At 44.9% G+C, this 121,896-nt stretch overlaps 4 protein-coding genes across 4 annotated transcripts in view; 1 reads left to right on the plus strand and 3 right to left on the minus strand.

The window, feature by feature from the left end:
- Window positions 1-5,739, minus strand: part of eif5b (eukaryotic translation initiation factor 5B) — a 9,819-nt gene extending 4,080 nt beyond the window's left edge. Inside the window, exons 1-15 of the mRNA XM_018661321.2 lie at window positions 5,594-5,739; window positions 4,046-4,165; window positions 3,736-3,961; window positions 2,796-3,303; window positions 2,568-2,701; window positions 2,408-2,485; window positions 2,168-2,318; window positions 1,645-1,737; window positions 1,474-1,560; window positions 1,328-1,387; window positions 969-1,249; window positions 781-888; window positions 571-681; window positions 415-479; window positions 50-191 (exon numbers count right to left, since the gene is read on the minus strand). Coding sequence (XP_018516837.1) covers window positions 50-191; window positions 415-479; window positions 571-681; window positions 781-888; window positions 969-1,249; window positions 1,328-1,387; window positions 1,474-1,560; window positions 1,645-1,737; window positions 2,168-2,318; window positions 2,408-2,485; window positions 2,568-2,701; window positions 2,796-3,303; window positions 3,736-3,961; window positions 4,046-4,165; window positions 5,594-5,628 — 2,199 coding nt within the window. The 5' untranslated portion in view covers window positions 5,629-5,739. The remainder of the gene's footprint in view (window positions 1-49; window positions 192-414; window positions 480-570; window positions 682-780; window positions 889-968; window positions 1,250-1,327; window positions 1,388-1,473; window positions 1,561-1,644; window positions 1,738-2,167; window positions 2,319-2,407; window positions 2,486-2,567; window positions 2,702-2,795; window positions 3,304-3,735; window positions 3,962-4,045; window positions 4,166-5,593) is intronic.
- An 835-nt stretch (window positions 5,740-6,574) lies between these two features.
- On the minus strand, window positions 6,575-8,547 carry lipt1 (lipoyltransferase 1). The gene is given in 5 exon segments (XM_051065893.1): window positions 6,575-7,082; window positions 7,084-7,115; window positions 7,191-7,412; window positions 7,487-8,053; window positions 8,480-8,547. Coding segments are annotated over 4 exon segments (1,158 nt in total). The 5' UTR covers window positions 8,010-8,053; window positions 8,480-8,547; the 3' UTR covers window positions 6,575-6,701.
- A 14,162-nt stretch (window positions 8,548-22,709) lies between these two features.
- gbx2 (gastrulation brain homeobox 2) lies at window positions 22,710-26,341 on the plus strand. The gene is made up of 2 exons (XM_018661320.1): window positions 22,710-23,660; window positions 24,588-26,341. Exons 1-2 carry the CDS (start codon window positions 23,141-23,143, stop codon window positions 25,136-25,138), a joined length of 1,071 nt encoding a protein of 356 aa, XP_018516836.1. The 5' UTR covers window positions 22,710-23,140; the 3' UTR covers window positions 25,139-26,341.
- Window positions 26,342-29,325: 2,984 nt separating this feature from the next.
- On the minus strand, window positions 29,326-120,076 carry agap1 (ArfGAP with GTPase domain, ankyrin repeat and PH domain 1). Its single transcript, XM_018661316.2, is given in 22 exon segments — window positions 29,326-34,333; window positions 34,560-34,815; window positions 47,446-47,668; window positions 47,768-47,858; window positions 48,794-48,948; window positions 57,797-57,881; window positions 57,883-57,959; window positions 60,107-60,271; window positions 62,046-62,220; window positions 67,642-67,662; window positions 67,664-67,747; window positions 79,278-79,370; window positions 79,952-80,107; window positions 80,869-80,996; window positions 86,981-87,115; window positions 88,072-88,213; window positions 88,972-89,057; window positions 91,456-91,470; window positions 95,768-95,855; window positions 95,947-96,005; window positions 118,204-118,372; window positions 118,374-120,076. Coding segments are annotated over 22 exon segments (3,660 nt in total). The 5' UTR covers window positions 119,421-120,076; the 3' UTR covers window positions 29,326-34,123.
- Between the last annotated feature and the right edge of the window lie 1,820 nt (window positions 120,077-121,896).

Here is a 121,896-nt window from a genome sequence, read left to right on the forward strand (position 1 = left end):
GGAAGTAGACAACAGGTGAGACACACCTGGAGGTGAAGAGGCAGCAGACCTTGTTGAGGGCGACGATGAAGGGGCACTTCTTCTCCTTCAGCAGGTTGATGGACTCGAGCGTCTGAGGCTCCAGGCCGTGCATGATGTCGACCACCAGGATGGCGATGTCGCACAGAGAGCTGCCTCTGTTCCTCAGGTTACTGACGACAGACAGGAAGAGGTACGACTTACTGACAGCACCCAGAAACAGCACTACATATCAGTACCAGACTCCACTGACAGAAACAGTGGATTTAACCAGGAGCTGCTGGAATACCACTGCCTCCATCTGTTAGTGTGTGTGTGTTACTGTGTGGTAAAATCAGTGTTTTTGTCAATGGAGTCTGGTACTGACATATAAGACAAGGTTTTCCAGGTGGTTACCTGAAGGACTCGTGTCCTGGTGTGTCGATGATCAACATGCCGGGGATCTTGATTTCTCTGTCAAACTACACAAACACAAGTCAGGTTAATATACTTCAACACACACACACACACACACACGCACACTGGTGAAATGAAGTGTGTGTGTTGTCGTACGTTTTTAACCATCTTCGTCTGCTCCTCGATCGTCTCCTTGGGAACGTTCGTGGCTCCGATCTGCTGAGTGATTCCTCCGGCCTCACCGTCCTGGACATGAGTGTGTCGCAGCTACACAACACAACACGGGAACACACACACACACACACTCAGTCAGTAAACGGACAGGAAGCAGCAGTCAACAGTCAGTAAACAGTCAGTCAGCGTTACCTTGTCGAGGATCTTGGTCTTCCCCGTGTCGACGTGTCCGAGCACACACACCACCGGAGCTCTGAGCGTGTCCAGGTCGATGTTCTTCATGTTCTCCACTCTTCGTTTCTATGGAAACACACAGAGACGGCCGGTCAGAGACGGGTGGAAACAGACGAGGTCTCACTCCTCCTCGGTTTCTCTCTCACCTCTATTCTCCTCTTGGCCCGGTCGTACAGACGCTCCTCCTTCGTCCTCCCGTCATCGTCGTCGCTCTCGCTGCTCTCGTCCTCGCTCTCCTTCCTCTTGCCCTGGCCAGCCGCCGTCGGCTCCTTCTCCTCCTCGCTCTCCTCCTCCTCCTCCTCGTCTTCCTCATCGTCGTCGTCGTCCTCTTCTTCGTCATCGTCCTCCTCGTCCTCCTCGCTGCCTGTCGGCTGAGGAGGAGCGGCGGCGTTCTCCTCCTTCACCTCGATGTGGACTTTCTTCAGCTCTGACGGACGACACACAGATCAATAAGTAAACTAATCATTTTAAATAAAGTTTAAATCAAATATGATCAGATAAGAACCTTTCTCCTCGTCGCTGGCGATCGCCTCCCAGTCGTCGACAGCAGCGTCCGGCTTCACCTCTGCACACAGCCAAACACAAACTATTTAAAGCAACAAACCATCATCCTCCATTTTTTCCCACCCTCCTCACTCCTCTGAGTCTCACCTGGCTCTGCAGCCGGTGTCTTGGCCTCCGTCTCCATGGCAACAGGCTCCGGAGTCTCCGACGTCGGCGAGGTGACCTCTGATGTTTCTGGGAAGGACAGGAGTTTAATCGTTTGTAGGAAAGATTTTTTAAACTGGTTTTAATTGTGAGGTAAATGAGAAGCGTCATTACCTTCAGGAGTCTGAGCGCTGGGCTTCTTCTTCCTCTTGTCTCCGTAAACTGGCTTCTTCTTTGGCACCGAGTCTTTGGATGGCACTTCAACACCTGCACACAGGTTAAAGGTCAAAGGTTAAATACTCACATGTCGCAACAGAGATGTGTTTGAGAACTAAAATGTATTTGTGTGGATGTAACCTGACAATGTTATGGAGGATTCCTACAGAGACGGAGCTTTTCATCACGGCTGTTTTATCTCTACCAGACTCCATAGAGAAAAACAGGGATTTAACCAGGAGCTGCTGGAATACCACTGCCTCCATCTGTTAGTGTGTCTGTGTTACTGTGTGGTACTTTTACTTCAGTAAAGTATCTGATTACTTCTTCCACCACTGAAAGTCACACAGTAACACAAATGGACTAATTAACTGATTACAGTTCTGCTTGCTAAAATCGCTGTTTTTGTCAATGGAGTCTGGTATTGAGTCTGGTAGTGACATATCAATGAAAACAGTTGTGTTGGAGGACGGACTCTCACCCTGAGCCTGCAGCAGTTTGAGCGTGGCCTCAGCCCGAGCTCGAGCTTCTCTCTGGGCTTTAGTCAGCAGCTTCCCCTCCTTCTTCAGACGCTCCTTCCTCTCCTTCTCCTTCTGCTTCTTCTTCTCCTTACGCTCCTGCTCCAGACGCTCCTGAAAGGTCGGGAGGTGATGGGGGTTAAAGGTCAGAGAGGGGGCTGATGGGTAGAGAGGAAATGATGGAGGAGGTGTTTGTGTCGTACCTGCTCCTGCCTCTGCTTCTCCAGCTCCTCCAGCCTCCTCAGGCGCTCCTCCTCCTCTCGTTTGGCTCGCTCCTCCTCCTACGACCACAACAAGTTATTCTCAGGCGTCACAAACACGTTCATCATCACTGCAAAGACTATGTTTCCCAGAATGCCCCACCTCCTTCATCTTGGCCAGAGCCTCCTGCATGGCCTTCACAGTGGCCTTGCTGGGTCCTTTCTTCTTCTCCTTCTCCTCCTTCTCTCCCTTCTTCTTCTTCTTGTCTTTCTTCTTCTTGTCGCCCTCGGCCTCCTCTGCAAAAAAAACACCACAGAAGAAGAAGCAGCAGCTCGTTTATTGACTCGTAAAGAATTATCAGAACTTATTTTAATCTGAAATCCGCCGTACCCTCTGCTGCTGGCTCCGCCCCTTCCTGTTCCTCCATCGCCGCTGCAGGTGGAGCTACCTGAGGGGGCGTGGCCTCTGTTGCCGTTGTCTTCTTCTCTGGCTCTTTTTTAGCCTCGGCGCCGCCCTCCTTCTCCTTCTCCTTGAGCTTCTTCTGCTTCATCCTCTCCTCCTCCTTCTTCTTCCTGTCCCTCTCCTTCTTCTCCGCCTTCTTCTGCGCCGCCGTCTTGATCTTGAAGCCGCCCGCCTCCTCCTCCTGCTCCTCCTCCTCCCCGCTCTCCGCCTTCGCCGGCTTGCCCTTGCTCTTCTTCTTCTGGTCTCTCCTGGAAGTGAACTCCTCATCGTCCTCAGACTCGTCCTCTTTCCCTCCTCCTCCTTTTCTCACGCCTTCGTCCTCGTCCTCGTCCGAGATCGATGGCTTCTTGCCTCCTTTCTTTCCTCCTTTGGCCTTGAGGCGAGAGCGGGAGCTGCTGTCGTCATCAGAGTCTGATGGAGGAGCAGCAGGAGGCGCCTGGAGGAGCAAAAAGGAAAAGTTCAAACCTCAAAGCTTCTGCTAAGAAGAACTGTTATATTCTCATTATTTATGCTGTATGTTTCAGCATCATTAACAGCAGCTGGACTCTCTGTGATCAGCTGCTGGTGTCAGTGTATCATGGACGTTCAGACAAGACTGAACATAAAAATCTATGTTTCATGTCTGAGTTATGACTGAGAATGAGCGATCAAATCAGCTGCAACAACCAACTTCAGTTCCTTTAACAACACCTGCATGCACCTGTTTATTCAAATGGCCTTAATGGTAAAAGCTGCCTCTTATGGAACTTCAGAGGTCCAACTGTCGAGTTCACGTGTCCTGTTCTGTCTGTAATGCAGTTATTCTTCTTCCAGATGTTCAGTTTTCTGTCCCAGGAGCTGGAAACAGAGAATGTGTGTTTTCTCTCACCTTCCTGTCTTTCTGCTCTCCGTTCTTCTCTGCATCAAGCCGACCTTCACCTTCATCGTCCTCCTCGTCCTGGGGGCTGGCCGCACCCTTCCTCCCCTTCCTGGTCTTCTTCTTCTCTTTGGGAGGCTCGACGATCTCCACTTCCTCTGTGGTGTCTGTCTTCTTACCTTTTCCTCCCTGAGTCTCCAGAGACAGCTCCTCCAGCTCCTTCAGGATGTCGTCCTCGCTGCAGGAGGAGAGGAACTCAGAGTTAGGACACAGAAGAGGAGAGGATGGAGAGAACAGAGAACAGAGGAGGAGAAACTCGTACTCAAAGTCGTCCTTCTTTCCTCCTTTCTTCTTTACTTTCTTCCCTTTTGGCTCTTTAGAAGCTCCGGCTCCTTCGATCTCCGCCGCCAGAGCGTCGATGTCGATGCCGTCATCTTTGGCACTGAGGACAGATCAATAACAAGTGATCAGTGGATCGATCGATTGGTGCCTGACTGAATCCAGCTCGGCTCAGAGGAGACAAAGCTGTGACATGTGACACTGAGGTGGAGAGACATCAGCAGAATGAGCAGCTCTCTCTCTCTCTCTGTCAGGACAATATGAACACATGAAAAGCTGCTGACGCTCCACTTTCTCCTCCACCCCTTCATTTCCCATCAGCCCCCTGGATCACAGCGAGGCACCAGCTGATCTGAGAGCAGCTTCAGCTCGATTAATCAAACTGTTCCAGCCTCTCTATGGTTCAACCTTCGACCTTCAGACGTTTAATAACCTGTACAAGTTATTGATTGATTATCAACAGATAACTGAAAATTAAAAGAAGCAGTTAAACAGCATTTTCTGCCTCAGGAACCTGAAATATATTTTTTAACACAGGAGTTTAACGTCGACTTTAACACCTACAGTCACTCAGGCTGTAATTCTTTTACATTTCTGTGAATTTAAAAATCATCTGTTAAAGCAGCGGCGACTCGTTCACTGACAGAGAATTAATCAGCAGCTACTTTAATGATAAAAGCACCAAATCTGAACAACAAAGACCTGATGTTTTCTTCACTGTAAAGTGATTTGTTATAGAGTTGAAGCGCTGGTTGAACTAAATATATTTGTTGATACTTTCTGGTGCTTTTAATGCTGCAGCAAATACTCTGACAACTGATTTTTCATTTACTTCATATTTAAAAGCTAAACTGTGAAGCATCTGATGCTCTTCTTTCAGGACCACTAACAGGGCCGTGTGTTTACCTGGGCCTCAGGTGTGTCAGGGTAAGTGAAGGTGGGTGGCAGGTGAGCAGGTTCTCAGCCTTTTCCAACACAGAACCATCATAAGCTAACAGCTAGCTTAGCTCGCCTTCTCTGCTCTTCTTAGCATTTAGCCTTTAGCTTCCCCGGTCTATAATTCAAACCCTTCCGAGCCGAGTTTGAGGGGTTTTTCCCGGCTCTCGAGGCTGAGGTTAAACCCCGGGTTCCAGCTGAGAGTCAGACCTGAGAGGAGCTAACCAGCCGGCTCTGTGGATGCTAACGCTACGGCTGACTCCTGAAGCTAACGCCGTTAAACCACACACCTGTGAGGACAAATCTGCTTACGAGCGCGCACAGGCTGAGGCCGGCCCAGGTGAGGCCGTGTCACTCCGCCTGCTCGCTGTGTGGTTCGTTTTAAACCGTTTCCAGGTTCTTTAAACCATCACCTGGACTCACAGTTCCACTGACGCGTGGTTAGCTTCTGCTAGCGCACCTAGCCGCTAAGCTAACAGAGGGACCAGCGGGGAACCGGACCCGGTTTTGGGGGGTTAACGAGGCGGGAAAGTTCGCCGCCGCCAAGTATCAGCGTGGACAGGTGGTGTGTGAGGGCAGGTGGTGTTTTCTCTACCTGTCCTCCCCGGATTTCTTCTGTTTCTTCCCCATCCTGCCGCTGCGGTTCTCCGGTTTGCTCCGTTCACCGACACGACGGCTCACATCAGACGAAGATCGTCTACTGACTGACAAGCCCAGCAGAGGCCTCACTCCGCTGCTTTTCCTGCGCCGCCTCTTCTGTGAACACAGCTGCTGTTGGAAATGGGAAATTAATAATAACAGTGTACCATAATAAACTTAAAGACGTGTTCTAGATATATTTCATTAATAACATACACAGTTGGGAAGTTCGGACAAAACGTGATATAAATAAGTAACTGCAGAACTTGCTGTTTGTTTAATGTCATTTTTGACTGATGTGTTTATCTAAACTTTTAACAGTAACAGCTGGACACATGTAGAGCAGATGATTTTTTTAATACAAGATCTGACTTCAGCATAAAGCCGACAGTAAACTAGGCTAGCGTTTGGTTCCAGGAGATCACAGCAGAGTGATACCTCTTCTTTTTTCTCCTATCCGCAGCAGCATTGCGCATGCGCTATGCCACTTGACCCCTTCTGACGTTAGTCACGTGACCAATAATAAAGGATTTACTTTAAATAAATTCAGATTTTACGTCTCCTCACTTTTTAAAATAGATTTTTTTTTTCCTTCACAGCGTCATTACTGTCGCGCCTTTACTTTGAAACAGATTTTGAACTTTAATGAGTAAATATTTGCAATAATTACAACAACAAACCACCTGAAAAACTGTATTAATCACAGCCACATTATATTTTCAGGAATGAAATAAATAAACTGTAACACTTGTTTTATTCTAATTAAATACTACACGTCTACACCTGGTAAATCATCATTTTACAACCTGTGAATTTATTCGTTTAGCTTAAAAAACGTTTAGAAGTTTGATTCACAGATGAAAGCTGCCTCAGTCTGGATGAACAGACGCTGGATAAACCAAACAAATAAAAAACCAAAATCAGTCTGATCCAAAGCCAGATTATCACAGTTTCTGCTTCTTTAATACCAAAACAAACTTTAGAAAATAAACCAGGAACAGTTCCAGCAGCTTCACATGATGAGTTCAGAGGGAGCAGTGGTTTCAGTGTCAGTGTTTGTGTCCTCAGCCCATCACAGACACCACAGCGTCACACAGGTTGTGCAGTCTGCTCTGCCGCTCACCGCTCTCCGTCCGCAGCAGCGCGGCGGCGGCGGCGGCTGCTCGATGCGGGCAGAACCTCTCGCCGACCAGCGAGTTCATCAGCTCGGCGCTCAGCGGCCGGGGCAGCCAGTCCTCGGGGACGTCCAGCTCGCAGCTCTCCATCAGCCCGTTCTTCACCTCCATGTGCAGCCGAGCAGAGCTGCGAGCCGGCGAGCGACCGTCCGTCAGGTCCAGGAGCGTCTGGACGCTGAATTTAGGCGTCTTACCAAACGTCCAGTCCCAGCTGCGCAGCTCCGCCACCGTCCTGCTCAGGCCAGGGAAGGTAGACTCGTCAGCGGGGTCGAACGAGGGTCGACGCAGAGCTGCAGCCGAACTCTGAGGGTCACAGGAAGTCAGAGGGTTAGAGATCGACATCAGAACCAGGAGAGGCCAGTAGAAGCAGCAGAGTACCTGTGCTGTACTGCTGCTCCAGTCCGTCCAGAAGCTCCTCCCACTGCAGCGTGGGGGCGTGGTCCAGCAGGTTGGCGACAGGTGAGGGGACGCTGGGCGTGGCGTTGCTGTGGATACCGGGGCAGGAGGGGCGGAGCACAGCGGAGAGGGCGGAGCGGTCGGCGGAGTGAAGCAGGGTGCAGTGATGGTAGGACGACTTCCTGCTCAGTCTGGACGCAGTGCCTGTAAACAACAACAACAACGTAAACAACAACAACAGACTGCATCAACAGACGCAGTGGTCCTCCCTCCACTACCTGAGATCTTGTAGTGTCCGTTCAGTAAGATGTCGTATCGGTCTGTGGCCTGGACGTCCAGTCCTGGTCTGACCCGCCTCAGGGCCTCGGTGATCACCTTCAGGTTCCTCTTGCGGTCGTACGCCTTCTTGGAGGTGAAGAAGGTCAGGTTGAGGTTTCCGAGGTCATGGAAGACCGTCCCCCCGCCGCTCCGCCTGCGGGCCAGAGGGATCCCCACCCTCCTCATGGCCCGCAGGTCGCACTCGGTCCAGGGGTTCTGGTGGCGTCCGATGACGACGGCCGGCCGGTTCCTCCACAGCAGCAGGACGCCGCGCCGCTGCAGGTCCACGTTGGCGTCGATCCAGTCCTCCAGAGCCAGGTTCTGGTAGACATCGGTGGAGCGGGAGCGCAGGATGATGCTGTCAGAGGACAGGAACAAGCTGCTGGAGCTGGACCTGGTCCTGGACGACTGGTTCCATGTGTGACACCTGTAAACACCTGAGCAGCCTCTGAGCAGAGACAACGTCCGGCTGATGTTCTGCATCGTGACTTTAAACAAACCTCTTCACCTCCTCGTGCTGGAAACATCTGGAGGAGAGAAACAGAACATCTTGATCAGTTATTGATTATTTAGGATCAATTATTAAGCAAACTTTATGATCGCAGCTTCTCCAGTGTGAAGATCTGAGCTTTTAATCGACTGTTTCATATTTACACTTAACAAATATATTTAAATTAAAATATATTATGCAAATATATTCCATAAAGTCCATCAGTTACAGCGCATGACGACCCTGACCGATCCTTCTCCAACAGTCCTACAGCGGTTTGACTTTACCATACCCGACAGTCTGCTAGCTTTAGCTTTAGCTTTAGCTTCACGGTGAATTCCGCCGTTTTCACCGACAAACAAAACTCAAACTTTACTTCGCGTCATTCAAACACACGACCGTTAACAAACCGTTGAACGGTTAATTTTAACGTAAAGCTGAGGACTGTCGGTCCTGTACTGACCTGAACCGACGACAGGCCGGACCGCTGATGAAGAGACACCAACGACAAACAACTTCCGCTCACAGCCTTCAAAATAAAAGCGAATATTATAACGAATATTTCATTTCGGTAAATTTGATCCTGATAAATATTCTAAGTTATTTTCCGTTAATTTTCTAATAGTTATTTTAATTAAATGCTAAATGTTCTCTACTTGCAGCAAATTAAAATTGCAGTTGCTGTTTTTCTATCATTTGTATGAACAATGTGGTGAAATGAAAATGCACGGGACTTTTAAAGCAACATTTAAAGCTTTATCACTAATATTATCACTCTCTCTCTCACACTGAGATATAGAGTGAAAACTATAAACACTGACCTGTGTTAGTGTACACCTTCAAAATAAAAGCACAGAGGGATTCTGGGTGACACATTAGCTAATGACTGCAGTTTGTGTCTGCAGCCACCAGAGGGCGCTGTGCCTCCACAGATCCATGCTGTGCAGGAAACCACAGTCCTGGTTCTGAGCTGTGAGCAGTTCCTGGTATAATTCAGTGTGAACCACACGTCTGCATTAACGACTGAGGAAACGTAAACACTCATCATTACTGATTTAAAACAAACACTGTGTCAAACAGCTGCTAATTAGCCTGTGTGTAATTCTCAGTTAAAGCCGGAGGGGCTGAGGTGTGTGTGTGTTTACACTCGATGCTAACGAGCCGGTTGACCCAGTTCACAGAGGAGGTCCCTGAGGACTGATTTACTTTGTGCTGCTTTAGAGAAAGACCGAGGTTTGGCTTTATAAACGTGACTTTGCTGTGCTCTCTGTTTCAGTCCAGGTGGGCTCACACAGCGGAATAAACTCATCACCTTTCCTGCGCCTCGCCACTAATCCAATTACTCACCAAGTGTCCGGACCGCTGCATCATCCGCCCAAGAAGACGACGAAGAAGAGCCTGGAGCAGGAAGACGCCACGCTGCTCCAGTTGTGGTCCCAGCGGGGCCTGGAGAGATGAACACACACCGAGAGCACTCATCACCTCACAGCCTCCTGTCTCTACTCACAGTCATTCATATACATCCACATCTGACATTACTGAAACTCTCCCATCAAGACGTCAGTACAGATACTTCACTGGTACTCTGTTTAGCTGAGGGACGTTTTTAACAGCTGAATATTCAGCAGTAAACACTCGTCCTCTTGGCTCTGACTGCAGCACAGAACAGTCAGGATGAAGATGTCTCCTTTACATACTCTCAAATATATAAACAACTGACAAACTCAGAGATAAAGCAGAAGCCTATATTCTCCCTCTAAACACCTGCTTCCCTGCACAATCAACACACATTGAATTTGAGAATAAATCACTGTAATTTACTTGGTTTATGTTTATTATGTGGATGAAATTCGTGAAACAACAGCTGACCAGCTGCTGGTCCAGAACGCTGTCAGAGATCTCAGGATCATCCACGATGAACAAATGTCCAGAGAAAAAGCTGCAGGACGAGCTCCAGCCTCTGTCAACAGGACGTGGTCCCATGACAGAAACAACCTACTGTGGCCACAAGAGGGCAGTAAACAACAGAACAAACAGGTCTGATCAGATCCTTTATGGACACAGTGCTGCTGGAAAACTGGATCATAATCCATCCAACAGTTAAGGTCTTTAAGTCTGGGCCAACTCCACTGAAACCTCAGCAGTTAAAGTTTGTTTCCAGCCTTCAAACTGTCCCAGAGTCTCAGATTTATCCTCAGTAACTGTGGGTGTGCGGTGAAAGTGGAGGAAAAAACGCTGCCTTTTCAAACACATCTGCATTAATGTCTGGATTATACATTCACAGTGTCTGTCAGTGAGTCTGGCCCCGGGTCGTCCCTCTCCTCCTGCAGCCTCCTGGTTTACGGTCATTATCTCTCAGCCCCGGGGGGGTTTGTTGGGAGTTGTGTATTTATTCTGCTGTGCCCCCCCCTCAACAAACAACCTCATTTACAGAGCGAGGCATCGAGTCCCCAGGACAAATCCTCCGAGGAATCTCCCACTCTTTTACTGTCACATCGAAGGCAACGCGGCTCTCTGAAGGAGCGGGCTGTTAAATATTCCCTCCTCATCAGGACCTGCAGGGAGGGGGTGTGAATACTTTCTGTATAAAGATGCTGCAATTATCTCCCTCCATTGTGTGCTGTGGTCGTCGTCGGGTTTCTCCTCCTCTGCCGTGGATTGAATTCGAGGCAGATTGATTGATTGGGTGTCGTGATGGTGACGCACAGCGGCCTTCAGTTCAGGGACGTTTCATCCTCCTGTGTTATAAACAGCCTGAGGACTGAGACAGGACGTCCAGTGTTTCCTGTGTCTCCTGGTTCATTAAAATCTTCTTCAACGTTGCTCTCTCAATCTAAACTATGACAAAAGACTGAGTTTATAGAGGCGGTGAAGTCGTGTTGCAGTCAGTTTCAGTGTTGATGGTTCAGGAGGTTTTTACCAGGAGCTGAATCCTCCTCAGACGTCTCCTCCTCTTTAAAACAAACAGAGCAGCTGATTCAAACCAGGAAAACTCTGAATGAAACAGCTTCATGATAAAAATCAGTGTTTCTCCAATGAGGTTTGGTGCAGCTTGTTTCAGATCTGACGACTAAAATCCTTCATCTCATCAAAATGTTCAGTCAACAACAACCGAGATCTGAAAAGTTTAGCTAAAAATGAGAGTTAAAATTCAGTTTTGACGCCTCTAACAACCACATTTGGACAGACGCCCAAATAAAACAAACTGTCTCCATGATGAGAATGACAGATTTCTCTAAGCTTTCAGGAAATGTGAGAAGAGAACTCAATAAAGTAGATAAATCTACTCGTTTTAAAGTGGAAAAGTTCCAGATTCTAACTTTAAATAAAGTAATGAAAGGATCATTTTCTGTTCACTGAGCTCTCAAACATCAAATTCCTGTACAGCAGAGGATCTCTGAACCTGGACACTGTCAGAAATGACTGTTAAAATGATGCTGAATGAACCATCAGCTGTTCCTCTTTATAAAGAACCTTTACAGAATAAAACTCAATTTCTTTGATTTTGAAGAAAACTTAAAAGGAGATAATTTTCAGTCAAGTTCTGCAGCTACAAGGAGATGCAGATTTAAGGACATGTATTAACAATACTAAAGTTATTATGGAGAATGAGACGTGTTGAAAAAAGGTGGACTGGTCCTTTAAACGTTGTGACTGAGGAGGCTGAGTGGAGGTTTGTGTGTGGGAGGAGTGAGGGCAGCTATGTGACTAATGACCCGGGCTTCTGTTTTCGGACGAGGCCATAAACTCGCTCGCTGTCAACTTTAAACCTCCGACCCTCCCCTGCCCATCAGGGCCTGTGATTAGCCCCCAGCTGCCCCGCTCGAGCTTTGACCTTCACCGGCCCGGACGCCAATTAGCTGCAGCTCGGCGGGCTGTAATCGAGGGGGACAACAGCTGCCTTTTAATGGCACCTTCACCTGTTTCCATCCGGACATGCTGAGCGGTCCCGGTGGGGAACGAACAAGTAATTCCACCTTAAACCGAAAGGTGTTACAGAGGTGTGACTGCTCTGAACCTCCAGACCAGGTAGACCAGTTCAGGTCCCAGGTCCAGACTGGTGTTTTTAAGATGCTGATCTCTGATTGTTTACATTCTTCTTGTTTGTATTAAACATGTCTGACAACATCCTTATAACATATTGTCCTTTATCTTAATAACAAAACATTACATTTAGGTTCAATTTCATTTATAAAACACAGCACCTAACGCTTAGCATCACCTTAAACTTCTGCTTCAAATTATATTTTTTCATAAATTCAAGAAATTAGCCGCAGAGGTCCTGACAGTGACATAAAAAAATAAAGTGAGTGAATTTAGTATTTGTGACTGAAAACTTTCCTGTGGGTGATATTTTGTGGATCTGGGTGTTGTGTTCTAAAAAACTGCACTTATTTAAAGAGAAATGTTTCCAAGTGAATCTGAATCAAACTTTTGAAATGTCGCAAAAACAGAAAACGCTGAATTAGCTGCGAAAAAAATCTAAATGTTTGCTATTTGTCTGTTTTTAATCACAGTAAACTGAATATCTCCAGGGTTTTAGTCGAAGAAAACAAAACAAGACACTTAAAGACGTAAACTCGGACATTATTAAATTATTCAGTAAAATTCAAACTACGCCTCCGAGCAGCCCGGCGTTAATGGGCGGAGTTCCTCAGGGCTCAATCATCAGGCCTCTGATATTTACATGTTTTTACATTTTTAATTTCTTTTACATCAGTTTCTGTCCTTCAAACATGTTTCTGTTTTCTGCTGTTTGTTTTTCATACAATTGAACTGTGTTTAACACAGATTAAAACACAGATTACTGTGAGATTACTGGTCACAGAAAACTTCTTCTAACTGAACTTTTCAAACCTGTTTTTACATCTTTTTAATATTTGTTCTGTCACTTTGGAACTTCATGAATCTGACATCTCGACCCGGCGTCTCTGCTGAATGAAATCAGAGTTTAAAGCCTTGCTGAGATGAAGGGAGGAGGAGGAGGAGGAGGAGGAGGAGGCTCGGACCCTGCAGGAGCTTCACCTGTCAGATCAAGCTGGAGGGGGAGGAAGGAGGGAGGAGGGGAACTGATCTGAATTTCAACATGGACCCTGGCTGACCCTCAGAGGAAACACTCACTGAGACAATAAACCCAGCTGACAATAAGGACACAGTGTTTTACATTAAGGAGATTAATGACCTGATTCATAAACCTGACTTTATTCTCTGTTGTTCTGAACATCACCTCATCTCTAACGTTTCAGGCAGGTGTCTTCAGATCTCGTTTTGTCTCTGATTAATGTTCCACTACATGAGGTCTGAACCACTGATGGACGTGAAGATATTCAGAATAAAACCATCAGTTTCACTTGATCTAAACTGCTGCAGGACCATGACAGTGGAAATAGTCTAACTCCAGAACAAATCTAAGGCCTTATAGAAAATCAGCAGGGCTCTAGCAGTTGACGTCACACAATCCCAGCATGCAACAGCTGAAATCACAACAATCACAAAGTTTTATTGCGCAGCTTTGAAAGCTAACAAAGCTGACACTGTTTTCTGTCGGTCACTTTGGTTTCATGTGGTAAAAGTCTTCATGTTTCTTTCAGTTTAGCTGAAGCTGATTTAAAGTGAACTGTTTCTGTGGCAGGTTTAACTTCCTGTTTGTCTCCATAAACACATCTGATAATGTTCACTTCACTTCCTGACTCTGTGTCTCCCTCAGGCTCATATTTGAATCAGAACGTCTGATCCGTCGTCAAACTGACGGAGACGACGTCCAGATGTTGACTCAGAGCCGTTTGTTAAGTATCTGGATCTGTCCCGATTAATCGCTCCTAATTTGATGCACTAAAGAGTCGTCAGAGTAATTAGCGAATGATTAGCAAATGATCTGGAATTGCTCAAAATCTGACTTATTAGCATAACATTAATTGCTTTGTTTCATAAAAGCCAGCTGGCTAATTGTTCTCTGTTCCCCCTCGAACAGTAATGGATCCAGACTGGAGGTGTTTCTGTATGAGAGTCATGACCCGCTCTTTAAAGGAACATACCGCTAAAAACTACCACGAAACCAGGCAAACTTCCTGCTGGAAGTCACCAAAATAAAAGCATTTCTGTACTGAATCAAATCAAGTCAAACAGTTATAAAGGAAGTGTTTCCTGTAAGGAGTAAATATTGATTTTAGATTGTTGTATTCTAAAACATCTATCACTTATTATGTTTTTGTGTGTTTGAAAACAGTCACAGGTGAGATCAAGCTGGAACTTTGTTTTAGCTAATCGATCAATAACCTGACAGCTTCAGCTCCAGCCTCATGTTTCTGTCTCCTGACGGTCTGTGAACTCATCATCAGCTCCGACCTTGACCCCGCCCCCTCCCTCACCTCGCTGTGATCATGTGACCAATCGCCTCGCTGACCTTGTAAGACCTGCGGCCGTTACACGTCCCCGCCCCCCCGTCACTCATCACACAGGTGACAAATCAAACACACACACACTCCTCCTTTCCCAGCATTCCTCTGTCATGCTGTGGCTTTGACCTTTGACCTCTGCACATACATCCACCACAAACATGGCCGGCTCGTCACACGTGGATTAAACCCGACTCCACCTGGAGACAGGAAGCTCTGACATCCATCCTGCTTTGATGCGGAGGAGGCCGGAGCTGAAAGATGAAGACGATTATGTTTCCAGAGAGTTTCATATGGCGAGCTGGAATCCACGTCCGGCCTTAATGGCGCTCGTTTTCTGCCCGGTTCACTCCATTAACGGCGAGCGGGGGGCCCCCCGAGTGCCGGGCCCCGCCGCTAATTACGGCGTGAGGGATGATCGGCGAGGGCTCATTACCGGCGGAGCGGGCCGGAGCATACTGTCTCTCTCCTGGATAATGATGTTGGATCCGCGGAGAGGGGAGGCCGGCGCTCAGCGCTCCATCAAACGTCTGGACGTCCACGGGTTAACGTGGCTGTTGACTTCTCTGAGTCAGAAACCGCCGCCGCCTCATTAACGTGAAGCTCGGCTGAGAGCAGGTTCATCACCACAGTCTGAGTTCAAACAAAAACCTGATCCACTTCACGACTCAAAACCCATCCAACAACAGATCAGCTCAGCAGGAAACAAACCTGAACTCTGCCACTTCAACACACATTAAACTTTGATTTCAGAGCATCTAGAGCTCTTTAACCACCGAGGATCAAACCAAGGATTCTGACCTTTGACCTTGTGCACCTGATGACTAGAGGAGGTGAGTCCATGGGGACAAAGGGGTGCAACGATTAGTCGACGTGTTCGATGACGTCGATTATAAAAGTTCATTATTATGAAACCAGTATCTCTGCTGTCGTCATGACTGCAACAAAACACAGCTTCCTCCCCTGCTTCCAGGCTTTGTGCTAAGCTATGCTAAGCTAAGCTAACACATCCCAGACTCTGTTCTGAACTCAGACATGAAGCTGATCCTCCCTCTCTTCTGATTAAAAATGTCGGACTGCTCCTTTTCTCTCTCTCTCTACCTTCTGTCTTCCTGCCTCGAACGCCCCTCGCCTGTCGCTCTCATTACAGCCTCTTACCCGACACAATGGAGCAGAACTAAGTGCCGCCTGACGCTCGGCCAGCGATCTGTCACAGCTCTTTCAACCTGAGAATAAAACCAGGCGCTGAGATGATCCTGACAAACAGAGACAGGGATCAGGACGAGTGTGACGAGCTCAGACTTCATTTAGACGTGAAACACAGTCTGACTGCTCAGTTTAACACTCCGCTCTCTTCTGTTCAACACAGTTTGTTTTCAGACATCGAAACACTGACACCATCTCAAACACACAGCGACAGGTTCAGGCTGGTTAAAACATACGGTCAAAAACAACCAGGATCTAAAAGGAAATGAGACTAAAAACTGGATAAAAAGTCAGTTTTGAAGCTTGACCTTTGATTAAAATCACTGATTTCTCCAGGTTTGAAAACTGTTGGAAACATTTCCTCTACACCGTCCTGCTGCCCTAACATGCAGATTAATCTGCCGCTGAAAATAGTCCCCAGCATCTCGGTTCTTTAGAGTTTATTTAGTGAATGTTTTTGTGTCCAGACATCGTCTCTGATGAGTGAGAGAATCTACTTCAGGAGATGTGGAAGGACACGTCTAACTCAGGCAGAACGTAAACCAACCTGACCTCTCACCCTTCAGCTGATTCACAAAATCTGATTAAAGCCTCCTGAGCGTCACGTCAGATCCTCAAACGACCACGAAAACCACCGAGGAAACCGGAGATCACGGCTGACGAAGACAAAGTGACGACGGAGACGTTTCTGGTGAGAAAACCTGAATCGGAGACAAGGCGTTCATTCATTCGCCGTCGTCTTCCCTCGCAGCAGATCTGCGCGGCGCCTTCATGTCGCTTATGGAAGCCGACACAGTTAACCCAGAGGAAACCAGCAGAACGAGGCGGCTCTAACCCAATTTTAGCCGCCGTCTCCTCGCATCCTATTTGGGTGATTGTACCAGCAGTGATTAAGGCTGTGAGAATGAAATCAGTGTGTGCTGGAGAGGAGCTCAACATCTCACCAGATCTAATTATCTCGTCTGAAGCTCGAGTGTCTGATTCTTCCTCTCCGAACCGTCTGGGCTGCTGAACTCGTGTCAGCCTCAGCTGTCGACGTCTCGTATATTTACCTGTGTGTTTTTATGGGCGGAGGTCAAAGGTGGAGCGGTGTGCCTCGGCCCTAAAGAGGGAGGAAGGCTGTTTCTGAGCGTAATAACAGTGATCAGAGGCTGAACAACACCTGCTCTGAGCAGGCGGCGGGGCTGGAAGAGTGGCCGATGGATTTTACTTTAAAAATGTACAAACTGAAGCCGAGCTGTGACCTTGTTTTTAGAGCCTGAGACTCTGAGGACCAGCTGTCGAGACGACGTCAGTCATGCTCCTGTTCTCAGTGAACACTTCAAGAAAACATCAACACACACCCGCTAAATATCTCTGGATCCACTGACAGATTACTGATCAATCGATCAATCATTAGAATCAGAAAGAAAGTAAATATAAAAGTTACAACAGCAACAAACAGCATCAAACTAAACTCACAACATCTCAACAACAACCACACAGTCAGCAGCTACAGGCACAACTCATCACCCAGCTTCTCTGCTCAGTTAAATCCCTGTTTTTCTCTATGGAGTCTGGTAGTGATATATAGAGATGTTTCTGGATCTGACTCTTTAATAAAAAGCTCTGTCTCTGTAGGAATCCTCTCATCATGTTCTCAGACACTGATGATAACAATCTGAGTCTTTGACGTGGACAAATAAAAAAAGATCAAACCATTGACACCTTTTAAAATAAGAAATAAGAAATAACCAGATAAAAAGCATCAGATTGATAAATTCCTGATGGATTATCAGCCTGATGTAACGACTCATTTCTCTTTCCTCCCTGAAGAATTTGTTTAATTCCTGGTTTTGCGAGTCAAACGGTGCGTTGTGTATAATTAGCTTTAAATGAGGCTTTCTGTTGCTGCCTGAGGAAGAGCTGCCTGCTGATCTGAAAATGATTTTACACCCATTTTCATGCTCCTGTCTGCTCTGAACTCATGTTTTTATATCATTATTTTGGTTTGTGTTATGTTGTTTTTCTTTAAGTGAAAAACTAAAGAAGAAACTGAACTGTAGAAAAAAACAGGTCAGGTTAAAAACGACAGATCTGTATTTAACCGGCTGCGACCCTCCTGCTCGGCACTGTTTCCCGCCTCAGGGCTCCATCTTTTTAATCTGTCTGAATTTTAAGGTCCAGCTCACAGCGGCAGACTCTCCTCTGTAAAACTGAACCCTGAAGAGACGACGGGACGTTTCCTCAAACTCCCACAGCAATTACCAAACTCTGACTGTCCTCAGACTGACAGAGGACGCCTGTCCGTTCAGCGTATTTGTTCTGATACTTCGCCTTTTCAGAGCGTTTTTATCGGCCTACAGGGGGCGCTGTTGGTTAATCTGATCGAATCAGGAGCCTCAACTCTTTTAACCACATGGCTGCAATAATTCAGTTTGATGGAAATAAAGGTAAAAACGATGAAAGGATTCAGTAAAAGATATTTAAATGACTCTCTCCTGGTGTTGTCTGTGTTTTATCATGAGAACAATAAAGGTTTACAGTTCTGTCAGGTTACAGTAAGTTTAACGAGTCTGTAATTCTCTGACATGAAGGTTTACACTCACATTTTAATTTTTCTTCCAGACGAGATGATTGTTGGCTTCTATCCCAGGAGGCAAAGATGTGATGAACTTTAATTTACGAAACTACAAATAAAAAACTGCTCCAAAGTAAAAGTGTTGCTGTTACACATGACGAACGTCCTCATATATCACTGTCCTGCTCATCATCCCAACATACAGCTGCTACTGGTCCTACACAGAGTCCCAGTTTGTCTGTGGACAGAGTCCAGTCCAGACCGTCCTCACTTAAAAACACCTCAGTGTAGTCCAGCTGTGAAAGACGATGTCCTGACAGAACGTCCCAATAAACCATGACTTTCCATCATCATAATAATCGTTAATATCCTCATGCATGACTTTAAAAAATCAGTCTAGAGAACACACAGTCCTGTCCTGATTTATTCTGAATCACCACAAGGGGGCGCTGCATCTTTCCAGTCTTTACAAAACGGCCGAAGGCTTGACTCGCCCGCTGTATCCCCCGCTTAGGAAACTTAAATCAGGTCCAACAACCTCTAATCAGAGCTCCCGTCTCCATGACAACCATCCAGCTCAAACTAACGAACGTTATCGTCAGTTACTGAACGTAGCTAGTGTTGGTAGCCAGCTAACGTTAGCTACGTAGCTAAACAGCAGATAGCTCCGGTGTCTCAGAGGATGTTCACTAGCAAAAGTGATTTCAGTGGTTTGGAGCCATTTTAACAGTTTAAAGTATATTTTCATGATTATCGCAATGATATCGTTAATCACGATGATTTGCTCGGCAACAACGTTACAGCAGCACATACAACATTAGAGTTCACAAATACCTGGACTGTTATTGATCCACCTGAGACCAGGTGAACTGACAGCAGCATTTTTTGTAAATATTTAAAACTTTCTGATAATTTTGCTTCAACCATTTCCACTTGTGTTAAAAAATCTGATTTCAGGACTCGATGCGAAGATTAAATGACTTGTTTGGACAGAGGTTTTCTGCAGTGCAACAATCAATACCAAACCTGCTCGCTACTTAAGAAACTCAATCCCCATCCTCCCTCGCTGGATCAGCCATCGTCAGGGGCGACCTCAGCGGCCAATCAATCGAGCCCCTTTCAGCTCTGATAATCAAAAATCCAATCGGCGCTCTAAATGTTAATTGATCTGAGCTTTGGGACAAAAGCAGAACAGCTCAGTCTCGTGTTTGTAGCAGCTGAATCTTTAATAATCAGCTCTTTGCCTTACGTTTTTCTGATTTTGGTCATTTTCTGGTGTCGCTCGCCTCAGATGTGGATGATTTCACGTTTTACTCACCAGAGTTTGTCGTCCAGCGTCCACAGTGTTTGATGGATGGATGTGGTGCCTCTCTGCATCAGACCTGAAAAAACTAAACAAACAACAACATTAACCACAATTCTACTGCATCACTTTCAGAGGCTCAGACACAGATGACGAGAAAATTTCAGGTGCTCTGAGCTTCAGTTGAAGATGTTTAACCCTACATTTGTCTGACACCAACAATACAAACACTGCTCTTTTAGAGACTTGAGAGGGAAACGTTTAATGTTTCGCTCACAATTAGGACACGAAAATGTAAAGCTAATGGCTCAGTTCATGAGCTGTAAGCCTCTGCTGACCTTTGACCTTTGACATTCAAACTCTACTCAGTTCATCCTTCAGTCCAAATGAATGTTTGCACCAAATTTAGAGGATTTCCTTCCAGGTGTTACTGAGATACTGTGTCCATGAGGAGGAGGACGAGCTGAGACGACTGAAACAAACACATTCATGTTTTATCTTTCTGTTCTTCGGCTTTTACGACACGTTTCTGGTCCTGAAACAAGAGTCACACCTTTATTCAGTTTTTATTCTGATGTTTTTCTGTAAGTCTCTTGAGAGAACGGTCGTGGAGGTTTCCTGTTTCCTGTTTCCTGTCCTCTGGTCCGGTTTCTTCGTTAAGGCCTCAGTCGACCTGACAGGAGCTGTGTGTTCTCCTCACTGTGTTTTACTGTGACTGAATGTGGCCTGGCATTTAGAGGCTGATGAAAAGGTTGATACCGCCGCTCTGACTGAACCGTGTCGCGGTGGCGGCGCTCGGGGCGACGTCCTCCCTCCTCCTCTGCCCAAAAACACTCCGCCCGAGTCCACGCATCTGTTTCTCCCCTGAACGTTTGATAATTGCTTTTTCCCGCCACGTCCCCTCCACTTTAACGTGAGATATCAGACTCAGAGATTGTGCCATTTAGCCTCGGATCGAGGGGAGGGAGGTTTTAAACGCTCCTCAGCCATTCGGACGCTGCTTATCGCCGCTTGTTGCAGACTGATGATCTAACCAGGTAAGCAGCTCCTATTAGAGGCAGCTTCATTTAGTGCGGTGCAGCACTCACTCCAGCTACAGCGACTACACCTTCACCCCCTCCGTCCTCCCCCCACCTCCTCCCTCTCCCCCGGCCCATAATGGATGATCGCGGCGCTCGGCTTGCATGCAGGAAAGGTTTAATTAAATCATAGTCCAATCATAATCCATGTTGTTAATTAAACTGGATAATTTATAAGTACAAAAGAGGGTATTTATTAGCTGCTCTGCGGTGGTGGCAGCGCTCTAACGTGCACGCTCCTCCGTGCACGGACACATACACTCACACACCCCCCCTGCCCCCCTTCCTCTGCCTTACAACCTTTTACTATTGATGCCCCCGCATGATTGATAATGAGACAGAGACTGCTGTACTATTTGTCTAATGGCCGTGCAATTAAATTCCCTTGTAAATGACCCATGCCTCATTTCATCCTAATCTATGGAATTTTGATTGAATTTGTCAGCGCTAATTGAAAAATACTGCTATTTAATGTCTGCATTGCAGTTGCAGATCAGGCCGCCTTTAATGAGATCGTGTCCCAGTGACCCTGAGGAGGAGGAGGAGGAGGAGGAGGAGGAGGAGGGAGGGGGTATCCATGCGTGCCCTTGACTCAGCCCAGCAGGGGATGGGGAGGTACAGGTCCACAGGGAGATCCAGTCCGGGGTCAGAGGTCAGCGGCGTCCTCTGATGCTGCGACGTGGACGAGGTTGGTGTGAACCGATGAGGAGGTCGTTACAGGATTCGTCAGTTTTAAATCAGAGATGGATCACAAACAGTTTACAGCTGACGAACGTCTGCAGTCGACTCCACTCGTCCTCGTGGTTAAACGTGAATCTGTGTAAGGATACGACTCCTCACTGCTTCATTTACCAAACAAAGTCACATCAGATTAAAGACACAATGAATAACTGGTCATGTAGCAGCAGGAGCTACAGCGCTACGGTTCTGAGGGATTAATAAAGTTTATTCAAATTAAAGCTGGCGTCCTCCTCCTCCTGCATCTAAACTCTTTTCACTCACGTCACTGAAGATAAATCTGCTGATAACTGAGTTTGTTTTGTTCAAGTTTTCTTCACATCAATAAAATCCTGTTTTAAAAACCTGCTCAGCTGATTTTTATTTATTATTTTCATCCACTTTGATTCAATAAATAAATAATAAGCTGTCCAAATCTTTCTTTTCTCTGTAAACCTGTCTTTATGTTCCTGCTTCATGTTTTCATTCTGTCGATGACACTAACGTTTTTCTGATTTCTCTTTTTTTCCTCTGTGAACCTTTATCTGTTTGTCCTTGTGAGCTCAAACACACTGCGAGGATTTTTAAAACCTGATGGCATCGCAGGTGTCAGACATTTCGACACAAAAACACGAGATGAAAAGACGTCGCTCATCGATCGCAGAAAACTCACCCAGCAGGGGGCGCTGTCAGAAATTAAATCTTTGTTAAAAATTTTAAAAATGGAAATAAAAATTTTAATGAAAAGCTGTGTTTGAGCTGTCGGAGAAACTGTGGAATCATTCTGAGCTCAGAAGTAACGACGCTCATCATAAACATCGCGATGCTAACTTTAGCATGGAGTTACATTTTATTACATTTACAGTAAGACTGTCAGCACTAAACAACCTGATGTTCTGAATGTGCTTCATTAATATTTGATGTGACTGATAGTCGTTTGTATTGTGTGTAGATGTGGTTGGTTAATTTGTTGTGTTAGCAACATTTCAGAGGCTGCGACTGATTTAAAGTCGCAGCAGATTCATGTTCTCTCCAGGTGTTGGATCAGTGTCTGTGCAGCTCAGATCGACTGGACGCTCACAATCCAACAGATGTGAAAATGTTTCCTGGATTTTTCTGATTTCTCCTGTTTTTTAATCAGAAATGAATAAACTCGTGTTTGTAGATTCTCCTCAGACAGAGATGGAGTTAAACCCTCACTCTCTTTATTTACTGGATATATTCAGCTTATTATTGACAGTGATGTGTTTTCTCATTCTTAAACGGCTCGTGGTCCCGGTCTGTGTAATTGGCTCTCATCCAGGTCGAACACGTCATCCCCCCTTTGACCAATCAGGGGCTGGAGCGCGGCGAGTGGGGCGGCGCTCTCGCGGAGCAGACAGCGCAATTAAACAGAGGGGAGCGCAATTTAAATCCAAAAGAGCTGTGGACGCGCGCTGAGCGGGAACACACACACACACACACTCACACACAGCGGGGGAGTGAGGGAGAAGAGTCCGCTGCTGAGGAGTCGGTGTCCGGTCAAGTTGAAGTGGAGCAGCGCAGGTTTCTCCAGAGTGCGCGCGGTGCGTCAGCGGAGCGGCGCAGAGCGGAGCCGTGCGGCGTTTATGGGTCAATATTTTTGGGGGAAAATCCTGAAAGGAGGAAGAAGAAGAGTTGGTTTTTCTTCTGTGTTCTCTCGGTGACTCTCCGTCCTCTGCTGCTCCAATGGAATGGTTCTCTTTACTCGGATTATCGCTGCTCTGAACTCCGCGCTCCTCTCTGAGGCGGTGACTCCCGCGGCTCCTCCCGGGCTCCGTCCTGTGTCCGCGGCCGCCCGCAGCGCCTCCTCTCCGGTCTCCTCCGAGCTCCAGCGGTCGTTCATATGAGCGCAGCGTTCAGTCCGTCCTTCATGGTGATGCAGCGGCCACTCGGAAGCACCACCGCCTTCAGCATCGACTCTCTGATCGGGGGGCCCCCGCAGCCCAGCCCGGGACACTTCGTGTACACTGGCTACCCGATGTTCATGCCGTACCGGTCGGTGGTGCTCCAGCCGCCGCCCCCGCCCCCCCCGGCCCTGCAGCAGGCTCTCCCTGCCGGACACCACCCGCACCCGCAGATCCCCGGCCTGCAGAGCGGCTTCTGCTCCAGCCTGGCGCAGGGCCTGACGCAGGGCATGGCGCTCACCTCCACGCTCATGGCGTCGCTGCCCGGCGGCTTCTCCCCGTCCCAGCAGCACCAGGACGCGGCCCGGAAGTTCGGCTCCGCACAGGCGCTGCACGCGGTCTTCGACAAGGCTCAGGAGCTGCGGCTGGAGGCGGAGGACGGGAAGGGTTTCCTGCCGGGGAAGGACGCGGCGCTGCAGGGTTTCCACGACGCGGACACGGCGGTGCAGACGGCCACAGGTAGGCGGCTTCCTCAGCCTCCTGAGCCCGGGTTCAGAGAGGAGGGTCAGGGGGAGAGAACCGGAGACTCTGGAGGTTCAGGTTTCATTTCTCTGCTTCACGTTCTTGTTGAAATGTTTTACTTGTCACAGTCCGTCAGTGAACATTTCTGTTCATGTTTTAAAGAGAAATGGAAACAAACCAGAGACACTTCAAACCAATTTAAATGATTCAAAGTATGACATTTGATTTTTTAATGTTTGTTTATTTTCCTGCTTCAGTCTGATCAAATCTACAAACTGAGTTTTTATCTGGAAAAATAATCGAGGCTGATGAAGGTCTGAGCCGCAGGCCGCGGTTTGTTCTCCTGTCACTTCCTGTTTCTTCACCTGCCGAACAGAAACGTTCCTCTTTCCTTCATTTATTTCTTCTTCGTGTTTTATTCAAACATCAGTTTCTTTCTGAGTCTGGTGTTTGTGAGAGTCCGCAGCAGTTCCGTGTCTCACGCGGACTCACAGCAGAGGAGACAGAGGAAAAGGCCGCGTGGAGACGCGCCGTGCGTAATTACGCGTGAAAAATAAAAATCCCTGCAGAGCGCGTGCTCTCTGCTCTGATCCAAACACTGATCTGATGATGGATATTGACACGGGACAGCACGAGCCCCCCCTTTAACTCACTCCCTCGCGCTGGATTCAATTTACAAACATTTGATCAAAATGAAAGAGTTTCTGTTTAAAACCAGAATCATGTTCAGACTTTCTTCACTGAGATAATTCTCTTGTTAAACAGATCTCATTATGAGGACAGTTCATTCTAAATCAAATAAAGAGAAACCTTTCAGAGCAGATGACTTTAAACTCACCGTGTGTTTTAGATTTTTACTGTCATGTGTTAATAAAGTTTGTGGTTTTGTGCCGCGGACTCTAACGCGTCTCTGCTTCCTCCCAGTCAGAACACTCAGTAAAGAAGACTCCAAGGAGGACGAGTGCGGCCGGAAGGACGAGAGTTTCTCCATGGACAGCGACCTGGACTACAGCTCTGATGACAACCTCACCTCCATGTGTCATAAGGAGGACGGCGACGGCGGCGGCGCGGGTCTGGACGACGGCGCGCACCTGCACGGCTCCGGAGGCGGCGGCGGAGGCTCCGGAGGCGGCGGCGGCGCGGGGAGCGGCGGCGGAGGCGGCAAGAACCGGCGGCGGCGGACGGCGTTCACCAGCGAGCAGCTGCTGGAGCTGGAGAAAGAGTTCCACTGCAAAAAGTACCTGTCGCTGACCGAGCGCTCCCAGATCGCGCATGCGCTGAAGCTGAGCGAGGTGCAGGTGAAGATCTGGTTCCAGAACCGGCGCGCCAAGTGGAAACGGGTCAAAGCCGGGAACGTCAACAACAAGTCCGGGGAGCCGTCCCGGAACCCCAAAATAGTGGTCCCGATCCCGGTGCACGTGAGCCGCTTCGCAATAAGGAGTCAGCACCAGCAGATGGAGCAGGCCAGACCGTAGAAGAAGAAGAGCAGCGCGAGACAATGAGCCGCTTTCCGGTGACTGAATCCCGTGTTGACGCTTTCAGACGAGATGAAATAAAAGTGGTTTATTTCCTGCAGCTCAGAGCATCAGCAAACCTCCGCGCTGCGTTTTCTACTTCACAGAAAGCAGATTTAAAAAGCACAGTTGTTGTTTTACAGCAGAATCTGACTGTGTAGGTTCATTCTAACAGTAACTGATGGTCGTGTTTCTGTAGTGGACGAAAAACCCGAGTTTGAGACGAAAAAAAAAAACATTTACCGAACTCCATTAGATTTTCATTAGACTTGAATTCGGTTTAGTTTTATTGGAAATAAACTAAAATCAAATCATAAAATTAAAATATAAAATCAGCTGATTCGTATTAAATGAAGCCGTTTTTAAAAAGTCGTATTTACAGATATTTTAATATCATTTCTGAGTCTTGAAAAAAAGGTTTGAAAATCCAACTTTTTCCCCACGGAGTTTGGTTTCAATTACTGACACGGACGTTTCTGACAGGTCACATTAACAGAGCCTTTAATCACATGTTTGACTCTGACAGTGTAATTAGTTAAAGTGCAGCAGTGGTTTTTATAAAATTCCACCTTTTCTTAACGGAGTTTGGTTTAAACCAGTGAAAATGACGTTTGGATTCCAGAGCCCGTCTGAAATTTAACAGATTTGTTTTTTCAAAAGATGATTTCAGGGCCTCACTCTTCACAGGAAGTTTTGAAAAAATACTAAATTAAAGCCTCAACACGAGACTGAGTGACTCGTGAAGCTGCGCGTTTCTCTGCAGTGTTCGAATCAAATCTCATCTTTTTTTTGAGCGACACCAAAAAACTGTGCGTAAAGACGCGCGGCTGAGGAGGAGGAGGACGCGATGAAGACACAGAGACATGTTGCTTCCTCCTTCCCGCCACATGTAAATACACTCGGGACCAAACTGAGGACATCACCGTGGTTTGAAAACATTTGTTCTTTGGGTTTTTACGAACCTCGTGTCTGTGCTACTGAAGACCTGAACCTCTCCCTCTCTCTGCTCTTTGGATCAAACTGTTCTGCTTCCTTTTCTTTTCGTTTCGTTTCTTTTTTTGGACAAAGTGACGCTGCTAATTTATTTATATAAAATTGTGCAAAAGTAACTAACATTCCTCTGAAGATATACAAGTGTGAATTAAAAGATGAACCGTGACCAGATGTTAACAGCTGCACCGTCTCCGGATTCACTTTATTCTCACATTCTTAATTAAAAACTAATTCATAAAAAACGTCCAATTAAAATGAATATAAACGATGACAGGTTCACAACACGGCAATATGTCGCTTTAACAAATAAGAGTCCAGTTTGTGTCGTTTTATTTTGAAGGCCGGATTCTTTAAAAGGCCACAAATCCTCAAAACTGCATCGATAAATGAAGAAAAACAAGAATGACCTGAATTTATCTTCTGTTTTCTAACTTCTAAAGCTCCATAATGTTTATCAGAAATAATGAATACTGTTTGATTTGTATTTAATGTGTCAATTTAACAGAAAAGGCAGGATGAAGAGGATTTAAAAGAAGAAGAGTAAAATCAGAACATATTTTAGTTTATTTTCAGATGTTTAAATTTAAAACAGATATAATGTGATTTTGGTTAAATTTGTTTTAAAATGTGAGGTTTTTATTGACGGAGCTGCTTCAGCTTTAACTGCCCACATTATATCCATCAGCGTTTAGGAGAACTGAGGAGTCAACTCAGACCTAAACACGACGATAAATATAAATTAAATATGATAAATACCTTTATTATCTGGCTCGTGCTGGACCCAGGTGCAGACAGATGACGTGTTGCTCCTTCCGGTCTTGAAGCTGAAACAGAACCAGTTATAATGATCAGCACTTTATTTATTTATTTCAAATCATTAGGAACCAGTGACAAATTAAAGCAACAATCTACCTGCTCCAGCGGCCTCTGACGTCAGCCAAACAGCGACACCTGTGGGTCACCTGACACCAGGTGAGGTGACGAACCTGCAGACAGACAGACACACAGACACACACACACACACACTCTGAGCTCAGAAAAAATTCATAGTCACAAAAAAAATAAAACCTTAAACACCCGAATCACGCCTCAACTCAACTCCGGTAAAAACCCACCTGAGGTCGAACAAGCCGGGTAATTACCGGGACGTTCCGTCTGTTTTCAGACCACGTTTCACTCGTTAAACTGTTCTGTGGGCACGTGTCGCCTCGAAATTGAACATTTCAGATGTTTAAAAGGTTTAAAGTGAAGAAAAATCCTCACCTGTGGCGATAAAATCACACATTTCGTCCGTTTTGTTTGTTTACAGCAGCAGCAGCCGTTAAGACGCTGGCGACACAGGTGCGCGTGATGACAGACGTCAGCTACACGCGACGTGACGTCACTGCAGCGGAGACAGGACAGAATTGATTTTAAACCTGAATTTAACCTTTTAAAAAGATGCTTTTAGTAAAGTTTATTCGATGAGTTGATGGACAGAAAATTAATCAGCAGCTTCTTAATTAATCAATTGATTGTTTTTTTCTTTTAAAATAAAAGTAAATTAACAGTTTATTTTTTTCTGGATGATGTTGAAACAAAACAAGAAACCTGAAAATCCCAGCTCGTGTTCTGGGAACTTTTCATCGACATTTTAAAAAATTAAAGTTTGACATTTTATCGAGTAAAAATCATTAAAATAATTGATTATTGAATTCACCAGCATTTCCTGGCTCTCCTCAGCTGTAAATAAGTCACCTGAATTTAAAATTTCACACACATTTAAAATAACTTTACAACGTGAATCACATGAAACAGTTGTAGGAAGAAGAGGACGACATTTTTAAATCTTATTTTTTAAAGAAGTGTTGACTGAGGAAATTTAAAGGGACATTCCACCAATTTTACACATTAAAATGAGTTTACTGGTCATGGTTGGTTCTCAGACACTGAGAAAATAACCACTTATCTCTCCTATTTTGGGCAAATTTACAACAGAAAGTCTGAGTCTAATTAAAGGTGCTATCCAGTTGCATTATGGGAAATGTAGGATCCAATATTTTTGGAATTTGAGCCATTAAAATGAGAATATCTGCCTCAATTTCAACAATTTTTGCAACAAAATTGTCACCTCTGAGATCTGTCTAAACACAGCAAACAATATAATTAATCTCTTTTTTTTCTTTTGCCTTAAACCTCAGTAACTGAGGTTTTTTAATGGACTGTGGCTCCTGCTCAGACTGAGGTCACATCACCACAGATCAGTCACATGTTTTTCTTGGACCTGAGTTGAACGTTTTTTTTATTTACTGTGGTGTTAACCTGCAGCCTGAACTGACAGCAGCCAATCTGTGCTGCTCTAAATGAATTTTTTTGCAAATTGTAATCAAGCCGGGCCGTCGCAGTCGGCTGATAAATGAGACCCGGGGGGATCAGCCGAGGCCGAGGCTCTTCTCTGCAGCTTGCAGCCTCCCCCTCCTCCCCCTCCCTAAATTAACAGCAAACCTACCCGAGCTTCAGATGAACTCCTGCTGATTAATCCTGACGGAGCCACGGCGACGGAGGAGGCCAAAAAACCACTCGGTGTGTCGCCGTCTTCTTCTGTGGTGGTCTCCTGGGCTGTCTGAGGGATAAAGCGTCAAAGAGGAGATGATATATGCACAGAGGTCTGCATTCAAAAATAATTAAAAGTCCAAAATCATGTGGAGTGTTTGAGGTCAGCGTCCTCACTTTGAGTCAGGGTGGAGGCCTTTAGCTGCACATCATCCCTCATTAATAAATAAAGAGGATTTTCTCATTCAAAACTCCAATTCAAAAATCACACATTCTTGACTCCACAAAGATTTAACTTTGTGTTTTTTCCTTTTTAACAGCAGATATTTAACATCTGCTGCCTCTGGACTCAGGACCAGACGCACACAGGCCTTCCTGTTAAACACAGGGCTTAGCCGGGGATTAGCAGGGTGTTATCTAATTAACACACAACAGCAAACACAACCTGGACACACACACTTACCACAGTCAGTGACAGCGGCAGGATGAAGGAATCCTGAGAAAATACTTTCACTGTAGAAATCAGAAAAAAATTAGACAAAATCTTTAAGGTACGTTGCACTTACCTGAGTGGAAAACCCAAAGGGGACATTTTAAATCAAGAAAAACACAAACACATGAGGTTATATTAAGAAGCATTATTCTTGTCTTTATTGAAAAGAGACACATTACAGTAGAAGACTCTGTATTAGGTAAAATTTTTCAACAACGGTACTGTACAGCCAACAAAACTCAATACAATAATAATAATAATAATAATAATTAGAATGACAATAAGGAACAATAATGTGTCTGGATGATAAATCATAACAATAATAATAAAACATGGATGGACTGGAGAGGTCGGAGAAAAATATACAAAAACGTAGGTTTGAACGGGCGGAGTCTTCCTCGGTAGGTGAGTTTATAAATAATGTCATGGGCAGCCCTGATGGGTGGAGCTTAGGGGGTAAAGGCTACATGAGGTAACACAACCAGACAAACCAAACGTTGACCATACGGAGTCATTTTTTTTCTTCGTTTTGTTGTTTGAAGTCTATGTACAGGTGAGGTGGCGAGGACGGTGACGAGCTGCGCTGTTAGCGCTGACGCAGTTTCCTCGTTTTCCCAGCGTCTTCAGAAACAGACGTGATTTATTTACAAGCAGGCAGCTTCAGTCGTTCTAATCTAAAGCTAACAACGCTAAATATATACTGCGCCACGCTACTGTCCGTTAGCTAACAGACGCTAACTGCAACTGGAGCTTCACAGGATGTTATTCTTGTAACGTTTCCAAACATTTCCTGTCATGTTTGGTTTCATGTTGCGAAAAACAAAGGGCAGTAGGGGACAGTAGTAAAGTTTGACTGCAACCATGCTAACGAGTTTTCTCTGCTGCGATGAGATTAAATTAACAGGATTCCCAAGAGTACAAATCACTTTAGAGAAAATGTTAGCTAATGCTAAAACGACCAAATAAAAAACAAAAAACATAGCGGAGAGAGAGGATGTACTGAAGTAGATTCAGCAAGCGCATTATTGTGCACCTTCCGTTAGCTAAACTCAGCGAACGGAGGCTAGCTGCGGTTGTAGCTTCACAGGATGTTTCTAGTCTCTAAACATTTTCCACTTTTTCGTACTTGATTTCATGTTTACGGAAACAACAACTTCAGAGGAAAGTAGTTAAGTTTGCTCTCAAGCTGAAACTATACTATGCTAAGTGTTTTTAAGCTAGCTGCTGTTAGCTTCAGTGACAGATGTCAGCAGTTAAAAACAGTTTATTCAGTTTTCTCTGCTGCAATGAGACTAAGTAAACAGACTGGTTTCATATTATTGACCCTATTAAAACAAGAGAAACAGTCCACAAAACTTTGTGTTAGCTGAGTTTAGCTAACAGATGCTAGGTGTTTATGTCTTAGCAGTAAAGAAAAAAAGGTTGTATTACATAATGCTACTACTGCAAAGATATTTTCCATTTTTTCAGAATGAAAACACAAAGTAGTTTAATGGAATTTTATGGGGAAATGTTTGCTAGTGAGCTAAAATCCCACGGTGCCTGAAATATTATCATTCTCTGCTCCTGTGTACTTTGACGCTTTAAGAGCATAAATCAATTGAGAGGAAACTGCCACCGCTTAGAAAAACGCCATCGTAAGAAAAAAAAGTTGTAGTGGAAAGAGTTGGGGTTAAGACGGACTGAATCAGATTTAGTGCATTTCTGTCATAAATAAAAAGGACGTCTTTGTCCTGTTATTCTGTCCCAGATCAGGACAGACACTGGGACGAGTCGAATATAAAAACACAAAATAAAACACTTCAAAACGAGTTCAGCCCATTGGGTTAGTATTTATGGGAGATCCGCCGCCATCTTTGAGGTGGCTTGTAGGGGAAACGGGGCGTGGCACATAAAGGAAAAATGTTGGACGATATCAGGGACGTAAAGGCAGGTGTGTTAACGAAAAAGGCATAAGGAGGAACATTTAGTGTTTGTGTTTCATACACTTCAACAAACAGGCAGAGTGTTTGTGGTTTAATGGAAATATTGCAGCAACATCAGTGTGTGAAGTTACGATGCGACAGCGGCTGATGTGTTATGAATATTGCTTGGATACACAGTCGAGTTGAGAGCAGCTCCTCAGCCTAAGCAGAAACCTCTACGTTAAAATCTGAGGACGAAACAGTGAGGAGGACGAAGATGAAGAGACGAGCAGCTGATGCTCAGCATAGTGTTGAAAGTAAAAATCATCAAACAGCGTCGGGGTTAAGGAGCTTCTATCACGACAATCCTGATCAGACAGCGTTCAGTCGACACGTTTCACATCCAGCTACTAAAAAAACTCAGTCAATGTCACCAGGGTGAGAAAGGTTTGTCTTTCTTTGTGACAACACCTGAAATTAACTTGCAACATTCACGATTCATTCAAGTGGATCTTCAAACCGGAGGTCCCCAACCTTTTCTAAGCTCTAAAGATGGACGCCTAACCCTGATGTCTAAGTGTACTGTGTATGAGGGGAAATCATCCAGTGATCTACCAGCAGAGAATGCAGCCCTGAACATCTGAGCAGTTTGAACTTTGTCTTAGTGTCCGATCAGAGTCCGTCAGTTCACAGGTGCAGGTATATAAAGGTTTACTGAGTGACTGAGGTTCTATCAAAGTTGACTTTTACCATGCACAGAAGTAAGGAAACAGTATGAGGAATATCTGATAGGCACCATTTTGACTTTGTCTCATGAATATTTGGACTCAGTCTGTCAATTTAAACTCAACATTGACTTGTTTACATTTGGACAAGTTATCGACTCAAACCTTATTGTATCTGGACTCGTGACTGGATCTCAAACCTGCCTGGACTTGAGCTTGTTTCAGACTGGACTGGACTGGTCTAGGGTTAGGGGCTGTAGCTTTCCTGAGCTTTTAACTGTCTCATCTGGAACGAAAAAGACAAAAAATCTGAATGTAATATTGATAAACGCCTGCTTACATACAGCAAGAAGATCATGTTTCAAATTTACCTTGGGGGACTGATTTCCAGGTTGGGGACCACTGGTTCAGATGCCTGGTTACCTGCAGAACCTCCTGCCCTGGATGGATCAGCACAAAACACTGAGCCTAAACACTCAACATTCAGTCAATGCGGATGTGTGTTTTTTTTTGTTTTTTTGTTTTTTTTTGTCTCACATTAGAATAAATCACTTCCACTCCGCAACCTGACATACCGACAATACAGTAAGTACATCTCCTGTTTCTCTAATTTACATGACGTCACTGTTGAAAGTGACAGAGAGAGAGAGGAGGTTATTTACAAGTAAAAGGTTCAAAGTCAAGAAGAAGAAGAAGAAGAAGAAGCCCTTCTTTGTGATTCGCTGAGCAGATCAGGCAGACTGTCTGATTGGACGAGACACATGAGAGGGTGATGATGAGGGATTTGCTGCGATCTCAGTCAAAAGTTCTCACAGATAAATCTTTACACACACAAACATTATTTTTGTGACCAAATTGTGAGTTTTCAGTTTTCATATCTAAATTCACACATTTACAGGAGAGTTTAAACGTGAAGTAGCTCGTCTCCTCTCGTCTCCTCTTTAAACCGAACTCACAGATTTAAAGACAAAACACCTGATCGAGAAGAAGCAGATTGATTCCCTTTTTGCTCCGTGTGACTGTTTGCTTCTTAGCTGCTTCCTTGTCTTTTCCATTTTTACGAGTTATAACGATAAAAGTTCAGGGACTGTTTAAATCAAATGTTGTTCGAACCAGGATGTAAAACAGGTTCAGGTTTAAGATGCTCTCAATTCAGTCAGTTCAGGGACGTTTTTTGTCATAAGAAAAATGTATGGACTTGATCAACAGGAAATTAATACGAAGCCATTTTGATTTATCTTTTAGGTCAATTTTTAAGCAAAAATGCCCAAAAAAATGAACTACAAAGTCTGTTGTTGGTGTTAAATCCTGAAGTGACTAAAGTAAAACCAAGTTAACCCTGAACTCCTGGTGTAAGGACTCAGAGGGAAAAGACGACGGGGCGTTGATGATCGACAGTCTCCGGTCCCTGAGCCTGGCAAGAGCTTCTGTACACTTAATGACTTTATACACCCGAAAACAAACAAATGTAAAATCCCCTTCCCCGTGTTGACATTTTCAACCATTGGTCCAGCAATGCACATCGAGATACAATATACACAATCCAGGAAAATGCCTTAAATTAAAATTAAAAAAGCAAAAGAAAAGTGTCTAGGACATGCGATCTATCACTTTTTTTACCTCTAAGAATTGATCTGATAGCTGTTTAAAAGTTTTACATCGAGATATTTTTCACATTAAAAAAAAGACGTGTAAAGGCAGGAGAGTTCATCAAACAAAACACAGAGGTGAAGACGATGATCTGGTGCCTTTGAGTGTTTGTGGCTACGTTGACTCGTGATATTTTCATCTCACAGTTTTCTTTATCTCAGACAGAAGACGATATGTTTTTGGCGGGAAGGAGGGCGTGGATTCTGATTGGCCGCTGGGTAAAAAAAGCAGAGTGATGCTGGACGAGTCCTTTGAGGAGTTTGAGCGGGAACTGGCCGTGTTAGTGTTAGGTTAGTGAGTGATGAGGTATGATGTCCGTAGAGCTTCAGACTGTGCCCTTATTGGCCGTCACGAGTCATGTGATTATTTCCCAAAAAGCTCTCTAATGAGCCGTTGATGTCTCTTGATTGTGGACCACATTTCCCAGCATGCTTTGGGTCCCCCCCCTTGAGGGCTCTCCCAAACAGACACATGTAGGCAGCTTCACCACTGGTCAGTTTTAATCAGTCTTAACGAGCCGTCAGGGCAGTGGCGGTTGTCAGGTGAGGTGGGCGGGGCTTAAAGAGTCACAACAGGTAGTGGTTCCCAAAATAAAAGTTCAGGATTCTCCCAGGTCGGGGCGTCCAAGCCCCGTGGTTAGGTGTGGCGGTCATATGAGCGCGGTGCTCCCAACGCTGCTGCAGCTGTTGTTGCGGTTGGTGTTGCGGCGCGACAGGTTGGGCGTGGCCATGAGCGGGAAGCGCTCGTCGGGGCAGCCGTACTGAGCCAGCGTGTCCACGCACTCCTGACTGTTGGCCTGGCGGGCGTACGCCATCGCACTGTTACCGTGGGCGTCCCTCGCCATCAGATCCACGCCGTACTGCAGAGAGAGAGAAATCAGACTGGTTGGACAAACTGTAATCTATTACTCTTCACAGATTACTCTCAGAAAACACCATCACGGAGCCCTGTTGTTTGAATGAACAAACTATATAAGTAACTATATTACTTTCTTCACCACATGTCAAAGTAATCCTTTAAGTTACTTTACGTTCAGTCCAGCTCCATCGCCCCTCAGAGTAACAGAGCTGGAACTCTCCTCTTACCCAGATGAGGAGCTGTGTGATGACCACGTTGCCCTTGCGGCTGGCGAGGTGCAGCGCGTTGCGTCCGTCTCCCTCGCCGCAGGTCTCGTTGACCTGCTGCCGCGACCCGTGTGCGAGCAGCAGGACGACGGCGCGCAGGTCCTCCTCGGCCGTCGCCCTCAGCAGCTGCTGGCCCAGAGAGAGGTCGGTGCAGGGCAGCGACGCCAGGAACAGACGCTGCTCGTACTTCGCCCGGATCCAGCGCTCCCTCTCCTCCCTGACAGACAAAGCACAGGGACGGACAGTTTAAAAAAGGTATGGTATTCAGGTGTATTCCTTCAATACAACTTTCACTGTCCCAGAGAAACCTGTGACTTTTATTCAGAGTGGTCTCCAGAATAATAATAAGCTCCTATTCTGATAATTCCTTTATCATTTCAAGTAATTTACAGCTAAAACAGTGAAATAAGTCAAACAAAATGCTGCTTTCTCCAAATACTTTTGGTTTTTTTGAGCTGCTGGTGGAACAAAACAAGATATTTAAAGACACCCTGTTGTATTTTTTAGACGTTTTTAGACTAAACATGAATCAATAATGAAAATAACTTCACAACACAAAGAATATTCCAGAATAAAAAGGTTAAAAGAGGAACAAATAAACAAAGAAGTCAAGGCCTTGACTTCTTTCCAAACTGCCCCCCCCAGTGTAAAATAAGACACAGAGGGACAGGCGGGGTGAAAGGCGAGGGGACGTGGACTCATTGTTCGCCAATCGAGTGTCATTAACTGCTGATCTGTCTAATCCACAGCTCCGATCGCTCTAATCCCTGCTCTAATCCCTCCATGTAAACAGCAGCTCATTCAGCCGGCTGGGATTAGGACTGAGGGAGGAGGAGGAGGGGGGAGATATTGAGCTGTCCCCCTCCTCCTCCTCCTCCTTTTCTCTCTCCCTAACAAAATAACAACACCTCCTCCAGGGGGTGACGGGGGGGTGTCGCAGGAAATGGAGAAGGAGACACAACAGTAGCTTCTCACAGGTTGATGCTTCCACCATGAAATGACTCCAGTGTGTGTGTAACAGTTAAAACCTCTGCCTCAATAATCATGTTTTTCTATTAGAAATAAACTGTTTTTACAGTTTATCAATGATAACGACACCCAGCATCTTAGCTCATTCAGATTGATCTTTTTTCCTCTCTTAAATAAAAGAAATGATCAGTTTCAGTTTGGTTTTAGTTCAGATTTCAGATCAGTAACAGTAAAAATAAAACAGGTTGAATAAAGCTGAAATGTTCCTGTCGGGTTTTAAACTGTAAACGATGCAGAGACAAAACTGTGGGAAAGGACGATGAGACGGAGGAAGATAAAAGTTTTGTGTCGGTGTGGGAACCTGGCAGAATCTCATTAACTCCCTTCCTGGAGACCAGTGTGTGTTTGTGTATATGTGTGTGTGTGTGTGTGTGTTTTAGCAGCGGCGGCGGCTAGCATCACGGAATGTCCCGGGGGCTTTTCCCTTCCTGCCCCCGGCCCAGAGAGAGAGTGGGGAGGCCGGGCACGAGACTACGGCCGACAGCCCCCGGACAAAGCCTGGAGGTGTCGCTCTGTGTGAGTCTGTGTGAGTCTGTGTGTGTGTGTGTGTGTGTGTGCGCTCAGCGGGGCTCTGGCCTTCTGTCCTCCAGAGGACAGGAGAGGAAATGTGAGGCCACAGCGCCCAGGAAACGCATGCCTTCCCCCGCCGCTGGAGTTGCTAAGGGCTGAGCGAGTGTGAGAGCAGCTCAGGATATTTAACCTTCCTGTCGGACTCCATCCACTGTAACATCACTGTCGCTACGGTTACGCACAACATCCACATGACCACAAAGTCTTTGACACTTTGTGCTGTGTTTCAGTCTGGACGCAGACACACACATTCACGTCCTGATCAGGTGACGATGAATCTGTCTCTGAGTCTGTAACACAGAGCTTCTTTTTTCCTACCATGAATTCACACATTCAAACACAACATGAACATTAGCTAGCAGAGTGTGTTCAGTCTGTGTTCAGTGTGTTGTGTGTTGTTGTTGTGTGTCTGTGTGTTGCAGTAAACAGTGACTCTCTGTCATCGCGAGCTAACGAGTCCTGAAAACACACAGCTCTGGACAGTGGAGAGGCTAATTGCACTAATTAACCACACAGTGTGTGTGTGTGTGTCTGTGTGTGTGTGACAGTATGTGTTAACATGTGTCTACTGAACGCACACACTCATATTCAGTGTGTTAATCTGCGTGTGTGTGTGCGTGTCCCTTTTCACATCCCATTAGACGAAGCGCTGCGCTCCAGCACCGAGGCATGCTGGGTAGATAATTAAACATGAGTCCCGGTGAGATGGCTCGTCACGGGGGGAAACACACACACACACACACACACACACTGCAAATATGTCAACAGGAGCCCAGAGGGGTTATAATGTGTGTGTGTGTCAGTTAAATTAAAAGATTTAAATTACACCAGCCAGAGGAAACAAACACACTCCCACAGACATGAAGCTGGACGCTTCTGTTTCTACTGTTTCTACTGTTTCTACTGTCGTCTTTAACACAAACACGAGCTCCTCCTGGCAGCCTGACAGAAACACCACCCTGACCTCCATTTTGTTTTATTGTAACAGGACGTACACTGATAACTGTGACAGTGATTCACCTGAATATTATCTGTTCCTTTTATTTCAGTGTTATTACCTGTTATTATTATTATTAGGGTGCTGTCTTTTAGTAACCATGACGACGCAAATCTTCAATGGGAAAAATGTCCCATTGAAAATAAATGTGCAGTTGGTGTGACAGTGATCAAACCCACTCCTCTTTAGAGCCACATCATTTCCTCATACTTTCACACAGAAACATGGTTGAAATTGTAAACAGGTCACATGACCTGAGCCTGTTTTGGGTTAAATTTCTGTGTTGATAGCTGTTATGGTTTTTATGAAATCACAGTTTAAATCTGATGTTTTTATTTGACAGTGTCAGAGTTTATAATGGGTGTGTATTGCGCGGAATGTTCTGAATGTTCTAGACTGTGTGACATCATCACTCTAACTGCCACCTCTGAACATTTTACCATAAAAATCTGATTCAAACCTCTTTTAATTCCCACAGTTTCCAACCTACACAGACACTTTCTATATGAAGACGTAGAGAAATGTGTCCTCTCTCACCCAGTGTGACTCCCATTGTCACATGACTCACAGTTTGTGAATAAATCTCCTCCAAACACAGAGAGCGCTGACCCACAGTCCCATAGACTGCCATGTTAAACCTGAGCTCTGAAGCTCTTGTTAGAAACAGAGATGGAGGCTGTTTTAAAATCAGATGTCTTCTCCTCCTGCTGATGTTTAATGAACCTACAGGTGTGTTTGTACCTGGGCCTGTTGATTGACAGCTTCATCAGCTGCTGTTCTTGGTGTCAGGTTTCAGTCTCTGTTGGAAACGTTGGGGCGTGCTGTGATTGTGTTTGGGGGTCACTCAGGGACTCACACTGGACACACTGCGCTTCTCTGATTTCCTGCCTGTTGTTTGCACCCATTGTGTGTATAAATGTGTGTGTGTGTGTGTGTGTGTGTGTGTGTGTGGTGTCGACGTTCCCCCGAGCGGCTGCTTTGTCCGGTCGTGTTTACATACACACTGAGTTTCCTGTCCGTCCAAAGCCAGAGGGTGTTTGTCCGAACCGACTGACTGACCACCGCTGGACGTCCCACCAGCTGCTCCCCCCGCTGAGTTTTAGAGGGGGAGGGAAGGGGGGAAGAGGGAGGGGGAGGTCATCTGTCCACAACCAGAAAACAGAGCTGAAAGCCGACACACACACCCTGATAATCACCGCCAGGCTAATTATCATAATCAGCTCAAAACAAGACCCAAAGAGACGCGACAACGCCAGAGAAAGAAAAGTGGGAGCAGAATAATCAATCAAAAGGATCCAGTCTGCAGATATCAGACCATCCAACAACATCAACCTTCCACTGTCCATTTATTTCAAACTGCTTCATCAGATTTTTCAGCCCAAATCCCTTCAAAATAAAAGCAGCCTTTGCATGTGACAATAGCAAAAACGTAAATATGGAAAAGTTGAATTCAGACACTGAAATAAAAGAAGGGTTTTTGTCCTGAGCTGAGCCTGGAGCTGAGATGTATGAGCTAACACACTGCTGTTAAAGCCCGTCATTAATTACAGTCTGGAGGATGGTGTGTGTGCGAGGTAATGAGCGGTAGGAAACGGGGTTAAGAGTGACATGGTGTCAGTGGCTCCTCTTCTGGCCTAATTAGCCCTCTAATTAATAGATTAATAGATAGATAGATAGAGCGTGGATAAGAGCATCAGCTAACTGCCCGAGCTAATGATGAATCACCATCCAAACGGTCACGTGGAGGAGTTTCTAACAAGGTGAGGAGAAAAATGCTGCATTAATTCTGTTTTTAAAATTCATCCAGAAAAACCTGCATGGCTTGTTTTTTTAATCTTATAGCAGGAGAGAAAAGACAAAAGGAAAGAAGAGGAGAAGAGGCTGAAATCAATTAGCTTTTCTGAGCTGGTCGTTAGCTGCCCTTGGATGGGCACAGATAATTAAAGGGAGGGTGGTGGGGGTGAGAAAGGTCTGGGGTGAGGGAGGGAGGGAGGTGGAGGGGTTGACTTGGACTGAAATCAGCCATGAGATCCGACTCGACGGAGACGGAGGGGGTTAAAAAAAAGGAGTGATGATGCAAATGAGGGGAGAAAGAGTGGGAGAAAAGGTGGAGGAGAAATGGGCCAAACCGATGGGAATCTGATCTCTGGGCTGAAACGCAACGCTCCAACGCCGCCACATAGACGGCGAGATAAAGAAAGGAGAGGGGAACAGCAAGGACAACATCTTGGCTAATCTAAAATCTTTAAAACGTCTTTATGATCAATCAGGGAGTCAGAGATGTGAGGTCACGTTCAGATAAACTGATCATTAACGGTCTACATGTGGGATGGAGAGTCCCAGGGGTCCAACCAGACCACCTCAGGACGGTTCACATTATGTTGTCATGATCAGGGCGAGACGAGAGAAGCAATAAAATCCAACGTGAATTCAGAAAATCAGTTTCTCTTCATGTGTCTGAGCCAGATCAAGAGCCAAGAGGCCGAAAAGACGACGCTGACGTCTAATGAAGTTACAGAGCTGTCGTCTTTGTCCAGCATCAAACAGAACAAGAGGAAAACATGTCCAACTTTCATAGTTAGTCCCTGGTTTCTCTGATTCAAATGTTCCTGAGATTTCCTGAGGTGAAAACTGGGTAAGAACCTTCAGATCACGGATGACCCGGCTTTGAGTCCACCTCAGACTCCTGCTAAGTCGACACCTCCCCCTTCTTCTATTCTGGGGCCTTCTGTTACTGATCTAAAGGAGGTGACGGCGGCAGCGTTGACCCCGACAGCTCGGGCCTCGTGGCCGGGGAAGCCATTGACATTTCCCTCTAGATTAGCTGGATGCAGATGAGTGGACCTGCCTGACTCTGGGGGGGAGGAGGGGGGAGGTTAATGCAGTGACAGGGCTTCTCCTGACCAGAGAGAAGGGGGAGAAAGTGACGCCGACAAATTAAAGACTAGACTTTGACTGTGCTCGTTCCTCTTCCTGAGACTCTCCTCTTTATTTCTGCAGCGTTGAACACGTTGAAGTGAAGCAAACATCGCAGAGACAGAGACAAACGGTTTCCTTCTCAGCTCATTTCAAAGCCGTAAACACTCCGGCTGAATTAGCAGCTCTCCCAAATAAAAGAGGCCGATGCTTCTTGAGCGAGGAGTCTCTAATGTTTACCAGCCGGCCACGGCTCGCAGTGAACCCATTCAATCCAAACACATTACCCACAAACACGAGGACAACTCTGTCGCCGAGTTTTTCCACCCCCTTTCTCCCTTTTCTTTATTGTATGAGCAATTTGCCGACTGAGCCAATTAGCCAAAGGGTGAGGAGGGTGAGGGGGTGAGGGGGGTGAGGGGGGGTGGGCGACCGTCAGCGTACAGATTCATTTCTGCTCCAGGAGCCGGCCCCCGCTGGCTCACGGCGAGCGGGAGTGGGAGTGAGGCCGGCGAGCGGGAGAGGACGGAGGATGGAGTCACGCATGTGGAGAGCCTTATTTATTTCTTCATTATTAAAATAAGAGGGGGGGGTAATCTGATGACTCAGGCATAAAGAATGTGCATTTAGTTTGTGCTTTTAGCCCACATTAGCATAACCTCGCTGCGATGACAAACGATGAATGGCCCGGTGATTGGCTCGTGTCAGCCGGCTTAATGTCAATAGTAAATTGGAGGGCTTGTTAGGCGAGTTGTGGGGACGCGGTTACGGCAGCGGCGAGGCAGTCATGTACAAAATAATGTCTATTAGGACTAATTTAATCAAGGCCTCCCTTTTACAGATGAATTAGAATGTAGGGGCCAATTATTTTTCAGCGTTTGCTCTGGCCCTGCCTGTCAGGAGGCTGTCCTCCTCGCTGTGTGTGTGCTGTTTAACATGCAGGCCGTGGGGACGGCTCCGATCAGCGGGGGCTGTGGATAATGGCGGGGAGATGATGGCGGGCGGGATCGGCCAGTTAACAGACACACACTGATACTGCTGCAGCCTCATGGGAAACATGGCTGTTTATACAGAATATGATGCTGTTTATTTAGATATTACTGTGTAGGAACAAATTCACACCGTCACCTTTCTGTTTATTACTCTTTCATTTCATGTCTCTGGACCTGAATTCTGATGCTGCTGCTTTCTGAATGGATGAAGCATGCAGCATCTTTATCAGGATGTTCTGAGGTTAAAATGTGCACTCTAATAAACACTGATATTAGCTTTGTGCTCAAGCTAAAGACCTTTAACTGGCCACACGCACAGAGAAAGAGGAGGGAGAGTCTGTAAATTCATTCAAAGACTCCTGGGGTATTACAGGTGGAGTTCATGCTGCTTAAAGAGACATTTCTTCTTGTTGGTGTGTTTAATCCGTCCTTCAAAGCTCTGATTGTCTTGGGGAAACGACAGTAGCTGACGATGGTTGGAAACAGAGTAAATGTCCCCCTGATCCTCTGTCAGACCTCTGCAGGGTTTGATTGTTTTCAGTTGAAACCACGACAGATTTTTTGGTTATTTTGGTCGTCATCAATCAGTGATGTTAACAATTAAATTATTACTCATCAACATCTATAATTGAAGGGCAGATGATGTCGACATGTAGAGTGTATAAAGTGGAGATGATGAGAACGTGTTGCTCTCACTGTGACCTTCCTGAACACACATCCAGAGAGCACGCCTCCTCCTGGCTGTAATTAAGACCCTGACTTTAAATGTCCTGATGTGGTGCAGACGAGGCGTCTGATGTGGCATGTGTCGCTCGGTCCGACCTGATCACAGAGGAACCAGGGGAGTTCAGGTTTTACGGGGTACGAGGCAGGACTGCCCCCGCCTTCCCCCGACTGCTGCCTCTGACCCTGGGGGGCAATTATCTTGTGATGTGCCCCCCTCCCCTGCTACCGCTCGCCCCCCATCTGGTCCCCTGAGCCCAATCCCGCTGCCGTGTCGGGGGCGCTCGCCGCACCTGCACCCCGGCCCAGATTAAAAGCCCCTGGTCTAATTTTAAATCTGTTAGTGCTGGCCTTTTCTTAGGGGGGAACAAGACTAATCTGTTCCCATAAAGGGCCCTTATTCTTCCCCCTCTGCTGGCTCCCAGCGCCGACAGACCTGCTGCTGAATTATTACTGGCTGTGCATTCGTCATGTGGGGCTCGATGTTAAGTGTGTGGTGGCGGCGGCGGCGGCGGTACGTAGCCCTGCACGCTCATCCTTTAGCCTCATTTTTCTGCTGTCTAATTAAGGTGTGGCGCCTCAGTACCTACACATCTCTACCTCCTATTGTTCACGCTGCACGCTGACCTCAACATGATCCTCACTGAGGTCACCACCTCTGCTACTCTCAGTTAGACTTCTGACTGCTCCATGAGGCTTTAAATGAAGGACAGAAATACAAATAATCATCAACAACTGATCGTGACTGGACCTGAAACATCTTCAGGTACAAACAAACCAAAACCCAGACTCTGGACGAGGGAACAGGAGGTGCTAACATGCTAACATGCTAACTTACTTCCTGGTTTATGAGTGACTGTCGTAGCAGCTGTTACCAGAGAAGTCAACGTTTGCCCAGCTGACTGAAGAAATATGTCGATGTAAGAGTTATTTCTCTAAGTTGAGTGAACTTTTATTCTCTGTATGACCAGTGTCGATAATCTTCATCCCAGCAGAAAACATCAGATAAAAACCCACTAATAAAGCCTGTGAACACACACAAACAGGCCAAGATGTTGACCCTCTACGACAGACTGCCAAAGGTCAGCGGTTGGCATGAGGGATGGGCGGGGGTTCGAGGACACGGGACGCCCAGGGGATGGAGGCTCATGGCCGCCAACCACCACCCCAGCCCAGTGGCCAAGAGGCCGGATTAGCAGCACTGTCACTTGCTGTCCGCTCAGGCCTGCTAACACGCTGCGTCAAACGCAGCCTGAGCAGGCCTTGGGTGCTGGTGTTGATGCGCCACTCGACAGATAATTAAAACAATGAGCCAAGAACAGAGGACCGAGGGTGCCGAGCCAGCGAGCCCCCCCCCCCGTGGGGCGCTGTGCAACGGGCAGCGAGCCCAAACTTAGCAGCCCCTAGAGCGGTGGCATCAGCTGGGGTGCGGCACCGGGCGGCCGAGCCAGCTGAGGTGATGACTGCTGACCGCAGGCAGCCAGAGGTTAATGGGAACGTTTAGAGGACGGCAGAGTCTTTTTGTGGTTCATACCAGGGAGGAAACAGTCCTAACAGGATCCCTCTGGCGGCAGCAGAGCCGGCACGGTTGGTGTTCATCCACCCTCCCAGCTTCACAGCTTAGACCCTGCTACGCTGTCCCCTGTTTCCACCACTGCGAGGGACGCGTGTCAACAAGTATCTGCCTTCATTATGAAGCATTGTGGTGCTGAGCAGGCGTGGCAAGACATTGTGTTTGCAGCGACGAGCTCCAGCCCTAAAACGATTAGCACCGACAGCGCCCCCCTCCTCGTCCTCTCCGAGACCGGCTGATGTTAATGAGACCTGGACCGGCCGTCGCTGTGGGCAGACGAACGGAGGAGGACGAATTGAAACGAGAAGAAAAGGGGGAAGATAAAGAGATGATGACAACAGTTGGAGATGGCGGGGCTCGGCCCTGTCACATATCTCATTGGAAGGGGGCGGCACCATGGAGGCGAGGTGCGATCTCTCCGAACATAATTCCTCCCTCCGGTCCGACCGGGACTGGACGGGGGGGTGGGAGGGGGGTGGAGGTGTTTAACACTGACGGCCATACTAATGCACCTCCATCCTCCTCCCGGTCTTCCTCTCTTTTCTTTCCTTCTCCGTCCATTTCCGTCTGTTCCTTTTCTAGCTTTCTTCATACCTCCCTCCCAGTTTTCCCTCCCCCCTTCCAAACCTCCAAACAGGACCTAATTGGGAGGCGAGAGTGGGGGGCCAGACCTTGACAGACAGGAGGTCAGCGTAATTGCTGCTGGCCATATTTAACATTAAGATAATCAGGCCATTAATTACCCTTTGGATCATTAAATCAGCCACTTGCAAAATGAAATTTCGGCCTCTATTACTCACTTGAGAGACCACGAGGGGAGGGCATTTTTCCATCCATCAGCCTCCCCCACTAACCTCCCCTCTCTGCCTCCCCCCTCCCATCCCTCCCGCAGCCTGGACAAAGCCTCCCGTCGGCCTTTTTCCTCCCATACCTCAGCCTCAGCATATGCCTCTTCTCCTCTGCAGGTTTCTGTCACTTAATGTGGACGAGTCGAGTCGCATCAGTAATTTATGGTTTGGATTCTCAGAGCAAATAACGACTTAATTTTAGATGTTTAAAGTGATTTAACAAAGTACATGTACAGTATCAGTAAGAGGAGGTTTAAATGAAAGAATTTATGCAAAAAAAGAAAAGATAACTCACATTTCTTCTTCAAATACCATTTGAATTAAATTAGTTTTTCTCTATTTTGCTGTTCTGAAAACTCACTGGATCATCTCTATATATCTCTACCAGACTCCATAGAGAAAAACAGGGATTTTACCATGGGAGCTGCTGGAATACCACTGCCTCCATCTGTTACTGTGTCTGTGTTACTGTGTGGTACTTTTACTGTCAGTAAAGTATCTGATTACTTCTTCACCACTGAAAAGTACCCACAGTAACACAGACACACTAACAGATGGAGGCAGTGGTATTCCAGCAGCTCCTGGTTAAATCCCTGTTTTTCTCTATGGAGTCTGGTATTGATATGTGATGATGTTTCTAACTTTTGTTACTGGTCAGATTCTGATTCTAAAATCATTCTAATGCAGCAGTATCAGTGTGTTACTGTGTCTCAGCAGCTACATGTCGTCTGATGTATTTAGCCCTCGTGTGTTCTGATGCTTGTTGTCGTCTCGCAGGTTGATTTGTAATTTAAGAGGAGCAGCGAGCGTCGAGTGAATGTAACCTCGGTGACACGGCTTCTACATATCATTTCATAGACCGTCACTGGCACTCCATAAAGCTGTCATAAAACCTCCACGCCTTCCTCCCACCGAGTGAGAGAGACGGATGGATGGATAGATGAGGTTTAGATGAAGGAGGGAGACGGAGGAGGACGCTCACCGGAGCCTGAGAGGCAAACACCAGGGCTAAAAACTGAAACTGTAAATGTTTTGGAGTCAGAAATAAGAGGAACAAAGAGAAGAGGAAGAGAGAGAGAGGAAGGAGGAGGGATTTATGGAGGGGAAACTGATAAATACTATCGACAGGATGGAGAGAAGGGGGAGAGATGGAGGAGCAGTGGAGCGTCGCGGGTTAATTGAGATAATATTGACCTCCTTCTCTAATCTCTTCAGGGGGGAAACAGGCTTCAGATTCATAAATAAATAGGAACATGAGCAACAATAAAAGCATTAGCGCTCTGACGGAGGACGGCTAATGGCACATCAATACTCTCCGTGTGTGTCTGTGTGTGTGTGGAGGCATTAATACTGTGTTTTACATGTCTGTCAGCCTGTGTGTGAACGTCCACAGATTCATTTATGACGTCCAGGCAGGACGATAATTTAAGCAGAGGAGCGTCTGAAAATACAGACAGTTTTTATTTATTTTTCCTCCACACCTTCTTCCTTTTCTTCTTATTCATGAATCAGAGTCTAAATAAACGCATGAACTGAACTGAAACGCTGACTATTACCCATGATCCCCGGCTTCTGGAGCAGGAAGTAATAAACACACCAAACACCATTTAAAATAACTGATATTTCCGTCAGTGTCCTGGCTGAATATCAGAGGATTTCACAGACTTCTACGTGTTTTTAACAGATCTACAGTTCAGTGTTTCTCTGAACAATTTACCGTGTGTTAAATACACAAATAAAAACCTAAAGGTTAGCAGCCAGACTTCTTAACAGAACTAAAAAAGAAACCACATTTCCTGCATTTTAGCTGCTCCTAAGTTAATTTTAGAATTTATTTTAAGATTTTATTGATGACTTTTCAGGTCTTTAGAATAACCTTCCTCAGCCTCTTTTAAATCCTTCTTAAAGACTTGTTTTTATTTGTGTGCTTTCTCACCGCCTGCAGTGAATTTTCCTTTAAAAGCTTTTAAGCCACTTTTAAAAACCTTTAATTTACATGGTCATTCTCTTGGTTCTCATTAATCATGTTAGAATGTTATTTTCATCTTATTCTAATCTTTAGCTCCTTTACTGCTGTATAATTATTAAAATTGTTTTGTTTGTTTCTTTTTGTATTTTGTCTTGTAAAGAACTTTGAACCTTTGAAAGGTTATTATTATTATTAAAGTTTGTATTTTAAACGGCCTGTCAATCAGAGTCTGAGTCTTTTACCTTGAACAGATCGATAATTTATTTCCTCTTTATTCAAACTTAATAATAAACCTAACTCCAACAACTTTAGTCTTCTACAGTTTTTAAGTGAATTATTATTTTCTTGTTTTTTTTGTTCTTCACACGTTGTCTTGTATTTTCACTGCGACTCGACAACTTAAACGACAGCATCTCCACAGACAGCGAGTGTTTCAGTCAAACTCTGCTGGTTTGTTCTTTGTTTCTACTTTGAAAATACAAAATAAAACGTCGTTACAAATCTTAAACACGGTGTGAGACTCTGTGCTGAAGGATAAGATAAATATTTAATCACAGCTCAGGACTTTTACTTTTTAAACCTTTTACTTCCCTGAAGGTTGTAGTACTTCCTCCATCACTGGTTTGTTGTGTTAATGTGTAAGGTTACAATCTGAGTGTGTGTTTGTGAGTGTATCTGTACACACTGTGTGTCGGGGTGTGTGTGTGGTGGGGGGGTCATGTGGGGAGTAATTATAAGGTGCTTCTGTTGACTAATGAGCGTTGGGGGGTGAGTGCAGAAGGGGGAGGACGGGGAAGTCGATCTTTATGCGGATGGCAGTCAGCTCTAATTTGTTATGATGGCTGCTGGCTTCCCAGAGCTGCAGTGGCCGATAATTACACACACACACACACACACACACACACACACACAGGTACACACTGATCAACACCAGCGTCACGCTAAAGTTCATCCATTTGTTACTATCCCCTGTAGTCTACAAGACAACACACACAGGAGCAGTGTTTCTGTCAATATCAACACATCCTGTGTGAACCCTGCTGTGACTCCAACACTGAAACACTGCCCCCTGTCTGCAGCCGGCAGCACTGCACCGACACGCACACAGTTTAAAAACTACACTGCCAACACATCCACATTATTAATCTACAGTGAAATCAAAGTAAGGGAGAAAGCCTGCAGCTCCAGAGAGAGCGTCTGTTTCAAAATGTCCTCCTCCGTGTTTCCTACCTGCTGGCGTCAGGTCCGGGTTTGAGGCGTCCCTGAGCGTTGGCCTCCCACACGCCGTTGGCGAGCTCGTTGCCGATGGCCGACATGACCTTGATGAGCTCCAGTGGCCACTCGTCCAGGTCCAGAGAGCGAACCCTGGACAGGTGGGTGCCCAGGTTCCTGTGGATGCCCGAGCACTCGATGCAGATCAGGGCGCCGAGGTTCAGACTGGCCCAGTCCGGGTCTAAAGGAGACAGGTGAAAACACAACACGGGACCTTTAATCTCCTAAAATCTCAGGCAGAGTCTTTAAACTGTGACAGACTGATGCTGCTGGTACTCACTCTGAGCTTCACAGTCGGCACAGTGGCCGTTTCCTCGAATACTTCTGATGGACTGCAGAGCCATCGCCTCCGTCTGGCTGGTCAGACGAGACTGAAGAGGAGACAAACAGACCACAGTGTTACAGCACCTTTATCAGCCCTGGTCAAGGTTTTATCACAGAGAGAAAGACGAGTGTGTCGACGTGTTTGGAAAGAAATCCTGCAGCTAAATAACAATTAATCGACTGTGATTAAACCATCTTAGACAGACTGTTGAATGTGAGCGTGCAGGTTGTTGAAGCTCAGATGTGTTTGGAGTTTGACGAGTAGTTTTAGTTATTAAACGTCCAATCAGCACAGACACGTCGTCCTCTCGCCACAGGTGGCTACAGACTTCAGTCTAAACCCGCTGATGTCGGGGAATGAAGGAATAACACAGCAAACAAATGGAATGGGGGAGGGAGCAGAGAGGTGGTGTTTTTTTTTGGGGGGGGGGGCAATAAAAGGCTGAGAGCCTGAGGCGTAAACACAGCGGGCCTCGACTGAGAGCAGAGCCTGCTGCATGTGCAGGTGGAAAATGGCAACGCTGAGGCTGAATGTGAGCTACAGTAATTGGTATTTTGTAATTACCTCAAAGTGTGTGTTTGTGAGTAAGCAGGTAGTATCAGTGAGAACAGTGTGTGTGTGTGTGTGTGTCCTCAAAACTCACGTTTCTACTGTTTTTTACTGTGATATCTGCTGTTTAATTCAGGTCACATTTCTACCGTTACCACTCCAGATTCCTCTGGTTGAACTTTGTTGTTTTCATGCTAATATTCTCATACTGTGATAAATTTAAACCTTTCTTATAATTTATAACATACACTGCCAATGTTGCATCTCACAGTGTCGTATTCAAAGAACTAAATCTGTGAGTTTAAGATGTTTTTGGTGCAAAATGTGGTTTTTAGATGTGGCTAGTTGAAGCCTTCAGGATCGTTCAGATCTTGGCTCAGAGTTGAGGAAGCTTCAGATTTAAAGCAGCAGAGTTCGGTTCGTGGTGTTCACCTTGTTCTTGCTGCTCTCACAGGACTGCAGACTGGCCAGGATCTGGCTCTCGATCACCTGAACCCAGGCGTCTCGCTCCTCGTACGAAGTGGCCTCGAAATGCCACGTCTGCCCCGTCAGCGACACGATGGTGAACTCAAAGTTCTCCTCTTGTTCTGTTGGAGAGGAAACAGAGGTTTAGTGCAGGAGCTCTAAACACTGTAAAGACAGATCAGTCAACAACACTCTGCCACTTTAACCACAGCCATTTGGTTTACGCTCTAATCCAGACTGAGAAGAGGAGTTCAGTGTCTTGCTTGGTTCTGGTTTTGGGTGATCACAGGTGGGATATGTTTCATGATCAGGGTGAACAACCACACATTCAGTGTTTGGCTCTCAAATGTGATTTGAACGATTCGTCTGCTGCGTTCTGAACCGTCCAAACCTCTCAGATCGTCTGGGACAGGTCTGTTTTCTGTCCCCAGAAATATGCACCACACATCTGGAACAAACTCCCAGAGAAGGTGGGTCTGTCCTCCGAACTCCACAGCTCTGTCCATGTGTGCTCTGGTATGTAGAGTGATATTTGGCCTTTTCATTGAGCTCTCTGACCGAGGGACACCTGTTCTCCTGAACCAACCGCCGCTGACCTGCGTGACCCCGCCCCCTGAAGCCAGGATGTCACACAAATTACGGGGCCTGCGTCCCCACATCAGTGGGAGAGGTCAGTCATTACAATCAGGGGCCTGCTGGAGGGGGGACATATGGATCTATTACCCAGAACCCCCTCAGAGGTTAATGGGACAATCAGGAGTCAATTAGGCTGAGTGTTTGAGAGCATGTGTGTGTTTGTATACGACTTTAGAAGAGATTCAAGGTCCTGGACTTTATTCAGTGCAGTTGTAGAGGGTTTGAAAATGTGTCTTAGTCAGGACACCAGCATCAGAGAACAATCCTGTTTCTAAGATTCTTGGCCGTGCAGATACAGTATCAAAAAATATCTGATTTTTGATTTCTGTTTCTTTGGGGCTAAAACTAATGATTACTGATTAATCTGTCCAATAATCAATATTTGGTCATTGGACAGTCAAAAACTAGTCCTGACAGTCCAAGCTGACTTTAAATGCTTATTTTTCTGCAACCAACGGTTCTAAACCCAAATGTATTCGCTCGGACCAGAGAATATTCAAAGTTTTTCACATGCAAACAAACTAAATGTTTATTTCTGTGTCTAATAGTCTTCTTCAGAGTTGCTCTGTGATACACAGTTGTAGATTTGAGCCAACAAGGACAAGAGAACCTTGTTACTTGTTACTGAAGACTTTGAGATGTGGTTGAAAGCAGTGTTTTTCTGTCATTTTAAGCTTTAAATTTTTGTAATGATGCTCGCTCTTAAGGGTTAAAATGACCACGCTTAGCAGCTGTTCATACATGGATGGATGTTTGGATGTGTCTGAGTCCAACTCGGACACATTTGGAAACCGTTAGCGACCACAGGGAGGATGGGAAGCAGAGGTGAAGTGGGGGCATGGCTGCGAGCTGGTATCATCACCACAGCAGATCAGACAACAAGCGGCTTCTGTTTACAATTAGCCCCCGTGAGGAGGTAAGAGAGGAGCAGGGGGGACAACACAGGGGTAATCACTTAATCAAAGGACGGCCTCCAGCGTGGCTGATAATTCCCAGGAATCCTCAGTTTCTCCCTCCACAAAAGCACTTGAAGAAAGGCTGTATCTTCAATGTACAAAGGCTGTATCTCTAAGAGAAGTCGTTTCAGTAACGTAAAGGGAAATATACAGATATAAACCAGCACAGGGATGAGGGCTCGTTGGATATCTCAGCGCTGAGGTCGGTAATCATTCACGACACTTTGGCCGAGCGTTTCTGGAAGCAGCAGTTTCATGACGTGTGCCGGGAGTGAAGCAGTGAAAAGATGAGAGGTTTAATCAGTCGGAGAGCGGTCACGGCCGGCCCGCGAGGGAACGACCATTTGCGCTTCCTCAGCTCCAGTCATTTGGGCTAATTGGGAGCGTCTCAGAGCACCGGAGCTGAAGTTCCCCTCTGGCTCGGCTCTGGATAATCAATGGCCTTGTCCGAGGAGAGGAAGGACGGAAGGTAAGGATGGAAGGAAGAGCCCCGAGGCCAAACGACCGGCTGAGAAACCCTTCCACTTCCAGGATAAAGAGACTGAAAACACCTTTACTGACCAAAGTTTCCTTTGCTGAAGATAACGGTGGATCATTTTCATCTCTTTGCTGCTTCGGGCTGCTGATGGGCCGAGTCTGATTAGTTGATGTTAATTAAAACTACTGTTTACAAGGGCTGGTTAATGACTCAAGGTTGAAACAGACTTTTATTTTGAAGTGGCAGCTGAATGCTGCGATAATTCAAAAAACCACGACAAAAAATATAAATTGACATCTTTGTTTCATCTTTGTTGACTTTTAACATCTGTCCTCTGAACTCCACAACAAATGTACAAAAGTTCAAATGAATTCTTCACAATCCTGCGACACAACGTCTCCACCTGAGCAGCTTCTTCTTCACCACGACACTCGACTGTACAGCTCTGTCATTGTTTAAAGTTAGTAGTGCGTCGTACTGCGACGTCCCAGAAACCCAAGACGCCGGTGACCTCGAGTGATCTGTCTCCAGATCAAAACAGTTTTGTCTTTGACTTTTTTTATCTGCTGCCTGAAATTAAACCTGTATATTGAAATGTGTCTAATGAAGGACAAACTGTACATAATGCAGAAAGTGAATGATAATTTCCCAGAGTGTGTTCGGAGGCTCCTGGGTCTGCACCGGGTGTATCTTCGCTCTAATCGACGGCCCACCCATCAAGCTCTAGTTGAGCCCTGCAGGGTCAGGAGCAAGAATCCCATCATAATTAAATTCCCATGATTCTCTGTTTTCAGGAGGAGGGGGTGTTGGCTGCTTGACAATTATGGAAACCAACAAACCAGAAAGGGCCTGCCTCTCCGCGGTGTAAATTAAATGCTGTTTCTGGATTTAAATGCTGCACGCTGACCCAGCGCAGCGCGGCGGCTAATGAATAAAATGAGGGGGGCATTAGGCTGTGCAACCGGGGGACCACTCCCACTACAACCCTGTCTTACTGTGAAAACCCCCACCTGAGCCTCACCAGCTCCCGTCTGTACAGGAAGAAGTGAAGCAGCCTGACATTTAAAAATGTACTCATGAACATATTTCTATTAAACACTGAAGCTGTGATGTGAAAACAGAATGATTACAAACTCTGGGGAGGTTTTCAGCCTCCTTTAGCTCCTAGTTTTGGTTTTGCAGAACATCTCCTGTGTAAATATTCCTAAAAATAACAGTTAAACAAAAGTCAGACTCAGTCAGAAGCAGCTGGTGAACATAGTGGAGCATTCAGCAGCTAAAGAGCCAGAGATTTCCCTGAGGAGGTGGTGGAGACAAAAAACAGAGCTAAAACAAACTGAGATTCTTCAGGTGGATAAATCGAAGTCCAGATCAGGTTTAGAAGGCGATAATATTTTAGATTTTATGTTTAAAACTTTCTCTGCTGCCCCCAAGTGGCTAAAAATATGAATCTATGCAGCTTTAAAGCACTGATTTAAAGCCAAATTCTGATCAACTGAGCCTGAGAGGCAAGAAGATAAAAGCCAATGACGATGAAAGTCCTTAAAGTGCTAAGAACATCTACAGCTGACTACTCTCTCACTGTTTAAAGCCAGCATCACTTTCTCTAACGTCCTCACTCTGATCTTAAACCAGATGAAGGATTTTAGTCGTCAGACGTCTGGATCTTCAGGAATCAGAGACACAAGCTGAGCAAACTGAACTTTGGAGAAGTGATTTTATACAAATCAGTTTAATCACAGAATAAAAAGACTTGATTGTTGTTTCTTATGAAGCTGAAAAGATCCTCTGAGTTCCTCCAGACAAGTTTTGACACATTTGCTTTAAGATTGTTGAAGATATTTTGAGTGAAATACGTCTGTGATTTCCCTGCACGTTTACAGCCACCTGAACCTGCTCGGCCTCCTCTCTCTGTCTGAGTATGCGACTAAACGTATGCACAAAGAGAACAAACACACAGAAACGCTCAGACGGCGAGCCGCTCGTGCCGTATTGGTAATTACCGCCACCGCTCTCGGCTACTGTGGGCGACATTCACACAGAGAGAGGTGGCGCCGAGGCAATTTGTGAACTCTGACACCGGCAACCTTTAACGGCAGAAACAGAACAAACCAAATATACAGCATTTACAAGACGCAAGGAGGGAGGGAGGGAGGGGAGGAGAGGGGGAGGCAGGACATGCATACAAGCCTATCATCTGGGGTGTGAGGTGTCGAGCCCGCCCAGCGAGGGGGGAGTGTGACAAGCAGGACTATAGGTGCAATGAGAGGGGAGGCGTGAGGGAGACAAAAGGGGGCCTCGGGAAACACAAATTAAAAGCCTTAAATGTCACCGCACACAGTATTGCTTTGCGACACAGGTCATTACTCCCCATATTATTCGCAGCCTTTTACAACATTAATAACCTGGAAAATATTGCAGCCGATTGTTCTGAAGTCTCCCTGAAAAAGAAATATGTAAGTCTGTCTTTTTCCCTGGGTGTAGAAGCCGTGACGTGGAGCTGATTCCAGAGCGGCTGGAGATGATTTAACCGACACCTGAGAGAACACCTGCAGATTCATAAAAGACACATCAAAGATGCATCAATCACAACACCCAACATTCACCGGACGTCACGTTAAAACACCGCCTGGACAACGCATGCTTCCAGGGTGGGGTGCGTTTGTTTGGTTGTACCCTCGCAGGTGAGGAGGGCGGGGGCAGAGGGTATGCAAGAGACAAGTCAGGTGACTCAGGCAGAGAGGAGACGGCTCATTGTGACAATGAACATTTTCTCCACTGCTGTGCAGCAAACACAGACTGACAGCACCCACCAACACTGATTCAGTGATTTACAGGGACGAAGACATCAAGGTTAAAAATGGGCAAAGTTTGGTCAAAGATTATGTTTTTAAGACGTCGCAGTGACATAAAAGTGTTGCAGGTAAACAGGTATGTTTCACTGTGAAGTGGCTCCTGACTAAATGAAGGAATGGGAGGTTCTGGTTCTGGAAGTAAAGGTCCCGTTCACACTGATCTGTCCCAGCATTAAACCACTGACAGGTACTGACAACGACTGACAACCAAACGTAGCCCAGTTTTAACCAAGACGTCTAATGCAGATCACCAAAGGTTTTCCAGTAGAGGGGGCACCCCCCCCTGCAGCAGTGGGTGGGGTCAGGGTGATGGTGGTGGTGGTGGGAGGGGTCCACCTGTCCGCCACAGGCCGACCACTGCAGTTTTTATTTTTACCTTCGGAGTTGTGCAGACTGTTGGCGTAAATGCTTCGCAGACTACTGACACGATTTAGTTTCCACGCTTTACGTTTGGCTGCGAGAGAGAAGAGAGGGAGGAGAAGGAGGGATAGATCGGAGGGAGGAGAAAGACAGGCGTCATAAAACAGATTCAGAGGGGGCGTGGCTTCGCACAGGAGGGGGAGGAGCCAATGATGAAGGGATGAAAGTTTGCAACATAACAAACGAACCTTGAATAAAGTTTTTACACCAAAACAAAAACCAGGATCAAACCTCATTCAGGAGCTACATCTACTAAAAATACATTTATATTCATCGTCATATTTTAATATTAAACTCCATCTTGTCCTGAAGAGTTAAGCCCCGCCCACAAGGAAGTAAAAACAAACAATAAACAATAAAAAAAAACACCAAAAACTCTCAAATAAAACTCGTATTTACTGTAAAACATTAAATATTAACTAAAGATTTTAATTCCAGTCTTTTCTACTTCTGTCAATGAAACTTCCTGTGGGATTTTCAGATTAAAAGCCCAAATTTTTGCCCACTCATCTTTTAATCTGAAGAAATAAGTGCAGGAAGTGTTGAGCCTCATTAACCAACGATAAATAAAAATGGCACAGCCGAAATATTAGTGAGCTGCTAAGAACATTTTAACAATTAATACATAATTTAGGATCATTTATGGAGTAAAACTGGAAAATATTTGCTCTGTTTTATTTCACAGTAAATTGATTATCGATGAGTTCTGTGCTAAAGTCTCTCGTTTTCATCGACTAAATGAAGATGAAATGAAGAATGAAATAAGGTGCAGCCGTAGAACAGAAAGCAGAGTGGTGATCATGACAGGACTGTGTTATATTTATTGATACAGCAGGTAAATATGGATGAAGTGTAGAGTTTATATTAACCAGGGGACGAAGGGGAGCAGAAATAAAAGCCTGTTTCTACTATAAAACCATTCCAAATAGAAGCGGCGTGACCTCTGACCTCTGCTCCTTTTAATGCTTTAAATGCTGCTCCGTCTTAAACAGCAAACCCTCTGTAATATCCACTCCCCCCGAGGCTACGCTGAGCATTTCCCACCAAACCAACGTCTGTGCCGAGGATGAAATCCAGACTCTTTAAATGTTAGTCTGCTTGTTCCCCTCGTCGCCTGGCGGAGAGGCGAGGGCGAGCGATGAGCGAAGGTTCGTCCGTTTGAGAACGAGTCAAACGCTGTGGGAGCTGATTTCACAAACATTAGAAATCTAAAACTGAATCAGGGTTTCCTTCAAAAGGTCACAGGTCCCTGAGAGTGTGAGGAAAGACTCAGCATCATTAATGTTTTAAATATAAAGTGACAAAGAGTCAAGATGCTACTGAATACTGGAACTTTTCTAGCACCAAAACTAAATGACACAAATCATATTTAAAAGACTACATCAAAAAGACCAGGTCCAGGTTTCTGCTGGACCACCTGGACTCTCCACCACAGTGCCGCTCTTTGTTTCCCACCTGTCTGACCCCCGCCGACCCAGACCGACCTGCGATGGCGGGCGGAGGCCGTCGTCCTGATTAACCTCGACTTGAAAGGAATCTGTGCAGGTGCAGCTGACGGGCGACGAATCAGGGAACAGGTGAAGCTCTTAACCTGAGACACACCTCGTCAGCTCCACCTGCTCTGAGCAGTTTACTGGTCGAGGAATCAAAGCGCTCGACAGCGTTTCTCAACAGGAATGTGGCGACTGATCCTGCTGTTACCTGAGAGAGGTCACACCTGAAGCTGCGTGTGTTCACCTGCCACAGGTGTGTGTTGGAAGATGAAGATGTGCTCACAGCAGGGAGTTTCTCACTCATCTATTTTCACCTTCGCTGGTGAAGACAGCTAGCTGTGGCTAGCTTTATTAGCACAGAAAAGGACTAAAAAATCTAAATAAAAATCTAAAAGTGTAACTAAAGATGGCGGCCACCTTCTTCCTGCAGCTGCCGCTGTGTGTGTGTTGGTGTGTGGTGTGTGTTGGTGTGGTCCTACCTGGGGGAGCTCGGCCTCACAGGGCGGTTCCCCCTCATGAATTAAACCGGGCCGCGCTCTGACATGAAGATACTTCACCCGCCCGCCCGGCGTGACAGGCGGCGAGCCGGCGGCCGGCGGAGCGCGCTCGGTGCTTAATGGCTAAATTGGGAAGACTGTTACTAATCGCTTATTGAATAATGAAAGTGACACAGCTGATAAAAGATTTCAATACGGTGGATTATTTATAATATTTCACTTAAACCTCTCCAGGCTGAGTAATGGAGGAGAGAGGAGGCAGGGAGCGACTGACAATGAGGGGAGGTCAGAGAGACTGTTCGATGGTCAGAGGGAGAAAGAGGAGGAGACAAGGAGAGGAGGAGAGGAGAGAGGACACAGGAAGAAGGAGACCAGACTATTTGGAAGCACTTTCAAATGCAGGTATTACTTTGAAAGTATTCGGATACATATATTTAGAGGTATGTGGAGGAAGAGAGAAAAAGAAGAAAATGAAAATTGATAAAAATAAGATGAATGGAGAAATGATAGAAAAATGAAAGAGAGAAAAGGAGAGAGTGCAGAAGAAAATGAAAAGAATAAAGGAGAAGAAAGAAAATGGAGGACAGAGGAGGGTGAAAAGAAGAAGAAGAAAACAAAGGGAATTGAAGGCGAGGAGAGAAAATGAAAGGACTGAAAATGGAGTGGTGGAGGAGGAGGAGGAGGAGGAGAGATGGAAGCAGTCGCAGCGTCTATCCGTCACTCAGACAGCCACTTGCCTTGTCAGCTGCTTGATGCCTCCGTGATGGAGGGATGAACATTACACATCTGCTGCTGCTGCCACATCTGTTCACCCATCAACAGCCAGAGAGAGAGAGAGTTTGACGTCTAATGAAGTCAAGAAGAAGTCTGGGTTCAGACGAGCTGGAGAACTGGACCAGAACCGAGACCTGAACCCAGATCCACGTCTTTAAGACTCAGCCTGACTCCTGAGAACAAAGACTGTATCTCACCAACACCTACGTCCCTTCAGAAATCATGTGTTTTTGATACGTTAAACTTTATTTTGAAAAGCCGCCCAGGATGAATTCTTCATTCTAACCGTCTCATGACTTCAGCTTTATGAGTTATAAATAAATTATTTCCTTTCTACCTGTCAAAGGTTTGACAAGAGTTCATCTCTGAAATGCAGCCAAGAGAGTTTGTTACAGACACAGCACCTCCTGCTCCAGGAGAAGAGGATCATGGGTAATACAGATATTTGGAAGTGTCCTGCAGGACAGGAACAGGACAGTGGTGTGATAAAACATGGCTGCTGTTGTTTCTACAGGTATCAGCTCCAGACCAGAACCAGTCCAGGACCTTGTGGTTCTGGCTCCTGTGACTCAGACGGGACCGAAGCGTCGACCAAGCGGCTGAGGTTATGTTAGAAACTGATCCACAGACAGAGAAGAAGAAGAAAAGGGTGAAGAGATGAAGGGCTGACAGAATGACAAGATGGAGAGATCCCTCCCTCACAGCGGAGCTCAGGAGTCTCAGACAATCACATGACTGCGTTTCCCAACCCCGGTCCAGAACTGCCCGCCTGGTTCTCTCATTTGTTTCATGGGGGACGGATTTAGCGGTCGGACCTGGGGTGGGGAAAGTGTGAGGCGAGGGGAGGGGAGATGGCGTTACCTTCCGCAGTACCAGAGAGGCCGTCGGCTTTGAAGTTGCTGGTGCTCTTCTTCCTGCGGTGCTTCTTTCGGTTGGCGTGCGGCGACTGGCGGCGGCTCCATCTTTGGACTGGTGGTGCTGGAGATACTGGGACTGGAACAGACCGAGTCTCCGAGACCAGTGTCTGCAAAACCAAACACATGGAGATAAAGACCGAGACCAGGAGAGGACACGAGTACAACGTCAAGTATTCAAGTATTTCAGTCTGCAGATATTTGGAAGTATATTAGATACATACACAAGTACGTAAGGATACAAGTATTAGGAAGTATTCTGAAGTATGTGAAGTATGTATGAATAAAGTTATCTGTAGTATGTGGATGCAGACATCCTGAGGTATGCAGTAGTATGTAGTAAGGCAGATATCTGGAAGTATATGTACACGTTACAGTAAATATACATGTAACTTTGATACTGTCAGTAACTGAGGCCACAGGAAGCTGTAGATACTTCAAAATAAAAGCCTTAGATTGGTTGTGCAGTGATCAGAGCAGGAAGACGACACTGATCTTTATCAGGAATGATCTCTAAAGAAAAGAACCAGAATCAGGATCAGTTCTGGTCTACGTCAGGGTCTGGGGGATGAGGTCTGGAGGATGAGGTCTGGACCTGGGGGGCGAGCGAGCCTATCAGAACATGGACTCTCTCCCTCTCTCTGCCGCTGACAGCTGTGACTAGCGGCAGAATAAAATAACATTCAGCTTCCATCAATATCAGAGCGCGGCGGCGACACTGACATGAGCACGGTGTGTGTCTGTGTGTAGAAGGAAACACAAAACACACACATGTATATACACAAGCGCTCGTCGGTCGGCGGCCGCGTCCCCAAACGGCAGACAGCCCCAAGGACGGCCATAACTTATTTTACAATCGTTTAGTCTCAGCTCAAGTGGAAAATGTGACAACTTATCTCTGCTGACAAGATGCCATCCCCGAGCGCGCAATTAACCGCCGTGGATTAACGGCCATCCCATCTGCAAGCCGCGCTCCATCCACGTCAACCTCACCCCCACCACCCCCACCTCACCTCCTCACCCCCACCTCCTCCTCCTCCTGCTGCTGCTGCTGCTTCACTTCTCTGGGTTTTCCCCTCGAAACCAGGAAGTAAGTTAGCATGTTAGCATGTTAGCACTTCCTGTTTAGTCGATGGTGGTTTGTTTGTGTGGTTATAACACAAGCTCAAGACATTTTCAGGATTTATTTTCTGACATAAAATGGTGGTGTTCATCTGAAGAACTACACCTGGAAGGATCAGAAACTTTAGTTGATCAATGAAATTATTGGATGCAAGTATTCAGATCCTTTGCTTGAGTAAAAGTAGAAGTACAAGTTTAGAAATACTCCATTACAAATTCAAAATCTTAGTTTAACCAGAAACATTGTTTCATATCAGCACCAGACTCCATTGACAAAAACAGGAATTTAACTGAGCAGAACACAGGAGCTGCTGGAATACCACTGCCTCCATCTGTTAGTGTGTCTGTGTTATTGATGTTATTTGCTTATATAAAGTATCTGATTACTTCCTCCACCACTGAAATTCACACAGTAACACAAACAAGCTAATTAACTGATTACAGTTCTGCCTGTTAAATCCCTGTTTTTGTCAGTGGAGTCTGGTGGTGATGTATAGAAATGTCTCTGTAGTCTCATTTAGACACTCGTTAGCAACCGCCTTTTTTAAGACACGTAAAAGCTTCAAACATCAGGAGTGGGGGATTTACTGACCCATTTTATGTCGGAGAATCAAACCTGAAAATGTCTTGAGCTTGTGTTAAAACCACAGACCTTATTTCACACATTTAACCAGAAACACACTGACTCTGGGACGAGGGAACAGGAAGAGCTGACGTGCTAACACTGCAAGGCTAACTGGTATAAGCTGTGTGTGTGTGTGTGTGTGTGTGTGTGTGTGGTGTGTGTGGCCTCTGGGAGTCCACTGAAAGCATTTCACAGCTTTAAACGTTATGTGAAGGAGGCTGTGGGGCACGACGATGCTGACAACAGAGCTGTCAGTCAAACTTATCGTCATGGCAACACACCATGACAGGTGTCAGTCTCAGCCTCTGTGTGTGTGTGTGTGTGTGTGTGTGTTGGATACAAATATTAATAGACAAAGACACACACACTCAGTGGCCATTAGCCTGACAAACAGCTAAAGCAGGCGGATCAATGGGAGACAGATGATAGGCTCCCCCGTGGAGCTCCGTGATGGGGCCTGCCATGGAGCTGCGTGTGGGGACCCGCTCTGACAGCGTGGCGGTTACTCACCCGTGCTGACTCCGGAGTTGGCGATGACGGTGGCGTCGGTCCACTGGTCGGCGCTGGAGACAGAGTACGAGCGCTGGTGCATCCCCTCCATGCCGCGGCTGTTGAAGGACACCAGGCTGACGCCGCTCGCCATCTGAGATACCGACGAGCTGCTGGTCACCGAACCTGAGGCAGGAAGTCAGGGTTAACAACTCAGCCTTAGAAACAATCTGTAGTGTGAGAAATACTCCATTACAAGTAAAAACCCTGCATTCAAAATGTTCTGTTAAAACCAGAAACATCTCTATATATCTCCACCAGACTCCATAGACAAAAACAGGGATTTAACTGAGCAGAACACAGGAGCTGCTGGAATACCACTGCCTCCATCTGTTAGTGTGTCTGTGTTACTGTGTGACTTTCAGTGGTGGAAGAAGTAATCAGATACTTTACTGAAGTAACAGTACTACACAGTAACAGACACTAACAGATGGAGGCAGTGGTATTCCAGCAGCCTGTTATTCTTTTGTCAATGGAGTCTGGTATTAAAAACACTGATGAATCCAGATGTAATTTCAGCTTCCTATCTTCTTCTACCTTGTTTTTTCTGTGAATAAACTAAAGCAGGGCAGCAGCCTCTGTCACCTCAGCCCCACTGGGAGTTGATGTTAGTGAGAATGTCTCTTTAAATCGGAGATGAAACGTGAAGACGGGAGGTTTTCTTCTTCTGTTCTGTTTTCTCGCGGCGCATGCGTCCAAACACACAGAAAAACACATAAAAGGCCTCCTCTTACAAGCTGGCTGCTTAAATCAAACCCTTGAGTTAGTAAGAGGCTGCATGGTCCAACAGCCGGGTGAATCATCCCTCCCTCCCCCCTCTCCTCCCCCCTCTCCTCACCCTCCCTCATTCTCTCATTACAGCTCATTTCTTGGTGCTGGCTGAGTGGAGCCAGGACTCTGATTGCATTAATATTCATGACAATAATTAGTACATGGAGTACGGCTCACTGAATATTCATGCTATTAGCTCGGGCCTCCTGTGTGCTGCATGTGTGTGTGTGTGTGTGTGTGTGTGTGTGTGTGTGTGTTTGATTTAAGCAGCCGCCTCGTACGAGCTGCGACACGTCTCCACCTTTTGTTTTACGACGTCTTTTTCTTCAGGTGAGAGGAGATTTTTTTGAGAGCTCCTGAGTCCTGCTTTCACTTAATGTTTGTTTTCAGCAGCAGAGACTAGAGGCAGGAAGTTGGGGCGGTCTAATTGCTGGTTAATCCTCAGACTCTGTATGATTCTATATCACTTTATTCTATTTATTCTATATTATTTGTTGATATTTTTATTATTATTTTAAAGACACACAAACTGTGACCAACAAAATTTCAAAATAAAACAAGTCTTTCTCTTAATTATCTTTCATTTATTTTCTCTCTTTCTGTTTTTATTTTGCTGCAGCTTTTCATCATTTATTATTTTTAATCTGTCTTTTAGTTTTTAGGAAAACTCTTAAACTTACTTTGGATTCATTTATATCTGAGAGTATGTTGGTAAAATACGTCACAGTGAATAATGATGCAGGTTTTTCCTCTTTTTCTGAGGTTAATTAAAAAATAAAAACCATTAATGACTTTATTTTTGAAAATATCCTGATTTTATTTTTAGTTTATATCATTTTTTCAACGTTAATGAAGTTTTTAATGTGAAAAAATTCAAATAAACGTCTTTTAAGTTTGGAAATTGATCTTGATTTTGTTTTATTTTGAGGTTACTGAAGTTTAAAGATGAATTTTAAAAACTTTAAGCTGGTGATGTTTAAAAACGAATCCAAACTAAATCTGGTTTCTGTGCCTCAGCTGAAAACACAGATGAGCTTTTTCTGACTCGTTCACATTAACATGAAGTGAGGCCTCGGCTCAGGCTATCACCTGGATCCCCTCTCTGTTTGAGGCCTTTGATTCTTCTCACCTGGATTCTGTCCGAGCTGCAGGCTGCTCATGTCCTTCGTCAGCCCGTTGGTTTTTGGACTCGGCATGGCGGCGGTGGCGCAGGTGGACACGGCGCGAGGCGGCCTCTTCCCCGGCACCTTCACCGTGGTCCTGAGCAGGTCGATCTCCTTACCGTGGACGTTCTGCATGTAGTCCTGAGAGAGGAGGAGGAGAGAGGAGGATTATTTACAGAGATAAAATTAAAGAAAAACATGGCAGCTGAAAAGTCATTCACAGATTAATCTCAGAGCTAAACCTCCTGCTTTTTATTCACTTAAACAAACTTGTATCACTTTTTATTGAGTGAAAAATTTTAATCACGACTTTAAAAAGTAAATTCAGTGTCTTTTTAAATCTTGAATCCAGATAAAATCACTGAATGTGTCGAACAGAAGTTTTCTCTTCATCCTGAGTGTGTCGTTCTCTGGTGGGAGGGGATTATTCTGCTTAATAAACTTCCTAATCCTTGAATCGAACAATGGAAACAAAGCCACATTAATCCCTCAAAGCAGCACTGAAGTGGTCGACCACTCCGGCTCTGATTGGCTCCGCCCGTTCGCCACCACGCCCGAAAACACCACGACCAACCGCGGCCAGACGCCGGCGACGAGCTTTCCTACAATGAGTGTTAATGACGGACGAGAGGGCGCTCGTTAAATCCACCCCGCGCCCCTCTCTGAGGAGGGTGGAGTGTCTGCGGTGACCTGAGAGGAGCAGGGCATTGTGGGAGGTCGGCCTCCTCTTCAACATGAAGGAGACGAGGAGAAACAAAGCTCACGCCGCCCGCTGGGTCGGATTAAAACGACTGCAGGAGAGTGAGTGGTTTTACCTCTCTGTGAGGACCGGTGAGGTTTTAGAACCAGTAAAAAGCTTTTTCATTTTCAGACAAAGTGCAGGGACGTTTTCAGAAAGCGAGGACGTTTTCAGAGAATGGAGGACATTTACAAAGGTGTCCTCACTTCTCTAAAAAGGTTTTAGCACGTTTAAGACATGTTTATAAAATAGAAGGACATTTTTAGAGAGTGAGGACACCTTTAGAAAGACACTAAGACATTTCATTTGAAAATGTGGACGTCTGCAGATTTTAAGAATAAGCTTAGAGCGTGGGGACATTTTTAGAAAGTGAGTTTGTTTGTTTTTGAAAACGTACATTTAGGAAAAATATATTTATTTTAGTAAGTGAAGACATTTCTGCTAAACGTGACATTTAAAGTTTGAGAGTGAAGACAACGTCTCAAAGTTTTGGTTCAGATTTGAGATTTAAATTGGGTTCAGATTCTGGATTTAGGGAGGACATTATGTCTGTGATGCTGAAGCTCATGAACACAAATGAGTGTTAAAGAGTCATTTTAAGATAATTAATCACGTTCAAACACCTGTACACCTGTGAGGACGCTGCACCTCCAACCTAAACCTCCCCTGACAGACGTTTAAAGGAGAGAGGACTCTCCACATCAAGGCTCTAATTGGTCCTCACAAAAATAGAACTACAACACCACACACACACACACACACACACACACACTCTCAGTGTTTCCCGCCTCCCTCTAGCAGCTCAGCTGACAAAAGGCCAATTCAAAGCCAAGTGCTCTCGACGGCGTCTTAACAAGCCACCGGAGAGCCCTCGAGCCAGAGGCCTGCTGGGTAAACCCTCCACACACACACACACACACACACACACACACACACACACACACACACACACACACACTCCCCTCCAACAGATTGACCACGGTAATTGAGTCTCCATTTGCATTGGAGAGCTTTCATCATCGGCCTGATCGTCCACGCCACGCAGCGACGTCCAGGACGGATGTGTGTATCGACCAAACACACCGACAGCAGGTGGTGTGTGTGTGTGTGTGTTATTCATCAGATTATGAGTGTAAATGTGTGTGTGTGTCGACTCGGTACAAATGGCTGCACAAACGGTGGCGTCAGAGTGAAAAATGCAACATGAACAGAGATGTGAATTCTGCTGACGGCAAAGGAAACGAGGATCCATAAAGAGCGAGTTCTTCCAAAACACGATCGATGGTTAAAGAGACGACGGTGGCAGATAAAGGAGGAGAAGAAGAAGAAGCAGACGCTCTGTGGTCAGACAGAAAACATTACGAAAGAAGTGAGGGTGACAGAGGTGGAAAAATGGATGAAAAAGACAGTGGAGGTGTTTTTATTTCACACGGTCGTCACACAAACAGGAAGTCCAGCTAAATCTAATATCTAATCTGTGCATATTAATATCAGTTAAAATCAGCCTCTCGCTCTCTGCTGCTGAGAGAGTTGTTTTGATTTGTGAAAATGACCTAAAGGGACAAAAACGTGAAGATTTCAGGCCATTTTCTTAATTCTTCTCCTAACTCCATTCAAAAGTCCCATTGGAATTCTGGCGAGTTAAACCTGAACAGATGATACATCAGAGATGGACTGAAAAGCTGACTCTGATTGATATTAACGGATGATTTTAACTTCTCTGCATAAACACTGGCAAATAAATAACAAGAAATTACAACATATAAATGACAGAAAGTGTCAGTTTGTCTGTCAAATGTCCTGTTCACTGCTGTTCTTTTACAACATACAGTCCTTGTTAAAAATGACTCTTTACATGCTGAGGTTCTGCAGAAAAAAGCTACTTTGCCATGAGATTATTTTTATTATTATTATCTTATTATCTACAGTTTTTCAGAGTGATTAAATATTTCTATTCTCTGGTTGAGTTTAAGATGAAAAACTGTCTTAGCTATAAAATCAAATGAGAATATGAGCTTTGTAGTTTCTCCATCTTTATTTAGCTGAATTTAAATTATTTTAATGTCATATTAAAATATCAAAGTAATTATTTCAACAACTTTATTCAACAATATTTATTTATTTGGGTTTTAATTAAAATCTTTACAATGTAATATTACTATCCACTCACTGATGAAGACCATGGTTGAAAGCTAGTAAGTGGACATTGAACTGAGACACCTGTGCCACATAGAAATATTTTTATTTTACACAACATGCTGAAATAATACACTGATTAATTGATGTGTTGATTAGTAATTTATGATAGTAATTTACTGATGAATCATTTGTTGGTAACATCTCTATATATCACCATACCAGACTCCATAGAGAAAAACAGGGATTTAACCAGGAGCTGCTGGAATACCACTGCCTCCATCTGTTAGTGTGTCTGTGTTACTGTGTAGTACTGTTACTTCAGTAAAGTATCTGATTACTTCTTCCACCACTGAAAGTCACACAGTAACACAGACACACTAACAGATGGAGGCAGTGGTATTCCAGCAGCTCCTGGTTAAATCCCTGTTTTTCTCTATGGAGTCTGGTACTGAGATATAGAGATGTTTCTGGTTAAACTAGAAGGATCTTCCTCTTTAGTAGAAAGCTCTGTCTCTCTTCTTCTGTGGTTATTTCAGCCTCGAGCAGCAGCAGTAACAACTCTCACTGCTCAGAATCACACCGAGACAAGAGGCGATTAATTACCCTCTCGCCTTTATTTTGGCCTGATCTTCTCTTTAGAGGAGACTTTTTTGTGCCAATTAGGTGGCATCTATTGCCATCCACTTAATTAGCGGCATTAATGTGATTTCTTTGCACATAGTCGGGCAATTAGCGGCGCTGATTGAGTTTCATTCGATTAGCCTCCGCAAACACGCTAATTGACGCTCGAGCTGCAGATGCAACGCGCTCAGGAAAACCTGGCTTTTCAGCGCTGGAGGGGGTTTGTGTGTTTAAATGTGTGTGTGTGTGTTTGTACATGAGTGTGTTGATGTGTTAAGTGATGAGTTTTAACACTAATTTACTGCATCAGCTGCTCTAATCGGTGATGGACGTGTGCAGTTTGGTGAAGGCAGGAGGAGGAGCTCCAGGCAGGGAGGGGGGGAATCGAACCCACAACCTCGTGGCTGCAGGGGTGCCTTGCTCAAACTGATTAACTGATGTATTGATCATTTCAGTCACTTTTTAAGCATCAAAGGTATCAAAGTTTTTGTGGTTAAAGATTCTAAAAAAATCTGCTTCTTAGTGAATTTTAAATTTAAACAGTTAATTGGTCAAAACTAGTAATTTATCTGACATTAAAGCTGAATATTAACTTTTAACCAACAGATTTCACCATCAAACTTCCCCAGCTCATCACTTACATTAAGATCATTGTTTTTTGTATTAGAAGTTTTCTAAAAGTTTACATTTCTCTAATTAAAAATGCACTCATTTGCAAATTTATGGATAAAATCAGGATCTAAATTCTTGTTTCAAAGATTTTCACAACGTTTTTATGAGTAAAATGTTTAATAAATGAGGCTGATGAACCAACTCCTCTGTACAAACCTGAAGTGGAGAAAATACTCTGACAGAGTTCAGTTAAATAAACACCTAAATGTGTATTTTAAATGTTTTCTTTCCACTAGTTTGACATAAAACATGTTATAGAAGCAAAAACATCTCAAATCTAAAATGTTTTTGCCTGAAGTTTCTCGTCTTAATGAGGCGTCTTTGTCACTGGGAAACTGTGCAGGTGTTTATTTAGGAAATAATCTGATTATTAAAAAATAAAAACACTGACAGCTGCAGAATAAATGTTTCTTCTTTTCTCGTGTCTGTTCTTTCTGTGGGTTTGACCATGAGGTCTTTAAATCTAATCTGAAACAACTTTACTGAACGAGTAAAAACATTTCTTTAGTTTATTTTTAATAAATGATCCAGACCCAGTTCAAACAGATCTGAGGACGTTTAGACCTGATGTTAAAAACACTAAATTACATTATTAAAATACAGAAGAGAAACTCTGTCTTGCTGTATTCAACAGAGCTTTTATTGTGAAAATCTGAGCTGAGCTGTTTGCACCAGTCCTCCATGTTTATTGGATTATTTTTTAATCAAACTAAAGTGTTTTTTCTATAATTTAATTTACATTTAAATGAACTTTGAGTTGTTCTGTTTGTTTGTTTGTTTTTTATGAACTAAACTGATGAAAATGTTTGCTCTGTTTTATGGATTTAACGACGACAGAAAACACTATAATAATAGACTGATAATAAAATAATAATCAATAATAACTGATGAACTAACTTTCATGACAAAACTGAAAAATAAAAATAAATAATGTGGAGAGAATCTGTCGAACATCGACCTGATAAAGAGACTGAGGACAGAAAGAAAAAGAGACACAAAAACTGTGTGTGTGTGTGTGTGTGTGTGTGGTAATAAAGAGCGTCGGGGGCAGGATATTGTGCCAACAGGGCAGAGAGCCGGGGCAATTAGCAGAGACATTACAGCTGATATTCACATCATCAACGCCGACGTGGGCAAACAGATGACGAGTCCTAATTAATACACAAGCCATCAACAGAGTGTGTGTGTGTGTGTGTGTGTGTGTGTGTGTGTGTGTGTGTTATACTGACACACACACAGGATAAAGATGAAGAGCTGCAGAGAGATGGAGGTCAGTGCAGGCTGGCAGAGCGCTGGAGTCTAATAAGCAATCAGAGAGGGTCTGTAATGACTGTCTGTCTGTGTGTGTGTGTGTGTGTGTGTGTGTGAGTGTGTGTGTGTGTGTGTCTTACATGCAGGCTGGGGTGGTAGGTTGAGCAGTCCGTTGTCACACAGCGTCACGTATTTCTTCTTCCACTCCTTGTTGAGGGATTTGCCGCTCCTCTTCAGCAGCATGCCCTGCACACAGGAAACGACGACAACGTCAACACAACACAACAACACACAACATCCAGACGTCCAGGAGGTTTCTACCAGGAGCTGAATCCTCCTCAGACGTCTCCTCCTCTCTAAAACACACAGAGCAGCTGATTAGAACCAGGAAAACTCTGAGGGAAACAGCTTCATGTTAGAAATCAGTGTTTCTCACAGGGAGTTTGGCTGCAGCTAATGTTAGCATGTTTCTGAGAGGTCGTCTCTACAAAATATTAATGATGAGTGTGTGTGTGTGTGTCAACCTCTAGCTCCAGTTAGCTTTGAGGTATTAGAGTCAGCTGACGACACAATGGACAGGCAGCTAGCCTCTTAACGTTTAAATCACTGATGTCTCTAACTATATAACTATAAAAGCTACAAGACTGAAACTTGGTAAAATGCTTCTCCATATCTCAGTGTTTGAACGTATGGCAGTGATAGTGGTGAAAACTGAGCTAACAAACACTGGCTGTAATCTGATTACTGAAGCAGCTTTGTCTCGCCTCCTCAGACCAAAACTGTGTCCTTTTTTTCTAAACCTCGATCCTGTGATTCTCGTCTTTGTGCACATTGGAGCTGAATTACATTCAGAGTCTGTGGAGTGAGGATAACGAGCTTAAAGAAGAAGAAGAGCGATTAAATACGAGTTCATTTCTGCCCAGAACAACATTTTAACATCAGAGATTTGCACCGGAGCTGAAAGGAGCTCGATTTAAAGCAGCGAGAGGAGAAAAGATGGAGGGAAATCAGCACTTATTTAATTGTCTCTCTCTCTTTTTTCAGGCCTGTTAACATCCCTGTTTCACACTCTCTCTCTCTCCTACGCACATCAGCTGCGGCTGACTGACCGTTTAGGCCGAGCGACCGCCCGCTCGCCCGCCCACACTTCATTTGAGCTGGATTCATTAGGAGAGCGGGAGAAAGAGAAAGAGAGAGAGAGCAAGAAGGTCAAAGAGAAGGCGAGAGAGAGAGAGAGAGAGAGAGGGGGGATCAAAAAGAGAGGTAAGGGGGTGGGGGGTGGCGGGGGATAAAACTGTCCGCTGATTAGCAATTACAGCCGTGCTGCCACGCGTGTCACTTCACTGGACCTCTACAACATTAACACTCCGACAGAGGATATTAATAGAGTCCAGCCGTGAAGGGAGGAAGGGAGGGGGGAGAAGAAGAGGGGAGAAGGAGGGAGGGAGGGTGAGATGGACAGGCCGGCTGACGGACAGAAGCCTGCCCCGGCCGCTCAGCTTTCATTAAGGCCGGTCGGTCGGTGGCGGTGGGACAGAGCGGCGGTGGCGGGGCCCCGGGGTGACCCTTCGCCGCCAGTGACGGCACATTTGGCGTTAATTGGCGGCGACACGACGACAGGAAGAGGAGCGCTTCAGAGTGACAAAGATGGAGGTCAAACGCAGGCAGCTCAGAGAGAAACGACGACTAAAATATCTCTGTGGAGAGTTTCCAGAGTCACAGATTCGACAGGAAGTCACTAAATGCTTCCTGTGTCCACTTCCTGTTTTTCAGATTCCTTCAGTGTTGGTTCAGGAGGTTTTTACATCAGAGGTCTCCTCCTCTCCATAATAAACAGACCAAGTAACAGAAACCAGTAAACAACGCTGCTCCAGAGTCAAACCTCTGGGATCAGATGACAGAATCATGAGTCTAACATCTGCAGTGATTCCTTTAATTTCAGCTCAGGAGGTAAAACAGAGCAGTGAGTGTGGTGGAGGAGGAGGTGGAGGAGGAGGTGGTGATGGGGTTCCCCACGGTGCACTAAACGCGACTTGACGAGCTTCCCGCTGCTGCGAAGTGAAAGCTGCCGGCAGCCGTGCAGCTGTCAGGCCAGCTGATCATCCATTACTGCCTGTTAGTGAGCGAGCGAGCGGCAACATGTTTCCAGGCGGACAGGACGAGCGTTTACATCAGGACCGTCACCAATTAAAGACCAGGTCGGATCAGACTCGTGGGATTTTATCTATTTAAATCAATCACAGAGCTGATTTCACTGATGAAACGACAGTTTCACATGGACTCTGAGTAAATATCAAGAAAAGGTCACATGACTCCTACTTTAGAGTCAACAACTTTGCTCTCGCTGTGTCCAGGAGCCGTTAAGAGATAATAAAGACATCAAACAGAGGCCAGGAAATAAACACACTATCAATAAAATATAAATATCAAACTTGAACACACCCACACACAAGATGATTTTAATTTTGGCATTTTTTACAAATAACCAGCAGGAAACATTCTCTTCTAACTGATCTAAATGTTCAATCGTCCTGAGACTCTGCACCTTATACTTACACTACACATTTTACCAACCTCATCGTTACACAACGTTCAACAAGCAGAAGGCTTTTCTTATTAAGTATTCGGTGCATCAGCTTTAAGGATCCTGTTAGATGATAACTAATGAGAACAGGTGTGTTCCCTCAGTCATAAAAAGTCTAAAACAACACAGGTTTATGGCTGCACCAGGTCCTTTTCATGTATTCATGTCTGTTAGGGAGAATTTATGTATTTAGTGTATTTTTACACCTTGATCCTGAGAGAAAAGACGAGTCATCCAGTTGTGTTTTTATGGCTGAAATAAAAGTTTATATAAAGGTGTAGAAAGCTTTGTTTTCATGTCTGAGTTGAAGTCATTTCATCCTGATGAGAAGGAAAGGAGGATACCACCGCAACTGAACCGACCGTCTGAACCTATATTTCTTACACTGTTAGATAAGATAATCCTTTATTAGTCCCACAAAGGGGAAATGTTCCATCCAAATCTGGTATTTGGGGAGGCGTGGGGGGAGACAGGGACGGGGACGTCAGCGAATTAATTTTGGCCATCCATCCCGAGGATGACAAGTGATCAGTTTTGCGCGAGGGAAAGGCTAATTGAACGCCGCGTCGAAGCCCTCCTGATGGGTAATATCTTTCATTATTCACCTCCCCAGGCTTCATGACACACACACGTCGCCTCTTATTTTACCTTCAGGAGGGGACGGCGGAGGGGTGAGGGGGGGTGGGGGCGGCAGCCATGACAGCTCACAAGGTCTCCACATGGGAAAATAGATGTGCGGAGATAAATACATCCTCAGATATACTGTACCGAGGCACTTCTCCGCCACCGGTGAAGTATTGTGGGGTAGTGCTTAGGAAAAGGTCGCTAGCTTGGGGGGGCGAGGAGATGAAGTCATTTGTTAGGCAACCGAAAACGTCCGAGGGCATTAGAGAGGTTCACGACTGTGGGTTCTTCTTTTTTCAGCAAAGTAAAGAAGCATGAGGCGTCCATGTTTACATAAAGTGGACAAATTGAGGAATGTAGGAAAGGAAGTAAAGGAAGGAAGGATGCAGGAGTTTTGTTTTAAATGTAAATACTCTTCAATAAACACCCAAACTCCCCCGGACACAGTTTCTCTTCTTTCATGCCGAGACACCTCTTCGCCTCGGTGAAGTATTGTGAGCGTAGTGCTTAAGAAAAGGTCGCTAGCTGGAGGGAAGCCGAGAGATGAAGTCATTCGTTAGACAACGCATCCGAAAAAACGGTTCTCGGGCTCGTACCTGAGGCTTCCTGATTAAAGACCGCCACCGAGTCTCATGTCGGACACGTTAAGAAGATGATGGAAGCGTGGACGTTATCGAGAAGCAGAGAACATGATTAAAGATCAAGGAGAGTCTTTTGTTTCAATGTGTGAAGTTTGTGGGGTGAAATCTTTAAAAATGAGGAAAATAAACCCTAAAATTTAACATCAAACAATAACCACCGTCCTCTGTGTGAATCTAAGAAAGAAACAGTCTGATAAAAGAACTTTTTCAGAGGGTTGTTTCCTCCTATTTCCTCCTCTATTGATACAGACTAATCTACTCTCTAATCACTCAATCACCCCCCTATTTTCCTCAGACAATGGACTCTCCCCGGGCCTCTTGAAGGGAGTGACAGTGGATCTTAGGGGAGATACGGGGGAGGCGATATCTGTGGACAAACCTCCAGAGAACAGGGTGATGTCGAAAAGGAGGCCGGGGACCTTTTTGTTCTTCGACGTCCCCAGAGAGCGGGAGGCTAAATTAGAGGTGTCACCCACCTCCCAGCAGAGTGGGGGGTGACAGAGGGAAAAGCCGGACGCTCTTCCTCTATCGCGGCGGCTATCTGATCCGGCGTGAGCGGCGATCGCAGGTCATCCATCATCCTCTCAGACAGAGGAGAGAGCGCTGGTTTGTATTGAGTCGGTGAAACGTTTGCTTCTCTAATCAGGGCGGAAAGAAAGAAAGAGACTGATGCTCCAGGTAAATATCACCTTTAAAGGAAGGAGCTAAAGATCACAGAGGTTCTGGTGTGCAGAAGAAACCAAAAATTACAGACAAAGAAACGACTTTTTCTCCTTTAAAACACCTTAAGATCCAGTTTTTACCTTTTATTTGTTGTTTATTGATTTCAACTCCATTTTATTCCACATAGTTTTGATATTTAGCATTTACAAACTGATGTTCCAGCTCCTCGCTGAAGCTCTGCGATGTTTTCATCAAGAATTCAAACCTAAAACCATTTACTTACAGTGATTTAAACTGAGGTTCTGGTGGTTTGTAATGACCGGCTGACCTGCAGGTTAAAAATAAAGGAAATAATGTTTGTGTTCAAAGTTCTTTTACTCTTCTACGTCTGCTTGTTATTAGATTACAGTTACTGTTTTAAAAACTTTGGCTCTGTTTGTTAAATCTCACAATAAGGAACAGTAAAAGTCAGGAGAGTCTGAGAGCAGGTCCTGGATCAGTTATCTTCATTAAAATATGTTCAAAGTCTTGTTTGTTTGCCTGTTGAATATTTTCTCCACGTGAACAACTTTTATCCACAAACATTCATCTGAAACAGGAATCATCTCCTCTTTGGTGATACCTACAAAATAAAAGTATGAGAAAGTTCTGCTGATTCTGTTGCTCAACAAACCTCTGAAACATCCCATTTGTATTTTTTATCATTTAGTTTTTTAAAACTGGCGTTTGATTGTGTTTCATTCGCCATCAAACTGACTCAAAGAGCTCCTGAACTGGAGCTTTAATTTGAAAGAATCAGTCACGTGATTTCCTGTTCAGGTTCAGAGGAGTGTGTTCAGCCTTGGCGGCGCTCTCTGTTCCCTGAGTGTGTTTCCACATCAGTCCTCTGTGTGTGATACTCAACCTGACGACGAGGTGAACACCACACACCAGAACAAAACATCAAAACACACACACACCGACGGGCTCGACAAGGTCGCCGTTGATGAGGCAAGGACGGCGAAGGGCAGGCCCAGGGGAGCAGGACGCAGACCAGATCAAATAAAACACCACAGAAGAAGAAGAGGGTGGGGTGGGGGGGTTGAAGAGGAGCTGATTTATCTGATAAGAGTTCTGGGTAATTAATTAGAAACTCAATTATCCAAACCTTACTTCAGCAGTCTCAATTCATTAGCGGATAAAAAACCTCGCCCCTCGCTCGCCGCCGACGCTCAGAGAGAGGCAGGATGTGAGGAAAACAAACGCTCCTCTTCCTCGGCGAGAGACCCCTCAGGTCACCGCCGGCCATCAGACGAGCGTGTACGCCGCACAACAACAACAAAGCGACCACGGGGACACTTCCAAACACCCCCCACCCCCGCCAAAACAGAAGCCGTGGAGCGCTCCGTGGAGACCGGCCACGCCGAGGCGTAATGAGCACAATCTAAAAATGCTCTTTGATTGACGCCTGTGTTCCTTGTTTTAATTATTTCTCAAACTAAAAAGGGAGAGACAACCCTCCAACACATCCTCCCCTCACCTCCCTCCCTCCCTCCCTTCCTTCCTCCCCCCGAAAAATCTAATTTCCAGGGGTTAGTGTGCATGACAAAAATGTCATCATGGCCAAAATGGCTCCGAGCGGTGACAACCTTTCCCAGGGAAATGATATTTTTCCAATCCGGCGGAAGGCGGATCGTGTCACCCTCGTTAAAGCCTTGATAGCAGGTCTTTAATATTCACCGTCTTAATTAGGGCTGCAGTTAATTTCATTAAATTCTTTGGCTGCTAAATGAAGCAGATTATGAGACATCTTTTATTGCGAAGCGTGAAATTACAGCCTGCCCGCTGCCAATGGCGGGGCGAAACTAATGAATTACAGGGTAAATAACACCCGAATTAACCATCCAATTTAACTCCTTACAAAGCGCCCGGGCGCCGAGGGAGGACGAGTAGACTTGTCAAAACCACCCAGCCCCATGCTCGTCTGCAACCCCCGCGAGAGGCAATTACAACCACAACACTAATCAGCTCCTCGCAGGAAGAAGAGGAGGAAGACGACGTCCGAAGGCTTGAGACTCCAGTGAGAATCTGACTCAGACTGAAGCTGAGACTCAGAGACCGAACATTTACAGCAGGAGGTCGTCTGGTTGGAGGTCAGCGGATCTGACTCTGTCTGAAGGTTTTAACATGTCTAAGTTGAAAAGTTAGAAAAGCAGGAAGGTCCTGAACACCTGTTTCTTACTCTGTGGAATCAGGTACAGAGTTCAAGAGTGAAGCTGAACTGTAGATCAGTTAAAAACACGTAACCAGCGCAAATATCAACTATTTTAAATGGAGTTTGGTGTGTTTGTTACAGCTGCAGCACTTCCTGCTCCAGAAGCAGAGGATCATGGGTAACAGGCTCTGTTTTCTGTACATGAAAAGCAGCTAAAATCTCCAGCTGGACCTCAAACTGTCCCACAGACATCCGAAAAATACGTCCACCACTCACAGGCGAGGAAACTCAGTCCAGCCCGAGCTCCTGAAGAGGTTTTGAGAACATCTGATTAAAGTGGACTAACACACAACATTTCATTTTAAACATGCTTTATACACTGATCTACTATTTCATTCATATATTACACTACTTTTGTCAAACTAAGACTCTGGCAAACCCATTTCACCAAAACACACCAAAACAAATGAGCCACATGAGTGAATGTGTGTTTTCACTAAAGATTTAAAACAAAGAGTTTCAGGACAGATAAAGATATGAAACACTTGAGTGTTATGTTATATCCAAGTTCCTGTAAAAGGGGAATTATATAAACTATGTAAAATGTCATTTTTTAAATGTAAAATTTTTAAAGGCCACCTGGAAACCTAACACTCCAGCACTCAGCTGTGTTGAGTTAAAAACACTGTGTGAGGTCTGTTCAGAAGCAGGAGAGGAATTAATTAGAGTTGAAGGAGCATCATTAGTCACAAACCTTCCTCTAATAAGGACATTAAACTTCTAATTTGAGTCTCTGAACCCTTAAAATCCGTCTTGACTCCAAGTTCTCCAGGTCAGATTCCCTGACGGCTCAGAGAAATCCTGGTTTTGGCCTCGAGTGAGGCGTTGAGTAAAAGGCTGTGTTTGTACTGGGTGGCTCCCAGGTGGGAAAGAGTAAAACCACGTCGTGCTCAGTCAACCTTCGCTGAGTAAATAAAGGTTTAGAAGAAGAAGAAGGAGAAAAAACCCTCTCTGGTGTGTCTGCGGTCCCAGCGGCTCGGCTGCTGTGTCGGAGGAAATTAATTTGTTAGATTGTTGGTTTTCAAAGCGCCTCGGTCAGCCGCTCGACAGAGACATGAGCGAGCCTCTCCCTCTCTCTCCGGTAATTATCGGCTAATTAGCGGCGTGGAGCAGATGTCGGAGGAGCCCTGCGCCGTCAACAGCCTCTGTAAACAAAGCTGGACGCATCCGCTCACTTCAAGAAAGAAGAAAAGAGGCGAGCGATCAGCTGCCGGTGGCGGCCAGAGTTTCCTCTGTGGTTTCATGTGGCAGTGAAGCTTCTTAGCAGGAGGCTTCAGCTTTGACTCCACATGTTTCCTGTTTTAGTTCCTCGTGCAGGTGGCGCAGATAACCGTTGTCCCTCAGAGAGTTAATTAGAATAAACACGTTCTTTCTGTGTCTTTAAAGGGATGTTTCACTAAATTAAACTGCTGCTGTGGCTCCATCAGTCGACAAACGTCATTATTGAATCTGTACGACTGAACTTGAACGCACCATTCTGGGGTTTGGTGCCTCTGATGGGCTCAGATTGATATTACAAGTCTCTGACAGCATTATGGATAAAATTCCTACAGAGATATTAAAGAGAAAGATCCTTTTACTTTAACCAGAAACATCTTTATATATCATCACCAGACTCCATTGATAAAAACAGGGATTTAACCAGGAGCTGCTGGAATACCACTGCCTCCATCTGTTACTGTGTCTGTGTTACTGTGTGACTCTCAGTGGTGGAAGAAGTAATCAGATACTTTACTGGAAGTAAAAGTACCACACAGTAACACAGACACACTAACAGCAGTATTCCAGCAGCTCCTGTGTTCTGCTCAGTAAAATTCCTGCTTTTGTCAGTGGAGTCTGGTGGTGATATTTATCTTTAATAAAAAGGTAAAAGCTAGAGGCGGCAATGAGAGTCGACATGACACATCTGACCTCGTACCGCCCTCGCACACGTTAACACACATGATTCAGGGCCTGTTATTTTGTTGTATGTGAGGTTGTAAATGTTCGTTCTGGCTAATTTTCATTACAGGACATGGTGGTGCCGACTGACACCACCATGTCCTGGCCTCTGTGTGTGTGTGTGTGTGTGTGTGTGTTTTTAATGAGCACTGGACTCTTTTAACGAAGGCGTTCCCCCCTTTAACAAAAAAGCGAACTGAACCACCGTCACCTCGAGTGGTCGAGAGTCGCTCTGAGAGTCGCTCTAATGAGATCAGGGCAGAGCGAACAAGTGGATTACACACTCCTTTAACACACCTACACACACCTACACACACACACACACCGCAGGTACAAGACCAGAGGAACAACTGTGTGTTTTTCATGTTGTAATCTTTATATTTTTGATTTTACAGCGAGGGTTTTAGGCTTTAAACGTGTACATGTAGAGGTGTTGAGCTCACAGCAGAGCATGGCGTGAAGCTTCGGTGTTGTGAGGCGGTGTAACCTGATTGTACAGTGGTGTGTTTGTGTTGTGTTGAGGAACGTGACACCGCTAATCTCTCTGGCAGATGTCGGACTCTGTTAGGCCATCGCTCCGGCCGCTGCCGCCCTCTTCCTCTGAGGTACGGCGGTAATCTGCGGTCAGTAAATGATCAGGTTTGTGGATCGGTTTAATTTAAACAAACAGATTTATAATATTTTCCACAAAAGCACAGTAACAGGTTTACCTGCAAACTCCCTCAACTTGACAACTTGTGTTACAGCGAGCCACAGCACTGGCTCAGCTCTGGTGTTGTTGGACAGTGTGTGCTCATTTTAAAATCAGGCTGTGAGGTCGTTAACAGTAATTAGTGAGTCCACTAGCTTTAATCACATTACACTGAACCCAGGGCTCATATACTGTTTTTTATTATTTTACACTGATGGTGATTCAGTGCTACAGGTCTAACTTCTTTAATGTAAGCGACACAGACGCTCCTTCAGACATGAAACCAACACGTTAACTGATCGCACACGTTCAGACCTGATTGATTAAGCCTGTGGTTTGTGTTATTCTGCGTTGTAAATGTCTGGCTGAGTTCACGTTGGGAGACAAGAAGGTGACGGAGACGGACTCAGACCGGCGTCTCATTAAAAACAAGTGTGAACGCAGTGCTAATGGGAGGTAACACACACACACACAGGAAGTAAAATGGAGTGCAAATGGAGCGTTAATGGGGAAAAGGTAGCTGAACCTTGAATCTCTCTTCCAACACACATGCAGTCTTTATAAGAGTCTAATTAGGGAGCAGGTCTGCGGTGTGTTGAGCCTGTCGCTGAGGAGGCGAGGCGGGGGGAGACGAGGCGAGAGCGACCACAGGGAACCATCAAATCAATTAACGTCCACCTCCAAAAACAGGAGGAAGAAGCTCGGTGCTCTGCCTCACAGCGCTGCCTCCTCTGCTTTATTCTGCTCTGGAGGAGGTGGAGGAGGTGGAGGAGGGGGTTAGCATGTCTGCCATGTTGTGCCGTGCCAGGCTAAGTATGTGTCTGGCTTCATTAGCATGAATCTGATCAGTTGACTTTAAAAATAAGCTGTGATTTTGTCGAGCAGGTTTTGGCTCAGGCTCGTTAGTAATTTAATAAAAACAGTTTCACATCGTCGGCGTAAAGCGACACTCACTTATCGCTAAACAAACTAAATGATTCCTGCTGCTTTTGTGGATAAATTAACTCTTTAAGTCTCACTGGATTATTTGATAAATTCATCATAAATCTGAGAACAGGGCAGTTTTTTTCTGGAAATGCAGTTTTAAAACAACACTGTGTATTTTTACACTGAGGCAAACCGAAACACTTGAGTAAAAGACTGAATACACACAGAAAAACTGTTTGTTTTCTTCCTCACTTAAAGGAATATTTGACTTGCATATATACACGTATTTGCTGCTGTGAGGCCTCATGATTAGCTTAGTTTAGCTTAGCTTAGCATCATTTTTAGCCTTTATATCAAAGTTTTCCAGCTGATAAATGTTCAATTAACGCTGAATATTCTCCAACTTAGACGCCACCCCCCCCTTTTTTCCAAGTTATTATTTTATAAGTACCTAACGAGGAGTGTTTCTGGCACTCAGGCTGAATTAAGGCGACTCCGCCCGCTGAGCTCCACCACAGAAGAACGACGACGACGGTGCGTTTGAAGCCGCTGGGAGCTGGAGAGGGATTTTCACACGATGAGGACGGCGTTCGGTGGCAATTACTGCTGGCTCTGCTGCGGCAGCACAGCGGGGTCTTTTCTTAAACGACGACCCCAAACACAAACAGCAGCAGTACATGCCTCCCCCCTCCCCCTACTTCTCCCTCTCCCTCTCTCTCCTCTCAGTCAGTCAGTCTATGTCTCTCGCCCCCTCTCTCCTGGCCCCGAATCAGAGATGCGATTTGTTCATTAGGAGATTACAAACGAGGAAGCGGTGTCGACACAAGAGGCGCCGATTAGCTGCTCGCTAATTGCCTGATTTTGTCGGGAGACCCCCCCACTACCATTCTGCCACCTCCCTCTCCCTCCCTCACCCTCTTGCCGCCTCACCCACCACTACTCCAACATGAGGGGAGCTTGTTTGCGACAAATTAAGAGCTGATTCAGGTGCTCTCCTTCGCCGTCGCAGCGGGGATGTGTGTGTGCTGAGGTTGTGGTGACGTTCGCCCTCCCCTTCATCCTCTGCTTCCCCTTCTTCTTCTTTTATTCCTTCAAAACACTGCTGCAAACGCTCCGATCAGAGAGCTCCGGGAGGACAAAAAAAAATGAGAGGAGAGGAGAAGCAGCAGCTTTGAAAGGGAACATGAAGTGGGAGATGAAGTGGACGAACAGAGGGAGGGGAGGAGAGAAAAAAAAGACAGAAAAGAAATGAAGAGGAGAAAAGAGCGACGGAGGGAGTGACAGTGAAATCCCTTCCCTCTCCTTCTCCTAATGATCTGGTTGGAGGACCCGGGAGAGCCCCTCGCTCTTAATTGATGTCAAGTGTGTGATTTCACTGTTAATCAAGGCCGAGGCATCAAACACGGAGCGAGAGAGCGAGCGGCAGAACAGACAGGAAGTCTCAGTCTCACCTGTTTGATGGGGATGGCTCGCCCGCTGCCGATGCTGTCGGCTCGAGCCTCCAGGCCCTTCTTGTCCTTGTCCGTCTCGCTCGCCTTCCTCGACTGTGGACGAGACGAAACAATAACCTTTATTAACGACACTGAGTTTGACTTCGACCGTGCAGCGGAAAGGAAACCAACATGTGGGAAGTTTTCACCTCCACTCTCTCTGGAGTCTGATGTTGTCATCGATCAGTCTGCTGATTATAATCTACATTAACTGACAGTTTTGTTTCTCCTGGTAGCTAGCAATAGTGAAACTTAACATAATTATATTCTTCTTTTAATTCCACTTGGAAACAGTAGGGGGCAGAAGTTGTCTGTTGCCACTTCAATTAAACATCGGAAAATACTCAAAAACACAGTGTAATGGTGTCTTCAACCTAAAGATACTCTAAAATACTATAAAACACAAGTGGGCGAGCTGAAAGAAGAAAACATTTCACATTCTTGCTTAAAAAATGCAAACTTAATCATCAATTGTCAAAATAACAAAGAAATGTGACTTTTCTGCATCAAAAGGAAGCAAGAGCGAGGGAAGACCAGAGTTTCAGAGCCCAGAATTCATCTGCATTTGTTGTGACAACCTTCACAAACTCCAAGCCATCTCCCCTGAAATAAGAGAGTGTAGAAGAAAGACTCACGGTGAAGAGGTTGGACCGGCGCTTGGACTGCTTTCGGACAGGTGTGGGCGTGTTGGTGGTCTGCGGTACGTCGATGCGGAGCTCCTTCTGGCTGGTGCTCGGCGTGGACGGCACCGACGACGAATAGTCGCTCAAACTGCCGCCGCCGTTACTCGTCTGGACAGAGAGAGAAGAATCAAACCAAAATCAAAGACAAGTTCTAATGTTTGTCGACATTTTCACCCATTGACATTTTATAGTTTTAATTTCACAATAAAAGCAGGGCAGCATTTCAGAATAAAGCCTCTGCAGTGTGTGGGAAAAGTTGTGTGTTTTCTAATGTGTTGGACGTCTCATCAGTGTAATAGGCGTCTCCTGAGTGTAGGGCGAGGCAGCGAACACTTGACAGTAATCAGTGAGAGCTAAAGATGCACCGAGGGCTGTTTATGCGGAGGCGGCGGGAAGATAAACACGGCTCTCGGGGGACGTGGCGCTGCCTGCTCAGACACACTGAGCGATGGCTTTTTAATGAGAAATCGATGGAGGATTGAAGGACGAGGATCGAAGAGCTTAACGGCCTGAAGCTCGAGCAGAGACTGTGTGTAGTTCACTGTGTCGTGCCTTGAACGTAGCAGAGCTTTGTAACAAAATGCACTTTGGTTTGTGGTGAATGTCTGTTTGTTAAGGATGTAGGTGATGCATTTTTGTCTGTTTTTTTCTGCATTAGGATGTCACACACATTTAAAAGATAAACAGTATGAGTAAACAAAAGATTGACAACATAATCTGAACTCAAGGTCCATTTTCAGCTCTTTCCAGAGCTTTCAGCTGCATCTCACAGTCTTTAAAGCTCCAGAAAAAGCTCATAAGTGGACCTTGAGTTAAGATGCATTTGTCAAATTAAGTAAATATCATATTATCTGAAGCTCGTGTCTGACCTGGCTGATGTGGACGGCCGACACTTGCGTGGAGCAGACGGACGAGTGACTCGGCGAGTTGGGGAGCGACTTGCACGGCCCGATGGACAACTGCTGCTTCTTCCTGGTGGCAACGATCTTCTGGGCAACTGCAACACAAAGACATAAGACAACAGGAACACATCCATGAGTCAGGGTTAAAGTAAAACACAAGCGAACAAAGAAACTTCCCAACAGGACACAACAATAATGATATAACTATAAATATCTATATCTAAACATCCTCTCCTCTGATTGGCTGCTCACTAGAAGGTGGGGCGGGTCTGTCATTGATTGACACGGACCTTTTTGCTCCTGATCCGACCGTCTCCATCCTCCCCTTCAGTCTAATAATGGGAGAATAATCGGTGCAGCTGATAGATGACGGTGTGTCAGAGGGCGTCCTCAGGTCTACAACAGGACGGATGAATGAGTGAATGAATGAGGGGGCTGGTGGGGCGGCCGAGCTCAGCATTATTAGGACGGATGGGGTTCTACAGCTGTTGACGTTTCAGGCCAAAATCACCTTGGTACAGGACGTGCTGAACTTTATCCAGCACTTACAGAGCTTCAAAGTAAAGAGACGAGGTGCGATCGATAAGTTCCAAGACTGTAAGTTAGCATGTTAGCACTTCCTGTTCCCTCGCGCTCTTTCAAACTCTCACTAACTTTCTAAGAAGAAAGGCTTTTGTAGAAGAGCTCAGAGCTAAATGAAATGACCAGTTGGAAGCTTAGTGGTGGAGATCAACGCCAAATTCTACTGAACCGATGTTCGCAAACAACCTCAACTGTGACGATGACAATTTGGCAGCTTCATCGTGACAACACTCATCTTTTTTGGCTGCACCAACACAATCAGCAGCCATTTTGGAGATCCAGCACGAGTCGCATATAGATGCTTGACACCATTACAGAACAGGACTGCCAGGTATCGCTGTACAAAGTGACTACTTCAAAGGAGATGGCAGCCATATTCAAACCAGGTGCAGGTTTTCTGGTTATAGGTGCAGTCCTTGGAACTTTTTGATTGCACCTCTAATGTTGTAGAATGCAGGAAAACCAGTCCAATTCCAACATATGATATTCAAATTAGAAAAAGAAGACTGTTTTTTCTTTAATCGTCTGTTTTTGTTCTGAATGGCTTCATCGCACCGTAGGAGGATTTCTTTTAAAAACATCTCAGAGTTTCTTCTTCTTGTCTCTCTCTTGTTGCTGCCCTTGGCTCGGCCCTGTGTCACCTGGAGGTAAATGTTTACGACTGGCTCCTCATTAACGAAGCCGGGGGCTTTAACGAGCCCAATTAAAACAATGGTTTCATCTGCGGACGCGTGAAACGGGCCTGTGTTTATTGGAACAGAGATAATGGAGTCACTAAAGTCTTAACTCTCTCCTGACTCCACTCACACAGTCTCTCCGAGCTCTGGTTGTGAGCTAATGCTAATGTAAATCTGTGTGGAGTCTGGTGGGACTGAGGCCTCACATACATGTCAGGGTGTCCGTCCCGTACCTGGCAGGCTGTATTTTACTTTAAGTGTTAAGAACAGTTATGATAAGGCTGCGCTAAATATTTAAACTGCTCGGTTAATGCAATTTAACTTTATCCATCAATCTCAGTTCTGCTCTGAGAAGCTGCCATTTCTTCTAATGGAAACGTCTCCCCTTTGATCAGATTTATGACGGGGCTGCACCGGGTGAGACATAAAGAGGGAGGGGGGTGAGGGTGGAGGGGGTTAAGCTGACTCTGCAGTGTTTCACTCTTCACTTTAAAGGAAAACTCTGGTGTTTTTTTCACCTGGGCTTTATGTTCCCGTGTTTCTGGTTGTAAATGATTGATAGGGATGAGAATCTGTGGAGTCACTGCACATCAATACCAAACTCCATTGACAAAAACTGTGATTTTACAGAGCGCTGCTGGATACAGCTGTTTATGGCTGTTTGACCACATTTTCAGTCCTCACATAAGGTTTGTTCTGCTGCTTCAAAACTCAGACCTGTCAGTTTTTAGTTGCATTCTAGATCAATTATTTGATCAACACAAAAAGCTGATTTAAACATCATTTCCCACTATTTTCAGATGTTTTATCAGATCAGTTAATTGAAAAAATAATCTGCAGTTGAATTGATAATGAGTTTAATCGTTAGTTGTTAATGTTAATGCAATAATGTTTTGGCATTTTTGTTGGTGATTTTCATTGTTTTAGGCTGCGACTCGTTGTGTGTGTGTGTGTGTGTGTGTGTGTGTGTGTGTGTGTGTGTGTGTATTTAACATGTAATCTGCTGTAATGGGAAGTGAAGCCTCGTCCAGTCGGGGGAGTGACCTCTGTGTGAGGGATGGAGGGGGAGGAGGGAGGGTGACAGCGCTGTGCTCCCTCGTCCATCAGAGCGCTAATTTAATTAGCCTAATTGCACCGACATGAACCCCCCACAACACACACACACACACACAGAGTTCTCCTTCCTCTATTTAATCGGTGATAGAGTGCAGACGCTAACGAGCTGAGATGACCCCTCACACAATCATAACTGTTCATACAGACGCACAAAAACACTGACGCACAAACACTAATTAAAACAAAAGGTTTGTATGTGTTCACACAGCCTACAACCACAGACACACAGACATTAACTGGACCTGGTCTCAAGTAGTTTAGATTCACCTCCTGCCTTTTCTCTGACAGGACACTAGATGGCAGCGTTACACCACGGAAACCAAAGTAATGCTGTATATTAATAATAATTAAACAATAATCAGAAGTAGTTTATATTAGTTGATTGATGTGGACAACTGTCCATCTCAATGTAGGTCCAGAAACATCGCTATGTATCAATACCAGACTCCATTGACAAAAGCAGGAATTTTACCGAGCAGAAAACAGGAGCTGCTGCCTTGATCTGTTAGTGTGTCTGTGTTACTGTGTGGTACTTTTACTTCAGTAAAGTATCTGATTACTTCTTCCACCACTGAAAGTCACACAGTAACACAGACACACTAACAGATGGAGGCAGTGGTATTCCAGCAGCTCCCAGTAAAATTCCTGTTTTTGTCAATGGAGTCTGGTGGTGATAAATAGTGATGTTCCTGTGATGTGAAAATAAGACTTTAAAGCTTCTGTGGGTTTAAACACTCACGGTGTATAGTAATTAAATCACTCACACACTCTCTCACACACACACCACTCATGTCAAATTAGTGCGAATCAGCGTTTCTTCTGCTCGTCATCGTGATGATCCTCCTGATAATGGAGCTGAATATGAGCGCTGTAATTAAAGCCCCGCCCCCCTCTCTCCCCCCACCGCTGGCCGGCCCGACCCGCCACGATCAATCCACACGCCGAACGAAGCGAAGGTCACGGAAACATGCATGTGAGATCAATACCTGCACACATTCATTCATAAAGTGATTTTATTCACCATCGACAAACACGAGGACGTTTGCAAATGTCCTTTAAATCAGAGCGATCTGTTACTCGTTAGAGAATAAAGATAAACAAAAACAATCACAGGTGATCGAGGATCAATCAGGAATATAAATAAATAGGAGCAGCTTCCGCAGGACTGCAGCTCTAACTGAAGCCTGAGGTTAATTAACAAGAAATTAAATCTTAAATGAAGAATGAGAGAGTGGGTATAAAGTTAATTAGCTTGGTAAAATAAGTAAAATATGTATATGAACAAAATTAAGACTCGTATGAAAAGTAGATGAGGATTCAAAAATAATAAAAAACTGACTAGAAGTATATTATGGAATGAAAAAATAAGAAAAGATGTGAGAGAATGAATATTAATTTAAGTTTTAAAAAAGTATTAAAGTTTGAAAATATTAAGAAAATAAAACAGGCCACCAACCAAACTCTGCTCATGTTTCTGAACATTTAAGAAATTTGACAGCATGTCTGTTTTTTTATTTGAATCTATTTTAAATGTATTTTTATTATGTTCTATCATGTTGATTAAAATCTCTATATTCACAGGATAAGACTGTGGATGATTTAAAATTAAAACTATAATTAGAAAAAAATATTTTAATTTCCTGAAGTTTCTTCTTCGCTCAGGTGATTTTATTATGAAATCATCTGTTTCCTGTTTGTGTTTCATCTTTTATTTTGAAAATCTACAGGTGAACAAACTTTAGTTTCTAAAACACAAACTGACAGCAGCTCTGTGTGTGTGTGTGTGTGTGACTGATGATGGTGAGTCTGTCACACACAGATACACACAGCTATAGAAACTCATGAAACACACACACACACTCACAAACAAACTAACGACATCTTCAGTGTCAAATGTGAAACACTTTTACAAACAAACACATCTACAACAACAAATAATAACACAAAATAAACACATGATTACACACACACACACACACACACACACACACACAGAGCTGCAGGCTGCTGTCGTGTTTCGGGCGTCGACAGAAAACATTAAACTCATCGTTCTGCTGGATGATTAAAAAACTGATTAATTTGGGATAATGACGAGAGGAACACAAGGAGACAGTGTCAGACACAATAACACACACACACACACACACACACACACACACTCGGTGGAATAATCAAGAGGATAATAAGGCAGCGTTTAGTGTGGAAAGCTTCCTCCTGGGCCACTGAGAGCTGCGTTTATGATCTACTGCCAAAAACAGCTCCTTTCATTCATGTTTCCACGAGTCCTCCATCACCCGTTCTTCTTCTGTGGTGTCTCCTGACACTGCCGCCACTCGACCACTCTCCCCATTAAAAAACCAACAGTATCTACTTCCTCTTTACGCTTTTACTGATATTTACCAGCTGTGTTATTGAGCGTTTCTGGTGTTAATCAGCAGTCAGTGTTGAGTCTCTGCTCCTGTGCTGCCCCCTCCTGGACAAACACAGCTACTGCTCATCATTAAATCTGAGAACGACACTTTACTGTCTTCTACTGACAGCTACTGTCATTTATCCTGGTTTACACTCACTCACACCATCCTGCTGCCCACAGATACACTCCAGAGAAATAAATGTGTATTCATCCGCCACTGAAAATAGTCCCAAAACAAAAGACCTGAGTGTTTGTAAAAATTCAACCTGTAAACACAGGCTGAGGTTTCAGCCGCAGAGTCTCGGAGTGTAAAGCTCAGGTGGATGCAGACGGATGCCAGAGGCCGACAGACTCACTGCAGCTCCGCTAATTAACCGCAGAGTCCGTGTCATTTATTTCTCTCTAATTACAGCCGTTAACCCTGCGCCTGCCGACCGGCCGCTTCATTAACGTCTCTGCTCTGTCTCTTCATATTAATGTGCTTTCAGAAGGTAAAAAATGAGCCGCAGGGCTTACGATTTGCAAAAATACTCCAGGAAAAAAAAAGTTTTCTGCCTCAGACTTTACTAAAGTTTGGATTTTAACCTTCTTGTCGTCACGTTTTTTCTGAATCAGGATCCAGGATCCAAACAAACAGGAGGAATTAGACGAGGTGTTTGTAGGGGACTATTTTCAGCAGCGTATGAATCCACAGTCCCACTCCACTGGGGTTGAATAGAGAATAATTTAAATTAAAATCTTCAGACCAGGATGAATAATGCCAGGCAGAGTCAGAGGTGACAGGAGAGAGAGATACTGTCCTGATAAATAAACCCCACCCGTCAGGCACCTCCAGGAGCTTAAATCAAACGCTCTGAACGCAGCTTCACTGTAAACAAAACGCTGAAATTCAAGGTCAGACTGATTGTTTCACCACGAGTCTCAGGTCCAACGGAGACCTTGACGACTCGGACACTCTCCTCCTCCTCCTCCTCCTCTTCACCTCGTCTCCTTCCTCCTCCTATAATGTCTGATTCTTTTATTAATCCCGTCGGGGAATCGTCTCTTTTTGTAGGTCTCCCCCCTCCCTCACCCTCCCTCCTTACCTTCCTTCCCCTCGCTATGATAAAACTTAATTGCTGTTCGGTTTGAGCTAAATAGCTGAGCGGGTCCATTTAATTCTTAATTGACGTGTGATTAAGAGCGACCGAATGGGGCATCGGGGGGTGAGGGGGTGAGGAGGCGGGGGGAGGAATGTCACCTTCCCAGAGGACTGGACTCTGCTTTCCTGACCACAAAGATCGGTTCTTACCGTCCTGGAAGACTCGCTCCACGTTCAGGCCGTAGGTGGCGCAGGTTTCGTAGTAGGTGCAGCGTTTGAGGTCGTTGGACAGTTTCCTGGCCCGGCTGTCGTCGATCACTCGGGGGTTCGCTGAGCTGATGGCGTCTGAGAGAGGAAAGGGAAGAGAGGGAGGTCGTGTTTAAAATCGCTCTTCAGCGTCAGGAGGACTTTGAGAAAACGACGGAAAGAAAAGTTAAAGAGTTAAAGATAAAAAAGAGGAGTTATGTTTACATTTATTCACACAGCTGATACTTTAATTTATTTTAATTTATCTAAGTAAAGGCCATTTTTAATGACATAAACTTTCACATTAGGTCTTTGATTCAGTGTCACATCTTCCCATCATCACTAATAACTAAGAGATGATGATGCTCTGGCGCCCTCTGCTGTTTGATGTGTGCTGGTGGAGGACTTTTATTTTCCAGGGGACCCTGAAGGCAGACCCAGGCAGATTCAGACCAAAGCTCACATTTATATGAACCAGAGTAAAGACAGATCCTGCAGGTATCTTCATTGTCTTCACAATCTTCTACTCTGTGAGGATTAGTTGTTTTATATCATTATACTCTGAGCATCGGTCAAATCAGGACATGTGAAATCACTTCTCTGGACTTGGATTATGACGCATATTTTTCACTGTTCTCTGATGATTTATGGACTAAAATATTAACTGATAAAATCACAGCAGATTAATTTAAAAAACTGCATCTTAATGAGTTTAGTTTATTTAATTTATTTGTCAGGGACAGTGTCTGTTTGCTGATTTCCTTCTGAAAACAGTAAAATAACTAATGCAATTACTACAATAATAATTGATTTTAAACAGATTGTAAATGTAAGAACTTTTGCTTGAAAAACAGTAAAAATGAGTGATCAACTGATTAATTTCCTTTCAGTAAAATAATGGTTTCAGCTTTATTTTACTCCACTGTAAAACTTATTCTACTGTAGGTGGGTTATTAACTGTTATCATGATAATACACCACTAGGTGGCAGCAAAGGTGTAGCATTTTTTGTTCATGTTGTGTGTGTGTGTGTGTGTGTGTGTGTGTGTGTCGGACCTTGCGTGCCGACCAGGACCAGCGGCAGGTCGGCGGTGTTCCTGTAGTTGGCGAGGCGGCTGAAGTAGTGATAGACCGTCTGGAAGCTGATCTCGTCCTCCAGACTGAAGACGAAGATCACGGCGTCCACCCACAGAGCAAACTGCAACGACGATAAAATAACTTTATTAACACTCCTGAGACTTTACACAGGCTTTATTTAAAGCAGAGAAGAAGTGAGGGAAGAGGAGGATGAAGCTGTGAAAGGTGGAGGAGGTGAAGAGCAGCAGAAAGAAAACAAGTGAATTATTCATGGTTTTTCTGTCTAGACTCACATTAGAAATCCATTTGGTCAGTTTACAGGACAGAAAAAACCCTGACCTGACCCAGATTCATCCAGGACGGATTCTCTTTTATCACGCACCCTAAAAATCTGACTGTCTCACAAAACAAGTCATTTTCAGATGGTTTTACAATTATAAATAAAGTTTTAATGAATGAATCAAGATAAATGTGAGTCACACTCTGATCTGATCTGTGTTGTAGGTGGAGGTAACCAAACCTCCATCACTGTGTAAATCAGACTGTAGAGGACGGAGATTTGAACAGTTTCTGGTTCAGTTCTAACAGAAGAGTCCAGACATTACTTTAAATCTGCTGCTGTTAGACGCCATAACCAATATCCAGACACCTGGCTTCATTATAACAAATGTTTCTCCTCAGTAAAAGATCCAGTCTCTCCTCCTTCTATTAAAACTTAATGTAGTAAAGTTATCTCACCTTCGTATCTGGAGATTTGTGTTTGAGTTTGCATTACTTTGTATGAGAATTACAGAACATTAACATGAGTAAAATGTGTTTTTATCCAATAATATACCGGTATGTTTAGTAATACAGGTGTGTTTGGGGTGCAGTTCTCACCTGAGCCTCCGGGGGGCCTCCTTCATCTCTGATGAGCAGCAGGTGACTCTGACCGTCGACCACGATCTCCTTCTTAAATCGACCACCTGCAGGAAACCAGGACAACAGTCAGAGAGAGAAACAACTGGAGGATCAGAGTGTGTCTACAGAGGGGGGGTCTGATCGATCTGATTGATCTGATTGATTGACTGATTGATCTGGTGAAGGATGATGACGCTACATGAGAGGAGAGTGATTAAAATGACTGGAAAACGTAAAAACTACAGAGAGTTGATGACCACCTGCAGCTGAAGGTGAGGATGAAGCTCTGCAGGTAAACCTTTGACCTTTGACCTTTGACTTTTAGCTACAAGTTGAATCCAGTTCACCAGTTCCTCTGAAAGCTGAAAAACCTCAGATCAGTTCTGATATTTTTAGTTTCTGGGTCGGCTGGGAGCCATGAATCAGGAAGTGTTCACGCTCTCCTGGGTTCACATTTAAAAATATTTCGAGGTTAAACTTCGGTCGACTCCTGATCTGATTCTCTCCCACGACTCGTCCTTTACACATTTTTATTTTTAGCTCAGGATGCTTCAGTATCAGTCATTAACCCTCGACTGCACACATTACTACTGCATCATGGGAGAAAATATTAGTTTTTATCTCTTCAAATCAACATGTGAAAATCAGTTTAAACTGCAAAAATAAACATCAGTTTCTCAGTGTTTTTCCTCATTGTAAACTAAACTCCAGTTAAAATATGCTGAGGAGATTCTCTACACCTGAGGAGAGTGATATCCTGGTGGTTTAAAGGTCATGTGACACATTCCAAACACCTGATTGGTGATGTGAAGGCCAATCAGAGTTTCAGTTCATTTTTAAATATCATGAAGTCGCAGAGAGCGGGTATCTCCCTGTCTTCATCCTTTTAAATGGTTTTTATTCTGTTTACATACTTTTAAACCTCTTTCCTTTCTATTCAGTCACTGGTTATTTATAGAATTTGTATTCTTCTTATATTTGAGTGGATTTTTTGCTCACAAACTCACACGTTTCTGCGCCACATCGCTGTAAAATAAACGTTTTGGGTGACTTGTTCCTTTAAGAGGAGAGTTGTGGGTTGTCGTCTCTTCCTGAGGATTTACAGGAAGTCTCTCTCCAACTAAAAACAGCGCCCAGACGTTTATTTCAGGATCAGCGGATCTTTGAACGGCGTGGACGCAGAGAGAGGCTTCTCTGCCCAGAGAGGGTAATGACACGGTGGATGTTTACGCAGTGGTGAGGATGGGAAGAGGCAAGAAATAATCTGGTTCCTCAAATCATTGCAGTGAGTCTGTGAGGAGGAGTCATGTGATGTACATGCACACAGCTGGAGGAAGATGATTTCAAAATAAAACTACAGACATGAAGGACGGAGCTACGTGTTGAGTCACAGCAGCCGATCGAGTTCAGCTTCAGTGAAGAACGGTTTCATTCTCCTGTCTTTACCCTGAGCATTGTGGGTAATTTTGAGTCTTTTAATCACTCAAGAATCAGAGATTTTTTAAAGGTCACTGCCAAGAGCTTCATCCATCCTTCATCAGGAGGTTAGAATACGTCGTCTGAACAGGGCTTCTTCCTCAGGACGCTACAGTGAGTCGTTATCAGAAAGTAATGAGACAGGCCGCGGCTAGCTGGTTAGCATGCTAACATCAGGGATAGAACTAGGAGCAAAACAATGGCGTCGCTTTCTACCTCTGGAGACAGCTCTTGGTGAGTAAAGGGATGAAGTTTGATTTATGTTTCTTCTAGACTGGTGAGTAAACAGCTGCTAATGCTAACATTAGCTATGTTAGCTAACATTAGCTACGTAGCGATAGCAAAAACGTACATAAAAAATGTAAGTCTGTAATATTCCAATAATATCCTGGAGAGATCTAATCTTAGAGGAAATTCAATGTTCTTTTATTATTACAAACCTTCTAATCTTTTATTACCTGTAGAGATATTTCACACTCTTACATGTTTAGTTGACCTGTTTTGTGTCGAGTAAAAGAATCTAAGAAGCGCCTGTAGCTGGCAGGAGTTCCTCTTTAATAGGATGCTATCACCTGGTGAGACAGAGTCTCAGCTGTGAGAAATCCAGCTGCCTCACAAGGTTAAGACTCTGTGAGTTATGCAAGAAATTTATCTCTAATTTGCCCGTAATTAGCATCAGATTACACTGCTCTTTCTAGGAAACGTCATGGAAATTAGTGGGTAATTATGGAGCTGTGAAATAAAGTCTGTGATTACTGCAGTGGCAAACTGCTGGCTCCACATAAAGAGGAAGAAATAAACCTTTAAAAAGTCTCAGCTTTTATTTTTTATTCTGATGCTTCCCAATCGAATGAATAAACAAAGACGTAACGCTGCTGAACCCGAGCTGTTCTCAACACGCTGCTGTCCTAAATCACAGGATCGATGGATGGAGGGATAAATGGAAAAGAGGAGACAGACAGAGAGAGAGAGAGAGAGGATAGTTACCTGCATCCACGTCAGCTAGTTTTTTACAAGAGCAGCCCAGAAAGAAGAAAGAGAGGAAACAAAAAGCAAAACAACATCAGCAAAGATGCAGCCACAGTTAATGCGAGCACAGTCAAACCCAGACACCCAGAGAAAAGACAGATTCATGACAAGAGAGTGAAAGAGAGAATAAAGCAGAATAAATAGAAACCAAGAGAAACAGTTTTATTTGCAGGTCAGCTGGAGGTCAGAGCAGTAAACACATCACAACATGTCAGAGATTTAAACCATCATGGCTGGACCTGTTTACTCACGACAACAATTCATCCTTTAAATATTTTACAATAAAGAACAGACTCCTCTCTGGCTTTGAGGATTGCAGCTTTTTCTTGGTCTTGTGTTAAAACAAATGGAATATTTTGGGGGTTTCAGGCTGTTGCTTGGAAAATAAAACAGTAATTTGACTTTGATAAATGGACGAATACACAAGGAGAAGATTAAAACGTTTAAACACGGAGAGAACAACTTCCTCGTTTCTTTTTTTCCATTAAAGTCAAATGAGAAAAAGCATTTTTTAAGGGAACAATAGAATCTGTGACTGATGTTTGGCGACTTGTGCGAGCAGCAGCAGCGTTAGTTTGGTGGCTGTGGGTGATTTCCCAACCAGAGCTCTTTTCTGTTTTAATGGAAACCATGTGCTGCTGCTCAAACACTCGACTGGAGTTTAACTTTCTGCGGTTTCGTCGAGGGGGGGCCATTTCAAAACAAGCAACCGCTCCCACCTCCCACCTCCAGTAATTAACTGTATTCTCTGGTATTTATGAACCTCAGCTTTATGTTCCCATGTTTTTGATAATGACAATGGTCCACCTCAAAGTATGTCCACTAAAGTTATCAGTACCAGACTCCATTAACAAAAACAGGAATTTAACAGAGCAGAACACAGGAGCTGCTGGAATACACTGCTCCATCTGTTAGTGTGTCTGTGTTACTGTGTGGTACTTTTACTTCAGTAAAGTATCTGATTACTTCTTCCACCACTGAAAGTCACACAGTAACACAGACACACTAACAGATGGAGGCAGTGGTATTCCAGCAGCTCCTGGTTAAATCCCTGTTTTTCTCTATGGAGTCTGGTAGAGATATATAGAGATGTCAGACAAGCAACGATTCTGATGATGAATCCATCTTTAAACTCAACTAATGTTTATTTCCACCATAGATTAATTATTTAGTTTATAAAATGTCAGAAAATAGAAAAAAGATGACGTCTTAAATGTCATTTTAATGCAACATAAAACTGAGAAAAGCAGGAAATCTTCATGTCTGAAAACAGCATTTTTGTATGAAAAAATAACTTTAAAGATGAACTGAATATAAGATAGTTGCAGATTAGTTTTCAGTTGAGCCACTAATCAATTAATTGACTGATTGTTGGTCTTGACGGAGGACATTTTAGAGACATTTTAAACAACCTGTCAATCAACCAATATTTTCTTTTCCTTCTTTGATGATTTAAATTTAGAACGTCTTTAGGGGTCAAATATGAGAAGCTCCATGTCTGATTGTCCTTGAACGCAGCATAAAGAGGAGTTTTAAAGAGCAGAGTTTGTAGAAAAACCAAAATGTTGACACTGAAGTTTCTGACTTTTTCGTCTGCTCATTAACAGGAGCTGATGTGAGCCGGGTCGTCTGCAGCCGAGGCTCCAGTCTCCAGGACCAGAATAGTTCTGGTTGGTGGCTTTGTGGCGCTGTGGTTTCACTGCCGCTCGCAAAAAGCCACCAACTCCCGCTCCCAATCAGTCGCCATGGGAATCCAGGCCGCTGCGTATTTTTAGATCCCAGGAATTTCAAAACAACACATCAGATTCCTCCGCTCTTTTCTTCCCCTCCAGCTCCTTTTATTTCTCCTGGTTATGCAACGATTTCAAAGAGGTTTTTTATTTTATTTTAATTGGAGTGGAATCGCCACTTCCTCGACGGGCGGCGGTGCCAAGTAATTAGATCAAAGATTTCAGGGGGGAGCTGTTGTTTAGGGCCGGCTCGGACACGGTATGTGAAGCTGCTTGAAAAGCCGTGTCGTGTTGCTTTTGGCAGAGCTGCGGTGTAATTAAGTCTGAGCGATGGAGGGATGGTGGAGGACGGAGCTGCAGAGCCACAGAGGGAGTTTGAAGAAGAGCGACGTCACTGCTGAGGAAGACTTTCTCATTCTTTCAGCTCAGAGATGTGCTGAGGGGATTCCCCGTCACCACAGAGAGACTATTCCTGTCCTCCAGCCTCTGGAGTCTCTTCCATCACCTCTGATCAGCAGCAAATGAATTCAACAATCAAACCATTTCAGTGGCTGATGTACAACTGTAACACTCAGATCAGAGCTGGTCCAAGGCTGCGGTCCAACAGTCAAAACAATCTCCTCTCTGAACCACTTCTCCTCCACCTCCATGGAAAACGTCACGAGGTTTCATTCAAAACAAATCTACACTCACACGTGTGGAGCTCAGCCAATCAGGAAGAAGTTTCTGATTAAACCTGTACGTGGATCTACTGCAGTGCGTCGCTTTAAACGCTGCTGCTGCAAAGAATCATGGGAGCTCCAGCGTCTCCTGGTACAGCTCTGATCATGGCTGACACTGGGTCATTTACCTCAGTGTGAACCTTCCTGAGTAAAGACGACTAAGGAGAGGAGGGGGTGCCGTCCCATGATTCCTTGCAGCAGCAGCGTTTACAGTGATGCACCATCGTAGTTTCACAGCAGTCCTTCCTGACTCTTTCAGACCAGAGTTCATTTCTAAAGGAGGTTTTTCCTGGCAATTCGACCTCAGCCCTGGTTCCGGCAGCTAAAACGGTCTGGTGGGCCGATCCCGGGTGGGCGAGGTTTTCATCCTAAATAAACAATGTTTGATGGTTTTCAAGGCTTTAAACACACAGAGAGGTCAGTCCCGAGGGCGGAGGGGGTGGGTCTCTGTCTCCAGAGAAGGTTCAGACCACCGGTCTGTTCTTGAGGATGAAAGAGCCTGAATCTGCTTCTGTTGGTCCTCAATCACCAACACTTCAGGAGCAGTAACAGTAGAAGTAGAAGCAGCTTCTAATCTCCGACCTCCAGAGAGTGGTGAAATATTCACCATATTATAAATAAGGAAACATGGGGGTTAGTAGAAGTGGGTCTCTGCCTGGAGGGAGGGGGAGCTGCTGTACTGTACTGTATGTGGGGGGTTTAATATTAGATGAGGAATATGGCCATCACTGCAGGGCGTGTGAGCAGCAAACTACAGTTAGCTCTTTATTTCTCACACAGGAGCCAACGGACGTCTGCAGTAAAAACCTTCTTCTAAAGTTTTATACCTGGTCCTCTGTCTGTCTGGAAAACAGTCAGTTATTTATTTCAGATAAATCCTCGTTATTAACCTGAATCCTCATGTCCTCACTTCTCTCTAACATCTTTAAGACCTGGTTTGTAATCAACCAGAGTAACCAGTAATATTAAAGAGTTTAAGAACTAAACCTGAACCAACTGGTCGATTCACCTGCAAATACTGTGATGCTGATTCATTGTTTTCAAGCAAAAAACTGAAAAAATGCCAAATTCTGGTCTTGATGAGCTGTTTTTCTTTGTCCTATGTCAAAGTTTATTGATAATATTGTATTTCTGGACAGTGGACTGGTGAAGGAGCTTTTTGAAGATATCAGTTTGGGTTGTAGAAGTCTGCACAGGTTCTCCAGTATTTTCTTGGAGGTATAATTTCTCTGAAACTGAGGCTGAAGCCACATCTTATCTACCTGACGCCCTCAGTGCTGTGGTCTGAACTCCTCTTATATTTTCCCAAACATTCTTCTTTAACTTCAGAGTGAAACCTCTTTAAAAAATGACCCATGTAGTTTCAGCGATGGACCGTGAAGCTCCCGACTGTCTGCTCTGTTTTATCACTGTTCTGCTCTGTTGGTCAAATCTGTGCTTCTGTTTCCCTCTGAGAGCAGGACCAGGAGACGGAGGACGGAGAGAAGAAGCCTTGTAGAAACATGGAGATGCAGGAGGCAGGAGGAGGAGGAGGAGGAGGAGGAGGAGGAGGAGGAGCTTTGAGCGGTTGCGTGCAGGAGACGGAGGTTGTTAACGTCTTGTTTTGCCAGCCGGGAGTTTAATCCAGCCTCAGTTCATTACATTCTCCTCGTATTTAAAAAAAAAGTGATTTAATCTACTTTTCTTTTTTTATTTATTTCCTGGGTCTAATCTTGAAAGAGACGGGGTGGGGGGGTAAATCTGGAGTGAATCTGAGTGAATGAACAAACAGATCCAGCCTCGTAAAAAAGCAGAGAGGTGAAAGAGTGGTGTTCGTACCTTCAGGCGACTCCTCCTGGACGTACGTTCCTGTCAGGTACCTGTGGACCAGCGCTGACTTACCACTGGCCAGGTTACCCACAATGCCCTGCAGGGGAGGAGAGGAGGGATGAGTCAGTGTTAACTTAATGTTAATGTGTTAATTAAAAAGAAGAAAACCACATGAAGAAGCCACTCACCACTTTGAGTTCTGGTACCGTTCGACTCAGCGTCCACTCCTGACTGTTCACAAACGCATCTTTAAAAGACAAACACAGAAAAACACACATGAATCAGCTGCAATGAACACGTGGTGCCTTCAGGTGCTCATTCACCAGCTGGTTTTGTCAAATGTCGAGCGGCCTCAGCAGTTCCTCTCTGACGACACGCCTCAGGCTGCTCAGTAACGAGGGATCCAATCTGTTCCACTCAGTGGTGTCATGTGGAGCAGGAGAGGTGAGGAGGAGGAGGAGGAGGAGGAGGAGGAGGAGGCTCGTTAGAGCTGACAGACGACTGACAGGAGGCCGAGGGTCACGGCAGACCAAACCAGGAAACAGGACACATACAGAAATAACACGGGACTCAAGATTCTCCTTCACCCTCACTGGCTTTTATTTTGTAGGCTTATATTTCAAAGTAAAAGCAGACTCATGACCTGGTTTATCTGATGCACATTAAGGCCTCCACTGAATGAGTGTGCGTTGTGTTTTAAGATCCAGAGCGGAGGCAGCAGGGCTGAGAGGTCATGGGAAATGAGGAGGGGGTGGTGGAGGGTGGAGGGTGGAGGCGAACTGATCTTCCTCCCACACACACATTTACTGTTGCTGTCTGCTTTAGTTCAGATTAAACTATCAGAGCGTGATAGTGAGGTGTTATCAGAGGAGGGTTGGTCCTGCTCAGACCCTCAACACACGACTCCAGCTTCTCTTTTTATTTATTGTTCCTCACTTACACAACAGTTTCAAAGGAGAGTTGTGAAGCATGTTCTCACTTATGCTGATAAATCTGGAAATTAAAAGCAGCTGTTTACAGCGTCTACAAGTCCATTTCTCAGGGTTACGGTTCTGAAACATCCAAAGATTTCGAGGCCTTTTCAGCCGCCTGCCTCTTTCCTGACACTTTGTCTCTCTGTTTCTGCTGCATCATTTACCATCGCCTTCAGCACACATCCTCTACCAACCAGTGTTTCAGATTTTACAGAGGAAACAACAGGTGCGAGTGTTACGGCTACAGCCCCTGGAGAAGACGAAGCTAAAGTTATCTCAGTTTGAACATGATAACAGCAGTACAGGAAAATATAAAAATGTCAGCAGCTATGCAAAGTTCTCTGTCTACACTTCAACATCTTCAAGACAACTTCACCACCTGTAATGAAGCTCAGTGACGACTTAAAACCACCTACCGAACCCTGTGAACCTCCTCAGGGACCACATGAACCTCAGACATCACTAAAACCTCTTAAACGGCATCCACAGCCTCCTGCAGGACCAGTCCAGGTCTATAGGTCTCTGCGACACCTCGGCCTCTGTGTTAACTAGGCCAGTGGGCCACAGTCACTTAAAGCCTTCAGTCCCTTTTTTACTAATTCATCAGCAGCAATCTGTGTCAGCCTGAAGACTCACAATGTCTCTCCACCAGAGAGAGAGAGAGGAAGTGCTAAAAGCCCTGGAGCTGGATGGCGTCTGGACTGTGTGAAATCTGTGGAAATAAACAGGAGTTTTTCTGATTTTGAATCTTGTTTCTCATGTTGAGGAATCCCACTGAGGTCTGGATGAAACATTCCAGGAATGTTCAATGATTTTCCATGTCCTCATGGTCTGTTAATGTCACGTTTTAAACTATGTTCAGGACCTAAAAGGCGACGTTTCCAAGCATCTGAAAAGCCAGTTGAATCCAGACAATCACACTGACAGTGTTTCAAGACTGAATTTATGTTGTTGGATGGAAGTGTGAGAAACCAAAGAAAAAAACAATCAAATGTGCTGCATTCCTTCTAAATCAGATGCTCTACTGTGAAAGATGTTTTTGGTTTTGGGCTGAAGATAAACAAAGACACGCCTTTGATTTTTCTGCTTTGTTTCTGTTGGTTCAGTGACTTTAACTCTTCTCAGACACAAACACATTAAAAACACCACTCTCTTCTTTTTCTAGGAGGAAGCGTAACGGCCGAGGATTTAGAAACGAGCTCGTGTCTGTTGTGTTAATGAAGACTGACCTGCTGACCTCGACAGTCTGACCTCCATGACTCTGACTCCGTGTCTAAAACAAGCCACAAAATTAGCTGAATTTTAACCAGAACCTGCTTCACAATCAGCTTCTGTTTGTCCAGTTTTAAGCATAAAAAACTGAAAATTAAAACACACTGAGTTCTACTGTGAAGCTAATAGAGGCACATTAACGCTGCCGGTGGACCCTGAGGCCATCTGTGATCGCCTGCTCCAGTTTCCATTGACCCGCTGTGTCCCAGAAACCCACCAGCCGTCAGACCCGTGGTTTGGACTGTGCTCATTTAAATAAAACAATAAAACCAGATCTGGAGCCGCAGGAGCTGCTTCAGGGCTCTTAATTTACTGGTGCATTCTACCAATTAACTGATCAATCAAACAAATAAGGCTGCAACTAATGATTATTTTCATCAGCGACTGATCTGTCAATTATTCTGGTCGATAAAACATCAGAGAAAAAACTCCTTTACTATTCAACAAAAGCCTAAACCAACATCTTTTGACTTTATTGTCATGTACCAGAAAGAAACTCATAAAACACTGATAATATTTGACTTTAAGAGCCCATATTTAGAATTTATTGTAAATAATAAACAGTTAAAACTGTGTTTAACTCTTTATATTGTAGCTACAAGCAGATATAAGGATATTTAAATTCTTTAAAGTTCACTGTTCCTCACATTTAAGAAGCTGGAACCAGAACATTTTGCCATTTTCTGGTTATAAAATGACTCAAAATGATTAATTGATTATCAGAATATTTGTTTTGTTGCTGGCTCAGAGAAGAAAACAGATGTTGTGTTTTCCTCCAGCTGTTGCTGTTGCTGTGATACAGTGAAAACACAGCGTGTTTGTTTCTGCTGTTTTCCACTCGTAATAATCCACCAACATCTCTGTGTGCTCGGCTGGTATCTGTCTGGAAAGAATCCAGAGAGAAGCTTCCCTATTGGCCGGCGGACGCACAGAGGGGGATATTGTTGAGGGTTTTACAAACGCCGGCCTGTGTCGGGGCCGACCCCCCCACCACCTCTCTGCCAGGCAGGATGTTGATCCAGCTGCTTCCTGTTTTCAGGGAGGCCCTCCAGTTCCCCTGTGCGACCCACCGGCAGGGAGGGGAATCTCGATTAGCAGCTCCACCAGGTGATAAACCATCAGCTGCTGAGACGGCGGTGAGAGGGTTTTAAAGGAACATCCCACCAACAACGATCTTAGGAATAGAAGTACGCTTTTATGAAAGTGTTTAAGTCGTGTCTACGACCTATACCAAACACGACGTGATCGAGACGACGACAAGATCGGCAGATGTTCGCGGCTTAACGCCTCAGCTAAAAACTTGAACCTGCATTTAGGCCGATAAACATATCTAGAGCTCCAGTAATTAGTGGAATAACCCAACAGTCAATCAGAAACATGAATCACTAACTACTTCAATACTCAGGTAATTCATCAATAAAGCTAAAACATCAAACATTCCTCTGGTTCCAGCTTGGACTGTTTTAAGAACTGTTTTCTGTTCATAGATTTAAAAACCAACAATCATTAGCTGCAGCGTAAACATCAGAAACATCTCCTCTGTATGTTCTGACATCATGTATACTGATCAAAATACTGATACTGTGGTAGTTCTCTGTTCTGCTGAGGAGTGGCTGAATACCACACAGGCAATGGAGGAATAAAAAAAGATGCTGATTGGACAAAATTGTGTCGAGTAAGCACGTGGAGGGAAAGTCCGGACGAGTTTCAGAGGGGCAGGGAAAAAGAAAAGATGAAAAGAAAACATCTGGGAACATGTGGGCGAAACATCAGTCCATCAACTCATACACAAACACAAATATGACCTTCACCATTGTATTCATGGGACGGACAAGTTTGGAGGACGAGGAAGACGAAGGATGAAGAGTCAGAAAAACAGAAAATATCAAAGCAGGAAGTCAAAGTTCATCCATCAAGGACCAAATCTGACTCAGGAACAAGAATCCTTCCACAGATAACTCCTGAGTTTAGCTTCTCACAACCAAACAAACATGATCGACTGTGATATTCTGACGCTTGAAATGCTCAGGAGGAAAAAAACCTCACTGTATTTTAGTTTTCAAAACGAGAAGAAGAAGGTGCTTTACGAGGTGTTTCAGGATATACTGAAGCTTTACCACCTCCAAGAAAGAGAGGAGGAAAGTGAAAGAGGTGAAGAAGAACTGATGGTTTAAGAAAAAACGAGGACAGGGTGAAAACAGATGCAGAGAGACAGCTGAATGAGGACGAGAAGGATGCAGAGCTCAGGGAGGGAAACATGGAAATGAGAGCGAGCGCCGTGGGACTGAAAACACTCCTCCATCCATCCCTCCATCACTTCATCCCTCTGTGCCAACACAGAGCTGCAGAAACAAGGGAGGACGGAAAGAAAAGATTAAAACACAGCAAAAGAGGAGGATGAGGAGGGAGGGAGTCTTCAAAGTGAAGCATCAGGACTCCTGGCGCTCTCTGGAATAATCTCCATCACTAATTCTCTTTCATTTCACTGGTTTGTTTCTATTTCTGTGGTGGTTCTCCCTCAGAGAGCTGGGGAACATGTACGAGCAGAGACATGTTCTCACACTGTTCCAGGGTCGTTAAGAAAACGATGCTCTGCATGTGAATCTGATAATTGGTGACACTGAATAATCGCTGGTGCTGCTGGTGTTTGACGAAGACAATTTAAAGACGTCTTAAAGTGAATTCAGCATCTTACCCAATAACATCAGAACCAGACTTTACAACCTAAAACTCAGAGTTACAGCAAACACATGTTTGCTGTAACTCTGAACCTGTGGAGTCCAGGACCTTTAACCTTAAAGAATCCAAGACCTGAAACCTTCAACCAAATAGATCCAAGACTTTTGATCTCACAGCAAATGAAGACCTTTTAAATCCAGAACAAAAAGATCCAAACAATATTTAGTTTACAAGGATCCAACATAATTGAACGTTCGCACACGCCAGTCCTTAAGCTAACGTCCTTGATAACCCTTTAAAACCAGAATCTACAGAACCAAGAACCTGTGATCATAAACCATAAACAGCCTGTAAAAGTCAGGCTGCAACACCTAAATATTCAACACAACTGACTGACATATTTGTGTATTTCGAGGGCCACACAAAGAGAGTGTGTTTACACGAAGGCAGCTGGAAGACGGAAACACGACGACTGAGACGCAGCAGGAATAAACAAGATAACAAGGACGACGGGCAATCTGATCTAACGAGGTCCGAGCCAGAGACTCGGTTCCAGTTCCTGAGTTGCGCTCGAGTTCGATTAGGTTCAAAAAACCTCTTATAACGACAAGACATCACTGAGAGCTTCAGCATTAAAGAGGATAATGGACAGAGAGGAGATAGTATATGAGAGAAGAAAAAGAACAAAAGGAGCAAAAAGGAAGTGAGAGATAAAACAAGATGGAGATCAAACGATGCAAATGAAAGCCAGGGCTGCTCTGAGTTTCATTTCCTCGCTGGGAGTTTAAATTTCCACCATCCTCTGTGCATCACACTCTGTTGAGGAGACATTTTTAGCATCATTATTCTTTGGTTTACTTCTATTGGGGGATAATTATGCTTTAAGTGTTGGGTCTATGACGCAGCTGTGGGCAATAACTCGAACCTGTTTCTTTATTTGTTTATTTTCAGTCAGATTGTTTCCATTAAAGCTGCTGAATCAGGTTATTCCTCCATATAAGCCCTCATCATCCACAGCGGAGCAGGCAAAGACATTATGATCTAACTGTTTACGAGTCAGATGTTTCAGAACTGAAGATCTGAAGGCTGCAGGCTGATATAAACTGAGCTCAGACTTGTTTAAAGTCGCAGTGTCAAAACACTCGGAGCCTCAGCTGAACCTGACGTGGACGAGTCACCTGGAGCACAACAGGTACGACTAAAACTGAATATTTATACATGAAATACTGACACAGTACCAGAATATTCAGGAGGGACTGGAAGGACAGGAAAGCTGGACAGTTAAAGTATAAATGAGGTGCTCCGACGATGTTAATCCCTCTGGGAGTGTTGCTGGCTTCAGTCAACCAAACATCCAAACCTCTGGGATCAACAATCCTGAGCTATAAAAAGGTTGGTTTTCTGGACCTTCAAACGCCTGTTAGACTGAAACCTGCTTTATACAGTGGAAACTCAGCTTGCAGCATCACCAGGTTTCACAGCGATATGAGCAACAACAAGTCATCATGCAGCTCTACCTGCAACTAATGATTACTTTCATCATGCAGATTATCTGTTGTTTAGTCAATGAAATGAGGCTAAAGGACGATCAGCAGTGAATCTGATTAACCAAGAATATAATTGGTATTTAAATCAATAATGAAAATAACTGAAAGAGACAGGTTTTATGCTCAGGTGCTCAAAGTGGACGTTTGTGCCAAATGTGAGGACATTTCCTCAAGTCTGTTACTGAGATATCACGTTCACAAGAAAGAGACAGACGGATTTATGGAGGCAACATATGAATGGACAAACTGAGAACTGCTGAAGCCTTTAGGATGTACAGTGAAATATATTTTGTTAAGGTTATATTTGTGTTGATTTGTGCATCAACAGAGTAAAAATCAAAGAGTGAAAAAGCTGCAGCATGAAGAGAAAACATCGACTGAACAACACCTGGAAACAGGCCAGGAGGTGACGGACGGACGGACGGATGGAGAGTGATGGAGGTGTAAATGGAGAGAAGAGATGAAGGAGTGAGTGTCAGATGAGGGGGGGGTCATGGAGGGGGCAGCAGCATCAAAGTATCAGTGAGACACAAATGGATGAAGTGTAGAGAGAGAGGGAGGAAGTCTGAGATAAAAGACGATATCAGAGTCAGACAATAAAGAACAGATGGCGGCCGGCCAACAACGCCTGCGGTTTGTTGTCGTGTTTCAACATGCGACACGCTGCAGACCTGACGTGTGCCGCCACCAACAACGATGACGACACCTGAATCAAACCCTTGTCTCACTTTCTCTCTGACTTTTTATTATCGCTGCAGTGCCGGGTTTTTCGTGTCTCAGGGGGAAAACCGTGGTTAAATTCTTCTTTCCTGAGTCATAACGCTACTGAAACTCAAACCATTTCCTGTCAGAGACTCATCCAGGAGCTGCAGATCAAAGATTAGACCATTTCACTGCAGATATTTAGACTTATCAAAGCAGGAAACAGCACAGGTGGAATTAATAACGAGTCAAAAAGCCTTCAATTATCGATTGTGAGAGAAAAAAACTGGATAATTTGCTGCTTTTCCTTTAAATATTGGTCAAAAACAAGTCACCAAATCTGCAAAACTGTGATTTTATTCCTGTTTTCTGACATTAATTAAGTCAAATAATAAAGGAAATAACTGTTAATTAAAACAGCCTGGAGCTCAGAACCATGAACATCCACTGATAACTGAAGTTTACTTTTCTAAATAAGTTTATTGTTTAGTTAGAAAGAGAATAGTTGCACACATATTCCATCTAAGAGGATCAAACCTTTATTTATTATTTAAATGGACGACATTTTGACATGCATTATTGAACGTTTTGACCTGACTGGGACAAAATATTATCTCCCTCAGTAAACCTGTGGTTTCAGCTCAGTCTGCAGACGCTGGTTTGACTCCTTTTTATTTTCTACAGTTCAACCAGCAGTTCTTTTTATTTGCAGTGTAATTTCCACAGTTAATCGATTGATCATTTGGTGTATAAAAGGTCAGAAGTAACAGTTTCCAAAGACTTGAAAGAGGAAAAACAACAGTGGTGAGGCTGCAACCAGAGAATTTGTGGTGTTTTTGTTGATTAATTGACTGAAATCGAGGCTTTAACTTTATTTTTCTTTACTCCTAATGAGCCCTCTCCTCTCCCTCTTGCTTTAAGAGCCCACAGTTTTCATCCAAATTTTAATATCTGTGTTTATATAAGATGTAAATCCACATTAGTGAGGTTATAACTGAGACACTGACCGTCCTGAGACATGCAAACGTCCAACATGATGTTAGAGTGTAAATAATAGAAACCAGCAGCCGCAGGAGCAGCTGTGTGTAAAATAAAACTTCATTGTTTTTGCCAGCAGAGAGAGTTTGAGTAAGACTCGACCTCTAAGTGACTGCTGGCTGCTCTCTGCCCGGAGAGGCTGGTTAGCAGCCGCAGCCAAACCTGGCCTCGGTTGGCTGGTAGCTGCTGGTAATTACGGCAAACACACACCGGCACCCCGCGGGGGTTTGGCCCGGATCGACCCCCTCTCCGCTCCCTGGACCGGAGCCCGAACCCTCTGCCCGGGCATCGGCAGAGAGCAGCAGCTGCGAGAGCGAGGAGGAAACACATCGAGGTTCATCTCCTCCATTATTTTGTTTTCATTAACGCTGAGTAAAGTTTGAGGCGTGACGCCCTGCAGGCTGCAGAGCACACCCACCGATCAGTCAGCCCCGTCCTGTTGTTTCATGGGCTTTATTAAGCTCGCACTTTGACAGTTAACCTCCGAGGGTTAAAGGAGGTGAGGAGCTGTTATGACAGGGCAGCATGAGTTCAACATAATGACTGGATCATTCACAACATCAGTCAGCAAGGATTAAAACCTGATCATGACTGCTGCATGTGACCAGGGAAAAGAAACAGGTCTGAAGGAAAATACAACTCCAACAACTGAGAGCAAGGTCCTTTATTAACTAGAAACATCACTTTCTATCACTGCCAGACTCCACTGACAAAAACAGGGATTTTACTGAGCAGATCATAGAACACCGCTGCCTCGATTTGTGGTACTGTGTGGTACTTTTACTTCAGTAAAGTATCTGATTACTTCTTCCTCCACTGAAAGTCACACAGTAACACAGACACACTAACAGATGGAGGCAGTGGTATTCCAGCAGCTCCTGGTTAAATCCCTGTTTTTCTCTATGGAGTCTGGTATTGATATATAGTGACATCAGACGAGCGTTTGAAGTCATTTTTCTTTATCTTGTGTGATAGTTAACTCGTTAACTGAGTCGCAGACACTTGTAAAGGATGTTGAAACTCTGGGTACCTGACAGACATCAGTCTCTGTCGTGTTTACAGAACATGTCAGGCATGTAGCAGGAGTGATTCCTCAGAGCAGCATCCAGTGACTGACCACATAGTAATGTAGCCTCTTACATAACAACAGAGAGACAGCGGCGTCTCACGTTGGCGTCCTGAGAGGAGCGACTCCGACCTGAAACTGGTTCTGTCTAAACTTAGAAGGTAAACACGTCGAACAGGTGACTGTACGGTAACAACACGCCTCAGCTCGACTCTGTCCGACACGCCTCGAGAACACAACGTCCAGAATCCTTCGCCTGTTTCCTCCACATCCTGAACCATCTCTGACAAACTCCTGCACTGAGACGGCAGGTTAAACACAGGATTTCACATTAAAAGATCACTACATCTACAAGCAGCTAAACTCAGATTCTGACTCTAAATCCAATAAAAACATTTTCCTCCATGTTAGACCTTCTTATAACACCAGTAATATAATATAAAGTTAAAGCCGTATGTGTCCAAAACATTCAGCTTCTAACCCTGAAAAAATGAATAACAATAATCTAAATATTTTACAAGTTATTAGATACTACCACCAAGAAATAAAGCATTTTAAAGGATGATAATTTGTGCACTCAATAATATTAATGGTCTCTAAATCTTTCAGGATTTAAATATGTTTTTTTTGTCCAGAGTGACTTGATTTACTCGTATTCTGTCTTTACCTTTTATTTATCTTATTTTAGCCAATTTTAATGACAGTTTTAACTAATCTGCTTTATTGTTGTTGCTTTTAGAGTTTTAAATGTCTGTTTTACTGTAGGAAAGGTGCTGTACTACGTCTTGCTCAAAGACACTTCAGCAGGTGTACAAGAGGAGTTTGGGATCAGACCAACATCTCTACGGTTAACTGACGAGCTGGTAAATTAATTCAGTCCTCAGTGAGATCCAGTTACTCCACAAGCTGCCGAACGCGTCAGGCGTGGCATTACACCGTTAATACCATCATCCTGAACGGTGCGATGAATCCACCGTGCTGACGTGTCGGATTACCGATGGAAGCTGTGATAAAACCCTGAAGGATTTACAAGCAGAACCTGCGTCAGATGCTGCTGCTCACAAATAACTGATGCTACTGTTTGTTAATCAGGAGAAAGCTTTTAAGGCTTCATCACCGTCTCTACAGGATGAGGACGAGCTGTAAATTTAACTCCTGGCTGACAAACACACTGGAAGCTCTTTACGTTTCAGAAACTAAATGTTTTTGTAGGTTAGTTTATATCAGCTATAATCAATATTCCTTAACAACACTGTATGAAATGACCATAACACAAATCTGACCACAACAACGCATCTAACCTGAAGAAACACCTGGTTAAACACTAAATAGTATGTTTTTCTATTGCTACATAGCCAACATTAGCATTAGCTTAGCTTACTCACCACAAGCTTCAGCCATTTTGTTTGTTTACAAGACAAACTCTCATGTTGGACTCACTGGATGCTATAGCAACTTGCTATCGCTAACTAGTGTTACGAAATGGGACTGGCCAAAGCTAGCTGGTTAGCATGCCAGCGTGAGTATGAAAAAGAAGGGAGAGAAACAGAAACAAAACATTGCCGTTACTTCCCACCACTGGAGACAGCTGCTGACGAGTCAAGGGAGTTTGATACTGCTGCTAATGCTAATGTTAGCTATGTAGCAATAGCAAAAACATACATATAGCACCTTCAAGTGCAGGTAATCACTTAGCTAACCGGATTAAGTTGTTGTTGGAGTACTGAAAGAGGTACCATCAGGTGCCAGAACTGAATCCCAGGTCCTGGTACTGGGACCGTACTGGGTCAAATGTGAGCGTTACCCACGTGGATCACCTCCATCGCTAACTACCTGACTGCATCATATTAATGTGATGTAAAAAATGACAAACATGCAGCTAGTCACCTCCAGACGTTTGACAGCTCAGGAATGAGAGTCCATGACGTAATCTTTGCTCGACAGGTCGAGTTAACACGATCATCACTGCAGAAAACAAACTGTCAGTGAGCAGGAGGATGTACAGTAAAGACTGAGTGTAAAGTCCCTGTAGATTGTTTAGGTTCTACTGTAGAGAATGATGCGACTAAAATGTAAATATATTTGGGTTTTAGACTTTTAAACTCAGACATTTAAAAATGGGTTTCTCGTAGAATTCAGTGACTGCTTTAATAATCAGTTATCAATGATTATAATGTCCTGTGATTGAGCTGCTTTGTCTTCACACCACAAAAAACCAAACAACTGAAGCTAAGCTGGATCAAAACGTGGGTCTCTGTGTGGGTGTTTCAGAGTTTGACCTTCAGGCTCCACAGTTCTTTTTGGAAAATCTGAGTCTGCTGCATTCTCGCGTTCGGTTTGTTTGGCTTCGTGGCGCCCACGAGCCCACCATTGCTCGTAAACACACAAACTCTCATGTGGTTTGTTTGCGGGGACAGAGCGCCGACACACTTTCATCAGGAGCCGAGGCGTTCGATCCAGAGCGGAGACGAACCGAACCAAGATGAACCAGCATTTTTTATTCTGCAGTTTTTATTCTCCTCTGCAGTCGACTGCTAAATAAAAACAAAGCTGCTGATACAACACCTTTGTTTAGTCCCAGTGTGAACCCCCCACAGTAACACACACTGACATACAAAGGCAAACACACACAGCCCTGGGTGATGCAGGCTGGCAGGTTTGAATAGATGACACACACTCGACAGCTCTAATGGCACCATTGTCTTAACACACACAGACACACACTCTGTGGATCATGGGTGGAGTGTGTTCGACCCCTCAGGGCAGGGAGTGTGTATACGTTCATATATATGTGTGTGTGTGTGTGTGTTTTAACCCGTCGTCTCACTGTGACAAATCAGAGCAGCGCCGCCTCATCAGTCACACCTGACAACATATTATCTCAGCCTTCGCCCTTCACACTGTTTTCCTCCCCCATCCTCTCCACACACACATTTCTCTTTTTCTCTCCATCCATTTCTCTTTCCTGTCTTCACCTGTTTCTTTTATTTTGTCTGTTTAGTGTAAATAAAAAGATTTTCTTACAGTTTGGGTTTTATTTGTGGGTTTTATCAGCTGCTTTAAGACTGAATTTAAAACATTAAATGCAATGATGAAGTCTTGTTAGATTGTCTACATATTTTACAGTTTTATTAAATAAATTAAGAATTTCCAGTCATTTCAGTGGCAGTTATTTCTGAAATGAAAGTGAAGACACATGTAAATATATACTATCTATATTTTAAGAGCTCTAACGCCAAATTTAAAGCATTAAATCAACATAAATCGAACCTGAAATCTGAATAAAAACATCAAAATAAAAACCATCTACACTTCACTTGTGAGTGATTACATTTGATCAGTGACTTTCCAGGTTTTTTAAGGCCAGTTGTGGTGGAAGGTAAAAAAGATGTCAAACATTGAGTTAAAGGAGTTAAAGTAGAGATCAGATCATGAGTTTAGATGCTGCACTGAAGTCACTGTGATAAAAAAAAAAAAGCTAACTAAATTAAATTGTGCTTTTATTGTGGTGAGCTCTAACTGGTTCAATTCAACACTGTTTTACTGGCTTATAAACTAAACTGTGAATATTTATAATATGACTTTTATTCATGTTTTAAATTAAATTGGAGTTAAAATGAATAAAGGTAAAGAAAACGTCTTTATTCAGCTGCTGTGTTGACGAGTCGTCTACGTCCAAAGACGACGGGACAATAAAGCTTCTTTTGAATTTAAACGCTCAGTCATCAGCCCAGTGATGACAGCTGTGCAGTGTGTGTGTGTCTCTGTGCGTTAATTTGCATTTGTCAACGTTAATTAAACCTGTCCGACAGGTAACGACAGACAGTTACCTGCACACCTGTTACATGTTAAACAGCACACACCTCTCTGAGGTGTTTCCACCAACATCACACATGAACAACTCGTCACTGATTCTCCAGGAGGAAGCTGTAATTCACTGAAAACTAACCAGGTTCATTCTTCTTGGTTAGTCGACAGTTTCATAAGAGACGCTGCAGCGTCTTCACATTTTTCACTTTACTTCAATTCTCTGCGTGTGTGTGTCGTGGCTGTTGTTCATTAGGCCTCAAGCCTGAAGCCACTGCAGCGCCGATAATAACTGTCCCAGAGAGACTATTAGTACGACCCTGGAGGAGGGAGGAGAGGAGGAAACAAAGGAGGAGTGTAGGAGGAGTCAGCTGCAGGGTTTCTGCCATGTTCAAATTACAGTTAAGACTTTTTAAAACTGCAAAGAATCAAATTCAATAGCTTCACACATTCACACTGTTCAGGCTCAAACATACAGAAAAACACAACACTAAGACCCAGAGAACAACCAGAGACACAAAACCACTGCAGAGACACACAACCACTGCAGAGACACACAAAACCACTGCAGAGACACACAACCACTGCAGAGACACACAACCACTGCAGAGACACACAAAACCACTGCAGAGACACACAACCACTGCAGAGACACAAAACCACTGCAGAGACACACAAAACCACTGCAGAGACACAAAACCACTGCAGAGACACACAACCACTGCAGAGACACAAAACCACTGCAGAGACACAAAACCACTGCAGAGACACAAAACCACTGCAGAGACACACAACCACTGCAGAGACACACAAACCACTGCAGAGACACAAAACTAAAGCAAATATATGTAGAATGACTGTAAAGAGAGGCAAAGACACACAGAATGACCACAAGGAGACACAAAACTACAGCAAAGAGAGACAAAACGACGCACAACAACTGAAGCATCCGAGCAGCTTAACCAAAAGTTCTACTGTTACTGACTGAGGAAGGAAACGAGGCAAGATAGGAAGGAAATAAGGAAGGACAGGAGGGATACAAGTGGATACTAGATACAGAGGGTGTTAGGAATGATAAAAGGAGGTTAGAGAGGAAGGAAGGGAGTGTAGGAGGGATAGAGAAGGAGATAGACAGAGGGGTGAGGAAGGATAAAAATAGGTTAGTATGGAAGATCACAGTGGGAGGGAGGGAAGGGAGGAAAAGAGGGATAAAAGTGAGTAGGTGATATTAAGAGGGATTAGGGAGGATAGAGGAAGGACAGAAGGGAGGGGTAGAGACAGCAGCCTCATACCTCTGATTGATGACTCTGGGTTTTTATTAGAAAAACAGATCTGCTGGTATTGTGGGTATTTCCTCCAGATGTGTGTGTTGACACTTCACACACAAACACACACACACGTCTCAGTATCACGCTTCTGTTAACTTCATGAAAGTAACAGGGGTGAGACAGAGTTGACCTCTGACCCCGGCGGTCGGTGACCGTCTGGTCTGAGGAGCTGCTCAGTATTCATGTCTCCTGTCACACTCACTGTGGAGCTGAATAAAGACACACATCCACCGAGGGCGACACATGACCTGCAGTCACCCGCCACACAAAGGATTGTGGGTAATAACAGCAGAAAGACGGGAGTCAGACTGATCTGGATTTAATAAAAAGAGGACACAGGACTTTTATCTGCCATTTTCTCTACTGTTTTTATCATTTTTAAAACAACTAAAGTCAAATATTTCCTGTTTCCAGCTCTGATGTTTTTCTTTAGATTTTAATCAAAACAAGATGATTTTTTCACTGTTCACTGTCGTTCTACCGACAAAACAATTCATCGATTCATTATTAAAATACGCAGCAGATTAATCAATGAGGAAAACAAACTGAGAAGCTGATAAAGCACATAAATAAATAAACAAGAGAGTGCTTTAAATGTGCTTCAGTAAACAGAATATTGATGCAAACAGGAAATGTGCTGATGCACGAGCAGCGTGTCCTCTAACATCATTATTATCATCTACACTTTCAGCCCACTGACCTCAGATCTGTCACTGCCTGTTACTGTACATACAGCGTGTGTGAGAGTCTGTCATTAGTGGGTTTGAAGTGGGGGGTGGGGGGTTATATATCTGCACTTTAAGGACACAGAGACAATGCAGTTTACCTCCTCTGCAGCCTCGTCGCCAAAATAAAAGCACGTTTACCAACTTCCTTTTTAATAACAACAAAGCAGTGAGGGGGTCTGAATACTTTTTGAGGCAGTGTGATAAATATTCACGGCTTTTAAAAATAACTTCCTCCTCCTCACACTCTGACCTACAGTGAGTTCAGATTTTAACTTGGCGTTGGCCTGAGCTCATGATTCCCACCAGTGCCGTAACATTCAGCTAATCCTGGCTACATGACAACGCTTCGGTTTCCCATCTCACGGACAACGGCGGCCCTTGTGTGGAGCGAACGTGAGGCGGTCGCAGCTGTTCCCCGAGGCCACGGGAGGTGAAGGGGACGGCGGGCAAAGAGGAGGAACACCACCGCCTTCCTCCACCGAGACTCCGGAGCTGCTGGCACGGAGAGGCGGCGAGGCGGCGGACTGAAACGAGCCTCAGTGATGAGATGGCAGCAGGTGTGAGAGAAAGAGGCTGTGTCTGAGCGTGAGAAACAGAATAATAAGTGGATACAGGGAGGAGGAGGGAGGAGGGGCTGATGTTTAAAAAGCCACATTTAACTGAAACCACCTCCTGTGTGTCCCGTGGTTTTAAACGCATCACTGTTGCTACGGTTACGCTGGAAACGCTGCTGGACCCGTTTCAGTTTGAAAACTCCGGGCTTGTGTTTTACTCTGGACCCCCACATTTCACTTCCTGGTTGGTTCTCAATCTCCCTGATTGGTCCACCTCTGATCACGTGACCCGTTTCAGCCTCGACGACCGGACCACAGAAAACCAGCTGACTGAGTCATAACTCGGCTCAAACTGAACGAGAGGCGATGACGATCTGTCAGGAGAAACTAATTCAGGTCAATATATTGATACATGTGGTCTGAGTGTGATACACACACTCCTGCAGATACACACAGATACGCTTACTGACTGACCTAAATATCAGCCTTCTAATCAGTCACACAACCATCCCCCACAACCCTCCACACACACACACACAGTCGGCCGGCAGCTTTCATCATCGCCCCAAATCAAATAAAACCACCGTCACACCACCAGCTACTAACTGGTTCAAAAACACACACCTCAACACACACAGACACACACTCAGGTTTCACACTGCAGAGCAGAGCGATTAGGAGTCGGTTTAATCGGAGAGCTTATCTTCAGAGCGTCCAGGAGCAGAATCAGGCGACCTCTGTAATCTAGCCGAGGGTCTCAGTAACCTGTGTGTGGTGGATTTTATCTGTGTGAAATCACAGGAGAAATTTAATTAAATAAAGATTTCACACTCAAAACTCAGAACTGGCCTCCAGGATAAAAAGAGTCACCTGAAACCAGATCCTGAAGTTTTCAGCAGAGTTTCTGCTTTTCTTCATCACTTTAAACTGAATATTTGTTGGTTTTTTTAACTTTTAGTTTAGTTTTAATAAAACAGGACATTTTTGACCATTTTTTGATGTTTCAAACACTAAAAGGTTACTGAACAATGAAAAGGTCTGATCTATAAATACCTTTATTTAAATGTTCAAATTGACTGTGGAATTGAAGTGAATTAGCTCAGAGAGCAAACTCTGACAGAGCAAACATAATAACTGAAGATAGCTGAAGACCCAGAATAAGGATGACGGCGTGGGTGGGGGCGTGAAGCACGACGACGCTCGAATAAATAAAAAGGAAGCAGCGTTTTTTAACTGAACGACAACAAACTCACGAGGCTTCAGTCAGTGTTCCCTCAGCAGTCTGTCCACAAACTGACTCAACCTCATGCTCTTTATTATTAGAAACACAGTTTACATTAATTCCCCATGAGGAGGTCAAACTACAGAAACCAAAGTCCTGGTTTAAGCTGCTGATTTAACCCTGAATCAGCAGCTTAAAGGAGCGAATATGAAATATGATATTAAACTATGAAGAAAAAGCTGCTGCGGTGGTGACTGAGCCTGTGACAGTGGAACATGTGGCAGTGTTTTGGTCGTAACACCACAGTGACGTTCAGGTTAATTTCAGGTTTATTAGCGTTAGCAGCTCGCTCCGCTTCCTCTCTGATTACAGCTCCCTTTGTTCTTCAAACAACTGGTTCTGCTTGGAAACAGGACGAGGAGGAGGACAGCTACACTACAGTGGCATGTGTGTGCTGCTGTGTGTGTGTGTGTGTGTGTGTGTGTGTGTGTGTGTGTGTGTGTGTGTTTCAGCCTGCTTACATCATGCATTAAAGCTGTGCTGCATGTGGAAATCGTATGTGCATTTTTTAGCTCTTACTCTGGTGCTGGTGGATTCTGGGTATCAAAGGGTTCAGTATATGTCCATGTATGTGTGTGTGTGTGTGTGTGTGTGTGTGTGTGTGTTGTGTCAGTGAGCGTCCTTGTCATCTGCCCTCTCGATGGATTTGAGCCTTATGTAAGAGCTTTAAAGCAGTGGGGAGGCTAGAGCGATGTGACGCTCTGCTGGCATGCCAACGCTCAGCCAGCGGTGGATTACAGGACGCACAACTGGACACACACACAGACACACACACACATCTGTGGTGTGTGTTCACACTGACTTATTACAAGAGACTGGAGAGATGGAAACACGACAGGTAGCTGGACGGTTCACAAAGAGCTGGACCAGGTGTCATCAACAGGTAAGAGAATGACAGACAGGTGAAAGTCAGAGCAACAACCCCGACATAAGAATTCAAGATGGCTGCTGCTCACTTCAACAGTAGAGAAGAGTTTCAGTGACGGAAGGACAAATGAAACTTAATCAAAATGTTTTTATATACACTCTGGTGCTCTTCAGGAGCAGATTAGTTTTCATCGTCTGAAAGAACAACAAAGACTTTTCCATGTTGCAGGATAACGACAGAGCAGAAGGTGAAGAGCTCGTCAACAACAGATTATCAGTAGCTCAGTTTTATGGCAAACATCAGATAAGTGAAGAGTAACTGAGACTTGTGTCTACGCCTCAAAGCAACACAACTAACCTGTTCAACCACCTGAAAATCAACACAAACTGTCTCTAATGTTTCATCACTGAACCACGTCCTCGTCCAGCATCACCTCAGTGATCTGCTTCAACTTCAGATAAACTGTAGTTTGTCCTGCTTCACTGTCGGTCGTCTGACTTTACGTCTGTTGCTTCTTTTGCACTAATCTGATCATAAACGTGTTTTCTGGACAAAAACATCTGGGTCTCAGTGAACCTGCCGAGCTGAATAAAATGACTGGAGCTGTGCTCTGTGTTTTTCTAACAGCTGTCAGGTTGAGAGGTTGGTGGTGATGAAGCAGAAAGACTTAAACACACTCTGCTGCAGTTTAAGGGTGTGTGTGTGTGTGTGTGTGTGTGGTGCTACTTCACTGCCTCCAACACCCGGCTTGTTCAAATAAGGGAGCACATCCCTCTAAGCCACACACAAAACAACAGCAGCAAGGTCCAATTTGGGTCTGAGGAGGAAGTGGGGAGGAGGGGGAGGAGGAGGGTGACACATTCAGACCTCCCACACATGCTCTTTGACCCCAGATCAACCTCTGGCGCTGAGGCGATACGAGCAGCCGGGCTAATAAGCACAGAGAGAGGCTGTGAGGACGTGGAGACTGCAGAAATGAGACGAATGTGGAGGCAGCAGAGCTCGGCAGGACGAGGCCACGCTGCACACTTCATTTATATTCACACACACAGTCTGAAATATGTTCAGAGCATCAACACCGAGCAGAGGCGCTTCAAACTGAAACTGATATTTACAGCTGCAGCTAAAAACTATTTTCATCATCGATTAATATTCTCACTGTTTCCACGCTCTTTCTAAAATCTAATTTAATGTACTGTCAAGGAAAATTAAAAATAGTTTCTGCTTGATGGTTAAAGTAATTGATCTAAAAGCAGTAAACTGTGTTTTGTGGCCACAATTGTTTAAATGTGATGTAGCTCTAAACTAAGCTGTGACTCTGTCAGACCTGTTTGTTAAATCCACAGATTTCCTCACTGACTTTGCTGCAGCAGCTCCAGTCTTCTGGTTTTCCTCCGTCAGCTGTTTCTCGGCTGTGGTTCACATTCACACTCCAGTCTGGTTATTTTAACACACTGCTGCTCAGCTCAGCGCACACAACCACAACACACACACACACACACACACACACACTGACTCCCTGCAGTAACGACCCAGTCTGAACAGGAGCAGTTAGAGGTGGACAGACCAAAATAAAGACCCAACAGAGTCCCAGACTGAGACTCTCAGAACCAGGACAGTCCTTGGCCCAGTTTTGACGTCCCACAATCCTCGGCTCCTCGCCTCTACGACCCCTCTGCCAAACTCAAGTCAAGCAACACACTCAGAAATAATCATACGAGCATGTTAGCATTCAGGCTAAAAACAAGCTACACACAGAGCAGAGCTGCAACAATCAATCGATTAATCAATAAATCGATTGAGATTGAGTTAAGCATGATGAAGGAAGGGAAAGGAGAAGAGAAGGAAGGAAGAGGAAAAAGGAGGAGAGAGGGAAGAAGGAGGGATGTAAGGCAGATAAGAGGACAAGAGTTAAGGAAGGATGGATGGAAGAAAGGGAAGAAGGAGGAAAAGAAGGATGCAACAGATAAGAAACAAAAAGAAATTTAGTAAAGGAGGAAAGAAGCAATAAAAGAAGGTGACAAGGAATAAAGGAAATAAAAAATGAGGCGAGGAAAGAAAGAGGTAAACAAGGAGGGAACGAAGGAGGAGGAGGAGGAGGATCACTCCTCCATCATCCCTCCATCTCTGTTCTCCCTGCAGCATTTCTCCTAATAGGACTTCCTCCCTATTATATCTATTGTGCTGGGGACTCTCAAGTATCACTCTATCTTTGTGAGGACCGACTTTTCAGACGCTGAGAGGACGTTTGGACCAGAGTCATGGTTTCAGGGTTAAGGTTAGGGTCCTCAGAAAGATGGTCGGGTACATGTAGTGTGTGTGTGTGTGTGCAGGTCTAGTTTATGTATAAAGGGAAAGCAGAGAGGAGGATCAAAGCTTCATCTGGAGGAGCTGCGACGCTGCGAGTCGAGTCGGGGAGATTGAGAAAGTCTTTTTTCTCAGAGCGAGAGGATAAATTGATGCAACCGTAGACCCAGTAATTGGCAACCGAGTGTGAGTGTGTGTGTGTGTGTGTCAGTGGCTTTTGACACACACGTAGTGCACATTACTTCTGCATGGCTGTGGATATAGGTCACACACAGCAGTGATCCTCCGCCCTGAATACACACCCACATCCACACCCTGTCACACACACATTCCCCTACATTTACTCTCCACAGACACACACACCAGCAGACTCCATTAAGACCGGTCAGGGTGGAGGGGGTCGACAATAACACAGGCAGCAGCCATGTTAGCTAACCGATAGCAACTAACTGTAGCATCAAGTATAGAAGAAACAACAAGCATAAATCTGACAACCAATAATGAAGCGAACAATAAGAAATTTCTGTTTCTATGTTAGCATGCTAACCAGCTAACTTTTGCCTTGTAAACACAACAATGGCTGACGCACTGTAAACAGCTGCTAAAGCTAACATTAGCTACGTAGCGATAGCAAAAACGTACATACAGCACCTTTAAACTGGAAAATATGTTGCTGACAAATTTAAATTCTCACATCACATCAGTAAGATCATTCTTATACCACACGATCTGTGCCTTCATTACCCAGAATGCCTCAGACCCCCACCAGGACAAACACAGGTTATCTCCAGAGACAATACATCACCTGCCACAACCCATTAACCACCAGCTCATTGAAGGTTACAGCTAATGTGACCTGCAGCCTCTTCGACCATGACTCAGGAATCCTAAAAATGTGGAAGCCCTGCCCCCCCACCTCCCCCTCTCCCCCACCCCCTAAACCTGTAAGTCGACCTCCAACGGCCGGGAACAGAGACCTGGAGAATCCCCTGCCTGAGGAAAGGTCATGAAAAACCTTAAACCAGGATAAAGAATGAAGCTTTTTTCAGTGTGTCCTCATTTAAAGAGGAACTCCACCCTCAAACCAGAAAGGTGGAGGTGGCAGCTTCCAGGTGATAGTCTGGATCACAGTTTTGAACTGGACTTCAGACTGATTGGTTTATTGAACTTATGGTTAAATGTGAAGCTATTCTAGGACATTTGAGCGTCCTGATCGACCCTGATCGACCTCGCAGATGCTGCTCCTCATGTGTAGTGTTTTCTGCAACTGAGCAACCACCTGCAGAGCTCAGACTGAGCTGCAGAGGTGTCAACATGTGAAACAGCTGGAAGCTCCAACATCTGGAGGGAGGCCGGGCAGAGAGACAGAGGACCGGACAGGAAGACATACATCTGTCTGTCTGTCTGACTGACTGAACAGAACTAATCCACTTCCTCCCTCGTCATGTTTTCCATTCGTCCCATCTTGATGGAAAGAGGATGCTGACCGGGGGTGTGCCGTTTGTCAAAACCTCGCCGACGCTGCTCTAACTGCACCCACATGACCAGACGCTCCGTACCTTCTTATTTAGGAGAGAAAACTCGTCCTGACCTCCAGGCTCAAAGTCAAACTCTGCTCCCTGCTCCTACTTCCCCTCTGACTTCTTTTTTCCCCCCTCGCTTCTATTTTAAACCCATTTTTCCCCTGCTCTTTTCCTGGTTGTTATTCGTCTTGTTTCTACTGGGAAAAAAATCATCTCTCTTGTTTGTGTTAGATTGTTATCTCCTTTGTTTTGAAGGTGAGATGGTTTTATAACTCCTGAGGGACGATATTTTCACCTCGCCTGAATAAAATGAGTCTTTTCTGTCTTGTTTTTTTGATTTATTTATGATTTTAGGATCAGTTTGCTTCTGGGTTTTGTCACTGGAGGAGAGGAGTTAGCTCAGGGTAATGAAAGACAAACAGCAGCGGCCGGTCGTTGCTGACACAACCAAACATCACCCTGCTGTCCAAAACAAACACCACACACTCCTACATCCTGATCCCTCCTCTCCTACTGTTTCCACTTTAAAATCACACTGTGATCTGCCTCAGTGTTTACAGAATGAAACAACATGAGTTAAAGACACATCTAATTGGATCGAATGATGATTAAAGAGAGAAGAAAGAAAGTTTTCACAAGCTCCAAAAGTGCCTCATGATGCCAACGAACACAACATCCAGTCAAAACCCAGCTCATTCTCTCTCTGCACCAAACTGAACACACAGGTAGAAATCAGATAAATCCTGCGTCACATGACGCTGTGTTTTTACCATCAGTGCTTCCTCCGTTCATGCTCTCGGTGCTGGACTGGGACAGCGCCGTCCTCCTGCTCCGCCGCAGGGATCGGTTGGTGCTGGGGCTTCCCACCGGCGTCGAGGTGGATGCCCCGTCTCTCCTGGAGAAGATGCCGCTGAAGAATCGGACCAGACGCCTCTCACTAGGAGCGGCCTCCCCCTCCCCGCAGCAGGAACCCCCCTCCTCCCGCCCCGTCTTTCTCGGCCGCCAGCCGCAGCAGGTCGCTGTTGTCCAGCGTCCGGTTCTTGTTGCCTCGAGCTCGCTCCCAGCGGCTCAGCTCGGACATGGAGTCCGTCTTGCTGAGGACGGCTCCGATCTCCAGAGTCCTGCTCTTCTCCCTGGTGAGGTCGGCGTGGCGAGGGGCCGGGAGTGCGACAGCGGTGGCCTCGGCCTCCTTCTCGCCGCCATCCAGCCCGGCGTCCCGGCCGATGCAGCCGGAGCTGCTGTGGTGTTTGTCCTTGGAGAGCGCCCGCAGTCGCAGCAGCTCGCTGCCCGTCCAGTGCCTGAAGCTGAAGCTGCGGCGCAGGAGGCCGGGCGGCCGCTTCAGAGGGGGCGTCTCCGGGGAGGAAACTTTGGCTGCTTTCCCGTTACTTTTAGAGTGGGGCATCTTCCCGTCTCCGTTCAGAGGAGGATCACAGCTCCTCTCCTCCATGCTCTTTGCTTTCAGGAGTCTCTTCTTCTTGCTGACGCTGCCGTTCTCCACAGCAGCGTCTGTTTGTGGAGCTTCAGTGCAAATATCCTCTTTAAGTCCGTCTGAATCCTCTGTTTCCTGCTCTCTCTGAGCTGCAGCGCTCTCTTTGCCGTGCTCTGCTAACGGGCTGGTGGCCTTTTCCTTCAGCTCCTTCTGCAGGTGGTGTTTCCTGGACACCTTCAGCCTCCCCAGCTCCAGCTGCCCCGTGCTGAACGTCCTGAAGTTCCTCATGTAGCCGTGCGACGCCGACAGCTCGTCCGACTCGTCCTCCACCTCCTTCAGCTGCTCCAGGAGGCCGCTGCCGCCGCCGCCGCGCTGGATCTCCATCGAGCCCTCCCGACGGAAGGCGCCCACCTTGGGGTTCTCCGCCCGCCGGGGGCCTGACCCTCCATCATCCAAACTCTCCCTCTTCACTAAGGTGAGGGAGATCCGGTACACAGTCTTCCTCTGAGGCGTGCCCCTCTCCATCCTTTCAGTGCAGTTACTGTCAAGAAGGTACATCCCTGATAAAGAAAGCACTGATTCTCCCCCTCAGCTCTCCTTTAGTGCCCTTTAAATAAACCTAATTATCTATCAAACCATTTGAAGAAGATCCATGTGTTCTTTACTAAATCACAATTCAGATTTCTGCTGTGTTCTCTAAACTAATCCTCTGTGGACTGGGGTTAAAATCCCACATGAAACGGCGCTAAAATCCGACTTTTCCCTCATCCAGATGTGCACACAGCGCGGTCTTTGACGCAGGAAACACATTCCGTCTTCATCCCGGCGGAATTCAAACTGGCAACAAATGCAACAAACAGGCAGAAGCAGACGCGTCCTCCTCCGCTCCTCTCTCCCGGGGCTCCGCGGCAGAGCTCTGTCCGGGAACACTGAGCCGACCCCCGGCGTGGAAACCAGAGAACAAACTCACGCTTCTCTGGAGTCTTTATCTCCGGGAGTCCTCCTCTGACAGCTCGGGATCCTGCTCCGGTATCCGCGGCTCCATTACAAACCAAACCGAGGAGGTAAATATTATTCTATCGCCGCGTCCCGGACCGTGCCAGTGCGTCGGCTCCCATTGTGTGCGCACATCCCCCGCAGCGCAGCCAGCCGAGCCTCCTCCACCTCAGACCGGCTCCGATTGTGATTTAAATGTTGTTGTGGTTTTCAGAGCGGAGGTCCCGGGCCTCCCCTCCCTTCCTCCTCCTCCTCCTCTGCTCCTCCGCTGGTGACTCTGGCTTCAACGACCCCCCTGACAGCGACGAGGGCTCGGTCCCATTCCCTCCTCCGGTGCTCCTCCGCTCTGAACACACTCCTCTACACACACACACACCCCGACACGGACCGGCCACAGCAGCGGCAGGGAGGGCGGGAAAACACGGAACGGAGTCTGAGCAAAGACTGGATCTGGATCTGGATCTGGAGCGTAAACAGCGCTGAACACACACATCTGGGTCCGTTTGGTTTCCCTCAGCCACGAAGAACTACACGGTTATTCACAGATTTTTACATTTCTTATCCTATGTTTTATTTTAAATGTGTTATTTTTAAAGAATACGATGATAATCAGGCTTAAAAGCTTTTAAAGAGACTCACTGCAACCGTTAACCTTAAAAATACTGAGTTCCAACACCTGCCTTTAATATAAAATGACAAGAATGTAAAATATAAGTGAGGAAATGTGTAAAATTTAGCAAAATATAAATTCCAGTTCCTCTAAATTACATGCAAAATATACTAAGTAAATATATTTCCCTTTTATCTACAGCAAAATGAAAATGGAAGCTTTGCTTTCTTAATAATTCAACTCTCCTAGAGTAAAATTCAGAGGGAAATACTCTATTACTCTGAGCATACAGTTGATACCAGTGATTATTCTGCAGATTAAGATTAAATACACAAAACTGTGATGAATTATTATCAATTTAAAAACCAGAGATAACTCCTCTCAACCTGCAACAACATTAAAAAGCCTGTTACTCATTAGTACACTCACTGTGCTCATTTTAACACAGAAAAGAGGGATTATTTCATTAATATAAAAGCCACAGTCAACACTGTCTGTTCCCAGCTACAGTCTATTTCTTGATAATTCAACAATAAATCAGGTGTAAAATGACTAAAAATGCCAAAGGAGACATGTTCAAACGTCTTTTTTAAGACATTCAGTTAAAAAGTGAAGAAGAACAGGAGTTTACACTCAGCATCAGTCTGACTCATATGTAGGTCAGCAGGACAGCAGCAGCTCCAGCTCATGTTTTACAGCCTGCAGTGTTTTCTATGAGGGAGGTGGAGCCTCCTCTTTCTCCTCTGTTGTCTGTCAAAGCTCTTTAAAGCCTCCCCGGGCAGCCATGGAGGCTCAGACAGAGATAGGTGTTGTACTCGCTCTGCTGCAGGAGTTTTCAGCTGCGATTGAATCTGGTTGGCGAGGTGTAATTACCTGTGTGGGCTGAGGCTGCGTGTACGCACAGATCAAGAATGCAGCGTTAGACTGGAGGGTGAGAAACATCCAGAGGTGTTTTCATCCCCAAATATTCCTGCTCACTGCTTCAACCAGATTCACCTCAGAAAACATGTTTCCCTGCTCGTGCTCTGAGTCCACATCAGCTTCTTTTCTGATCTGGTTCCTTTGCTTTCTCACTAAAGGTTTCATCTGTAAATGTTCCTGCTTTAAAATGTCTGAAACAACCAGAGCTGTGTTATATATGTTGTTCAGTTGTGTCATTACATTAGCAGCAATGTTTCAAGCAAACCAGCCGCCTCTAAAACCTAAAACCATCAGTATCAAATGTGCAGAGGGACGAGCAGCAATATGTTGACTTGACTCCATCACTGCTACAACTTTAAAATAATGAATGCAGAAAACCTGACGCCTCAGGCTGCTGTGATGTGACCTGCGTCTCTTTGATCGTCTCCTAAATTAAAATCTGTCTTTAAAGTCAAACCCTGAGTGGAAACTCGTTCTCTCAGCACTTTCTTTCATCCTCTCCCTCCA

Source organism: Lates calcarifer, linkage group LG7_2, assembly GCF_001640805.2.
Source record: "Lates calcarifer isolate ASB-BC8 linkage group LG7_2, TLL_Latcal_v3, whole genome shotgun sequence".
Lineage (NCBI taxonomy): Eukaryota > Metazoa > Chordata > Actinopteri > Centropomidae > Lates > Lates calcarifer.

Bases quoted from the DNA above. Each gene is read 5' to 3' on its own strand.
- gbx2 (XM_018661320.1), top strand. From the start codon at position 23,141: ATGAGCGCAGCGTTCAGTCCGTCCTTCATGGTGATGCAGCGGCCACTC. The intron at 23,661-24,587 runs GTAGGCGGCTTC...GCTTCCTCCCAG, and splicing joins GGCGGTGCAGACGGCCACAG to TCAGAACACTCAGTAAAGAA.